Source organism: Microtus pennsylvanicus, chromosome 5 (genome assembly GCF_037038515.1).
Source record: "Microtus pennsylvanicus isolate mMicPen1 chromosome 5, mMicPen1.hap1, whole genome shotgun sequence".
NCBI classification, from domain to species: Eukaryota; Metazoa; Chordata; class Mammalia; order Rodentia; family Cricetidae; genus Microtus; species Microtus pennsylvanicus.
The window spans coordinates 15,621,907-15,766,085 of NC_134583.1; the positions used below are offsets into that span (position 1 = coordinate 15,621,907).

The window sequence follows — 144,179 nt, forward strand, 5'->3', positions numbered from 1 at the left end:
CATTGATGAAAGTCCTGAGACAAATATGGTGGCACATGCCTATGATCTCCACAGCTGGGAGGTAGGAGAAGAAGGATTAGAAGTTCAAAGTCATCCTCAGTTGCACAGTGAGCTTGAGGCCAAACTGGAATATATAAGCTCTTATCTCAAACAAAGGATAAAAAAATTACTGAAAGTATAATCAAGAAACATTTAATAAAATCATGCTAACACGAGGTGATGTATGCTATTTCCTTTTTGAATGGTGCACTGCAAAGAGCAAGAGACGTTCTGCATCTACATTCATCTTGCATCGAGTCACTAGTCACTTCAGGACTGTCTACGGTTCCCAAAGTATACATCAAGAACTGTGGTGTTGCTGAATCTCAGAGGAGGTCTGTCAGACTGAAAGTGTTTTCAGTTTCCCATGAGGATACAGTAAAATTTTCCTGGTGCTTTGAAATATAGTGTCATAATTCAAGTGAAACTTTTACTAATGTTGTGTTAAGACAAATATCTAAAATATGTGAGAAAATATAAGATGGTAACCACTCTTATTAATAAAACGTCTATTCTAAACTCAAATGACATTTGTGGTAGCTAGTTTTATTTGGCAAATTAACACACACTACAATTGTCTGGAAGGATAGCTTCAATTTAGGATTGTCTAGATGAGGCTGGCTTATGAGAATATTTGTGGGGTTTATCTGAATGGGGTTGGCCTACCGAAATGTCTGTGGGGGATTGACTTGATTATGCTAATTAGTGCGGAAGACCCAGAACACTATGAATAATACAAAATTGTAACTCAATGTTATAACTCAAATCCGGGAGTTGAGTCCTTGACTGTATATGAGTAAAGAAGTAAAATAAGTGGACAAGCAGGCATAGATGCATTCATTTTTTTTCCCTGCCTTTGCCTCGCCTCTGGATGTCACTAGCTTCTATAATATTTAACACTGTAAGTTTCCTGAGACAAAAAGTAAGAGCCATGAGATCAAAGAAGAGGCCTCTTCTTCAATGGTATAGGAAAACTAAAACAGTAAGGAGAGACCTCCCCTTTCCACTGCTACTTCGGATCATAGGGAGATCCATGTTGATGCCCTTTGGCATCACACCGTGGGCCATGCTAAAAGTCACTCAGTAGAATGATAGGATTCTGAGTAACGGCATCCCAGACAGGAAATCTATGGATCTAGAGACACATCCCCCCCAAAAAAAGCGTATTCATTTTACTTCAGTCTGTGTCTACCTTAAGCCCAGGCTCCTGTTAGTTTCTAGAAGCTGATAAAATGTGATATCTCTGAAGTGATTTTGCAGCAACTATTCCTCATGCAGAGAGATCCCTGATCTCCATCACTGACCCTCATATAGATGATGCCATCACTCAGAAGTCACTTTAAACTTGATGTTATTTGTCAGAGGAATGACCTTGGTCTGCAATGGCAAATATATCACATAGCGAGCATCAGTTCTGATTAATTGTTCGCCACTGGCTGAAACATTGTTCTAGAAGGATTCTGAAGCTGTTTCCTTGCTGGGTAAAGCAAGTGCAAGGATTCTGAATCTATTTTCTGGCATAGCAAATGCCATAATTGATTAGTGGTCTACCAGGATACCTTAGCTTCTGTTCTGTGTATTTGCTAACCCTATGAAGTCAACTTAATTTACTATGGCCAAACAAAGGTAGAGCAAAAGAATAAATGTCTAGTCCATGTAAAAATTACACAAAAATATGATTACTATGTGGAACCATAAGAGGTATTAGCAATAGCATCTCCCTCGTCAGGAAAATGGTTCTGTTAAAATGTGAGCAAAGGGAAAATGCATACAGATATATAAATTGCTTTAAAGTTTGCTATAGGTTATGAATCTATATGCCTGTGCTGGTTAGGTTTTAGCAATTCAACACTAACTAAGATTCTCTGGAAAATAAACCTGAATGAAGAAAATGTCTTCATCAAATTGACTTTGAAAACAAGGTATTTGTAGTATATTCTTGGCTAATTTTGATGTGTTGGAAGGGGAAGAGTGAGAAGGTCCTGGGTTATGTAAAAAAAATCAGGCTGGGAAGCTGATAAGTAGCAATTATAACATTTCCACTTCAGGCTCTGCATTCAGATTTCTGTCTTGAGTTCCTATCCCATTTTCCCTCCGTGATGTACTGTAAACTGAAAAACAAAACAAACCCTTCCCTCCCCAGATTGCTTCTTTTTTTAATATTTATTTATTTATTATGTATACAATATTCTGTCTGCATGTATGTCTGCAGGCCAGAGGAGGGCACCAGACCTCATTACAGATGGTTGTGAGCCACCATGTGGTTGCCGGGAATTGAACTCAGGACCTTTGGAAGAGCAGGTAATGCTCTTAACCACTGAGCCATCTCTCCAGCCCCCAATGTGTAGTCCAGGCTGGCCTCAAACTCCAGATCCACCTGCCTCTGCCTCCTTCAGCAAATCCTACCGGTCTGCGCCACCATAACCGGCTTCTTATCCAGTGTTTTATCACAGAAATAGAAAGCAAACTAAGACAATACCTAAAGATGCATTTACTTTTCAGAATTCCCATTAGCATTGCCCCTTTGAGGAGCTCAGCCAGATCTTGTATTCAGAAATGACTTTTTCTGTATTTTAGGAGTGCCAGTTGGGATGTTGTCACTGCTGCTGTAGTATAGCAACTGTTGGTTTTGTTGTTGTTGTTGTTTTAAATCATGGTTACAGTTTATCTTCTTATACACTATATACAAGGAGGAAACGGAGAAAAGAGAAAAGATGAAGGAGGATGCAAACTGTTCTGAAACAGTTGGAAATCTTTTCTTTCCCTTCCTTGGCAGGTGGGGCAGATATTCATTGATTTATTCTGTATTTATTCAGAATATGTTCCTAGAACTGTACTATTCATTGTACTGTGAACACCAGTGCAAAGAAGTGATAAAAGTTGTCGATATATCTTTTAAATCACATTTCGTCGATGAAATGGAATTTTCATTTCCTTTGGGACTGGGACAAACCTAAGCCCCGACAAGAACACTAACTGGTTCTTTTGTGGGTTTGACTTTCGTCGTTTTCCTGAGGTTTACACTGAAGAGAACAGAGAAAACAAGTGCTGCCTAAAGCTAATAAATCTGGCATTGTGCAAGAAAGGGAAAAAGGACTAATATAGAATTTGTTTCCTTGGAAACAAAACAATAATACTGTTTCGGAGAAAATATATTAGCAACAGAATTTTCACAGAGATGTGGTACTAAAATGAAATTCTGACAACATAATAACAAATAATACTGGTAAGAAATAAGTGGAAGCAGAAATATAAAAAGATAATTTATACCTTTGGAAGTATTTACATGGATTTGACTGGACAGGTCAGAGTACAAATATTACATACAAAATAATAAAATGATAGCAAGCAAAGAAATGTAAGTCTCAATTTTATTAATGAGGGCTGAATACCATAAGAATCAGAGCAAGGCTGCTCATCCATCAAGAAAACAGGCAGCTGCAACTTACACTTTGCTGGAGGTAAAAGGAAGAGAAATAAACAAAATTGATTCTAAAACAAATAAATAAAAGCATAAGGTCACAGGCCTTCGATTAAACAAATGGTGGTTATTAAAGACCAACATGAATTCTTTAAGCTCAAATCTAGAAGAAAAACCTTTCTTACAAAATTAAAAACTTGAATACTTTAACTTTCCTAAAAGAAGATACCATTCCATCATCTTCCCTTCTAACAGAAGTGTGAGACTCAGGGCAATCACATTATACTATATAAAATAAATAACATATGAAGTATATTTTTAAAATGTAAGATATTTTTATTATGTGATTTGTGAGGAGGGGCATGGAGTACATGAAGCACCTATGGAAACCAGAGGCCTCAGATCTCCCAGGCAGTCCTGAGCCACCAGATATAGGTGCTGAGAATTGAACCCCAGTCCTCTGCAAGAGCTTAATCACTTAGCTCTCTGTTCATCCCCAAATACATGTCTTAGCCTCTTAAATAACAAACAAATCTGGTGGTCTCTAGTTCCAGTTTGTTTTTTAAATACAGGAGTCTAATATATTGGATCACTGGCTTGTCTTTAATTCTCTTAATCTAGTTTGTCAACCACTTTAATAAATGCATAATCTTGATCAAATTTCTCTTGACATTGTGAAATAAGATATAATTTAAAAATCTCAACTGGTTTAAACAACTTTTTAAATAATATTTCTAGAGCAAAGAGGCTGTTATACCAAAATTTTGATGCCTAATCAGGCCTTCGGTTTCTCGAGGTTCAGAGAGCACTGTGCCTGGTCTCCAACTTTCTGCTGAGCCAGAGACCACCTTGTGAATAGGCTTTTGGCTCTTACATGATCCGAGAGCACCTGCAACCAGCCCTAGTGTAGATCCAGAGAGTAACACGGGACCAGAGAATATGATGTGAACCACCCTCTAGCCACACAGTAGGCTCAGAGGGGAATTCAGGGCCCAATTTCTGGCTCCAATGTGTTCAAGGTACTAGAGGAGTCTAGAGATTTAGCTTTATGTCTCTCTCAGGTCTCTGTGGTTGAGGGGTTTGTGAATAGGGAATATCTGCTGGTGCTGGAGACTGGGGGAGAAGATGTTTGTGATCCTTTGGGGATGGGGTCAGAGAGTAATGAAAGACCACAGCAGGTCTCCAACTTCAGAGCTAGCTGGAGGGACTGGACCGCAGGAGCAGTAGGAGAGGTGTGGGTGTGTTTCTAACCTACTCGTTACTTTGGCAGGAACAACCCAGGTGGCTGGCTGGGCTGAGCTGAGTGTCCTTGTGCTTGGAATCTCCAGGTGAGAGGGAGGAAGGAAAGTGCTGTCTTTCTGGGAACATGAAGATAGTCTGTGTTTCTAATTTTAAAACATTCTGCTAGGAAATTCTCGTCCCTTTGAGAATAAGGGGTGAGGGTCTCACAGCCAGGAGAGCCAAACTGAGAGAGAGAGGGGACACTGGAAGAAGAAGGGCAGGGTCAAGGGAGTCACCAGCCAGGCACAGAGGAAGCAGAAGGTGAATGGACTGTGCTGATAAAGGGTACCGCCACATGGAGGAACACAGATAAGAAATATGGGTTAGTTTGAGTTGTAAGAGCTAGTTAGTAACAAACCTAAGCTATTGGCCAAGCATTTATAATTAATAATAAGTCTTTGGGAGATAGCTGGAAAGACAGAGCTGACAAGTCACAGAGAACCTCCACCTACAGGGTTTTCTCTTGTTGTTATTGATTTTTGTTTGTTCTTTGATTTTTTTTCTCAGTTCTTTATATATTCTGAACAATAATCCTCTGACAGATGTATAGCCGACAAAGAGTCTCTCCTATTGTGGGCTTCCTTTTCACTTGTCTGATTGATTCCTTAGCTGTGTAGCTATTTCTTAGTTTTCTGAGGTCCTTCTTGTCAACTGGCCAACCATGTACTTTATATCTTATAGCACTAGAGGGAAGGATGTTGAACATTTTCTTCATAGGTAGTATGTGAAGTGTTAGGGTTTGGCGTAATTTAAATGTTCTACATGTGTGCATATATTGAAGCATCACAGGGCTTCATTACTGTGTGTAATTTTATTTTTATGTCAAAGGACAATATATAAGTCTGAGAACATGTCATAAATCATTGTAGCTACAGGCAATGCCAGCTGTCTTCAGATTGCCTGTATTTGGACATTAAGATGGTTCACACATAACCACAGACAACTCTCAGAACATTTTATAAAGACTAGAACTTCAACTCCCCAAAACCTACACAAACTTCACTTTTCAAAGTCTACCATCCAGAAAAGAGTCACTTCATCTTTGTTCCATGAATTCACCCAGTACATGGCTTAAAAGTTCCTCTGTATGTCACATATTGGGCAAAATTGAAAAAGCACTGAAATTGGTGGGTGGAGAGATGGTTCAGCAAGCACAGGGCTTGAGTTCGGAGCCCAGATCTCAGGAAGGAAGCTGGATATGGTGATCAACCTGCCTGGGAAGTGAAGCCAGGATGATCCCCCAGGGGCTTGCTGACCAGTAAGTTTAACTGGAATGGAGAACACCGAGCTTTGCTGAGAGACGCTGCTTCAAAAGGTAGGGTGGAGAGCACAGAGAAATGCAAATTTAAAGATGGAGTTCTCTAAATTTTAATCAAAGCTAGGAACTTGAGAAGACAAATATATTTATCTGCTGGAGACAAATATATTTATCTGCTGGATGTATTATCTAGACTAATATATTTACATGGAAAGGAAGTAAAATATTCTCTACTAAGTAACAATACTATGTACCAAAATATTCTTTACTGTGTGATTTGCCCACTGATTTAGTAGGGAACGTGGTGGATGTGAATGAAAAGTGGCAGAGCAGTTGCCGAAGGATGGCAGCTCAGAGAGGCAGTGTTATCCTGTCTTCCACCATTTCGTTCCCAGCCATAGTCATTCCTTTGTCTGAGTATATATTCCCCTTAAGAAAACTAACAGGCTCTGGAACACATGAACTCAGTTCCATGGCGTTTGCAATATCCCAATGGATTCATTTGGGAAAACAAAACTCCAACTGATGTAGTAGCAAAGCCCGTTTCTCCAGGAAAAAAAAAAGACTTCATTCTTGGCCCAAGTAGAAGTCCGACTCCTTGTTCAAAGTGGATTGGTCACGGTTTGTAACATCTCGACAAAAGAAGTGTGTCTCGTCCTCTCTGCAAGGGCTGACAATCATGTGATGGTTGCTGGACCTGAACTGGCATCCTACACACTAAATGCATACTGAGTCTGCTTTTAGCCGGGCTTTGACGCGGTTCGCCACTTCCTTCCGGAGGCCACGCCCAGCCGAGGGCGCCGAGCGTGACCGCCACGCCTCCGCTCGCGATTTTGCGCTCGCGCGGGTGTCTTGGCCCTCGGCGCGGCCCGTCCCTGGGCGCCTGCGGCGGGCTGAGGGCTGACGTGTCTGCCGTTTCCCGGTGTCGGTGTGAGCGAGACAGTGATGGCGGACGCCTGGGAGGAGATCCGGCGGCTGGCGGCTGACTTCCAGCGGGCGCAGTTTGCGGAGGCCGCGCAGAGGTGCTGGTCCCCTCCGGTCTGGAGCCGGCTTAGGCCCGGGACGCTGCCCTACTCCCTCTCCGGCCGCCGGATGTCGGCTGGACCCCGGGGACCGGCTGCTGTGGCTGCCGGTAGAGGCGCTCACAGCCCGGCCTAGACCCCAGGGCGGTGCGCAGCAAGTAGCCTGTCCCTCCTTAAATCCCTTCTTATCTGCGGGTGCAGATCTAAGCCGCCCTCTGTCAGTCTTAGGGACTCCCGGCCCCTGACTTTTCTGTACTCCCTGAACCTTTGGAGGAGTGACCAGAACATCCCGACCCTTGTCCAGGATTACAGATCGCATATATAATGCGAACAGATTTTTTGTTTCTCCTTGTAAACGTGTTCTTGTAGTATTTTATTACTACGGCATCTACAGACACTAACCCTTTGCTGCTGTTTATAGCATTGGGAGCTACAAACACATTCATTCACACACCAAACAAGCAACAACAAACCCCAAGAAAACAAAATCTAGGACACGATAAACTGTGTGAGTAACTGACAGTAGTGACGGTTTTGCTAAGTCAGATGACCTGTCTCTACACCATCTGTGCTAGTAAGACCAACATGCTGTGCTTTTTGGAAAAGTTCGTTCCATCTGAAAATCAAAGGCGTAGCTGGTGTTTTCTTTCTTACCTTGTATGTCCACAGTTTTGATAGTTGAAGACCGGACTAGAAGAGAACACTGTTAGAATCATAGTACAGTGATGTGTCTCGATTAAGTAAATAATTCAAGTGAATGCAAAGTGGCATACTCTTCAAGTTTCCTTTTTAAATTACTTAATGCCATTGTACTGATAAAGAACAGATTTTGTAATGTAGAAGTTACTCAAGATTTTGCATAGAAAAAATTTTTTGTGTGTGTGGGCCATATCAGCCGCACTCATCGGCCGCACTCTTAAACTTCTGGTTTTTCGCAGGTTGTCAGAGCGGAACTGCATTGAGATTGTGAATAAACTGATCTCTCAGAACCAGCTAGACGTAGTCCATACGCTTGATGGGAAGGAATACATCACTCCAGCCCAGATCAGCAAAGAGATGAGAGAGGAGCTCCATGTCCGAGGGGGTAAGTAATTCCTTAGCGTTATGGCCTTCTTTTTACTGGATGTTTGGGAAATACATTAGAATTATAAGTAAATAATCATATGGAGGTTATAGGGCATTCTCCTCAATTGTTCCTTTTTCTCCCCATTTTGTGTTGGGAATCAAACTTGGGCACATGCTAGCAAATGCTGCCGCTGAGCTGTAACCCTTCTCAGCTGGTAACTTAATCAGCCTTCCTAGGTTCATGCAAACGTGATCTTGATTATTACCATTTAACGAATACCATGGCTTGGTTGTATTGAATTAAATGTATTCTGTATGTAGGGTTTTTCTTTTCATACTAATTTACATCATGAACCAGGGGTGGGCACCTAGCTCTCAACTGTATCTGAGGAATAGAAATTTTGTAAGACTGTAAGTTCTCAGATATTAATGCTGCATTCTTTAAAAAACTTTGTAAATCTATAAACTATAATCCAAGGTCCATCATATTATATGAAATGCAGTTACTGCCAGCAGACACAAAATACTGTTTTCTTTGTAGTTTTAAAATTTGAACTATGACTTAAGCAGACTGAGCACAGCTGGAATTCAACCAAACCAACTCTTCATTGGACACTATTAATGTGTAATCTTGGTGTTTTGTTTTCTGTCTTCCTGCATTAGTGCTAATAAAATACAAGCTGTGATTTGGAATGTTTAACACATTCTCTCTTGCTAGTAGATAAACACCCACTTTCCAATTTTAAAGAATGGCTCTTTCATCTTAATTTATTGCAGATTTTTCCATTGGTCATTTTAGATGAACTGAATTGTGTGGGGAAGGGAATGGCTCTCCGATGTTTGTCCACCTTGTAGCGGTTGATGTTCATAATTGAATCTGATGTGATAAAAACATCTTTGAAACAGTACTGCCTATGGTTTTAACCATAAATAGATTGATCAGCTTTAGTAATTTATATCTCAATGCATCAGTTATTGTGCTCCAATGCCCTTTGTAGAAGGACTTGGACTGATCAACACTGTATCTGTTAGAATTATGCTGTTCAGCTATACTTCCAAGTAATTTAAATGCCTGTCTTTTGTTCAAAGGTCGAGTAAACATTGTTGACTTACAACAGGTAAATTTGTAAAAATTTTGCTTTGATTTCTTAAAAGTTTCTTAATATCTAATACTGTGGGTTTGTTTGGTTCCTCTCTAAGTATTCACTAGTACTGGTGTTATGTGGTGTGATGTTTGTGAAGAAACAGTTGTAAAACCTTGGCTAATGGCTTAAGTTGATTTACTACGTTTTATTTCTTGGGTTTTGTTTTTCTTTTTTGTTTGTTTGTTTGTTTTTGAGGCACTGTTTCTCTGCAAAATAGCCCTAGCTGTCTTGGAACTACCTCTTGTAGACCAGGCTGGCCTGCAACTCACAGAGATCCGCTTACCTCTGCCTCCCAAGCGCTGGGATTGAAGGTGTGCACTGCCACTGCCCAGCTTCATTCTTGTTTGAATACATTCTTTACAGATAAAACTCAATAGTTATTACATTATAAAATTGTAAGGTTTGTGTAATTTTGGGTGAAATATCATTTAGTTTTTCATATTTATATAATAGAGAAATAGTTTAAAAAGGAAAGAAAAATATTTTTAAAATATTAAAAAGTATATATAATCTAGATACTAGAAAATTTTATATGAAAGGATGTGTTTTATGAGTTCACTGCTTAATACAAGGTTTCCTGGAAAAATGTAATTCATCAGAATTCAAAAGAAAATAAATAAGCAATGGGACTTTTTTTCCCTCCCTCCCCTTCTTCCTCCCCCCACCCTCTTCTCTCTTTCTTCTGTAATTAGCAGTGTTTGTCTTTTTCTGTGACCCTGTCTTGTCTAGAACTGTCTATGTAGACAACACCAGCCTTGAACTTGTGACTGTCTTTCCACATGTTCAGATTATAGCTGTTTGCACTATACTTAGCTATCAATTTTTTAAAGCAATTCATCAAAGAGTGAGTTTAAAGGTATAACTCTTAGTGTATAATCTTAAATTTAACAAGTAGTGCAAACTTTATTTAATTTCTATCTAATTCTAGGTCATTAATGTGGACCTGACTCATATTGAAAATAGAATCAGTGACATTATTAAATCAGAGAAGCATGTCCAAATAGTATTGGGTCAACTGATAGACGAGTAAGTAAAATGTTTAGAAGCTCTTTCTTCCTTCTTTCAATTAGCCTTTGAGTTTCGGTCAGTGACGGCCAGTTAGCCTTTTTGTTTAAGCTCATGTAATACAGTATAAAAACCATTTTATTATAATAATCATTTCATTTTAAAGTAAGTACTAGGTATGGGGAATGCATTTTCATAAATAGTCTAAATCTTGATCTTTTTCCTATTAAGGCAATATAAAAACATAGCTTTTATTACTTGTCATGAATTAACTGAACTCAAAGCAAATGTGTTTTAAAAATACTAATGTGAAATGACTATAAAATTTCTATTGGCAAAAGAAAGAAAACCTGCCATTTGATTAACCATACATTTCATTGCATCCATGAGCAAAGAATTAGCTTTAGAATCTGAACAGTGAGTGATGTTCATTCGCATTCTGCTCATTACTCCAAGAAAAGCATGACGAGAAAATGCAGAAGGAAAATACTCTTAAGTTTTTAAAAATCTTTTCTTCGATATTAGGAACTATCTGGATCGGTTATCAGAAGAGGTAAATGATAAATTGCAAGAAAGTGGCCAAGTAACCATCTCAGAACTGTGTAAAACCTATGACCTTCCTGGGGATTTTCTGACACAGGTACTTTCTTCCCCTAAAAGTGTAAAGAATGTCAAAGAGTCAGTGGGGAACTGGATCAGGTGGTTTTACATAAGGTACAGTGGATATCTCTCACAGCCATGGTTTTCGTGAGTCCCATCTATGTCTCTAGAGAGACTTGTTGAAAACAATCACAGTTATCCCACACCCTAAGCCCCAAGACACTTAAGAGTAGTTAATGAATGCATTTTAGGACTGTCTTGATGCCACAGAAGGGCGTGTTCCACAAGTGCGTGGATTTGCCTAGTGCTTATAATATTCACTGTAGAAACTAACCAAGATATATGCTGCTTTCTATAATCGCTAAACATTATAATTAGAGGGGGCAACGATAAGGGCTGCTGCTGAATGCTTTGCAGTGAAAAACACTTCCAGCAAAGGTTTTTCTTATGAAAATGTCAGTCTTTTCTTGCCATCGTTTTCCTCCTCTAAACTGACATGACAGAAAAATAAGACTCACATATTCTCTAACTTTAGGTTTTTTGTGTTTGTACTAAATTCAGATTATGACTATAGTGTAATAATGGTGTTACCTAAAAACTGAAGCAATGTGTTGTCTGTAGTTTGTTATCTAATAATCATAGATGCTGGTGTGATACAGTAAAAACCCATAGCCTTTACTGTTCAACAGACCTGGATTTGAATTTGAATTGGTGCCACTTCTTAGTTAACCAGACATTAAGAACGTGTTTTTCCTCTGTACGGTGTTTTAAATATCATATCTTTTGAGAAGGAATAACTATGTCCTTTTCATAAGTATCAATGAGATATCTAATGAAAAGTTAGCACAAAGGTGGCACTCTAGAAAGAGCAGTTTGTTTTTAGTTTATTGAAACAAAGAAACAGCTGAATCTCATTTTAACTATTGTCTTAGTTACTGTTTTATTGCTTTGTTTAGACACCATGACCAAAGCAACACGTATAAAAGCATTTAATTGGGGACTTACTTAACAGTTCTAGAGGGTTAGTCCAAAATCATTTTGACAGGAAGCTTGGCAACCGGCAGACATGAGACTGAGTGCTTACTCCTGATCCACAGATAGGCAGGCAGTCAGAAAGACAGAGACCTGGCCTGGCCTGGCATGGGCTTTTGAATTCCAAGCCCACTCTCAGGGCCACACCTCCTAATCTTTCCCAAATAGTTCCTTTAAGTAGAGACCAAATTCAAGTCTGTGAGCCTCTGGGGGTCAGGGGTGCCTTTTCATTCAAACCTCCACAACGACCTTTCATCTTTAGAAAATCTGACTTGAGAACGTTACCAAACCATAAGTACATAAAACTAATTTGTAGTATACATCTGTTCGTGCATATTAATAAGCTTTTGTAGTATTTAAAACACAGTTTAGAAATGATAGATGGTTAACAAAGCATTTTAGGGGTCCAAGTCCTGTTTTTACCTCAGAAACTATAAATCATCAAAAGTTAAACTTAAAAGAAATAAAAGGCTCTGAGCAAATGATTTTCTGTGCAACTGTGCTTCCGGGTGCTTCAGAGTTTTCAGCTCTGTCTTCTGAGCATCACAGCATGTTTCTAAAAGCTTACATATATACCCTCATTGTAAAACTATTAAACAAACCAATGAATGCATCTGCTTTTGGGGGAATGAAATATGTCCAGACCTATTTCATATGTACTTGTACTCATGTGGTATAGCTGAGAAGAAATAAGTTTGAAAACAAGTCAAGTAACCAAAAGTCTGCCAGTTTAAATCTGGAAAAAAATCTTGTAATTGTTGGAGAATATCATCTTTCAGATCTTATGGTTCCCTTAGCTGTCAAATCGTGGAATGACATTTAATCCTGTTAGTGTCCAGTGGTCCAAGTAGAGGCTTCTCTGAGACCCATCTTCTTATTTGTATATTGAAAATCATGTATATCTAGAAAACTGGATAATCAATTATTTTTATTTTTTATTAGAAATAAGTATTGTTAGCAGGGGCTATTATTTCAGTTAATCCTTGATCAATTAACTAACAATAATAATTGCTATTAGTATAGGTAATCATCTAACCATTTGGTATGTTTCTGGACTCTTCTGTGAGACAATGACGTTTTCTAGATACTAATGCATCATTTTAGTTTATGTATGATATAGTTTGAACAGTTGAACTTTCTGTCACAGCACATAGCATAAATTAAGTAGGAGTATACAAACACATACTTTAATTTTGTTATTGCAAATTAATAAAAATTGATGCCTTATTCCCAGGCACTAACTCAGCGACTTGGTCGAATTATCAATGGCCACATTGACCTTGACAACAGAGGGGTGATTTTCACTGAGGCCTTTGTGGCTCGTCATAAAGCACGCATCCGTGGGCTCTTCAGCGCTATCACCCGGTAAGCATGGTTTAAGTACGTATATATGGATATACTTATATGCTTCTTGAATACGATTTGCATCTTTTATCAAGTAGTTGAATCTGTTTAAAACAAAATCTCATTAAATATCCCAGTGTATGAAATAGGTAGAAAGAGAGCTCTGAAATGGGACTATAAAGCCTCCAGGATCCCCAGACCCCGCTGTCTCCACTCACATCACCTTCCTTTCCCTGCTCTTACAACTCTTGTACTTTTACAGAAGACGGTGTTAAAATCTGATACTAACATCACTATATGAAAAATCACCCAGAAATCTTGGAAAGATCGTGCAGTTATTAAAATGGGAGAATTTGGTCCCACATAGGAGCCATGTGATGGCACATAAGTCTAACTTACTTGGAGTTTAGATGGGACTGTTTTTAGAATCCTTTATGCTAAAAGTCCACAGTTTTAATGAACAGCAATATTGCTTTTGAAAGGTACCAAGAGTCTGTAAACCGTCCAGGTCTATTTAAATACAGAATTCAGAAGGCCTACATTCTTGGCTCTGCTCTCCTGTCACGTAGTTTCTGTTGAGTAGCTTTGCCTTCCATCAGTCTTGAGCTGTCACTACACCTCGGAGTGGCATATTCCACTCTGTTGACTGAGGTTCTGTCCTGCCCAGGTCCCGCAATCGTTAAGTCCCAAAGAAATCACACAGAGGTCTATACTAATGATAAAACTGATTGGTCTATTAGCTTGGGCTTCTTATTAACTCTTATAACTTATATTAACCCGTTATTCTTATCTATGTTAACCACATGGCTCAGTACCTTTTTCAGCGGGGCAATCACATCTTCCTTCTTCTGTGGTTGGGACAGGACTGGGGAGGAATGGGCTTCCTCCTTCCCAGCATTCTCATGTTCTCATAGACCCGCCTCTACTTCCTGTCTGGTTGTCTCGCCTATACTTCCTGCCTGTCTACTGGCCAATCAGCATTTATTTAGAACATAATTGACAGAATATAGACAATTGACCCTCACCACCACTCTATCTAATGCTCTGCTCATCCTTTCCTTTTAAGGTCTCTTAAAACTGATGTTTGTATTCACTGCCCATGTTCCTACTCTCTGTCACTTCTCAAACCATTTGTCTGGTTTCTGCCATTTATATTGTCAATATCACTAATCTGATGTCTATTTGCTCTCCTTATTTTAATTGCCTTTGCATCAACATTTAACAGCAGACATTCCTTTTAAATAGGGCAGCTGTAGTGATTTCTTTTTCATCGTTTGACACACAGTATGTATTTATTGAGTACCGAACACATGCAGGGCACAAGGAGTACAACAGACTGAGCGGTTTCAAGGGGAAGCTTGTTTAGTTGGAGCAATGTTCATTCTTTTTCATTCTTAAATAATCTGGCATTTATAAGTAAACTATTAGAAAGTTTTTGTATGGCCAATATAGAAGTTGCTCAAATTTTCCCACAAATATTTTAGTCTGTATTTCCTACAAAAGAGCATTATCCTATATAATATAACCCAGAACTCATAGTCAGAAAACTAACATTGATATATACACCCATCTAGTATTCAGATTCATATTGGTATACTGATTGCTTCAGCACTGCCTTTTCTGCTCCTTCAGGTTCAGTTCAGAATCATATGTTTCACTTAATTGTTATAGTCTTTGATCATCTTTAATCTGGAACACTTGTTTGGTCTTTTTCTGACTTTTCTGATTTTGATATTTAGAAGGACACATGTTAAATTCTCATGTCTATTGTTTGTACCTAGTGTCATTATTAAGTTGCTCATCATTGACAGGAATTCACAGAAGGGGTGCATTATTCTTGTATTCCATAAATACATACTGTTGTCAAATGATGAAAAAGAAATCACTACAGCTGCCCTATTTAAAAGGAATGTCTGCTGTTCAATGCTGATGCAAAGACAAGTAAAATAATGAATATATAAGAAGATTGTTATAATTAAAATAAACAGAGATGACACAATTCACAGCAATTTGGGAGTTTGAGAAAATTTAGGATCAAACAGTTTAATAAAACAAATTGATCCATATGAAATTTTGTCAAAAAAATTTCATCAAATCTCTCCAAACACACAGCTTTAAGTATTTCATTCATTTATAAATAAGTATTTCTATTTTACCAAGTGTTTTCAAGAATTTAAAAGAAAAAATATTGTGGCATTATAAGTAATCAGCAAGGCATTAAAAATTGTAATTAGTTAAAAGACTTCTAATATGTATACAATTCAAATCCTGACTGGAGAATACAGATGCTGGCTTAAAGTAAATAGAAATGAAATCTTACTTTAAAACTATGAGTAGTGAAAAGTAAATACAGGACTGTGGAGATGGCTCAGTGGGTAAAGTACATGTTCTGCAAGAATAGGAACCTGAGTGTTTGCGTGTGTTCTCAACATGTTCTTTAAAACCAAACATGGAGGCACCCATCTGAGACCCAAGTACTGTAGAGTGGAGACAGCAGATTCTGGGAGTTTGCCAACTCTAGCTAGATAGGAAGCTTCAAGTTGAGTGAGAAACCCTGTGTCAAAAAATAAACAGGGGAGCAGTGGTGGCGCACGCCTTTAATCCCTATACTCATGGAGGCAGAGGCAGGCGGATCTCTGTGAATTCAAGGCCAGCCTGGTCTATAAGAGCAAGTCCCAGGACAGGCTCCAAAGCTGTAGAAAAACCCTACCTTAAGACAACAAAAATAAACAAATAAATAAATAGGAGACATACATACATACATAATACACAAAGAAACAAAAAGCATTCAGGTATATATTCAGCTATGTAAATACTTATGATGGCCTGGAGATGTAAATAAGTTAGTGATTGTGGGAGAGTGCCAACTATACATGCACAAAGCCGTGGAATGAACTTATAGCACCCCTTATCTCACTACCACAATCACATACAGTGGTCATATAAAGACATGAATAGATGACATCCATTAAATCTACTTATAATGCTTCAAACTACTGTAATAGACACTGTAAATATCTATCAGCTGAGCATGTAAACCAACTGGGATATATCTGTATTATAGAGTGATGTTCATGCCTGAACTACTTCATGCATGTTTCATTATTGACATTCAGTAATATAACAGCATGTCAAAGAAAACAGGAACCCGAGACCTCCTATTTAATCAACTCTGTTGAATGTCCAGAAGGTCACATTTCTAGAATCAGGAAACAGATGATTCTTATCTGCAGAGTGGCAGCAGTGATTCAGCAGTGATAAAAACATTGTGAAACTGGATTGTTGTGACGGTACATGAGTTTGTAAATGTATTAAGATCACTGAGTATACACTTGAAATTGAGTAGACATTAATTATATATAAATCATACCATACTAAAATAGTTTAGAAAATATTACAGTAAATACAAATGAGTAAAAGTAGCATATTAAAATTGATTTCTTCAAAATACTTTTGTCAAGAAATATTCCAGATACATTTAAGCACATATATTATCTCACTTTTCTCGAAAAACAGAACCATATGACGCTCCCTTATGTGTTCTCATGTAAAAGGAGGGAAACGATAGTAAGGAAAATGATGATCACCTATGCTCACATGTCTGTGAGTTCTATGTCATGCATGTAGCCATGTACTGAAAATACTTGGGAAGAAAATTAGATGCGCACTAAACTTTTCAGATAGCATATTGCATTAGAAAATAAGGACATCTAGGACTGTTAAGTGCACAAGTTATAGGGAAATCCCACAGCATTGTACAATGAGAGGTGTGAGCATCCTTGAATTTCAGTCTGCTGCACAGTAAGGGACAAGGGCATGCTCAGCATCTCACAAAAAGGAAAATCCTGCTGGAATCATAATAGAAGTTGATCTTCATTATGAATAGACTCATTCTTGCTATCTGGGTGGCACAAGCCTGATCAGGTATTTAAGAGTTGATATAACTTTGCCATCATTTTTTTCTTTAAATTAATTGATGTTTTCTTTTAATAATCTCCAGTTTGTTGGGGTTTTTTTTTTTTCAGTCTTATACAATTCTATAGTGAATTAGTTTCAATGTTTTTCTTTTAATTTCCCATAAAGGCCTACAGCAGTGAATTCTTTGATTTCAAAATATGGATTTCAGGAACAGCTCCTTTACTGTGAGTTTTATTTCAATTTGTTTTATTTGGGTTGTGGATGTAACTCAGTAATATAGTGTTTTTTTGAGAATACATAAGTACCTGGCTTTCATCTCCAATGATGAGAAAGAGAAAGTTTCACATAGTTCTCTTCAAGGGCATACATTTATTGACCCAAGGATTTCCCTGTGGGTTCTACCTCTAGTGAGTTCCATGAGCCACAATAGCACCTCTGTAAGCCCAAGAAGACATTCAGCATCCAGGGTATAGCATTGCTGTATGGACTGTTGATGAAACGAAGTCATTGATTTTCTCTTTTTCTTCTTTTTCTAAAGTTTGTTATGTCTTTTACTTTTGGACATTATAATATAACCATGTCATTTCTCACTTCTCTTTCTTTGCTTCTAACTTCCCATCTATCACTCCTTGTTCTCATCCAAATTCTTGACCTCTTTAATGGTTATTGGTGGTGGTGTTGGTGGTGGTGATGGTGATGGTATGGTGATGGTGGTTGTGGTTGTGGTAGTACTGGTGTCTGTGGATATGCATAACTTTTTTATTGGATAACTAATTGGGGTGCTGTTCCCTGGGGAAGACTTTCTCCTGCACTCAGCATGTCTAAGTTGCCTATAGTTCTGTGTGTTAAGGTTGAGGCCTCCTGGGGCTTTTTTCTCCCCTCCACAGTAGCATGTTTGTTCTTATAGGCAGCCATGTTGGTGAGCTTTTGACATTCCTAGGAAATGCAGTTTCACAGTAAATTCCCGATTGCTCTGACTCCTATAATCTTTCCACCCTCTTTTTCATGGTGGTCCCTGAGCCTTACGTGCAAGAGTTAGATTATAGGTGGATCCATTGTGACTGGACTCCACAGCTCTGCATTTTGATTGGTTGTGGTTTTCTGTAGTGATCTCAGTGTGTTACAGAAAGAAGTTTCCTTGAAAGTAGATGAGGACTACAATGTGGGGATAAGGACAGATATTTAGAATGACATTAGAGATTATGCTTGTTTAGTAAAGTGGTGTTTGTTAGCTCTTCTCCAAGGTCCACAACTCTACCCGCCTCAGGCACCATTACCATATGAGGCATGATTTCCCTCTTGTTGAACATGCCTAAAGTCCAGTTAGCTTGCAGATTGGCAATAGACTTAAGAAGATGGTAGTGGTGATAATGAAATTTGTGCCCAGTGTGTATTGAGTGCTTGCTATAATTTCAGCTAAGGCTAGCATTTACTTGAATACTGCACCTTTATGAGATGGGTATTATTATTGTTCCCATTTCACAAATAAGAAAATCAAGATACTAAGTAAATTATTTGCCCAGGGTTTTATAGTTAGTAGATGGCAGAGTTGAGGTTTGTCCTTGACCACTGGAGCCACAGAATCCATCATCGGAGCTGTGGCATTTTACTTCTGCATTAGGAACGGTTGATGCCCTGCTTCAGTTAATCAGAAATGGAGAGTGACCACACTGCTGAATTAATATGTCCTGGTGTTTGGTTCTTCTTGTTATTATAAAATTGAATGTATAATGCTAGTGATTAATCATTATCTATTAAAGTAAAAATCAAATTATACTTTTACATCAAATTATTAAATGATGGGGTGATGATTTTTTAATCAAGTTTTTAAGTTAACATATATGTCATATTTTGTTCTTAGTTGTCTTTGATCTCCATTTCTACTACTCTCTCTTACTGGTTCCCCCTCCCTGAAAGAGTCCCCTCTCTTTTGTTTTAATGTTGCATGTATTGCATTACCCCCTCTTTCCCAACCCTTCCTACTCTCTTACAATACTTCCTTCTCTTCAGTGGCCTCCATTTCTGACAAAGATGTTGAGTTTTTCTCAAAATTACTCAATGTGTAAATATTATCTGGTTTGAATTACACTGGTTTCTAAATTTTTCCTGAGTTACAGGCTGAGTAGTCTCATAAAATAAATACTAGGGATGTTTTTTAAATGTAATTTCATGTACGGTGTTTAAATTGTAATATATCTTGTAGAAGCATCACGTTTAGGGACACTGACTGTAAAGTGTTGGCCTTCAAAGCCGTGTCCCCGTTCTGATCTGTGTGTACTGTGTGTTTGCTTTAAGCTGTGCTTGAGGAGCTCGTTGGCACTGGACGTCTGCGAGGCACTGTGGTTGGCGGCCGACAGGATAAAGCAGTGTTTGTCCCTGACATTTATTCCAAGACACAGAGTGCTTGGGTGGATTCCTTTTTCAGGCAAAATGACTACCTAGGTAACTATTTTTTTCTTTTCTTTGAAACTAAAATTTCTTCTTAACACTGAACTCTTCATAGAAAGCGTTGTTCTCCAGAGTCCACATGCATTTTCCTGTGGTTGACTAGGTAGATTGTCATGGTTCCCTTTGACTGCAAAAGTTGTCACTTTCAATTCTTTGGGGCTTAGGAACTGAAATTAATTCCATTATCACTGAAATTTAAAATTGCCAAAAGATGGTATTGACAGTTACTAACCTTCAGTTTGTATAACGGTGTTGTAAAATTCAAGTGTTTAATCCCCAAAAGCAATTATTGTGTTTAATGTAGTGTGCTTTTTCTTTCAAGTTATTTCATTTTAGAAATATGCATTGACTGGTTTTTCAGTGCTTACTTTTATCAGTTATCTACTGCTCAGAAACAGTATTATTCTAAAGTGTGCTTCCGAGGTTCTGCCCTCATTTCTGTAAAGCAGACTGATTGAAAGCAGTGGCCATGTCCTCTGCTGAATGCAGACCTGATCAAGCTGTAGACTGGGGCACGCGCTCCTAAGTTTATGAAGAACAGTTTGAATGTATACTCTAGTACAGATCACTCGATCTCTGATAATATGCATACAGTTTATGAAGAACAGTTTGAATGTATACTCTAGTACAGATCACTCGATCTCTGATAATGTGCATACAGTTTATGAAGAACAGTTTGAATGTATACTCTAGTACAGATCACTCGATCTCTGATAATGTACATACAGTTTATGAAGAACAGTTTGAATGTATACTCTAGTACAGATCACTCGATCTCTGATAATGTGCATACAGTTTATGAAGAACAGTTTGAATGTATACTCTAGTACAGATCACTCGATCTCTGATAATGTGCATACAGTTTATGAAGAACAGTTTGAATGTATACTCTAGTACAGATCACTCGATCTCTGATAATGTGCATATAGTTTATGAAGAACAGTTTGAATGTATACTCTAGTACAGATCACTCGATCTCTGATAATGTGCATACAGTTTATGAAGAACAGTTTGAATGTATACTCTAGTACAGATCACTCGATCTCTGATAATGTGCATACAGTTTATGAAGAACAGTTTGAATGTATACTCTAGTACAGATCACTCGATCTCTGATAATGTGCATACAGTTTATGAAGAACAGTTTGAATGTATACTCTAGTACAGATCACTCGATCTCTGATAATGTGCATACAGTTTATGAAGAACAGTTTGAGTGTATACTCTAGTACAGATCACTCGATCTCTGATAATGTGCATACAGTTTCTTCAACCCCAGTTCTAGTTAAGCTAGAACTTTATTACTAATTTCTTAATAGCTATAATGCCTTCAGTACCAGTAACTTCTGTAGCTCTGAGTCTGTTATGTTAAATTGTCTGCTTTGGAGAATGGCTGTGGCTTATTGTACAGTAACACATTTTAAAAAATAAAATTCACTCCTTTAACTAAAATAAGCAAAACAGATTTCAGTTTTAATTTGAACAGTTTCCATTTCCTTTACTGCTGTCTTTCATTGTATTGCTCTGTAGTCCAGCTTTCCTTCAATCCTTCAGTGGGGAAAGGAATCACGGAGCACTTGAAGCAGGTTTCTTACAGGGATCTTTAGTAATTGACACCTAGGAAAATAACCCCATGTAACTAGCTACAGTACATTTCTTTTCTTTATTCCTCAGAAAATGCTGGAATACATGACAGTCACAGTCAAAGAATGGGTTTGTGTGGAATTAACTTTTTATAAGACTTCAGGAAGGAATCAATGAGTTCTATTCAACTTTCTTGTGTATTTCTAGAATTTGATGCTTTATCAAGACTTGGAATCCCAGATGCCATGAACTATATAAAGAAAAGATACAAGAATACACAACTCTTGTTTTTGAAGGCAGCTTGTGTTGGTCAAGGACTTGTGGACCAGGTGGAAGCATCAGTAGAGGAAGCCATCAGCTCGGGGACATGGGTTGATATTTCTGTATGTTTTACCTTTTTCTATTAAGTTTTTCATAAACCAATGATGAGTGATATTTTACTAAAATGTGCCCATTTTAGAAATAAATTATGTAAAACTAATATTGCCTTTAGAAGTAAATTCTAGCAGTCATTGTTACAAAAGAAATGAAATTTTAATTATTTTAGGCTTAAAGTGATGTTGTAAGTATATATAATCAAATCTAGAATTTTATAAATCTCAGAAACAAAGAAGAAAATAATATAGCAAACATTTCAGTCCTGAAAGTGAAATTGGTGAGATTTTTGCACATCTGAATGAGTTTTCTTTCTAGTTGCTATGAAAAAATACCCTGATAAAACCAACTTCAGGGTGAGCAGACTTGTTTTAGGCTTGCTAGTCTATCATCATGGGAAGTCAAGGGAGAAGGGATATGAAGCAGCTAATCATAGACATCCACAGTCAAGGACAGAGAGCAAACTAATGCATACCTGCTTGCCAGTGCTCGATTCACTTTCTTCCCTTTTATCCAATCTAGGACCAAAACCCAGGGAATGGTTCCACTAACTTTTAGGCTGAGTCTTCTTATAATAGTTAACACTAGCAAGGCAGTCCTCCACAGATGAGCCAGAGGCCAGTCTGATCTAGATTGTCCCTCATTCAGACTCGTCCCAGGTGATTCTATGCTGTGTCATTTAGCAGTTGAAACTAACTATTATAATGCCTTTTCCAAGCATGTTCAACTGCCCTGGCCTCAGACATCCTGGTGCTTATTCCTTCTCCAGTAATCTAATGTATTACCATGAACTGCTTTAGCACCAGTAGTGTTGTTCAAGGTTCAGCTGCCCCTCGTTATGCCACAGAAACACTGCAGAATGGGTAAAGGTAAGCTGGAGGCCAGTCTGCTATTCCTAATGAGAACATAGGTGTTTTTATAAGGTAGGAAAGCTGCTTGTGGGTACTGAATTCTTAAGGCTTCTTTATTCTTACAGCAGATCTCAGATAGTTTCTGTGTGATAGGCACTGTTCTATAGGCTACAAATGGTAAACAAGCAAACCCGTGTCTTCTCTTAAGATAGACAGTTCATGGGGATAGATACATAAAATAGTAATTAAATATAATAGTTTAGGTAATAGAGCTGAAAAGAAACTTTGTACAGGTAAGGTTGTCAGAACTTACTGGTGAATTGTATGTAGGTTTAAGAGAGAAACATAGAGGGTTCTGTAGATTTTGGTGGTGGTTTGCCCAACTTGATAGTCCTATAAGGTATGCAAGTGGGGAAACTGGGTATAAAACTTGATTTTTTTATACAATTTGCGAAGTTGGGATCATAACTGCTTCTGAAAGCCACTGACTGGCTTAAGTGAGGGCACTTGAGGGGAATCACACTTACAGATATATCTTCACACATATGTGTATTATACATATGAACAGATGACCTGTGTTTCACTGCATTTCTCGCGTTTTCATTTTGCTTGTAATTCCAGCCTCTGCTGCCCAGTTCTTTGTCAGCTGAGGATGCTGCCATGCTGCTTCAGCAGGTAATGAGACCCTTCAGCAAACAAGCCTCAGCGCTCGTCTTCAGCGACACAGTTGTGGTCAGTGAGAAGTTCATAAGCGACTGCACAGAGCTGTTCAGCCAGCGGATGCACCAGAAGGCGGAAAAGGTAGCCCAGCTTTCTCCACCTGCTAACCTTAGCAGCATCCTTTCCATTCAGGGCCAGCTGACCTTTGGGGAAATGCTGTGGCAGTCTGACCAGAGAGGAGTATCATCTTGCACAACTTTTCCATGTCCTCTACGATTTATTATTCCTTTTCTTCATCTTCCTTAGAACCTGTTAAAAGTTAGCAAATTTTATAAATGAAAATCGTATCAATAAAATCATATAGTTTTTTAATTTAAGTTGCCAAAGGATTTTATTCACTGTTAAATCTTAAAATTAATAAAAAGTTACTCATATTTAAGTTAAGCTTATTTTGTGATCAGAGTGACATCAAAGAAAGAAAATCAGTGAGCATATTTTTAGTACAAAGCCTGTACAACACCACAGATAATCTCTAAATTTGACAAATCCTCATTGATTTTACCTGGTTAGAAGAGACAGGATGACTCACTGAGAAAAGAAATTTTATTACTATTGAAGTTTATTCATTTTCAAGAATGAGGGTGCAGTGCTGTAAGTCTTTCGGCTCAAAGTCAGCTCTGAACTCTGTAGTAAGAGCCTATCTTAACCAATCTAAACATGATCATTTATGAAAAATATATTTGTTTGAACCTGTATTTGGGTACCCTCAGAAGTCAGCAAAGGGTATTGAGTCCCCTGAAGTTTAAGTTACAGGTATCCATGAGCTGCCATGGTGGTGCTGCAGCCAAAGCTGGATCCTCTGCAGGGGTAGCTGGTGCTCATCACCACTGCCATCTCTACAGTTCCTGAACAGTTTTCTTTTTTAAATTTTTAGTATTTTATTTCTGTCTAAAAGTATTTTGAAGCACAGTTCTTGCCAGGCCTGTCTTCACAGCTATTCAGTTCTTGCTTATAGTTAAAAACACCATCCATGTATAAAACCTATTGTCAGATAAATCAAGCCCTCTGTCTTAATATACTGTTGCCAGATTCATGCAGACCTAGTAAATGTGTAAATCACTTGTGGTTAACTATATTCTTTTAAACCTTCATAGTGTGACAGTTGCCAATAGTTATCTGCAGATGTCCTGTTAAGCAGACAAGAATAGAAATAAGTAACATCGGTAAACTTTAGGGTTATTGATTTATTCTGTACTTGGACATATTGCTTATCTTCAAAGGAAAAAATGATACTCTGGTAAGAATATATGTAAATACAGGGCTGGAAGTATGTGTGTGTACGCGTGCATGCATGCGAGTGTGTGTCTCCATTTCTGTCAGCTATCACTTATTAAAAAATTGTTCATCGTCTTTCTTTGAACTCTGTTTAACAAAAAAAAAATGGGTTTAGAGAGAGATTATCTTATTATTGGAATCCTTATTATCCTAAGCATCTTCCCTAAGAAGCCAAAAAGAAAATCATAGTATTTTTACTATGAAAACATTCTTTTGTCACTAAAGATTAAAGGACTATTTCTCATTTTAAAAAAAAAAAAAAAAACTGATTTCTTAAGCACACCAAAACCAATGACAGCTGGCAAAGACTGCATCTCTCGCTCTGCAGTCAGATGCTCTGTGGTTGCCTTGCTGCTTTCGTTAGCCAGGCAGAGAAGAGCAGCAAATAAGACCAAGGTTCAAGGAGTCATCCGCAGAGCAGCAGTTATGAGTGTTATCATCTGTAGCAATGAAACCTAACAATGATAATTAGGATGTATGAGTAAACAAGCAACTTCTCTGCTGTTTGAAATGTTGTATATATAAATATATATTGCCTACCAAAAAGCATGTTTTATTTCAGGAAATGAAAAATAACCCTGTGCATTTAATCACTGAAGAAGATCTGAAGCAAGTTTCCATTTTAGAAAGTGTTAATACAAATAAAAAGGATAAAAAAGATGAGCGCAGGAAGAAAGCAACAGGTAATAAATCAATAATACGATGAGTTGTCTGTAAGTAAATGTCAATAGTACAAAGGGGTTTCATTAGTGCAGTTTCAGATTTGCATATCAGATAGCCCCCTTGTGAAAAAAATAAGAAAAGAACAACACCCAATACCTTCCTAAACCACAGGCATGGCGTGCTAGCAGAGACAACATGGTGCTGGCAAGGTACAGAAACACAGGCTTGTGGCTGGAACTGGAATCAACCCAAGGAACTTCAGCTATTGAGTTCCCTACAAAGGGGCTGAAAACTTACATTGGAAAAATCATGCCCCTTTAGCAAGTGTTGCTGGGAAAGTTGCGTTTTTATTTTTCTGCATGAACTTTGTACTAAGGCCATTTGAAAGACTTTATATTTCATTGATTCTTTTTCATTTATTTTAACTGCTAATATGAACCAAATCTTGCTACTAAATTAAAATTTAAGGTTTTTTTAAATTTTTAATTGTATGTGTATAGATGTTTTGCCTGCATGTATGTTTATGCAGCACATGTGTGCCTGGTGCTTGAGGAGGCCAGAAGAGGGCATCAGGACCCTCAGGAACTGGAGTTACAGACAGTTGTGAAGCTGTCATGTGGATCCTGGGAACTGAACATGAATTCTCTGTAAGAGCATACAGTGCTCTTAACTAGTGAACCAGCTCTCTCTTTAGCTCCTAGTAAATTAAATTTTAATGTTGAAAATAGAAATGACGCAGTGTATTCTGACTCTGTCTGTATTCGTGAAAAGATACAAAGCCGTTTTTGTGGCTCCCATCCTCCTGTCTTCCCGTCTGTCTTCTCTTATTTGCCGAGTTCATCTTCACTTCAGGCCTCAGCAATAACTATGATGCTTAACTTTATTGCTTCTTTCAGACTTAAAGTAACTAGACTCGCCTTTCATTAGAGTGGATTCCCAGTTTCAAGTCCTTGGGTGCCTTTCTACCCTCACAGTAGTGGCCACAGGTGTATTATTTCCCTACTTTCTACCCTCACAGTAGTGGCCACAGGTGTATTATTTCCCTACTTTCTACCCTCACAGTAGTGGCCACACTTGTATTATTTCCCTAGTTTGGAGTGACTCTCCTCCTCAGCTGATTTTGCCATTATAGTGCGTTATATTGTTTTGAAACCATTCCCATAGTCATATCCCTAGTCCCTAAAACACCACTTGGCATGGCTTCAGATTTCCTAAGCCAGCAAATCTCCCTGTTAAACATTAAACTTGCATTTACACTCAGTGGTAAGTGCTCTAGGGAGCACTTTCATTTAGTTGAAAAGCACATGCACTTTCCCTGCTCTTACTAGCAGAAACAAATCATTAATGCTCTGCCATACAACCGCAGTCATGAGAACAAGAAAAGGGGAAGGGTGGCTGGAGAGATGGCTCAGTGGTTAAGAACACTGGCTGCTCGTGCAGAGGATCCCGAGTCAAGTCGCAGCACCGACATGGTAGCTGACAGTTACAGAGGCCCAGGTTCTCTCAGGCCTCCATGGGCACTGCATGCACGTGGTACACAAACACATGTGGAAAAAACACTCATACTCATAAAATAATTTTTCAAAAAAGACGAGAAAGGAAAGGTCAAGGAATGGATTTGGCTGCAAGGATATCAGCAAGCTACAGAAAAGAGGCAGCATGGAGTAGATTACAGTCCAAACAACCTCAGGAGTTCGCTTAAGTTCAAGAGATTTCTATTTGTAGTGATAGAACTTATTGATGTTATTATCCTTATCACCTTAGTATGAAAACTGGCCTCTAAAGGAACTAAAATTTTTCTTTAGCTTGCTTTTCATTTTTCTGACATTTGTTTATACAGCAACATATTGTCATCGTTTTCTAAAACTTGTTAATTAAATAATACTAACTAATGTGTTTCTCCCAGAGGGCTCTGGAAGTGTGAGAGGAGGAGGAGGGGGCAACGCCAGAGAATACAAAATTAAAAAAATCAAGAAGAAAGGAAGAAAAGATGATGATAGTGATGATGAGTCTCAGTCATCTCATGCTGGTATGTAGCTTTTATTTCACTATTTATTTGTGTGTGTATGTTTTGAACATTTTTCTTAAGATGCATATAATTAGGTATGTGTGTTCAAATAAGAAGTATTTGTTTTTGCATTTTCAGTGATTACAAATTTCACAGCTTAATAATATGAAGTATAAACTTGTCTCTTAGTTTGCATACCAGAAATCACTAAACAGAGAATATCTTCTATGGTCTTTAACAGTCAGGTCACTCCTTTTAAGGTTTGTCAATGCATAGTCATTCTTCATGCAAAAACAGCACAGCTGATAGTTAAGTGTATTGCCACTCAGCTTTCAGTGATAAACTCATGTGACAATTTATAAAAATGGTCAGTTAGAAGATAAAAGAATTGAAAAGTAGTAACACTGGAAACAAAATTACTTTCAAGCCATGCGTAGGAGCACACAGTTATAATCCCAGCACTTAAAGAGGTAAAGGCAGAGTCAGACATGGTGGTACACACCTTGAATCCCACCCAGCACTCAGAAGGGAGAGGCAGGTGGATCTATGTGAGTTCAGACCAACCTCGTCTACAAAGTGAGCAAAGTGAGTTCCAGGAGAGCTAAGGCTGTTACACAGAGAAACCCTGTATTGAAAAACCACCAAAAAGAGGAAGGAAGGAAGGAAGGAAGGAAGGAAGGAAGGAAGGAAGGAAGGAAGGAAGGAAGGAAGGAAGGAAGGGAAGGAAGGAAGGAAGGAAGAAAGGTAGATGCAGAAGAACCAGGAATTGAAGAACCAGCCTTGAGTTTTACTCATATTTTGCTCTTCTAAATACAATTATATTTTCCCATTTTAAACAAAGGATCATGGAATATAGCCTCCTCGTCCCCAGCAACAATTTTAAAAAGTAATAAGTAAACCTCCAATGAAGATAATATGCTACTATATGCAACATCATAATTGCTTAGGCTTCCCTTTAAAGTACCTAAGAAATGATGAAAAAACTAACACTGTTATTGTACAGAAATACTATTAATTAAAGCAGAGTGTCCAATAGAAATAGCTTACTCTGTCTACTCTGACTCAAACAGCATCAATATGGCTTTGTCTGTGTTATTTTTCATTTTGTGTGCTTATTAATGAATTCCCAAGACACAGTGGGAACAATAATAAAGAGGAATTTTTAAAGTTATTCTCTAATACCTGTAATCGTAGAGAAATGAAACATGTGACATTCTTTTGTGTATAGATTATGAGGCACTATAAGAGTAGTAAAACCATTCTACCTTAAAAGTAATTTCAGTGCTTTGAAACAGGGTTATGTTGTAATCTCTGAAATGGAGGGTGAAATAAGGTTCTCAACTAAAACACAGAATCAAGTCAGTATGAAAGATTACTGGAAGAAATGTAACTTAACCACCTATAAAAGGCTTATGGGAAACAAACAGGAAAAGACTATTTAGTATGAACATTACGGTTACAGAACATACCTTAGAAGGGTCTAGAACTTGGGTATCTACCTTGAAGCTATGAATTCATCTGTTCAGATCCTCATTAAGACAGAAAATTGATTTTTGAGTCATTTTCTTTTATTGCTAAGGTTTCACTTGTTGAATCAATATCTGATTTACCTGGAAATAATCACTTGTATTAAAGGTATAGCTCTATTATTTATAATGAAAATGTTGTTTACTTTCTTTGCTACCAATATTTTTTCAAGTAAGTGGTTAGCCATGATACTATTTTCACAGTTATCAACATTTCCATACACTAGCTGCATACTAATCTTTATTTTTATTATTCACTCGTATAGAATTGTGTTTATTTGTATCTTCCCAAAAAGGTAAATGTTAACATAGTCTTATCACTTTCTGAAGTTCTCATGTAAATTCCAAGGCTGACTTGGCTTCAATAAGTACTGAGTTTTGTGAAGAAGAAAACTTTGTTCTGTGTCGGCTGTTGACAGAAGAGAAATCACTCTCTTCTGAAAGATCATCTCTTAATTGTCCTGATGCCCTGATACCTGATTATTTGCATTTCCTACATTAGCTGAGAGGAGAGAGACCCCTAGGCCTGTGACATCTTACAGAGAACAGCCATTTTTAAAGGAAGTTAAAAAGAACGAAATTCTACCAAACATACTTTCAAAATTTAATTTTATTAGATAGTTATATTTGAAAGTAGCAGTTTTGTTGACATAAAATGTGTTGCTGTCTGGTGAGGTGTGTAATTCTGCCTGGCTTTTGCTCTTGACCATGTGTTTCATTTTCTCATTGCTGATACACACACAGGAAAGAAGAAGCCAGACATCATGTTCATGTTCCAGGATGAAATTGAAGATTGCTTAAAGAAACATGTGCAAGATGCCCCTGAGGAGTTTATTTCCGAACTTGCAGAATACCTAATAAAGCAAGTATAAATTATATCTCTTACTGGTAGTCTTACCATTTTTGACAGAATGTAATTTTCACTAATATCTCTAAAACCATATTTTAGCACCCCCACCCAAGACAGGGTTTCTGGTTATACTGGAATTCACTCTATAGCCCAAGCTGGCCTCTAACTTACAGAAATTTTTCTGCCTCTGCTTCCAGAGTGCTGGGATTAAAGGTGTGCAGCACCATCAACACCTTGCTAGCTCCCCTCCCCGTCAAATCTTTGGAATTCCAAGTTTATTTTTCTTCAGAGGCAGTTAAGATTTGGTAAATGCTTTGGACAGTATGGACAGTAGAAGCTGAGAACCCTTGAAGTGTTCATTGAAGTTGCAGTCTTAGGTCTTGATTGGAACTAATCACTAACTGGTTCCTTACATAGCATTAAAAATAACATCTAAAAGGAGAAAGGAATCATTTTCTATTTTGATTTGACAGAGAATAAACAGTATTTACTTTTAGTCTCTGGAAGAAGGAAAATGGACCTCAAAAAGAATATGTCCAGAAATGTCTACCTTGTAAATGAAACAAGCTAGCTTTACATGCAGAAATGAAAGAAATTTTACATAACATAACCACTGTTACCCAGCCCTGGTCCTCCCTCAGGTTAAGCCCAGCACATAGTCTCATAGAGATTATCGAAGACTTCAGGAAATCTAACTTTTTTATTTTGGAATAGAACTTTTGTAGTGAGATAGTGAGATTTTTTTAAATAGATGTAAATTTTATGCATAAATATATTGCAAAACCATAGTCAGTAAAAATAGAAAATAGATAGCTGACAGTTGTGCACCGTTTTTTGAAGTTATCTGTGATAGAGCATGTAGGTGTGTCTTAATCCATCATCTTAAATAGTAGTTTGGACCCTGAGAGCTTCTCTGCTGTGCTTCCCGACAATGAAGAACAAACTTACCTTCTGCTAGTTCGCAAATTAATGTTAAAGGTCTGTTTCAGCTTATAGAGTTTTACTATCATTCTTGTCATCTTTCCTGCAATTACTTTGAATACTTTAAAATTATGAAAAAAAATTAAAAATTCATTTAAGTTATTATTCCTGGCCCTGTAAAGCAAACTTTTTACTGAACCTTGCTTCAGATTAATTTTATTTGTTAGAAATATGGGAGATTTTTAATTTGTTATTATAAACAAAATTTCTTAAATACATAAGTATGATACATTTTAATTGAGTATATTTATCTTGTCACAGACCTCTTAATAAAATGTATCTTGAAGTGGTACGGTCAGTATTCATGTCGTCAACTTCTGCTTCTGGAACCGGCAGAAAACGTACAATCAAGGACTTACAAGAAGAGGTCTCAAACCTGTACAACAATATTAGATTATTTGAAAAGGGGATGAAGTATTTTACAGGTATACTTAACAGTGTCTTTTTTAATGGATTCTTGAAATTCTGAAAGGAAGTTAGTCTTCATAAAGTGTTCTTCTTTTTCAGATGACACCCAGACTGCTCTTACCAAGCACTTGCTGAAGACAGTGTGTACCGATATCACTAACCTCATGTTCAACTTCCTAGCCTCAGATTTAATGATGGCGGTAGAAGACCCTGCAGCCATTACAAGTGATGTATGTTAGTGATTTGCTTGCTGCATGATGTAATTTGAGTCTGAACACGTTTTTATTTTTTCCCATTTGAAATAGTTCAAAGGGAAAATAAGAGTGTTTATATGGCAAAATTACTAAAGAATTTAAGTATAGTACAATGCTTATATCATTCTATAAGGATTGATAATATGGCCAAAATACATATAGTAAAGAGGTTTAATTACTTTATAACAAATAAAACCTTTTCTAATTGTTTCTATCAGTCTTCCCCTTTTTCTTGTTGATTTATAACTCCCTTAATAGTTAAAGTTCCTTTAGTTCACAGTGTTTTTCTTTTGATGGGAATATACCTCTTAAATACTGAGACAAGCTCCAGTTCATTTGTTTAAAATTATGATCTTAAAGTCGAGTCCAACCCCATCACTCCTGCACTTGCCGTGTGAGGTAGAGCTGTGCTCAGTTACCTACAGGTAAAAGGGTTTGCTCTATTCCTATAGTGATGATAACCATTCCTCCACCTTGTTCTCTTTCTTCTTTTCCTTCTGGTTGGAGATTCAGGGAAAATGAGTGAGAAGGTCATCATGTGGCTCCCTGCATTTATAACTGGCTTTGAAAGTGCTAAAGCCACATGCATCAAATGCTGTGGCCTCCATTACTATGATTTATTGCCACAGATGTGGCATGATTTTTCTTGGTGTGTTTTAATCTTAGGTGACTCGCTTACATAATTAAGGCCCCTCCCACCCCTGACAGAAGTGCAGTTATTTACCTCCACTGCTACTCGGAGGATACTGGACATCCTCTCTTTCACTTTGAACAACAGTGCCCAACGCTCTGACTTGTGTCATGTCTCCTGTCTCTTTACCTACTTCCACTGTAAAAATACAGTACATGCAGTCTATTTCTGTGGCCTTGTACAGACTGATATGAGACTGAGTCGCCTGTCTTCCCAGACACAGCATACCCGCCAGCCTTTCCATGAAGCTTTTCAGCGGCCCTTCCTGAAGTGTTGTAGAAGAATGTTCCGTCTAGTCCACAGGACCACAAAATTCAGTGTCTCCATTTGTGAAAGATGAAGACAGCTTCCTTAAGCACACAAGCTGTCTAGCCACAGAAAAGATCCACTGCCCTTCCTACAGGCCTCCCTTTCTGTGTGGCAAGCTCAGGTGGCGCTGAGAGGAAAAACTATAGTCTCTACCCAGAGTCTCTGTTGCCACATGGCCGTCGCTTTGTCGTCATCTAATCTTACCGGGGGCTGTAAAGATGAGGGCTGCATAGAAGGTTTTTGGCTAATGTTTAGCTATCTCTGTGGTTCTGTAATATTTTAACATTTTTAACTCCTGCTTTGAGACCTAACAGAACACAAGATATATTGCATTTAGTAGAGTATTATAGCACTAAATATGTGGTAGAATTTTTATTTGCCTGTTTGATCTTAATATCCAGCATATATCAAAAACATAACCAAGATAATTTTTCCTCTACAGATAAGGAAAAAAATTTTAAGTAAATTGACAGAAGAAACCAAAGTAGCTCTCACCAAACTCCACAACTCTCTAAATGACAAAGTAAGTCAGTACTAACCGCTAACCGGTGACTGCGGTGAGAACTCGTGTATAGCGTGCCCTGTGTCCATTCCAATCAACCCTTCTAGCCTGAGTCTAAAACCAGTGTTCCGTGTGCCCGTCCCTTGGGGGAGCTGAAGGGCAGAGAAAGATGGGAGCACTTCACCGTTCAATCCTAAATCACGATTTCAGTTTACCAAATGCCCTGGTGAAAACTTTTGTATGGGGTGTGAAATTGCAAACCAGTATTAAATGTCTTTAAAAGTAAATTATGTAATTAAATGTCTTCAGAGCATAGAAGATTTCCTTTCTTGTCTGGATTCTGCAACAGAAGCTTGTGACATTATGGTGAAAAAGGGAGACAAAAAAAGGGAAAGGTAATGCTGACTCTGTTGTTGCTGCTCCTCAGCATGAGCTGCTTCCTAGCTGATGTATGGGTGGGACTGAGCGTTTCACTGAGAGTCTACTCACCATCCTAATCCCACGGAAGATTAGTCCTGGACATTGTATTTGACTTGAAGCCTTCCTTACCCGAAACCTTACTTAAGTCATTATAACTTGTTTGATCCCAGCAACCTCAGAAAGTATACTTGGAGTCCCTTGCTATATAGCTTTATCTGTAACTTCTTAGCATGTTTATCTACCTGTTCCATCTAAAGTTAAAGTAGTATGCGTACATATTGCCCATATTTAAAAAATTCCTTCAAATGCTGAGGAACCAGGTCATTAAACCAGAGAAGGTGAAATGCTGAATGCTGAAAGGAGAATGTGTAAACAGTGAGTCCGTGTTAATTATGTTTCTGTGATTTGGGTTTGTAGGCAAATACTATTCCAGCATCGGCAGGCGTTGGCTGAACAGCTGAAGGTCACAGAAGACCCTGCTCTTGTTCTGCACCTCACATCAGTCCTGTTATTTCAGTTCTCCACCCACAGCATGCTCCACGCACCTGGAAGATGTGTCCCACAGATCATTGCTTTTCTTCACAACAAAATCCCAGAGGTACTACATTTTAATGCATTGGACATTTTTCAAGCTTCTAAACTTGGAGTATTTTGGATGTGAATCTTTGCCAACACCCAGCCACAGACAGAGAGGGAGAGAGAGGGAGATAAGTCCTTAACATCTGTCTGCACCCAGAAATGGGGACAGTGAATTGGGGGTTGATTTTTTTTTCTTTTTTAATTAAGTGTAGTTTAAGGGTCTTTTAGCACTCTGTAAGATCTATGGTGATAAGTCCTCTAATTTTAGACTTAAGTTTTCAGAAAAGATGCAAGAATGTCTGAACTTGTCTCTCAGTTTCCCTGGTTTTGATTTAGCCTCCAAGGACCCCTTCAGATTTCTTTTCCTTCATTTAAGGAAGCCAACTCATAGCTAAAAGCAATTCAGCTTCCTTGAGTCTTACTAGTTTGTGTTTTTGGTGATAGAGCCTAGCTAAATCAGCTTCCTGTGACGTGGTATGCACAAGATTTACTCTTCCTGATTTGCACCCTGACTGCGTTCTGAGAGCACAGACCTTGCTTGTTGTACTCAGCTTTGCACTAACATGGCCATTGTCTCATGAAGATAAGGCTTTCAGTTTGTACTGTTCAAGCAAATCTCCTTTCTCTGGTCACAGCAAATCGATTCTTCTTCCTTCTAACAGGACCAGCATGCTCTCCTGGTAAAGTACCAAGGCTTGGTTGTACAGCAGTTAGTCAATCAAAATAAGAAGAGTGGGCAGAAAGAGGACCTGTCAGCTGATGAACTGGACAAGGAACAGCATGACGTCACCAATGCTACTCGGAAAGAGCTTCAGGAACTGTCTTTATCCATTAAGGACCTTGTTCTGAAGTCTAGGAAATCATCTGTGACAGAGGAGTAATGCCCTTCATTTGCTTTTGTAGTGAGTCTTTTCCCCAGAGTTGAAGATGAGTGATCACAAATTAATCAGTCAGCACACCCCACTCTCCCCACTAATCCCCCCCACAATTCAAATAAAAGAGTGATATTACATTAGATGCTAATCTTATGGAAATTTTTACACGTTGAGGTCTCCATACATAATCCTATGTATAATTTGTAATGTAATAAAAAGGTTTTCAAAGAGTTTTGAATCTAGAGCAATTATATGCTTTAATTTCTTCTAGATGTTAAAATGAAAAATAAAATAGAATACTTTTCATCTCTAGGGGGAAAAATGTTTTCTATTTAATTTCCAAGTACCACTCTTCTATTTTGGCAGATATTTAAAATATTGTATTTTTTTCATGAAAAATGTTGTATATGAAATAAGAATAAATAGGGAGTTCTACTTTTAAATTTATAGAGAATGCTTTAAAGCTAGAAAATTTCAAATATATTTTATATTACTAAGCTCAGGCTCTTGCTTTTGAGAGAAGGCCTCCTGCATAAACCTGTCCAGCGTCTAAGAGGCGGTTTGACAAGCAGGGACGCTGGACAAGCTTGCAGTGCTGTGTTCTCATAAAGCAAACCCAGGGAAGGAGCCGTAGGGCAAACCTGAGGTTCCTTGTGAGAACACAAGGCACATTGTACAGTGGGGTGGCTGAAAGGACAGAGGTGTTCTCTGATGGGCCCAGTTTAGATTTCTAAGTTTTGCTTGTTTGATTTCAGTGGCTGCTTTAACCTGAGTTCTTTGTTGGAACCTGTATATCAGGTTGCTAGGGTGTTCTTTCTAATGAACACAGAATCTGTAAATGTGATTAAACTTAATTTAATCACAGAACTTTTATTCCAAGAATAGAAATTATAAAACATTGCACTTTTGGTTTTTGCTATTATTAGTTAAGACTTACTAAAATAGTTCCTTGGAACAATAATTTAAAGCAAGTAAGTTCTAAGCAGTGTTCTATTACTTGTTAAAAAGTTTAGTTATTTTTAATGTAATAAAATGTTTAAAGAATGCTGTTTTATATAATGCCTCAGGTGACATTGTAATTTTAATATTTTCAAATGTTTAAATACAAAAGAAGACTACCTCTTTTCTGAAATGACAGAGTGTTAATACTGCATGGAAGCAATTAATTACTCATTGGGAGTATTGTTAAAGTTTATGATAAAACTTTGTAGAAAACATTAAGGCACTGGAGCGGCAGCTCAGGGAACAGTACCGGCTGCTCTTCCAGAAGACCTGGGTTTGAGTCCCAGCACCACATGGCTGCTTTGTAACTCCAGACCCGGGAAATCCAATGCCTCTGGCCTCTGAGCACCATGCATACGCGGTGCCTAATCCTACATGCAGGCAAAACACCCTTACACATAAAAGAAAATAAGATAAATGATTTCACATGGGTAATTTTCTATTGCATATTTTCATATAAGCAAAGGAAGAAAAGTAGTAAATTCTCTGAGACTCCAAAATCATTTTACTTTTTTATTCAGCTTCCAAATTTGTGAATAATCTGAATTTCAAATTTTGTTTAATAACATTGTTTCAGAAAACACTAAAATAATCCGTGTTTGCACCATACTCTATCTATAAAAATAAATACAAGAGATGATCAGATAAACTCATTTTAATTTAATTTACAAAAATATAGTAGAAAATGTAAAGCTTTGTTAATTTTACTTGCATTTACTTTATTTGTCCCAAAATTTTTTATTTTCCCTTAGTAAATAAAGTTTATTGTTTTGTAAATAAAATTATATACTGACTGTAAAGACTTAATTTCTGATAAGTCTTAATGAATTAGGTTAAGAATATTACTGAAAATAAAGTTGTCTATTCTTTTAAATTATATTTTCTATTCTGAAAAGTACTTAGCAATTGCAAATCATATGATACTTATATTTTGAATTATTGTTTATTAACGTGATATTTTTATTACACAAAAATAATTTATTACATCCTGTTGTTTTTCATTGTTTGAAAATTTGTCATTCATCTTAGTAAATAATTTCTCAGCCAGATTTCAGCAATTTTATAGCCATGTTCTCATTATCTATTAACTCTTGCTATTCTAATAGAGATGTGGAAAACATGCCCATTTTTAATGTTCACCGTGTTCCATCTACAGACGAGTATAGTCATCAGAAGCCCATTTGAGACCACCCAGAAGATAAAGTGAGCAGTAGCAGGGGCCGTCAGAACCTCAGTGCTTTGAGAAAAGCCACAGTGTCGTAGAGCAAGAGTACATTGTGGCTAACCCTCTGTGTGGGGCTCCATTGGAAACTTTGGAGAAGTGCTTTACTCAGATGATGAATGAGATCAAAGTGTAGCATCCAGCTCAATAGGCAAGGGACAATTTATTGCTTTTGACGTATTGTCATCAACTCCAAACCCAAATGTCTTGTTTTTGTTGTTTTGTATCAAAAACTACTTCTGATCAACTGGATAAAAGGATGCAACAGAAGGCTTGTTGGTTTTTCTGTTTTCTCTGAAGTCCATGAAACCTTTACCTCAATGTTGCATGAGCGATAAGGTAAAAACACACAGAGAAAGTGTCTCTGGGATATGTATTTTTCACACATGTCTTGAATCACTATTATTGATGTGTTGCTATGTTTAATGAATGACAATTTTTAAATATTAAAAATATAGAATGATAATTTAAATAGCCTTAAGGGGTCATACAGATTGCTCTACTTTTATGGACAGGTAGCAAGTGAGAAAATAGAAGAGTCTTACTATACATTTGGTAAGAATCATGACTTGCAGTCTTTGGAGAAAAGCTGTGTCACACACAACAGGAGTAACAAGCATTTATTAAATTTGTACATTTTTGGTGTTACATTGTTTTGGCACACGTGTTCTTTATTGCATCTCTATTCATCTTACGTGCGGCAAGTGATGCAGCCTTGGTAGTGTTCTGAGAAGGGTGATAAATTTGGTATGGAGGAGAGAGAACCTGCTGATCTGAAGCTTCGCAGTTTCCTGAATCTTCTCTGGCCGCTAAGACCGCAACTGTAAAATCAAAGGATGTGCTTCTGATGATACCTTTAGGCAAATGACAATTTTCAAAGGGTTTCGTGAGAGAAGAGATGGAATTCAAAATGATTCAGGCTTTCTTCCAGAGATGAGAGGCTGGAGATGAGCTCTCAGCTCAATCCTGAAAGAAAAATGATAAGCCTCAAAAACTGGAAGAAGGGGAAGAGGGTATTTCCAGGCTGAGAAAATGAGATGCGGAAGTATTATGGCATTAAGTAACATCAGTAATGTGACATTTAGGGAACTATCTGGGGTACGATGGTATAAGGTCAAAGTGGGAAGGAGAAGAGGCTGTGAAGTGCCTCATATATTAGGCTAAAAAGTTGAGCCCATACCCTTAAAAACGCACAAATGTATCTATCACAAGATTATCTTAGCCAAGGATCACTTCCATTCAGGAAGGCAACTTGATAATTTCCCCCATCTTTGAAAATGGACATATTTCTGAAACCAGTAATAATTCAGAAGTAAATTTAGCCTAAAAATTAAATAAATGTGCCCACTTTACAGCAGAAATCAAGAGCCATGCACCTTACACAGAGAGAAAGCATCCCTCCGAACTCAGTATTCATGTTCACTTGGAGTCTACTCCACTAAAGAGACCTTTCATTTGTCTTGTCTGGCCAAAACTCCAGAACTTCATCTTTTGTGCTTCAGTGGAAGAAAGGAAAATCACATTGTCAAACTGTTTTTCTTCTTAGCCTTTAGATTTTAATTAACACTGTTAACTTCTTTTTTTTTATATTTATTTATTATGTATACAATATTGTCTGTGTGTATGCCTGCAGGCCAGAAGAGGGCACCAGACCCATTACAGATGGCTGTGAGCCACCATGTGGTTGCTGGGAATTGAACTCAGGACCTTTGGAAGAACAGGCAATGCTCTGAGCCATCTCTCCAGCCCACTGTTAACTTCTTTATCAAGGTTGGATAATCAGTTGAAGGTATAATGTAAGGTTGGGACAGATAATACAGGGTTAAGTCAGGCATGTTAGTGCATACCTCAGGTGGATTACAAGATCAAAGTCAGCCTCAAACAAAACAAACACACTAAGAAAATGCAATTATTTATGTAGTATTTGATAAATATACATGAAGTTAAGTGTAGGCAGTAGGTTTTCCCGTTTTAATTCTGCATAAGTCAAGTTCCTATGATTCTTGGGCTAACAAATGCTTGATAGAACCAAGCAGTGGCTTGCAGGGAAAGAAATACCTTTTCATTGTAAGTTTTATCACAGCCGTTATTCACAGCTACTTTACAAATAATATTCTATTGATGCTGAAAGTCTCAGTATCTTAGGGGACCTGAAGTGTATGGGTAATCATGGCTTCCTGTTAGTTCTCCTCTGCTGTTTTCCTACCCCCAATATCCTAGCTTTTCCAAGTCCACTCATAATTCACAACTATATACTCTTCAACAAACCTAGGCAAAAAATAATAATAATTGACTTTTTGATACTTCCAAAATTTCCAGGTCAAGTGAAAAATAAATTTGTATGCTGTAGTGTTTTGTTCTTGGTTTGTTGGGGGTGGGGGGGTTGAAACAGTTTCTTTGTAACAGGGTTACAAGATCAAGGCCAGATCTGGCTGTCCTGGATCTCACTTTTGTAGACCTCAGACTCAAGAGAGGCACCTGCCTCTGCCCCCAGTCCTGGGATGAAGGCACGTACCACCGCCTGGCTGCTGTAGTGGTTTTATGAGATTGTGCCACATAGGCTCCGGTGTTTGAATGCCTGGCTCCCATTAGTAGCACCTTTTGCATAGGTTTGGGATGTGTGGACTTAATGGAGGAAATATACCAATTAGGGCAGGCTTTGAGGTTTCAAGAACTGCATGCAATTTTCAAGTTTGCTGTCTGTTCCGGCATTGTTAGGTCTCAACTCACTGCTTGAGTCACCATACCCGTCTGCTGTCAGGCTTGCCGTGATAGTGATGCACTTCTGTCCCTCTGAACCTGCAAGCCCTTCCCTCTATAAGTTGCCTTGGCCATAATATTTTATTACACCAGTATAAAAGAGACTAATACATATGCTTTTACCTTTAGTTTATCTTTTGCTATCAGTGAACCTAGAAATGGGAATACTGTGCTATAGCTATGCACTATTTAGTTGTTTTTTTCTGATTAAGAATATTGTGTAACTGTGAAGCTATATGTAATGTAAAAAGTGGACATTTTGTTATTATGGAAACATTTATACAAATACCTAAATATTGCCTTATGTAGTTAACATATACACACAAAATTCTACAGAAAAATATTTAGGTTATGCTGGAAAGTAATTTTAAATTCTATATTCAGAATTTAGGCAACATGCATTTTTATAATTCAGTAAGACATGTTAAATTAAGTATCACTATAATAATAAAGAAAGCATAAGAGGGTACCACACTGATGCAGAGGAAATTGTGGTTGATAAAGCAATTTATGTAGTTATATTAAGTCTGGAATGCAGGGATAACGATATGTCATTTAACAAAGTGAATCCAATAGAAGCTGTAAAAATAGAGGCTAGTGGAGAATAAGTGAGGGAACCTAAGATTTAAGATGACATGAGGATCTGTCATCTTTGCCATGCCCTGAGAGAATATAGGAAGAAAATAAAAGGCTTCATTCAAAGCTGAGGTGGCTACAAGTCACAAAGATCCCAGTAAATCATAGGATATGTTGGGACAACCTAGGAGAGCCATGTCAGATGGCACTGAAGATTTGCTGGTTGTAGCGTGGAAAGTGGCTCTTAAGGAGCAGCGTAGAGTGCCCAGAGAAACACTGAACTAACACTGAACCTCCAGGGGAGAGAGGGGAGGAGGAAACCAGAAGAGTCTAATTGAGAAAAGGAATTCAGTTTCAATAATAGGCCCGGCCAGAGGAACTTCCTGTAAAGCATGTAGTGCTCTAGGAGATTTGAGTCAGCAGCCTCTATGATCCTAAGACTTTTCTGCCCTTTCTGGTGGAGTAGTTCAAGGGCAAGACAAATTGCAGTAAGATAAGGGGGGTCAGTGAAGTCAAATCCGTGAGTGTAAGCCATTCTCCTGAAAAGTATGCGTGTAACCTAGAGAACCGTGGCCTCATGACTTGATGGGACATAGGTGCTGTGACATCACCAAGACTGCTTCCTTTCTTGAAGGTGAAAGAAACTGCCTCATTAGCAAGTACTCAACTCTACCACTAAGAAAAAGGTAGGTATACTTTTGCTGATGAGATTTGTTCATCTTTCATCATAATGCTCCATTCATCAAACCAAGGGAATAAAACAGTTCATCATGGGCTCCGCATTTCCTACTCCTGGTTCTTTAGTTGTGTTTAGCTGGGTTGACTTCAGGAATATTAACATATGCCTTTATGGCTGAAAACAATGAGAACTGTAAGTTTGGTCCGAAAGTAAATCAAGTTATGGCTTGAGTATTTCTTCTCTTATCTCACCTTCTAAACTGAAGGAATGGTCTCAAATGGAAATTCTAAGAACAAATTCCATTTGTCGCATAGGTCAGTGTGACCCACTGAGAATTCTTGTGATAGATTAGTTCATAACAAAAGCTTCCTTCTGATACAGTTGGCTTCTCTGGCTACTTTCATAGCCCAGATGAGGCTGAACTTAAGTGAAGTCACAGTGTGACTAATGACATAACAATCGGTGCCGGCACCTGGGGCCACAGGCAGAAATCCATACACTTTGCAAGTGCAGAAAGCAGGGAACGATCCTGAGTTATTTTATTCAAGTCCAGCACTTCAAGTTCTCAAATTTCCCAAGAAGGAGGTGATAGAGGCAACAGGCAACATCTCATCTGCTCTACGAAGAACCCCAAAGGTGAGAGTTCCTCTCATCTCTCCCAGACAACAGACAACATCTGCCCGCCCTTCAGCTGTTTCCTACCCATAAGGAGGATTCTGGTAGCCACCAGAAAACAAAACCAAAAATGGATTGGTTAAGGAAATACAAAATACTTACTTTCAGAGAACATAGTTTTTGTAATTATGACCTTAATTGAACCTAGTCAGGGGAAATTCTCAAGTGTGTGTGTCTCTGCATAAATGTTCTATATTTTAAACTCAGGGGCTTAGCCAGAATATTGCAGCTCTAACACTAGTCAAATTTCCCTTTAAGGACATTCTGAAGGGAAGTTTTTTTCCTTGTGGTTTTAAGTAGACATTGACAAGGAGTGGTTCTGTCTGAGGAGGAGCCTTGTGTTCGTGCCACAGATTGGGAGGAAAGAGCCTATTTTTTCCTCCAAAGTTGAAAAGCTGAAGGGAGGATCCGATAATGCTGATGACCCATTCTGTTCCTATTGGAGTTGACATGCCTGTGATTAAGAGGCGAATCTGTCACCTATTCTTCCAGACTGTGTAGATCCAAAGAAAAAGCAGCTGAAGAAAAAGTGAGTTTTCTCCCTAATGCATCCTTTATGTTTGTTTATGTGGCATTTTGACTTCTTAAATGTTTTAAGGGTGAGGTACTCAAACTTTCCAGGAAAGATTAACTTTGGCTTGGAGGGTGGGTACATACCGTGAAGCCTTGACAATTAGAGACGATTGGTACCTGATTTCTTATTTCCTGAGTTTTATAGATTTCTCGTTTTGATGACACTTATGTAGGCTGATAACTGGAATTGCCTCCTGGGTTTGTAATTGTCTTAAAACAGAAACATTTTCATTTTTGTCAAAGGGGAAGAGGAGATAGTCCAGATTTTATTCTACTTAATGTATTTGAGTGAATCGCGTTCTCATTGGGGATATTTCATGACTGAATTATTTGTACAGAACACATCTTAAAGTCTTAGCCTTTAAGTGAAGGGGTTAATTGGAAGCCTCTTATTTTCTAGAAAAATCTTACTACTCTCTAGAAGCAGGCATAGAGCAATTCCTAACCTGTTTCCAGAAGTGTGAAGTAAAATGCCTCTATCTCCCCACCCTACCCCCAACAAATAAATGATATACTCATCCAAAGTGCTCCTTTTTGCAGTTGAGAATTTATTATTTAGGCATAAAGGACTCAGCTGTCTCCCTCTTTTAGTCATACTCCCTTCAGTACCTGTCACCCATTAGAAGCCAGATTCGGCATGCTAGCTGTTTGGAGCCCAGAACTGTGGGATCTCCAAACACTAAGAAAATGTGCAGTTCTTGAACCCACAGTGAAAGAATATATTTGAGTGAGCCACTTAGGCCAGTATTTCAGATTTGCAACATTGTCATGTTAAATGCGAGCAAATTTAGCACAAATACATGTAAACCCCCCAAAATATTTGTAAGCATGTGTGTCAAGATATATGCCTGGAGTCACAAGCCAAGTTGCATAATGACGAAGGTAAAGTCAGATGTCTGTTTTCCATTCTGCAGATTCCCATGTTGACCTTAGCTGAGCGCCAGCTTTCTGTCTAAAGCAATGTCACCCTGGCAAGCATTCTCTCCTTCATAACGTGCTTGCCCGCGGCAGAATTTTAAGTAAAGACTTATCAATTTGAATTAGGCAAGGCTAAAATATTTTCCACTTATTATACTTACCTACTTATTATACTGAAAATAAGTGTTTTGATAGAACATTTTATGGAAGCTTAGATTTTTTTTTGATGATTTCCATTATAGGAACCACGTCTATTTAGAACTGAAAATGAAAAACTTCACCTTATAAAAGTTTGAGTTAGCTGTCAGTTAAGTTTGCATTTCATTACTCGTGCAAATAATGTCTGCTGCTTGGGTAAGCACTGATGCCACAGAAGGGCCTTTGAAGAGAAGGATGAGGGCTGGATAAGAGCATTTCTGCAAAAATACCTCAACTCCTCTCAAAATGATCAACCTGAAAGTGTACCTGCCTCTAAGACCACAGTGTATTCACATGAGCAACAGACCCTTCTGCGAATAACAGTGCACTGAATCTAGTGGCAGGGGTACCCAGGGCAGCGCAGCTGGAGATTCTGACAGGGACAACACCAGGATCCTTTCCACAATGGCCTAGTAGCATGTTATTTCCCACCACCGCCACCGCCTCGTTGGCCCTGGCTACACATCTCTCTTTGGTTGTCTGTTTCCAAACTGCACACCGGCCAAGTAGTTTCTTCCTTCTGCTTCAAATTGTACTTCATCAGGACATTCTGCTACCATCAGAGACACCATGATTCAGGCTGGACTCAAGATGGAATCATTTCCTCTTCCTCTCATCCCCATCTTCTTTCACTTGGTTGACATTAACTCTTTAACTAACTCACCACTAGCAGAAGGAATAGCTCCCCTCCTCTGCCCACCTCCTGTTGAGGCCTCATGAGCCCAACCTCCATGACAGTTTTGTCTTCCAGGTTCTAGTGATGCTAACAGTCTACAGACCTCACTGAAAGTCGAGGAGAACTCTTGGACTGGATGGCTTGGTTCTCAAATAACAGTGTAGCAGCATAGCTGGTTGTCATTAGCACTAGACATAAGAAAGAAAGAAAGACAGACAGACAGACAGACAGACAGACAGAAAGAAAGAAAGAAAGAAAGAAAGAAAGAAAGAAAGAAAGAAAGAAAGAAAGAAAAGAAAAGAAGAAGAAGAAGAAGAAGAAGAAGAAGAAGAAGAAGAAGAAGAAGAAGAAGAAGAAGAAGAAGAAGAAGAAGAAGAAGAAACGAAGGAAGGAAAGAAGGAAGAAAATTGAACACCTTAACCATTTTTTTCTATAGTGTTAAACTGACAATCTAGATGAGTAAATGAATTAATGATAGATGAATGAAGAGCTGATAGGCTGGCATAAATTCCTGGTTCTGGTTCTGTAACAAGAAAAATAATCATTTGATACTTTTCGTTAGAAGTGTTAGCACTCTTAAAAATATTAACCATCCTATGACTATGGCGTGCAATAAGTTCAGGCTCCTATGAGGAAAGGGGTTCCTAGCATAAACTGGGATGAAGTGCCTGCCAGGGCAGAACTACCAATGCCTCTACTGGGTGCAGCTCTCTTCACCTGAAGCCTCATTTCCTTAGCAGCTGTGTGGATGGAGCTGTCATTGGGGGAATGTGAAGGCAGCTGACGTTAAGCTGCCAAGCAGCCTACATTAAGACTCTGTTTTAGGAGTGAGTTCTAGTCCACAATCATATCTACTTGTTTGTTCCAGGAACAGTTTTATAATTATACTATGTCAGGAACTTCTAACCTTTGACCAATAGCTTTTCTAAATTGAACAGCTGTACTCTAATTTTATCCAATATTTCTCTCATTGTAAAAACGATAGTTTACAATAGATGATTTCCAAAGTACTACAGATTAAAATTTTAAAAACTCTGCGACCTCAGTCAAGAGGCTTAACATCTGGTCATGTTTTCTTCCTTTTTGAACTTTTTAAAAATATCCATATAGTTAATATTTAATTTATTCTATTTAATTTTTACTTAAAGCAATATACACATTTTACCATTCTGTTAAATACCATTACAATCACCAGGTCAATGATGTCTAATATTATTTTAAAAGTAGAAAACCCTTTTAAATCCTAGTCAGACTTAAGCTTATTTTAGCAACAGTCCAGCAGGCTACAATTAAAATCACAAAATATACTTAGAAAATGTTAATCACAGGTCAGAAAATATTTTATGTTAAGACCCACCAATAAACATTTGGGGGCCTTAAAACTACTGATCCCAGTGTTACAGGTGCCAGGTGGCCAAGGCAAGAGTGCTAGTGTATGGGCAAAACTGCACTCCACTGCAGCTAGGCAGTGTGCTGTGCCCGAGTGTGGCTTCACTCCACTGCAGCTAGGCAGTGTGCTGTGCCCGAGTGTGGCTTCACTCCACTGCAGCTAGGCAGTGTGCTGTGCCGGAGTGTGGCTTCACTCCACTGCAGCTAGGCAGTGTGCTGTGCCCGAGTGTGGCTTCACTCCACTGCAGCTAGGCAGTGTGCTGTGCCGAGTGTGGCTTCACTCCACTGCAGCTAGGCAGTGTGCTGTGCCCGAGTGTGGCTTCACTCCACTGCAGCTAGGCAGTGTGCTGTGCCCGAGTGTGGCTTCACTCCACTGCAGCTAGGCAGTGTGCTGTGCCCGAGTGTGGCTTCACTCCACTGCAGCTAGGCAGTGTGCTGTGCCGAGTGTGGCTTCACTCCACTGCAGCTAGGCAGTGTGCTGTGCCGGAGTGTGGCTTCACTCCACTGCAGCTAGGCAGTGTGCTGTGCCGGAGTGTGGCTTCACTCCACTGCAGCTAGGCAGTGTGCTGTGCCCGAGTGTGGCTTCACTCCACTGCAGCTAGGCAGTGTGCTGTGCCGGAGTGTGGCTTCACTCCACTGCAGCTAGGCAGTGTGCTGTGCCCGAGTGTGGCTTCACTCCACTGCAGCTAGGCAGTGTGCTGTGCCCGAGTGTGGCTTCACTCCACTGCAGCTAGGCAGTGTGCTGTGCCGAGTGTGGCTTCACTCCACTGCAGCTAGGCAGTGTGCTGTGCATGAGCGTGGCCTCACTCCACTGCAGCTAGGCAGTGTGCTGTGCATGAGCGTGGCCTCACTCCACTGCAGCTAGGCAGTGTGCTGTGCATGAGCGTGGCCTCACTCCACTGTAATTAGACATATGGGAATGGCTATTTCCACAGTGTGCAAAGGCTTGTGTAAGGGCACAATCCACGACAACTGTACAGTGTGCTAAGGCATGGGCGTGGCTGCCTCCCACTGTAACTAAAGAATATAAAAATATAGGATATAGGTGAGGCTGAATTTGGGTGCTGGATTTAGGAAACTGAATTCAAACTTTATATGTGCCAAAAAAGTTCTTTTGCTATGATTTTTGTCATTTAAAACATAGACGCTATGCAAAGGTCTCAGGACGTACAAGAGGTGGTGATGACATTTGACTGGAAATGCAGACCCACTTGCCTGAGCTGGGAAAACTTGTCTGAACATATGTACGCACTTTTCCCATAAGAAATGACAAGTAATTTTCATCAGATGCTAAAATAACTTAAAATAAAATTGACTATAAACCGTTTTGAACACTATGCAGAAATGTACTCTGTCTACTGTGCATGCCTATTAAAATGCATGTTCACACTCAATCATGATGGTATTCATTTGACATAAACATTTGTAAGACATTGATTAGTAGGTTTGAATTCCTTTATAAACGAAAAACTGAATACCTCAGATTCCAAATCTCTAATACATATGCCTAAAGAAAAATTAAGTTAAACTCCAAAATATTTAAAACATAAATTGATTTTCCCCAAGATTGGCCATTGGAATATGCAATGTTTAATTTGTTCTTTTTGATTGCCTGGTAGCTCATGATTGCCTAGTGGTTGACATTCTTAATCTCAGCACACCACAGGCAGAGGCAGGTGGATCTCTGGTCTGGAGATTCTGGTCTGCATGTTGAGTCCCAGGCCAGCCAGGGCTGCATAGTGAGACCCTGCTCCCCCACCAAAAAATTTTAATTCTTCTTTAGGAAAAGTGAAATTTTTTTTGGTGCGTTTGGGTTACCCATTACAATGCCAAGTATAAAAAAAGAGACTAGATCATGCCCCCTCACTTAGTATTTAGGTTAAAAAAGCATAAATATAATAATTCTATATTCTTCATTCTTCCCCTTTCTCAAACATGTACAAAGTCAGGTAACCGGGAAATTACCTCTTTTACATTGTAAATGCAGGCTTAAATCTTGACTTAATCATGTGCTTGTCTTTTAGGGCTTATAAAACAATCAAGGTTAGACACAACTATAATATGTGAATGAGTGGATTGCCAAAATTATTATTGTTAAAGCTATCTTAACAGAGCACAACTTGTGTGAGAGGAGGATCTCCCCCTGCCTGACCTGCACTTTTACCAGTGGGCAGACACCAGCAGAACAGCTTCATAACCTGAGAGGAGCTGAGGGCGGGTGGAGCACCTTCATAAGGTGGGAGGAGCTGAGGGCAGGTGGAGCACCTTCATAAGGTGGGAGGAGCTGAGGGCGGGTGGAGCACCTTCATAACCTGAGAGGAGCTGAGGGCGGGTGGAGAACCTTCATAACGTGGAAGGTGCTGAGGGCGGGTGGAGCACCTTCATAACGTGGGAGGAGCTGAGGGCGGGTGGAGCACCTTCATAACGTGGGAGGAGTTGAGGGCGGGTGGAGCACCTTCATAACCTGGGAGGTGCTGAGGGCGGGTGGAGCACCTTCATAACCTGGGCGGTGCTGAGGGCGGGTGGAGCACCTTCATAACCTGAAAGGAGCTCAGGGCGGGTGGAGCACCTTCATAACCTGAAAGGAGCTCAGGGCGGGTGGAGCACCTTCATAACCTGGGAGGTGCTGAGGGCGGGTGGAGCACCTTCATAACCTGGGCGGTGCTGAGGGCGGGTGGAGCACCTTCATAACCTGAAAGGAGCTCAGGGCTGGTGGAGCACCTTCATAACCTGGGCGGTGCTGAGGGCGGGTGGAGCACCTTCATAACCTGAAAGGAGCTCAGGGCGGGTGGAGCACCTTTATAACCTGGCAGGAGCTCAGGGCGGGTGGAGCACTTTCATAACCTGAGAGGAGCTTGGGGCAGGTGGAGCAACTTTATAACCTGGGAGGTGCTGAGGATTCCTTCCAGGAAAGGCAGCCGACTCTCCAGCAGAGTAAATGAGCAGTGCTCCAAGTGGGAGCACCCCTTCCCAGTGATTTATAGATGAAGTGATGATGAGGGATAGAACAAGTAAACTAAGGGTGGAACATTCTATCCTCGGTGCTTCCAAGTGAAACGAACTCATGTAACAGAAGGAGAGGGATAAAGCTTTCTCATAGGATCTCTATGTGAATAATGCAGCCTGCGTCTGTCTTCAATATTAGTCAAACATGAAAAGTGTTGAAATGATGAGCAAGATAAAAATTTTAGTTGACCTATTATGGATCTGCTTTCTCAATACTGTCTAAAACTGGACAGGAAGAAAATTACGGCTTAGACTATAGCTGTGGCCCCGTGAAGATGAGCTTTTAAGGCTCAAACAGTAGCAACAGCTTTATCTGTGGTCATCTGTTATCTAGGCATGGACAAGGACGCTGCCCTAAGCACTTCCTGCAGCTCTGCTCCATTGTGATCCCCCCCACACACCCTTCTATTCCACAGTCTGGACTGCAGCTGCCCCAGCTGCAGAAACTCTCGCTTTTCCTGGGCCTTTCTGCTCTTCAGCTTTTAAGACATAATTCTGAATTTTGCCTGTCTAAAACTTGCCGTGACTTCCCTGACCACCCTGTACATACCTCAAAGCATTTTCAAAGAGCTGCATTCCTTTTTTCTTACCCTCCCTTTTATCCGCAGATATTACTCAGGCTGGTTGCAGGATGATAATACAACAATCACCAGGAACCTGTCTGAAAATAGGTTTTACTCTGCATTTTCTGCAGAACAGGAAAGTCTATTAACTAGAGATGATGAGAGCTGTAGGTGGTAACATACTGGGAGCCATGGGCACATACAGCCAGAGTCTGGTCTAAAAGAACGAGAAAGATGTGTCTCTGTCCTGGTTTGGTTTCTACTGCTATGAGAAACACCATGACCAATGCTGAATACCAACTTTGTCTAAATCTTTGAGAGTTTGAACAGATAAAACTTAAAGCTGCATTTTAAATATTGCTCTCCACCTAACTATCATTATAACCAACAAATTGAAATGATCAATAGAATAGATAATTTGCAACTCTCAATGAGTGTAATCACCACCATGCAGGCTAGAGTTGTGATATGTGTAATCATGTTCTGGTAGGAAGTAGATTGCCTATATCATGGACACATGTCACACCCATATTATTTTACGTGATGAGCCAGAAATTAGCGCAAGCCCAATTTTTTTGTGTCTCATTTCCAATAGTGATAGTAATCCAGTAATTCCCACAATACGCAAAAACAAATATTGACTGGCACTGAAGATTTTATGAGGCTTGTTTGTTTCCTTTGGAAGACAATGCTTCACTCGGTACAGATGCCAGCAGGTTGGCTTCAGGTGCAGAACAAACTCTGCATTTATGGGCAGGGTGCTGTTACCTGGCAGTAACTAAAACCCAGAGAGGGAGGCAGATAGATAGCAGCTTTTTCATTTTTTCAGAAAATGTTTTCATTTTCTCAGAAAGCACATCTGTAATGAAAGCCAACATTTTTTTTTAAAAAAATAGCTGTGTGCCGTGTGAAAAAAACACAAAATAAATTATGTCTATTAAGTGCCAGGAACCTGAACTATACTGAAATATTACTGATAATCACTCTGTCAGCATTAAAACACACACACACACACACACACAAATATCAGCATGTTCCTCTGAACCCAATTTCTCCTCTTGCTAGATAAGAGAAACAGAACCGAGCAAACCAAGAACTTCAAAGCCATCTCAGCTCCAGACTTAGTGGGCCTGTGAAAGTGAGATCACAGGCATGCTCTTAGGGAGTGGGGACATAAAAGGAGCTATATGAGGCTGTGACTCAGTCTTGTAAGCTAACCAAGGAGTCTCCCATCAAGTCTCTGAGCATTCCCCTTGTTGCTGACTCTCTTCTCATCTTTGCAGTGAGTTTGGCATTTCATTTTGTTTTGTTTTTGAAATGATATTACATAGACTATTGATTGACTATATAACTAATTTGTTACAGAGTGGAAATTCTTTCCTAAGGAAATGATATCACACAAATAAAGTGACCAAAACAGTAACAAATATAAGATAGACTTTAACATCTAATTTGAGCTGATCTTAAAGAAATCCCCTTCCATTCTTAGAGTATCAGTTAACTAAGCTTGGACCTCAATAGGTCAGACATGGAGATTTGTTTGTTTGTTTTTTGTTTTTCGAGACAGCGTTTCTCTGTAGCTTTTGGAGCCTGTCCTGGAACTAACTCTTGTAGACTGGGCTGGCCTTGAACTCACAGAGATCCACTTGCCTCTGCCTCCCGAGTGCTGGGATTAAAGGCATGCCACCACCGCTTGGCCAGACATGGAGAATTTGTAATGTAAAACAAGGTTTGTTTATATAGTTTGGAGTCACAATATGAAGCTGTCCTATTAACTATTTGCAAAACTTGATTTAGAGGTGCATTCAGATTTCCCGGATGTCACTGGGAAGAAGTCTGAAGGCAGGATAAATGCTGTCTTCGTAGCTTAATTCCTGTGTATAATATGGTGACATTAAAGTGAACTGAGTTTCGACATTTCTTGTTCAAGACCAAGGGACTGTGAGAGATATGTGTTGAGATTTAAGTGAGAATTTTGAGACAGGAAATTCCTGCACAGATACAATCTACTGCAAAAAGAAAACCCGGTGCCTCCCTGCTTTGACATCACTGCCCCTTGTGGTTTCAATAACGGTTGTGTTTTTAAGTAAAATATTGGTTGGCATTTGAGTAATATCAAATGTTGTAGACGTGACTTGCATGTATCCTGAGTTTAAGCTTTGGTTATGAGGCATGCAGTCTGGACTGAAAAATGTGCAATGCAAGGCATAAATTTAACATTACTAAGAGAATCATAAATATATATTTTGGGGATCAGTCCTCTGTCTAATGTGGGATTAGTGAATTCCCGGGAATTCACAAAGATGACCCCAGATAAGACCCTAAGCAATATAGGAGAGAGTTCCCGAATTGGCCTTGTCTGTAGTCAGATTGATGACCATGTTAAATGTCACCATAGAACCTTTATCCAGCAACTGATGGAAACAGAGGCAGAGACCTGCATCAGAGCACTGGACTGAGCTCACAAAGTTAAGCTGAAGAGTGGGAGGAGTGAGAATATGAGCAAAGAGGTCAAGATCATGATGGGGACGCCCACTGAAAACAGCTTGCTTGCGCTAATGGGAGCTCACCAACTCCAGTCAGACAGGGAGGAGACAGCATAGGTCCAAACTAGTTTCTCTGAATTTGGGTGACAATTGTATGGCTGGGGCAGACTGAGGGGTCACTGGCAGTGACACCAGGATTTATCCCTACTGCTTGTACTGGATTTTTGGAACTTATTCTCTTTAGATGGATACCTTGCTCAGCCTAGATATAGCAGGGAGGGCCTTGGACCTTCCTCAAAGCAATGTGCCTTACCCTCTTTGTGGAGTGGATGAGGTTGGGGGGAGGAAGTGAAGGGGATGGGAGGAGGGGAGGGAGTGGGAATTTGGATTGGTATGTATGATGAAAAAAGATAGTTTGTTTTCTTTTTTAAAAAAATATAAATAAATAAATGAGAGAATCGTAAATAACTTTAAAAAGATCTCTGATCACAATTTCTGAGTTTGTTCTCATAAACCTTTTAACTGAAAATGTTAAAGGCTTTCCTTAGAAGGACCAGAAATGATTTCTTCTTTGATCCTTGTGTTTAACGGTAAGACCTCAAGTCAGGAGGATCTACTGTACACACCAATGCCAGGAGATGTAAAAGGAAATGGTATTGGTCTCGTCTGCTACGAGCTCAGAGAAGAATATGTGATTGACTCTAAGAGCTTATTTATTGCTTTTTGTTGAATGACGGAAAGTTCTTCCTCGCTCTTTTTTTTTTTCTCAACTCGGAGTGGTCATTTACGTTAATTACAGATTTTAAAAAACTGTTTTGTGAGCCAGGTGGTGGTGGCACACGCCTGTAATCCCAGAACTCAGGAGGCAGAGGCAGGCAGATCTCTGTGAGTTTGAGGCCAGCCTGGTCTACAAAGCAAGTTCCAGGATAGCCAGAGCTGTTAACACACAGAAACCCTGTTTTGAAAAACCAATAAAATAAAAAAGGAAAAAAAAATTGTGGACAATATTAAGTAAATAATATACAAACTATCATTGAAGATTACAGCAGACTAAATACATTCTTCATTTGACTGAACAGCTTCTAATACTCTCCATATATTATAAAAGTAGAAACCATTTCTTATATTTAGAGCCATATTTATTTTAAAGAAAACCACAGAAGATAATTTTTGTTTAATGTTCTATGTTTTGAGTTTCTTTTACCTTTCTAAAGATTATATAGTGTTAGGATCAACCAACAGCATAGTGATTGGAACCCTGACCAACACCCTGACTTCCTGGAATAGAAATAATTTACAGTGTCTGCTTTGGAGCAATGGCTAAGATGAATACATTTGTCGCCTGTTAATGGTGACTTAATGAAGGAGGGTTGACTTTGCTCATCACTCACTAGTGAGTGAAGGTATTTCAACATCAGGGAAATGGAGTGACCCCTTGATTTCCTAGTGCTCCTCTCCTCCCCTCTTCATGGCTGAAAACTGAGATCATAGAGAGTTCATGGAAAGGCCATCGCTTCTCTTTCTGATTCTGTTTTCACAGACCATGGCAACTTCTTCTGACCCACGCATTCAAATAAATGTCTGTCTTGGTGAGGGTTATCCCAATGATTAATGCATGATGCATACATAGCCCTGGTAGTCTTAATTTCTACAGTGTCAGATGACACTTCTCACTGACAAGCTTGCATTTGTCATTGGGATACCATTAAGGGAAACCATTAAGAACAGTGTTGGGAGGGCAGATTGATGACTGTCCAGCACGGCTCTATTCAGCCACCAGCCAGCAGTAATTAGGAATACGATGAAGCAATTTCCAACTAGAAAGGATGACCAAAAACAAAGTAAAAATCAAAGCCCTGACACAATTAACAGCTTTCTTAAATTTTACAGATTGCTTGCTGACTATCCAAGGAGCATACAGAGATGGAGGACCCTTGCTAGTGTGTATTAGATTTGTCCTGATAGACTCCATCACTAGGAAACAGCATTGCATTGACCCTGATAGACACTGAGCCTGTGTGATACTATTAGATAAATCAGCTTTTTAAATTGCTTCTTGTCTTTAATGAGGCCTGATGCTAAGGTTCCCCAAAAGGCCTTAAAGAGACTAAGACAATCCAGGAACTGGTTTTGCTTTTCTAAAACATCTTTTCCAGGAATGATCAGGCAAGAATATATGGAATGGAAGGACAGGTTCACATTGCACCTTTCGAATTGTCCATTGTTCCTTTTGCAATGATGTATTTTTTAAAAAGTTGGGAAATGGTTTGGACATGTAGATGAAGTTACTTTAAGGACAAGATTCTTTTGATCTTGAGAGTTGTTTATACACCAGTGTATAAATCAAGGGTAGTTTGAAACATATGAATTGTTTCGGTCTTTTGTTCCTGAAGAGTGAAATACCTAAAAAATGTTTTGCACTTGCCTTGGTGAGAATGCTATTATTTCAACTGTTTCAGTTCCTGGCTACCATCACAGCACCATTCTAAAAGTAATTTCTCCATGAAACCATACAAAGTGCCTTTTCACTCTTTGTTCATCTCCACAGAATAAATTAGCAGATGGAACGGTCTAGTCAGCTGCTCTGTTTCATGGGAGAGTACTTCACTGGCTCTCAGGAGAATTCATGTTTGAACTCTCAACACAAAACATCAAGTTTCCAACAATCTGGGCTTGCAAGGGTTCCCTAGAGACTAATATCAAACATTCCACCACAATTCTCTGTTGCTCGTTTTAGATTATGTTTGATTGATGCCCCAAAGTTATGGCTTTGGTTATTTTAAGATTGTTGAGTTGCTTTTACTTTTGCAGTAGCATTTTGAGGGGAGAAAAAAATAGCTACTCCTTCAAAATGTGAAGCAGTTCTACATATAGGGTCTCCATCAAGCGAAGCAACCTTCCTCTGACTTATGTTTTCTGTTTTTACATGTACTTCGGGTATGATCATAGGCAGCCAGTAGGAGTCTCATTTTGTAGTTAAAAGAATGGGAGCCAGAAAGACCAAATGACTTCTATAACAGCACATTAAAAGTTTGCACTACAGTGAGTGATTTGCAAGCCGGCTTTCTTCTTATGTCTTGGTTACACGGGGAAAAAATCAAATAAAGAACTGCAGATAGGTTTGCCCATTCTCAGAACCAGAGAAAAACATGAAAGAAAAACCTAAAAGGAGAACTTACTAGTTTTTCTAACTCTTTCATGGGCTTTTAGTGTGTGTGTGTGTGTGTTTGTATGTGTGTGTGTGTGTGTGTGTGTGATGTGTGTGTACACAGATGTATAATATGTGTGGGTGCTGACAAGCCAAAAGTACATGGAGATGTCAGAGGACAAGCTTGTGGAGGGCTTTCTGTTCTCCTGCCTTTGTGTGGGTCCAGGCATCAGACTGAGCTCATAAACTTTGCATGGCCTTTCACTGCTGAGGCCCCTGCACAGACCTAAATAAAGCACATAGATGTGAATTGTTCTGCTTAAGAGTACCTTTGTTTCTCTGCCCTAGTGTGGATGAATTATAAAGTTGAAAGGTTTACTTTTCTCATTAATTGCATTTTACTCTCCTAAATATTGCCAAATGAAGCACCTCATCAACATTGACAACACTTGTACTAACTCTATTAGACCTGGTAGCAAAACCTTGCAATTCGGGCCTCCTCACGGGGTCTTCAAGGTCAGTTGTGCAGGCCACATGACAGAGAACTACAATGTAACTATGCAGAAACATTCTCACTGGTGCTCATCTATGTCCCTAAGTTGAGAGGAAAAAAAGTCTTTTAAATGTAATAATGTGCTTCTGCTGTTTTAATAAAATAACTTTATCAGTCATTGTTCACAGGACACTTGAAAAGTCTTCTTAGCCACCCTTGTAGGGGCAGCAGTAGAACCATCCCTGCCCTATCGGACCTTGAGGGCTTGGCCTTCTACTCTCTAGTCTTTGTTGCTGAGCCTGTGCCTTACCTGCCACACTTACCACATATATGAATCCATACACCATCAAATAGAATCCTGTTTACACTTGTGCCTTTCTCACTACTTGTCCTAGACTCCAGCTTTCCCATTCATTTAGTCAGCTGCAATATATCTGTTGAGACCTACAATGCCTTCTGACATGCACAGATGAAGAGAAATGCTTATCCCAGGGAGACACACTGGCAAAAAGAAATGTGTGGTGAATAGAAGTGTAATTATGAACACAGGAGACATTTCTGTCCTGACAGAATAAAACACTTCACACAGAGTGGGGTTTTAACTGGACCACGATCGGGGCAGAGAATCATCAGGTTGGACAAATCAAGTACTGTTATATGTATGTTGTTTTATTTTACTTTCTTATCAGAGACACAAGGAGGGAATTACATCCCAGAGAGTCATGTACAGAAGTTCAAAGTCTTGAGGACATAGTGTATCTGGAGAGGATGGAATCATGGGAGGTAGCTAGAAAGGGTGAGAGATAATAAGAAATTGGCATACTGTAGTCAAGAAGTTCTATGCTGAGTGAGTTTAGACTTTATAATAAGGAAAATCTTTGGAAATAAAATATAATGCAGGAAAGAAGATCCTGAGTCTGAGCCACCTTCTTTGGGCATTGTGGATCACCTTGAGCTCTCGGGGTTGACTGCCCTTTCCAGCAGAGAGCAAGCACATGTGCAAACTGTTTAGCTTTATTTGGGAGAGTACAGTCTGAAAGGAGGCAAGGATATGAGAGCACCTAAAACATCTGCCTCAGCCATCACAGTGTGTTTTTAATGATGCAGTGTAGATGGTTCCTGCGCTTTGCAGAGAGTAGTGCACACTGCCCTCTGATCAGTGCGGCCTCAGCGGGCTCTTGGCTGCTCATTAACACCTGCCTGCCCTCCCAGCAGGTTTTCAAAATTAAAACGCTAAATGAGAAAAAGACAAGTCAATCAAATGAAGGACAATTTAAATCCACGGTCTTTGTCTAGTCCTTTTCCTTAAGTTTCATACACAAAGCACACTTTAGATGTCAGAAATTTTTACTAACGTTTTCCAAGAACATTGTACTACTGTTTATATTGTTCTTTTTTGAGTCATGTGTATTCCTAAATAAACGAATTCATGAAAGACCTTAGTGGGCAACTAGAAAAGTTCAGCCACAGCCCCAGAAACCATTCTGAGAAAAAGAAAGAAAGAAAGAAAAGAAAGAGAAACAAAAATTAAGCCAGAAATCCTAGTAGAATCTAAGAAGTGCACATGTTTGCATCTATACACAAGTAAGTTATGAGCAATGTACGGACCATACATTAGAGTAGGAAGTCTTCCTAAATACCGTTTGCTGTGTATTATCTATATAAGGCATGCAATCGCTATGATTATTTTTAAACAGCATTACTCCCTCCTTACCTCCCACATGGTAAATGTGAATCTATAATCAAATCAATGGGGTTGACTTCTAATTGAGTTTCTATTAAAGGATATATGATAATTCAATGCTGTCAAGTGAGAACAAATGGAATACTATTCCTTAAAAACACAGCGCTATTGGTGGAATCCAAAGGTTCAAATTGATTTCAGCTCCACCACAAAGGTAAAAGCTCTCCTGCTTTAGAATCTTGTATCTCTGATTTTAAAAAGTAGGAGCACACATGTATACACATAATAGTCCTTGGTTTGTAGGACACTGCATTAGCTAACATTTTACATATTAGAATTAAGTTCTTTGCACAGTTCTGGTGTACCTCAGTATTAAGAGATTGGGGGGGGGGGCTTCTTCTACAGAGAAGAGAGAGGAGGTATGGTAAAAAGAGCAGAGGAGAAGGAACACGGAGACAGGAGGAGAGAGCATCTTGTCTCTCTTCCTGTCTTGGCATCTACAACTATTCTTTCAGTAGTTGATTCCTGTGGTCGTCAATGAACTTCTCCCCATCTTCTCTGTTCTCACGATACCACCTGAGAGCCAAGAGCATACAAAGCCGTTCCCAAGTAACGCTCCATTCATCTAGATTATTGCCACTGTTGATATAAAGAGTAGACAGAAAGCTTAGTATTTCTATTCCTCCTTATTCATCATCTGATGTGGGAGTGTCATATATCAATCTGTTGATTTCATTGGTTAAGTAATAAAGAAACTGCTTGGCCCTCATAGGTTAAAACATAGGTGGGTGGAGTAAACAGAACAGAATGCTGGGAGGAAGAGGAAGTGAGCTCAGACTCAACAGCTCTGCTCTCTGGAGCAGAGGCCATGCTCCCCTCTCCCGGGCACACGCGATGAAGCTCCGACCCAGGATGGATGTAGGCTAGAATCTTCCTGGTAAGCGCACCTTGGGGTGCTACACACATTATTAGAAATGGGCTAGTCCAGGTGCGAGAGTTAGCAGAGATATAACTAGATATAATGGGCCAATCAGTGTTTAAAAGAATACAGTTTGTGTGTTGTTATTTCGGGTTTAAAGCTAGCCAGGTGACCAGGAGCTGGGGCGGCAGGAACACAGCCCGCAGGTTTTACAACAATCATCTGCTGCTTTAAAGAAAAATAATGATTACATGTACAGAAAGGAATATAATATGTGTATAACATAAAAAAATAACAAATAAGCTTTATAAAGTAGAAGTCATAGTTTATTCAAAGTATTTTCTCTAACTTCTCTATCCTCTTTCAATATTAAACATTAAATTTAATCTGAACTCTGATGCTATATACTTATCGCCACCATACTCTTAAAAATTGTTTTATCAAATTGTGTGTGCATGCATGCATTGGTTCTTGTGTGTACATGCATGTGTGTGTGCGTGTATTCATGCATGCGTGTGTGTGTGTGTTTCCTGATGACTGTGTTTAGCTATTTGAAACTTATGTGAGTGATACATCATTTATGGAATCTTTGCTACTTGCCTGTTTTACAGAATGTAAAGTTTGGTTGGGGAGGATATCTGGCCTTGTCTGATTTTACTCCCATAGGGTAAGATGGCATAGAAACATATATTTATTTATTTGTCCTTTTGTCCTTCATGGACACTCAGTCTGTGTTTTGATATATGGATAGTATATTGCACTGAGAATACATATATAATTATTTATCTATTGGTATAGTAGAGCTTGCCAAACTCTTTCAGTAGCTGTGAATTAAACTGAGAATGTTTCCAAGTAGCACTTATGTCTCTCCTTTAATACGTTTTCTTGGGTCTGTCTTCAGCTGCCCACCTCTTCTCCATTATGAATTTATATGACTCCTTTCTATGCACATCCAGATGTGGACTCTCAATGGATAAGCAGCTTGCAAGACCTTCTTTGATTCTGTAGTTTATTTTCACTAATTTGACTTCCTGTCAAACAGAAGTTCTTACCTGTAACTTAACATGGATTCCATGAATGTAATCTTTCTGTCTTAAGAGCATGTTCTTATTGACATGTCCATGAGACGTCTGTATTGTTGAAGTTTTTGTTTCTCCTACCTTATAGTCTGGCAAAAATGATATTTTCACATGAAGGGAAATAGTATTTGTTGAATTTCCTGTTTTTTCACTTGGAAGTTCACTTGCCCCAGGGCCATTTCTGAAAAAAAATTGTCCCTTGTCACTCATCTTTGTCAATAGACCTTTACAACATGTTGTGTGTAACATTGTTTCCAGTCACATGTCTGTCTGTGCAGGGTTAATTTCTGAGCCCCCTCCCCTTCTCAAGGATCTGTAATGTTAACACTGTGTGCCACGCTGTGGGCTGCAATTGCTCTGCACTGGCCTTACATCTGACTCTGGAAGATTCCCATCTTGTCCTTGATTGAACGTGATTTGATCATTCCTAGCCTTCATGTTCGTATGTGGGTTTTAGAAAAAGTTCATAAATGCCACCAAAAATAACCCAACACTGTTTTAGTTTGACCTGCAGAGCAAGTAGAGAAAAAGCAACAGATGCAGAACAATGGCTCTTCAACTCCATAGATATCTTCCATCCTTCCACTTTTCGGGGGTTTCTTTATAGTCTCTCAAAGCTTTTATAACTTTCTATGTAATGGTTCAATAAGTGAGAAGTTATGATGCTTCAAAATCACTTTTGATATTTTTTCTCTCTTTTGCTGTTGAATGATAATAGAATAAATTTTTCATCTACACTTTTTTTCCATTCTGATAACCTGAAGACATACTAGAACACTTAATTCCCCAGTCAGGTTACCAATAAGCAATGCATTTGTTTCTCTCCATTCTTGGTTTTGCTGTCATTGTTCTTGTTTTCCTTTACTTACTTTGATGCAGTTTATGACTTACGGTGAAGCTGAAGAGAAGTACCTGCCACAGGTACTTCTAATTTCTGTTCTTTTCTCAGAGCTCTTTCTCCCCAACTCGCAGGGTCCCTTTTTACTTTCTTGGTTTCTGTCATTCCTCCAGTTTGTAAACTCACACCTGAATTGGAACTCAGATTGACAAAACAATATGCCGTGCTTGTTTTTGAAAAAAATCCAGTGAGATTTTGATTGAAGTGGTTTTAAATCAAACTTTAAATCCCAATAACTTTTAGTTTGTTTGTGAGTCACAAGACTAATTAAGATACAGTCAATATTTTTCTTTCCTATCCTCTCTTTGCCCTTTATTTTATTCTATCTTTGGAACTTTTCAAGTCTGGAGTGACAGAAAAATCCTCATTGTGTGTGTGTGTGTGTGTGTGTGTGTGTGTGTGTGTATGTGTGTGTGTGTGTATTCAAGCCAGGTCCTGGGCACTACTAACCAAATTTCATTGTTGACCTCATTCTTTTAAACTAAAACCCAAAGGAAGACCTCAGGAGAACTCAGTCCTCACTAGTTGTCATGGTCACCACAGAAGGCTGGGAAGCCTTCTGTGAAGAAGCTCCTCCTGAGCTTCTTCCTTTTACTTGCTTGCTGATTTCTTACTGTTTGTAACTCTGACTTCTTTTTTTTAACAGGTACAAAATGCATTTTATTTTGTTTTTTTATTTCTACAAGAACAATTTTGTGCATTCATTTTTTTAAAACTTTCAACAAAACTTTGCAATTAAGTTTTAACTCTGAAATCTGTCATCAACTAGTATTAAGACTATTTTGGAAGTGGTTTTTTTGCCCCAGCTGAAGTTGTCCTTAACCTGCCCTGCTATGTTCCCTTTAGTTCCTCTTAGTTCCTTTGTCTACTACAGTACAGTAGCTTTCTGGGCCTGCTTTGTTCCCTTCACACTCCGCAGCTTGTGTTTATTCGCAAGCCTTTTTACCTTTTCTCCTTTTCTGTGCTGCAACTTCCTCATCCAATACCTTAATATCACATCCCCTCACCAGCAATCTATCTGCCATCAAATGGTTCAGCTATGACAAAAGCCAAACATGCTTTAGTGCAACACTCTAAGTTTGTGGACAGGCAGCCTGATGCCTCTCAAGTCCAGTTCCTCAAAATCAGTTCACATCAATTTGAATTAATCTTGCCTCTCAACTAGTTTTCTTCCATGCCCCATCTTCTGTAACACACTAATCCTGGAAGAACCCAGGCGTGAAATCTCAGGAAGGTTCTTTCTGACTCCTCAAGACATGGTGAGGTCCTACTGCATCGTGACTCACCTTCACACGCCTCGCTCTATCCTCTTCTGAGTCAGATGGACATCACCTCCAGCCTGAGCACTGCAAATGCCCCCATCCCTCCCTCACTACCGCTTGTGTTCTCATTCATCCCCCATGCTTTTCATAATCCCAGAAGTAAGTACATGAATGTGCTATTGTATTACTTCTCCCAATCTCTAAAAACCCTGTCTCACCCTCTCCTGTTCTCCATTTTATCAGACTGCACATTTGGCAGGGTACAGCACATAGCCTGTATGTGTGATGGATTGTACCATCTACACTTGTGTAAATAAACTCTAGCCACTACTTCAATAATGGAATTGATTAATGACACATTTCTCAGAACATATCCCTGCCTGTAACAAGATATGATTATGTAAATCATACATATGATTTATGCCACTTGGCATACATTTCTTGTCCTTGTCTAAAAATGTCTTGTATCTACAAGTGTGCTTCCCAGTTATGTTAGCCCTTCCCTGTAATCTCAAAGACAGAGAAGTTTATGCAGGTATTCGGCTCCAGGTTCTAAAAGGTGCAGATTTGAGTTTCTAGATCCTGCATTTCATCATCCAAGCGATCTTGGCTCCAGAAAATAGTTTCTTCACTTGCCAAATGAGGAAAATTTATAATTGGCTTTGGGGCTTTGGGCTATTGTAGTGAAGATGTAAAGAACCTACATGCATTTGTTAAAATGGTGTGCAGCTTTCAGGAAACTCCATGGCGTATAAGCAATTCTCTTACAGCAAAGGAGGCATTGCTCACGTCCATTCTACCCTATGATTTATAAGTCAGCTCCATACCCCTGCCCAATTGTTGCCTCTAGCTCCACCATTCCTACTGCCATTCACAGCCAAAGGCTACTTACGGCACCTGGGAAACTGACTGTAGGCATCCAGAATGGGTGGTGATCATTCATCGCTCCCAACCCACTTGCCAACGTAGAGCACGTGTGGTACTATTGCTAGGCTCACTCCAGTGGGGAATCTACAAAAAGAATATGACCAAAGTCAGATTTGATAAACCAATTAGATTATTGAGGTTTCTTACAAGAGTTCGAGTGAGAGCTTACTTTCGGGAGCAGAAACGACTCCAAGGGAGCTGCATCTCCAAAACCTGCTTGATCCACATCTCAGAAAAACTGGGACCCTGAAGTGCACTGCACAATTTGAGGGCGGCTATAGGACAAAGTGTGTCTTCCAGGCAGCTGGGCTTATCCGAGCCTCTTCCAGGCAACTTAGATTATCTGAGAGTCTTTACAATTTGGAGATGAAGGGATCTATAGAATCTTTTTTTTCCTGAGACACGATGAGGTGTCATAATTATTTGCTTCAGGGGTTTTAAGCAGCTCCCTTGTAGAATGGAAATTATCAACTCAGGAAATTGCTATATAACCAAGACGTAGGAAGAGTTTTTTCATTATATATCTCCCCTCCAGGGTTCTGGTTAGCAGGGCTGAGGGAACTTCCTGAACACTCACACACTGGAAGACGATCCAGGAAAATGTTTTCACCTAGAAGGAGACTAAAGCCAAGGTTTGCAAACTATAATATGCCAATTACACAAGCACAGATGCAGCTTCTCCGAGTAGCTCCTGAAGGTGTGAGGGAAATAACTGCTCTGTCTCCTTTCCTGTAAAGATAAGAACAGAACCCTGCCCCAACCCTATATGGTTTCCTTACCACCTATATGGTTGTCACCATTGTGGATGAGCTGTCATTTCACTTTTTGAAGAGGTTTCTCCTTTTAATGCAAAGCTTTATTAATTGTGATGGTATCCATAGATTGTCTTCTGTGGAAACAAGAGCAAAACTCCTTCCCCAACATAACACATCTGGTTTCCATTATGAGGTCTACACATCCTTGAAATACACTGGTTAATTCAATTCAGAAGTTTTTTCATTATCCAATGCCTCTCTGCTGCTGTTTTTTTTTTCCTTTGTCATTAACGTTAAGAAAATTCAAGGTTAATAAAGCATTATGCAATCATTTTGGGGGTATTTTCCATTCCTGTTTGTTTGTTCAGTGTATTCTTTATAGTTCAATTTGACCTTTCTATAACTCCCTGACCTGTAGGATTATTTGGTATACCTGTAATGTGCTTTATATTATAGTAGGCAAGAAAACGTTTCATTTTATTAGATAAATATGCTGGACCATTGTCTGTCTTTATTTGTGCAGGAATGCCCATGATACTGTAACTTCTAATAAGTGTGTGATTACTGAATCAGCCTTTTCCGAGCTCAAGGCAGTTGCCCATTGAAAACCTGAATACGTGTCTATGGTGTGGTGCACATATTTTAATTTAATTTACCAAATTTCATAAAGTGGAACAAATCCATCTGCCAGATTTCATTCCTTTGAGTACCCTTAGGGTTACTCCCTGCAGGCAACGATGTTTGGTTATAGAAAGAGCAAGTAGGACATCTCTTTATAATCTACTTAGCTTGTTGCCATGTAATAGGAAATTCTTTCTTTAAACTTTTGCTATTGACATGATGTTTTCTTTTTATGAAATTCAGGGGCCTGCAACACACTTCCAATCAATAATTGATCAGTTTCTGTTACTTTGTGATAGAGGACCTGTCAGACGCATATGGGATTGGATGTGTATTATGTATATAGGACAAAGTCTATTCCTGATTATGTCTTGCACCTGAATGAATAATGAAGTCAATTTTTGTATCATCTGGCATAAATTTAGCGGTTTTAATATGCAAAAAACTCTTTTTGCATATTGTGAATCAGTAACTATATTGAGAGGTTCTTTATAATCCCTTAGGACCATAAGAATAGCATAAAATTCTGCCTTCTGGACAGAATTAAAAGGGCTTTGTTCCACCTTACTTAAACCTTCTGATTTGTAACCTGCCTTCCCTGATTTGTTTGCATCAGTATAAAATGTACGGGCTCCAGTTATTGGTGCATCACGTATAGTTTGAGGCAGAAGTTTTCTTTATAAGGTTAAGTCTATTGCTTTTTGAATAATTATTAATTTCTTCCAAAAAATTAGCACAAACTCTTGCCATGGTTTATTGTCTTCCCATAACTTTTTTTATTTCATCAGCAGTGAAAGGCACTATATTCTCTACTGGGTCTATACCTGCTAATTGACGAAGTCTCAATTTACCTTTTATAATCAATTTAGAGACCTTTTCCACATAAGTTTTTAATTTTTTACTTGGTTTATGTGGTAAAAGGGTCCATTCTAAGATCATCCCTCTGTATTAAAATTCCTATGGGGGAAATTCTGAAAGGCAATATGACTAGAATACAATTAAGATTTGGATTCACCTATCCATATGTGCCTTCTGTAATTTCTCCTCAACAATTGTTAAGTCTTTTTTTCTGCTTCAGCTGTTAATTTTCTGGGACTATTCAAGTCTTTATTGCCATTTAATAATTCATTTGTTTAAATGAATTATTAGATCAGATGTTATCTTAACAGTTGGTCATAGACTGGAAATGTCTCCTAATAATCTTTGAAAGTCATTAAGTCTGCAACTGGTCTCTCCTAATTTGTGCCTTTTGTGTTTTAATTATCTGTAACCCTATTTTATAACCTAGGTAATTAACAGAATCTCCTCTTTGAATATCTTCAGGAACAATTTTTAATCCCCATTCAGGCAAAATGTTCTTTATTTCTTCAAATATCCTTTCTAAAGTATCTGCATTTGACTCAGATAACAAAATGTCATCCATGTAATAGTAGATTATAGACTTAGGAAATTGCTTACATATTAATTTCCAATGGCTGACTTACAAAGTATTGGTACAGGGTGGGGCTTTTGAGCATTCCCTGTGGGAGGAATCATGACCTGGGAGACACATAAGTAACACTAATAGTTCTTCAGGCTCCTAATCACAAATCAGGTTTGCTCTAGCATTTAAAATCTTGGAAAAAAAATCCTAGTGTCTTTGGCAAGTAGTACTGGGAAAGGGTATTCCGCTCCTCCACCCTCCTTCACCCTTTGGACAAGGATTACAAACTGGCTGTTTATCTTGTGCAGGAAAACAATTCTTCCATTAAAAACATATTGATTCCATAGACAGAGAAAGGAAGAAAATGCAAAATGGTGCCTAGAAAAAAAGTGGAAGGTAAAATTTCATAAAAAAAAAATCATCTTTTTATCTAACCTCACCCCATTTAGTCAGAGGTCCCAAAACTAAAATTTCAAGGTCTTCCTGTATGCTTTATTCACCCCAGTAAGAATCCTTTCTCAAGCATATCCAATCCAGGAGGGAACCCACTCTTCATAATGGTCCTGTGTACATTTTAAACTGAATACATATTCACAATGGAAATGACATTTCCATACCTTAAAAGTACCATATCTACTGTGGAGATTAAACACTTGATCTGATCACTGTAAATGTAATTTAAAATGGTTTTTTTTTTATCATTTCAGGGGAATCAGATCTATTTTCCTGCTGTTTTCAGAGAGCTTTGAATATGTTTGTACTCACTAGGAAAGGACATTTCTGTGAAATTAATCAAACAGGGAATTCAATGTTCCTTGTGATAATTTTGGGCATATCCCATTGGGAACTTTCAAGGCTGAGTTAGTATCTTTCCTGGGAAAGACCCCTGTGTTCCAGATCCTCATTCTTTCCCTACTTAGTTGTAAAGAGTGAAAAGCTAAGCCAATACAGACAGAATACACACAGAACTAATGACAGTGTGGATTTGCCAAGAAACTCTGCCGCAGGCTTCATTACTAAAATAAAATAAAAATATTTTAGGATAACACTTTACATGGATTAGATACAAATCAGCATCAAAATATTCTAAAGCACCATATTAATTTCATGATCTACTGTCTTTTTTAAATAAAAGAAATATAAATTGGAAAATAAAAAAAAATTTCAACAAAGCTAGAGATTGCAAGTTCTAATTTTTTTGCTATTGTTTTTGGTTATTTCATAAAATAACCTGAAATCTTACTCTAGCCCTAGCTTTGTATTTTTGTCAGTTTTCATTCTGCTGGAGGCTGTTGTATGACTCATACCATACACGTGCTGGTTTAACCCCAAAGCTTAAAGAATCCCACTGGTTTTTTCGGAATCCCCATACCTGGGACATTGCTCAACCAAAGCCTTGAAAGCCTAGCATGTCGACTGAATCTCACCTGCAGAGGAGTTTGTAATTTTAGCTTGGTGGGGACATTTAAACACAGAATTCCTGGTGACTAAAGGTATCAGGAAGCATTTTTTAGAGCTGTCATTAGAACAGCAGGTGAGGGTGTCCCAGTAGAGAAGTTATGTGGTCTAGGAAGGGTTCAGATTAATATAGAAGATCCTGATTAGGAATCCAAGGAGAAGGTAGGAATAGGAAATGCAGTACATATAGCAACATACTAATTATTCAAGTTTGAATAAAAAAAGAATTGTTACTTCTATCAAATCCCACTTTCAGAACTCTCTTGAGATAGTTACGTAATGCCAGTTTTAAACACCCAGTCTACAGGTCATATTATCATGTTTGATGTGATATATCCTGCAGATATTGTATTTTCATAGATTTTCACATTGGCACATGGTGAATAAAAAATTTTTGTTTCACAACTTGGCTGATTTTACTTCTAAGAGAAAAAGCATACAAAAGAAATGCCAAGATGGAAGAGTAGCCTTTCCTAAATCACCACAACTGCAAACAGCGTGCTAAATTTGTGAATTTAGGAATTTTTGCCTAGTAATATATAAATTCAAGTGCTTGAGCTACATCTTATAAAGGACTTACCATTTGTAATGAAACTTTGTTTTATGTTCAAGAATCATTTTTTTCTGCACAGGACCAAACAGAAATGGCAAGTACTCAATTTGAATGCCAATACTGCACGACATCGCTTCTTGGGAAGAAGTACGTACTCAAGGATGATCATCTCTACTGTGTCTCCTGCTATGATCGGATCTTTTCTAACTATTGTGAGCAGTGCAAAGAGCCAATTGAATCCGATTCTAAGGTAGGTATCACTTCAGTTGACACCGTCGCTGCTTAGGAACGGTGGGTAACTGCTTCAGAGTGGCCCTTGTCTCTGCATGTGGACTTTCTACCCACATTTTGTATTGTATTATCATATCAAGTGCCTATATGTAGTGCTGTGGAATGCATGTTTTAATCCCACATTATCCTTAGGACAACTTTAAGTATATTTTCCTTTAAGTATATGCATGTGTGGTAGTTTTTAAGATGTTTTTAGGTAGTTTAAAAATGTAAAGAAGTTAAATTATTTCCCCAGAGTTTTACAACTAAATATTGAGTCACTTCTGGAATAGCTAATCTATGCAAAAATACATTTAAAAAGAATTTGGAAAGACAAAAATTTCAAAGCCTGTGCTTTCCAACTTAAAAATCTGCCTTGTCTCATTTAGCCCCGAGACTGCTGCTTTGCACTTCACGCTTCCTCCGCTTGGCTTGTTATTTTCTTTCTTTCTCGCCTTTGCTTTAACTAATGCTTTGTCATTTGTTTGCTTGAAGTCCCAAGGACTAATATGATTCTGTAACCTAAAAATTAAAATGATCCCTGTAACGCTTTCTTGTAGGTTATAAAAGAACAACAGAGAAACTTAACAAATTCCAATGAGGTTATTTTTCAGTGGCCTTTAGTGACCAATCAAACAGGCCCCAGGCTTTTGCTCTTAATTACTCCAGAGAGTCTTTCTAGAGATAACGATATCAACACGTTCCCTCCAGCTAGGGGTACAACCTACTGCTGCTAGGGTCCCAAGGGTGTCCCAACTTGTCTTAGAAAATGGCTTGTTTCATTGCAAGCCCATCTAATTGACTTTGTTTACTGTCTCAAAGGATCTTTGTTACAAAAACCGTCACTGGCACGAAGGCTGCTTCAAGTGCACCAAATGCGACCACTCTTTGGTGGAAAAACCTTTTGTTGCCAAGGATGAGCGGCTGCTGTGCACAGACTGTTATTCTAACGAGTGTTCCTCCAAGTGCTTCCATTGCAAGAGAAACATCATGCCAGGTGAGATCCAAACCCAGCTCCTGGCTCAACCCAAGGAAGCCTCATCAGTCTTCCTCCAGCACCAGTGCCTCACAACACTGGTTTGAGGAAGTCAATGTTCTTGCTGTTTTCTCTAATTCCTAATCGTCTGTTCTTCTTGACCAAAGTATATTGCAGTGCTCTTTAATTTTGTAATGTTATTACAGTGCTCAATGTTTTATTTTCATATAACCTAATTCACAGAAACATGTTGAGCCAGAGACAGCTCTAAGGGATAAAGCTTGTACCAGAAACACAACGGAAAATGCTCGGTCCTGAGCATAGCCAATGGCTTTAAAAGGGATCATTCTTTATCAGACATTGGAGATAGTCCTCATTTTTTAATCAATCCATTCATTCATTCATTGTGTCTATTGGTTTTCTGTTGTGGGGAATGTTAGAGGACAATTTTTATAAGTCAGTTCTCTCTTTCCATGAAGTGGGATCAAACTTAAGTCATTAGGCATAGCAGCAAGCCCCCCCCCCTTTTTTTTTTTACCAGTTTTGCCTTTTCTTTTTTCATATGCTATTTTTTTTCACTATACATACCAATCCAAGTTCCCATTCCCTCCCCTCCCCTCACTCCCTCCACATATCCTCCCACACTACTCCCATCCAGTCCTCAGAGAGGACAAGGCACACTGCCCTGTGGAAGGTCCAAGGCCCTCCCAACTATATCCAGGCTGAGCAAGGTATCAACCCAAAGAGAATACATTCCCAAAAGCCAGCACAAGCAGTAGGGATAAATCCTGGTGTCATTGTCAGTGACCCCACAGTCTGCCCCAGCCATGCAACTGTCAACCACATTCACAGGGACTAGTTTGGTCCTATACTTGTTCCTTCCCAGTCTGGCTGTAGTTGGAGAGCTCTCACTAGCTCAGGTAGATTTTTTCAGTGGGTGAACCCATCATGGTCTTGAGCTCTGCTCACATTCTTATTCCTCCCACTCTTCAACTGGGCCTCGGGAGCTCAGTCCAGTGCTCCAATGCAGGTCTCTGCCTTTGTTTCCATCAGTTGCTAGATGTTGCTCTCTGGTGGTTTTTAAGATATTCATCAATCTGACTACAGGGCAAGTCAAGATTGGGTCCCCTCCCTTCTATTGCTTAGGGTTCTAGCTGGGGTCATCCTTTTTGATTTCTGGGAATTTCTCTGGGGTCAGGTTTTGAATAACCCTATAATGGCTCCCTCAATCAAGATATCTCTTTCCTTGTTCTCATCTCTGACCTTCCTCCATCTTGACTACCCCATTTTCTCAAGTTTTCCTCACCCTTCCCCTTTACCCCTCTTCTTCCCCTTCCACCCTCCCTTTCCCCCCAGCCCCATGCTCCCAATTTTGTCAGGCAATCTTGTTTGTTTCCAAATTCCAGGTGGATCTATATATGTTTTTCTTTGGGTTTACCTTATTACTTAGCTTCTCTAGGATCATGAACTACAGGCTCAATGTCCTTTGTTTATAGCTAGTATCCACTTATGAGTGAGTACATACCATATTCATCTTTTGGTGTCTGGGTTTCCTCACTCAGAACAGTGTTTTCTAATTCCATCTATTTACATGCAAAATTCAAGGTGTCATTGTTTTTTTTCCCACTGACTAGTACATTAATGTGTAAATATACCACATTTTCTCTATCCATTCTTCAGTTAAGGGGCATCTAGGTTGTTTCCAGGTTTTGTATATTACAAATAATGTTACTATGAATGTAGTTGAACAAATGCCCTTTTGATATGATTGAACATCTTTTGGGCATATGCCCAAGAGTGGTATTGCTGAATCCTGAGGTAAATTGATTCCCAGTTTTCTGAGAAAGCACCATACTGATGTCCAAAGAGGTTTCACCACCAGCAATAGATGAGTGTTCCCCTTACTCCGCACCCTCTCCAGCATAAGCTATCATTGGTGTTTTTGATCTTAGCCATTCTGACAGGTGAAAGATGGTATCTCAGAGTCATTTTGATTTGTATTTCCCTGATGGCTAAGAATGTTGAACATTTCCTTAAATTTCTTTTGGCCATTTGGGATTCTTCTGTTGAGAATTCCCTGTTTACTTCTGTACCCCTCCTAGCTTTGTCTCTCTCTCAGATTTGCAGTCTCTTTGACATTAAGCTTTGTTGTTACAGACATAAACACAAACAGGTATATAAATACAGCCTGTTGAAGGCATTCAGGATTTCCTGCAGGTTGGTGTGTTCCAGGACTGACCAAGTAGGATCAGATAACTGACCAGGGGCTAGTTCCTAGGAAATAATAACAATCCCTCTGTCCGCATCTCAACAGCTGTTAGTCATAGCTCTTCACTTAGTGGTGGGGCCCCATGACATTTTCCCCATCTGTGTTAGAACATCAGCTGTTGTTGAAATTGTTCAGGTCTTGTTTAGGAAGCCGTGCTGTTGAGATTTCACTGGTGTAGCTACCTTCTCATACCAAAAGGCACTCATAACTGATAACTCATAACAAATCTTATGGCAGAGTTTTGTTCCTCTGGCTCTTAAATCTCTCTCTCTCTCTCTCTCTCTCTCTCTCTCTCTCTCTCTCTCTCTCCCTTTCCTATCCCTGTGGACAGCAGCATAAGAACATGAATCAGTCAACCCCACCTGGAAGCACTCTAATCAATATTACTACTACCACTATTATTAATATAAATTCAAATTCAGAAGCCATTTCCATAACCTGTATCACAGAAGTAGTGCCCTGGGCATTTATAATTATGTGTCTAATGACAGCTATGACTCAATCTGTCTGAACCATGAACCAGTCCAAATCTCAACATGCAGGGCTTCCCCATAACTTTTCCAGAAACTGCAGGGGTTTTCTGTGCATGATCTACTCTTACCCTAGCAGAACTGTAGCAATTTTTCTTTTCTCTAAGGAATATCTCAGAAACTACAAAATGTTTTTCTAAAAGTTTTTTTTTACTATTTATTTATACAGCAATACAGTTTATTATGATTATACTTAAAATATTTTAAATAATTGAGGCATGTTTTCTTAAAGAAAACACAAGTATGCCTAGTTTGTTCTAACAGAGTCTTACTTTGGAATCCAGGTTCTCGAAAAATGGAATTTAAAGGCAACTACTGGCATGAAACCTGCTTTGTGTGTGAGCACTGCCGACAGCCGATAGGAACCAAGCCTCTGATCTCGAAAGAGAGCGGCAATTATTGTGTGCCATGCTTCGAGAAGGAGTTCGCTCACTATTGCAACTTCTGTAAGAAGGTAACTATCAAAAGAGGGTGAAGCTATGGGAACTTCCAGAACACTGTTGTTGTTTTTGTTCTTTGGCTGCCTTATATATTTGGAATGAAGTGACCTCATCATGCATGAGGTAGCCTTTAAATTTCAACACAGTACGAACTAAAATTCTCATAATGAAGATGTCTTGCTCTTGGAGTAGTATAAAATTCCACCTTAGATCATGGATCTAATGTTCAATAACACCGGTGATTTGACCTCCCAGTCGCATTAACTTGACAGCTCTCAAAACCACTGTGTATTTCCATCTGGACGGCTCATTATACTTTCTCCAGGTGCATACACAAGCATACATAGTATGGCAAATTTCTGCTTATATCGGTAATACCAGTGTTACCTATGGAAGAAAGTAACCAACACACTCATCAGACTTATAAAATATATACCGATACTCTCAAAGAAAGCCTTGACACGTGAACACCACGAGTTTAAAATGGCACTGTGGATTGTAGGAGAACACTGAATCATGACAAGGGATTGTGCTGGCTCCTGAACACTGTGATTTGTTAACTGCCTTGACAGCTCTCAAAACCACTGTGTATTTCCATCTGGACGGCTCATTATACTTTCTCCAGGTGCATACACAAGCATACATAGTATGGCAAATTTCTGCTTATATCGGTAATACCAGTGTTACCTATGGAAGAAAGTAACCAACACACTCATCAGACTTATAATTATTCTATTATATAGAATATAATGGAGTAGTAACAACATGGGAGATCATTCGCTACCTGAAAGTCTCTATTGCCTTTCCAGAAATGCTGGCTTTGAAAAGGATGATTCGAGCAACAATCAAACCCTGTGCTATGACCACATGACATAAGAAGCCTCATGGCTTCCAGAGTCAGCAGCATTTATAGCACATGCTGGAAACAAAATGAGTAGGCTTCTCTTGTTCTGAGGGTTTCAAACTTAGGTTTCAGTTTAGGCTAATGCGTTAATGAAACTTGTGGGAAGTCCGAATAATTTATTGGTCACAATAGTCTTCCTTTCAATGTTATTATAAAGACTCAAGATACCTGGGACAAAGTGCTGGATATTTCAGGCTATGGAAGACTGTAGCTATGTGGAGGACAGGATTTGAAGCCATTAGAAGCTTATGAAATGTTCTTATTGGGTTGTAGACAGATGATGACTCGTTATTTTCTATTTAATTTTTAGACTACACACTCTTTAAGAAAAGCTGGATATAAATGATTGTGATCAAAACTAAAAAAAGATTCTGTTTGATTCAATACAGAAGCAAAACTTGGCTTAAACAAACCAAACTTATTGTCAACCAGACTTTTATGTTTTCCCTCAGCAATTTTGTTTTGTTACACTAGAATTTTCTACTTAGAAATTGGTGGTTCAAACTGTAAGTGCTTCAGATTCAAATTCCTCAGGATAAAAATAAAATTTAATGTGTCCTCAAGCTCTTTAACTGCTCTCTACTGTGTCCACAATCCTCACTGTCAGGCTAAGGAGATACCACTATGTGGGGAGTCCATGCTGTAGAGCCAGGTTAGATGAAATGGAGAACTCAAAGTTCAGTGAGAAAGCCTTTGTCAAAAAGAAAGGTGGGAAGTGCTCGACAAGGATATTTAATGTCAGCGTCTAGCCTCTACAGAGATGTACAGATAGACATGCACACTCACACACACACATGTACACAGAGACAAACACACACACATACAAAGACACACACACACATACAGACAAACACACACACACACACACACACACACACACACACACACACACACACACCAGAGAAGAAACGTGTTCTAAGTCAACGGTCAACCAAGGCTTAAATATTAGACTTCATCTTTGCTATCTGTTTCTTCAAAAGGAATATAATCACCAGCAAACATTTTTCCCAAATATTCCAGAGCTCTGGGATATATTATTTTGCTGGGAATCCATTTTTCAAGTTTCAAATCTTCTAAGCACTGCCTACAAATCATTTGACCAAACTAATCAAAGGAAGCATGATTTCGCCTGTGCCTGCTGTCAGCCGTTTGAAGTCAGTGGGAAGCATTTTAAATTGCTTTTCTTGCCACATACTGCTGTGCTCCTCATTTCCTTATGCAGACAATACAGTATACAGTACAGTATACTGCTGTGCTTCTCATTTCCTTATGCAGACAATACAGTATACAGTACAGTATACTGCTGTGCTCCTCATTTACTTATGCAGAACAGTATAGTAGGCTTTTTTTCATTCTAGAAAATTTGACTTCTATCAATTATCTTTACTTTCTGAGAAACTTGATATAAGGTTAAAGTGTGTTTAGAATATTTTTTCAAAGACCCATATAATAAACAAACAGTATGTCTATGTTTGACAGCAACGAAAGCTAGCTTAAAGTATGCTTACATTTTTAAAAATCTAGTAAAATTGATACAGATCTGGTGCAGCCATCTTCATCATCACATTCCTTGGTCTTTTTAAGAGACAGACATGAACATATTCCAGTGTCCTCCACAGCTGTATGAAGTCAACATGCATGGATTTGAAGAAACAGATGATTGTAAAGCAGCCACACTGGAATACTTAACCAGTATCTATCAACCTGATTCTCAAAAAAGACATTTCCACCTTTCAAAGAACATGAGGAATAAATTGATTTTTAAAAGAATGTATTATGGGTTAAGTGATAAAATATCTTCCTGGAACGCATAGGGTCCTGGGTTCAAAACCCCAGCACTATGCCAGCATTATAAAGAACAAATAAGCATCCGAGCCTCAATACACCATACTGATTCATGACTTCATGCCCAGCTTTTATGTTCATGCAGGAATCTGAACTCTGTACACCATTTGAGACCTGAAGTGAAAAACTCACCCATTAGATTCAAGGCCTTTTTTTGTTCAAAGTACGGTACTAGAATGTCTCTCCCACATGGCTGAGCACATAGATGGTACAGTACGTGCAAGTTCAGTGCAATTCCTCAGTGAGGGGAGTGAGTGACCCTGTCATCCGTCACTTAAGGGTTGTCCATCTACAGAAGGACCGAGTCTATACCATGTAGCGCTGTTGAGAATATCCAGAAATGATCATTCCTAATCCAGTACTGGGGATGGGGTAAAAAGTGAGTCTTTGCTCCCAGTGATGGTGCTTGCTCATCAGTTCCATCCAGGATATCCACAACTGAGTCTCTCAGACTTGCAGTGACCTTTCAAGAAAAAGTACTGTGACTTCTGTTCCATTTTCTCATGTTTTCTGGAATTCTTCAATGTCAGATATTGTTATAAATGTGTAGAGTTATGGTAACCTTAACAAAAGATCTTGGGAGTTGGAAATAAGAAGAATTACAGAACGGTGAAGTCAACCAAACTCCTGCTTCCTTCATGATCTTCCCAGGTCCAAGAGGTTTCTACCTCTATTCTGATACATTCTTTAAGAAAGTTGGACTTATTCTTATTTTTGAGGTTCTGTATAATCCTTGTAATATTTTGTTTCTCATATTGTTTTCCAAAACTTAAAGAGGTTTTCAAGGGAACAAGCACCCTAATGCAAGGTACTAGAGAGTTCAGAGCACAAGTGTCAGCATGGAGAAGCATCATGAGAATGTCTGAATTGCACGGGTACCCACTCATTGCCTTCTGCTAATGCCTTGACAGGTGATAACTTCCGGTGGGATAACCTTCCGTGACCAGTTATGGCATAAAGAGTGCTTTCTGTGCAGCGGCTGCAGGAAAGAGCTTTGTGAGGAGGCGTTTATGTCCAGGGATGATTTCCCATTCTGCTTGGATTGCTACAACCATCTTTATGCAAAAAAGTGTGCAGCCTGCACCAAACCCATCACTGGTAAGTGCTTTGGCTCATCATGGTTCTTCCATGATCCGGTTAGAACTATGTAAAATGCTACCTAGTTAATTTAGGAAATGCAAATAAAAACATATTTTTATCTACTACATTTCCTTTTGGTATAAACACAAATAGATACTCATTTATGAATTTAAATTTTACATGGGCACCTCAAGGAAATGACAGGATACAATTTGGGTGTTTGTACATTTTAAAAAGTAATTAATTTAATCCCAGCACTCAGGAGGCAGGGGCAGGCGGATCTCTGGGGGTTTGATGCCAGCCTGGTCTACAAGAGCTAGTTCCAGGACAGATACCAAAGCTACAGAGAAACCCTGTCTTGAAAAAACCAAAAAAAAAGTAATTAATTAACTGAATGGTATGGTTTCTAATGACAGTCATAGTCCAAGGAAAGAAAATGGGTAAGCTAAAAGGTCAGAGAAGGCCCTGGTATGGAGGCCCAATTTGAGACTCAAGAATTGAGAGGGCAGAGGACTATTACAGAATCAGAATCCTACTTATTTCCAACAAAAGTCAAATGGATTTAAAACACAAAAGGTTTTAATTAAACTATTGTATAAAATAGCCAAAGCTGTAATTTGAGTAACATTGAACAGGAATTAATTTCATTTCTTTTTTAAGATGCTTTAAACAAACATATTACTGCCTTCTCTGTATTTACCGGCAGCAACTTGATTATGAAAGAAAACAATATAGTATTCAACTAAAGAATAAAGTGCATGAGACATGGTTTGAAAAATAACATAGGTGACAAATCCATCCTTGCTAAGCAGCTTCTCGCAGGGTTGGAGGAGCATATTGTGTTTTCCTCAGAACTGTCTCTAAAGCATTAATCCTGTGGTAAAGATGCTTAAGCCAGCATGAGACTTGGAAAACCCAGAAACTGTTCTTCCAGGCAACTTATTGTCATTAATAATGTGACAGAGATGTATTTCCATTTCTGTCCTCAGTATTCTTAGTTCATATGTCATTTTTTAGCTCAGTTTGTGTAACATCAAATTAAAGGTTATTCCCTTTCTTCCCCTTCCTCTTCTGATCTCACCTATTTCTCTCTCTGTCTCTGTCTCTCTCTCTCGTGTGAGTGTGTATGTTGAATTTACATGAATTTTCTAATGAAGGAAAACATTTTCTCTGCTAAGCTAAACTTGAAGGCTTTCTTCCTACTTAAAAAGGGAGGAAGTGGCCCTCCTTATTTGTTATTTATTATTTAAGCACAATCCTGTTTGTCTACCCAGGGGGCACTATATTTTTCAGATTTACACTGGTCCATAGGCTGTGTTTGGCTAGCAGACAGGTTTTGCTTGGCCAATATTTAATTTACAGGGTTAGGGAGGAGACTAATATAAAAACCATTGTTACAACTAAAAGCACATTGAGAGCTGGTGACAGATGGTCTGACTGCCTTCACATTCCCAAGTCATTCTCCCAAGCAGCACGGTGACCACCCTATTGTAGCAGCCAGGTCTTCTCTGTTCCTAACACACCCTCTTTCTCTGTCATTCAACTATGTTACCTTTTTGGCTTACAAGGTTCCATGTTAACAGTTCCAGACTGTTGGGCTTCTCAGCATGTGTTTCTAACCACTCTGCTCTCCTATCTTCTGTTCATCTGGCAGCTCCTGCAAAGGGAGGCAGCTACCAGTCCCATCGCCTTTAGTTAGGACATGGGACGTTTGGAAGTTTAAACGCATCAGACTCCAGAACCTGCTTAGTAAATTCTCCCAGCACAGTCTGCTCTAATTTCATTTGACCTGGGCTAGAAAGAGTGGTCCTCTGATGAGGAAACTAAGAGGTTAAATAATGTAAAATATTTTTACAGTGCTTAAAGAATTCTAACAGCTAGCAGGGATTGCATGGAGGCTACGCAAGCCCTGACCTTAATGGTGTTCAATTCTGGTCCATCACAGACCCATGTGCCTAAATGGTATTTCTAGTAAATGTTTCATCAGCCAACTGCACGAAGCTTCGTTCAGTATAGACAGAAACCAACAGTTTTACACAAAAACATAAAAGACCAGACCCCAGGTTAATCTAAATTGACAGTGTTTATGTGAGAGGAGTCAATCTAAAGGAATTTCTAAGGATTGTCTTGCGACTGAAATGCCTGCAAAAACTGCTAGATCACTCTTATATTTCTTAAATATATGTAAAGCCCTAAAGTAAGGCTTCTTTAAAATGAACTGTCTGGGTTAACACAATAGGGAATCCTCGGAATGCTCTGTGTATATCTTCAGAAGTTGTGAATTCATGCAAGCACTTAACCGTCTTAGGAACTATGCTTTCTTACAGGGAAGTTCAAGTTCAGGAAACTTACTGTACATTGTGGTGACTACAGCAGGTGATAATGCATTACATCATTGAAAATCTATAAAATGCTGAATTTTAAAAGATATATCTGAAGTAATTCATGTTAACTAGATAGACTTAGGTATTCCACAGTGTTTGCATATACCATGACATCATGTTACGTACTGCAAATATATACAATTAAAAATCAATGTTTTAAGAGAAGCTGTTTCTATTAGGATGCTTTTAGTATAGTATCCTATGTTAACTAACTCTACCTAGAGATGGTTTAATGTAATTTGCTGATACTATTACAATGAATTGACTTTATTTGAACTAACAGACATAACTATGATTTTCTTTTTTCAGTTTTATTTTTAATTAAATATAATTATGTCACTTCTTCCCTTTACTTTCCTCCCTTCATCCCTTCCCATTTCTCCTTCTCAGACTCCTCCCATTTTCCTCCTCATTCTCAATTGGATACTCTCTTTTCCTTTGATTATTGTTGCAACATGCACACACATGCAAAAATATATAATAAGTATAGTCTACTGAGTCTGTTTTTATTGTTTTTTTGATATGTTTTCAGAGATGACTACTTTGTACTGTATAACCAATTAGGGTAGAAATCCCTGGGAAAGGCTAATTCTCCCTTTCTCGGTAGTCATTAGTTACTTGTGTTGCTTTGTCTAGACATTGGAACCAGAGAGATCTTTTATCCCTCCAGGTCTTGTTAATGCAGCTATTTCTAGGAGACACAATCTCAGCCACTTCACAGTCCTCTACCCTTTACAATCTTTCCATCCCCTTTTCAAAGACTTGCCCTGAGATTTAAAGTGCAGGACCTATGTTGTACATGTAACTGTTGAGGCTAGGCTGATCTCCACATCTTGTCCAGGTGTGGTTTTCTGCAATGGCCTCCATTTGCTATAAGAGATGGAAGCCACACTTATTTGTGAGTGTAATACTTAGAATGTATAACAACATTTATCTCTCCCTTTTTAAGGTGTTCACTACCTCTTGAACTATCTGAGCTAGATGAAGTAGCTTGACCTAGCAAAAAGTGCTCTTAACCTGGTATTAACAGACCTTGGTTCTGCCTGTACTGCTAGCCGCTTTGTGACTATGGGCAAATACAGCTCCCTGGAGGCCTGCTCTTGCCATATCTACAAAATGACTGGGAAAGGATTGCCTTCCCTTCATTTCTTTTTATCTAGTGAAAATGGAGTTTCAAGCTCTAAACTTTATACAAATGGGAGCACTAAGGTTCCCAGTTATGTTCTTCACAGAGATAAAGTTAATTTAGTGAGGTTAGCAGCACGGACTGGGAAGCCAGACTGCAGAGTTTGAGTCAGATCTTGCCAGTTGGTGACCTTAGATGAGAGGCTGGACTTCTCTGTTCCTTGGTAGATATTTGTCTACAAATTGAAGATGATGCTACTATCTACTCTATGAAGGTTAGAGGAGGGCTATATATACACATTCGGGCTTAGTCTGAAGAGTGGCAAACTTCAAAACTCAATAAACTACCTTTTTACTGACTTTTCAGGTACAAATGAAGCTAGATGAAGTTGGTGTCAAAGATCAGTTTGCTTTCTTCTTCTTTTATTCTTTTTGAGCCCTGGCTAGCCTGGAACTCAATATGTAGACTAGGCTTGCCTTGGACTCAAATAGACCTAACTGCCTCTGCCTCTCAAGTAGTTGGGATAAAGGATGTATACTACCATACCCAGCAGCAGATCAGTTTCCTAAAAGACTGTAAATGACTCTGTTGACCTAAATAAGGAAACACAACCAAATCTGAAAAAAAATTATAAAAACCTCAAGGGTTGAACTAGACCTTACTGTCCTATTGCTATATGCTTTCGTTTTTCTTCTGTGTTAAACTATATATTTACTTTTACATTTGCCACTTGTCTGTGGCTTGCTAATTAAATTGAGAATAACTCATAAGCATCAAAGTCCTATCCATTCAATAGTTAGTTTTACTGAGAAAGATTATTTATGTACATATAAAACCTTATTCTTAAAGCTACTAAAACTTAAGAAGATAATTAAGTGGTATATATCTTAGTGTTTCTATTTCTGTAATAAAACACCATGAATAAAAGCAAATTATGGAGGAAAAGGTTTATTTAAATTATGCTTCCATATCACGGTTCATCATTGAAGGAAGTCAGGACAGGAACTCTAGAACGGAAAGAACCTGGAGGAAAGAGCTGATGCAAAGTCCATGGATGGGTGCTGCTTACTGGCTTGCTTCTCATGGCTTGCTCAGTCTGCTTTCTAATAGAACTCAGGACCACCAGCCCAGGGATGGTTATACCTGTAATAGGTATGGACCTCACTCACAAGTCACTAAGTAAGAAAATGTCCTACAGTCTTGCCTACAGCTTGTCTTTGTGGAGCCATTTTCTCATTTGAGGTTCTTTCCTCTCGGAAAACTCTAGTTTGAGTCAAGTTGACATAAAACCAGACAGGACTAGTTTACTCTCATTGTAAGATAATAATTACATTATCATGGATACATAAACGATATGTTTAATAAAGAAAATTGAGGTAAGATCTTGGTTTCTTTATGAGCCAAACTCTGTATAAAGACAGAAAGATGGCTCAGTGGTTAAGAGAACTTACTGCTCAATCATGAGGACCAGAGTTCAGATCCCAGCACCCACACTGCATAACTCACACCCACTTGTAAATTCAGCCCCAGTGGTTCTGACACCTTGTCTGACATACTAAGGCACCTGTACATACATGTGCACCGATAGACACATATATAAACATTTTAAATAAAAAGACCTTAGCTAAAAGTCCATTATCACTTTCAGAGAACTAACCTGAAATAGATTCATAGTCACACCTTGAGATTCTTTATCTCATGAGAGAATTGGGCAGTGCGTGTGGGGTCAGCACAGGAAATACTTTCTTCACTCCAGCGGTGATAAGCAAGGCACCAGTAACCCATAACATGAACACTCCTTGTCCATTTGTCAAATGCAATGAATGGAGCCAACCTATAACATCGATCACTTCTCAGCTTCTGGAACTTTTCTTTTTCCTATGACTATTCAGCATTCTTTGTCGAGCTGAAACTGTATTAGACAGACAGGGATCAGTGCTTTAGTGAGTGCTTTAAGAAGTAACTTAGCTAAGTAAAGACAAAATTAAAGTGATGAGGGCTGAAGGCCTTCTTGGAATTTATCTTTGAGTAAGGCGAGCAGGTATCTAGAGTGAAGAGATTCCTCTGTTTACACTAGAACTCTGAACTGAAGCTGCTGCAGAGCCAGGCACTAAACTTGTTACTGGAGAAGAGCTCTATGAAAATCTGGAAGAAATTCTCAACTTGGTCTTTGGAAAATTGTGTCTCAAATCTCCCCGAATAGGATTTCCTCCAAGTAACATGAAGCATGGAGAAATAAGGGAAAAGGAAAATTGAAGTCACTAAAACATCAAGCCCCATGCTCAGAAATATACATTTCTTTTATTATGTTTTCAATTTGCAGCTAAGAAAACTTGCTCACAGGAAGAGTAGGGCAAAATGCATTCATGTTTGCATATTGTGGGCTTCTACCTTCCCACTGCACACTGGTTTCCTGACTCCTGTAGTTTTCATCTGCCTCTGCCCCGAAACAATTAAAAGAAAACAAGACATATCAAGATTTATTTTACTTCCTTAGATTACAGCAGAATTGAGCCAGGAATCTTATATGGCTGAAGTTCTTAGCTGGATATGAGGCCAGAGAGCCACACCCTATGGAGTTAAATGTGTCCACATTGTCTTGCTAACCACTCTATTCAATAGTTTCTAGCGGACTTCTCAATCTGTTCATTGAAAAGAATGGATTACTTTTTGCCTCCAATTCCCTTCCAGGTCTCAGAGGTGCCAAGTTCATCTGCTTTCAAGACCGCCAGTGGCACAGTGAGTGCTTCAACTGTGGGAAGTGCTCCGTCTCCTTGGTGGGCGAAGGATTCTTGACTCAGAACGCAGAGATCTTCTGCCGCAAGTGTGCCTCCGGGGCAGATGCGTCTGACGTGTAGGAAGAGATGGTCTCTCCCTGACCTGAAACCCACTTTGCCTTTGCTCTCACTAAAAGGGGAACTCAGTGGCAGTAATACTCTTTGTTTGTATTTTAGAAAGCAGTTTAGTACAGGTTACATAGCAGGAAAAGGCTAGTATACTTTATAATTGAACTCTATAATAAGAAACACACAAAACACAGTCTAATAAGAAAATGAATTACTAAGCCACAAAGCTCTATCTCCTTGCAAAATAGTGCACTCTGCTGTTAGAACATGGGATAATACCTCTACATTTATTTAGTATATGGCCTATATTTAGTAATTGTGAATACTGCTGATGAAGGACGTTTTTCAAAACTACAGAAGGAAAACAAGATCCAGTTGAGAAGTAGACAAGAGACAAATGTTTGCCTTTTAAACTAGCTGCTTATACATGGCACGTTAGACTGAATATGAATAGTGGAAGAACAAGATTTATGAAAAATCAATTAGTAATCATCACACTCAACAACCTTATTATTTTAGAATCATTCTTTGTTTCGCAAGTACTGAATAAGAGCTGAGAAACAAAGCTGCGGAGTTTTCTTGTACACAAGGCTTCCACCCTCAGCTGCCCCTTAGTCAATGAAATTGGACAACTATGGTACCTTTATATTTAGATACAAAGGCCTTCATCCCTATCTGAGCAGAGCCAAGCATGCATTTTCATTAGATTTAGATTACAGATTCAAATACGTTTTAGATTAGTTATATTTCCAAAGCCCACATAGATTTTCCAAATGTTTACAGATTTCATCTATTCTTTTAAATGAATTTAATCAAAATAATTGTTGATCCCAAAGGCAAACCATTAAAGTAAATGAATTATTAGATTTTCACTCATGAAAATGAATGTTAGGGAAGCAGTTCAATGTTAGAACATGAGTTTCATCCAGATAGCTAAGGTATAATAGAATGCATAATTATTTCTAAGCCTTATACATTTTGCCTTTGAAAACTAATAACTAATGGTCAAACATAAAAGTGGACTAAAAAGCAACCTAGTAAAAGTAATAACTTATAAATAATACTTCACTGTTGATAACTCAGAACCTGCAAACAAACACAATATAAGAAAGTGGGAGGCAGAAAAGCCCTCCTTAGTTCTTTCATGATTGAATCACCCCCTGTCCTGAAGCCAACCAACCCCAGAGCTGCAGTCTGTGTGTGACCAGGACTTCCAAACCCTAAGCAGTCAATCCAGAAATCAACATTTATTCTGTCAGCAAGAAAGTTTTAGTGGAAATTCTGCCATGATATAAACAACCCTTGTTTCAAGCACCAATCGATCATCATTAAATGAAATTGCATAGGTAAAATTAAGCATACTGATTATTTTGTGATCTAGAAAATAATTCACTCACAACTGTAAAAATCTAAATTCTTCAAAATTTAAATAGATATACAAGATATGGTATTGTCTCTGTTAACCAATTACAGAAAATCATGTAGCACATGATATTCCATGATTAAACAATTAAGTAGATCATGTGTTTGTAATGGTACATGGGAAAGAATAGGGTAAGGGTTGCATTTAAACTTTTTATGGTACTGAAGTTCAAACCCAGGACCTTACACATACTGTGCAAGAACTCTACCATGGGGATACATCCCTACCCTTTGCACTTAATCTTAGCAATTAAATACATAAAATCATTTGCCAGATAAGCATTTTATTATCCTTTCTTAGTTATAGTTCATAAATATATAGAAATAGTTACCAATTTTTGTATTGCTTAGTAACCAAATATTTATCTAATGTGCGTTGCCTAGAGTTAAAAGTCATGCTTCTGGGACTTTGAGGTGGTGGGAGGGAAGATCTGGGTTTAAAAATATGACAGTCTCACTGCAAAGACCCGTCCGCAATGCATAAGGCAAGCACCACTGAAGATACAGCATTCATATGAAAAACGATTAAGAAAGACTTCTTGCCAATGACACACACAAAGACAACTGTGGAAAACACATGGATGATTTATTTGATTTATAAATGGAAAATTATCTTTACTGGCTTATTAAAAAAATGAGATGGACTGCCTCAGTAAGCAGTGGGCATTCATGATGCAGGGTGACATCTGCATGGGCAGGGAAGTAGTTAGAAGCAAGCCTTTCACCAGATGGCTTGGAAGTTGCAGAGAGGCTGTGCTATATAGAGCAGGGAGAAATGAGATTGCTACAAGCAAAAGTCAGAGGAAGGGGAAAATGAACTGTCAGGATAAAAAGTACAGATGTATATATAATAGGTCATGGAAGTTGCCAGTGTTCTTAGCTAGCACAGACAGGAAACGGCTATGACAGTGTTCAAGGACGCTTATATCTACATGTATACTGTGTGGGATAGGACCAGAGTGCACAGGAGTTCACCAGGTGTTTCCCACTGTTCCTTGTGTGCATGGTGATTGGTGAAAGGGAGAGAACAAGCGGAAGTTCAAACTTAGGGCTGTGTTGGCTGATGAAGTGAGTGTACATGTCAACAAATCAAGATACTCAACATTGCTATATTTGGGGTTGAAGTTGATAAAACAGAATTTTCTTCTGTTAAGGAAGATGGGTAGGATGCCCAAGGGCTCGAGTTTTAATTAACAAAACCATTAAAATCTTTGACTGAGATAAATTAGCACCAGTAGAAAACTAAGATATGATCATATCACAAATCATGGTTCACAGCTCAGTCATTATGACTTTAGGAACATCACATTGTACATTGCAGTAGAAGAGGTCAGGCACGGTGAAAAATGTGTGCCTCTGAGCACAAGTGACCTTCACCAAAAACCATTACAGAATACCAACGTGGAAAATCAGCCTCAAATCATTTTTGATGTTGGTAATATCACTTTTCAATGTAAGTGTAAAAGTATTTTGTAAAGTACTTGACATGTTGACATAGTTCATGTGTTAAATTTAAAAATGAATGTTACACTATGATATGGTTATATTTAACTGAGCAAATAAATTATTCTCCAATGCTTTAATGGATATTTCATATCTGCAGCTGCCATAACACAGATTTTTGTTTTACAAATGGTGGTTTTCAGAAGTTTCTTGTATTGAATAAACATATACTTCACATGGTAGATATTCTTGAAGTGGGTTCTGGGGATTTTTGATATAGCTGTAAACACAACAGATATAGAATAATTTCTTTAGAATTTCTACTTCTATTTCATGCTTCTTGCCTTATCATTTTTACAATATATAAATTACTATTTTGGGTATCATCTCAAGGCACAGATAGAAAAATACCCTAGCTAAGTATTGATCTGAATGGGATGCCTCTACTGCTAAATAAACTATGTGCTACCTGACTCTTTCTTACAGTAGTCAGATTTAGAATACTAGTAAATCAAAAAAAATCTAATTACTCTTCCTGAGACCAGAAGAGTTCACTTTAGATTTTCCTGCCATAGCTCAGACTCTTTTGCTAATTTTTTCTGAGTCAAAGGAGATATTAAAACTGTTGCTAGTTTTAGGCTCTTATCTATTTTGTTAAAATTAAAGTTTTTGTAAAGCATTACTTTTTCAAATCCACACTTTCACTCTATAATTACTCTAGAAAATAAATTTGTTTAGTAATTGAACAAATAAATATTTGGGAAAAATGCCTCTAATCAGATATTTAAAGTTTTTCTCTGATATAATGACTTTGAAAGGTCATGTTGATTGTGAGCCCAGAGGGGCAGGGAGATAAGTGCACTGGAATGTATGATGTGAATTCCACACAGAACCAATAAAAGGAAGGAAGGAAGGAAGGAAGGAAGGAAGGAAGGAAGGAAGGAAGGAAGGAAGGAAGGAGAGAGAGAGAAAGAAAGAAAGAAAGAAAGAAAGAAGGAAGGAAAGAAAGAAAGAAAGAAAAGAAAGAAAGAAGAAGGGAGGAAAGAAGTAAGAAGGGAGGAAGTAATAAAGAAAGAAAAAGAAAAGAAAGAGAAGAAAGGAAGGAAAGAGAGAGAAAGAAAGAAAAAGGGAGAAAAGTCATGTTATTTATATGTATATATGAAAGTTAAAGCTTAAGTCTTGTGTCTTCAATTATTGTTTCTTCAACTAGAGTCAATCTATCAGTGGGTATTATGGGAGCTAGGAACACTGCCTTCATCCTGAACTTTCCCCCCAAAGAACACTGAACCTTTAGATCTCATTAACATACCAGGAACACATCATATAGTGTCACCATCAAGAAATGTGTGGGGGCTGAAGAGTTGGTTCAGTCATTAGAAGCCCATGGCAACTTCACCCTAAGGTCTTGGACAGAGAATGAATGAAGGAGTGTGGACAAAGGGTGAGTAAGAGGAAAAGGAGAGAGTAGTGGTTTAAAAAGTGGTATTCTTAAAAATGTAAGCTAAACTTGAACTTCAATGAACACTGTTTTCCTTATTAGGATAGTAAAAATCTACCATAATTGCATGAAATTCAAAGGAACCAAATTACATAAACAAAAAGTTAATAAAATTTTAGGATCAACATCTACATTTTAATATCTCTCTTTCCTTTCCATGGAAATCCCACAGATACCACCACCAGATACACTGATCTCTTTCCATACTTCTTTGAGGTGTTATTGTTGACCTCTAGTCCTCCAAATCTTTTCTTCTGATGGCATCCTTGATGCCAACATCTTCTCCTTCTCTCTCCTTGTCCCTTCACTATAAATGGACATGAATGATCTTTGTTGACGGAGAAGAAAACCTTTTAAAACTGATTTGTGGGAGTTGGAGAAATGGCTCAGTGCTCGGAGCACTGGCTACACTTTCAGAGAACTCAGGTTCAATTCCCAGCACTCACAGGGTAGCTCACAACTGTCTGTAACTCCAGTTCTATTGAATCCAATACCCTCTCTGGCTTCCATGGGCACATGGTACAGAAATACCCATAGGCAAAACACCCACATACATACAATTTTAAAAATTAATGTTCTTAAACTGATTTATGTGAGTGTAGAGCTAAATATGCTCAACATACAATACGTACTTATATGAAACTGTCCTCATGTGGTACCATGTACAATAAATATAAGGAAAGATGAATGTAGAACAAAAACTGGTTCATGGTGATGATTGCATTATTTTTCAAAACTAGTAAAAATAATTTCTTTGTACACTTAAAGTGAGTAAACTCTATGGTATATAAACTATGTCAATAAAGCTTTAAAAAAAATACCTGTCTCCATTTTCCTTCCTTAAATATCCCAGTTAAGCCCACAACATCTCAGCTGTTCCCTGGAATCTCTTCTCTAAGTCACTATTCCCCGTTTCTGTTTCCCTGCCCCTGCTGAGTGCTGGATCATCTGTGTATTAGTATTTCATAAGATTAGCACTTGTGTAAACGTCGGACACTTGGTTGACACCCAGTGAGGACACAATTTACTTGTAGCTGTGGAGGAACTATAGATATACTGCGGGTTATATCCATGATTAATGGGTATTTTCAGCCTTCCATGTCAATCATGTTATATGGAGATGCTCATGTGAAAAGCAGCTAAATGGCAAATTAATTCTTACAAATTCAAATAATTGCTTAGAACCTTTCATTTTCGTGTTTCTGACCATGTGTCTTTGGATGTTCTTTCCAAACAGCATTCACAGGGGTACCTGGAGATGTCTAGAGGACCTCAAGGTTTATTACATATAGACAGCTTTTAGATTAAACCAGACCATCCCAAATCAAGAACTGTCACATCATGTGATTATAGATAACTGGAACTATAATTGTCCCTACTTACCTCAAACCACAGCCTGGTTATCTTTTATTGTCAGTTTGACACAACCTAAAGTCACCTGAAAAGAGGAAATGTTTATTGAAGAATTGCCTCAAGCAGATCCGAATGCAGCCTTGGTTAGTCATTGAATTGAGAGGACCCAGTCCACTGTGGGCAGCACCAGTGATTAGCGTATGGGCCTGGACTACATAGGAAAGCTAGCGAAGAGAGAACCAGAGAGCAAGTCAGCAAGCAGTATTCCTCTGTGAATTCTGTGTCAACTGGCCTTCCTCCACTTTCTGTGTCAGTTCCTGCTTGGGTTTCTGCCCTCATTTCCCTCAGTTATTAACTCTTACCTGGAAGTATAAGCTAAAATAAATCCTTTTCTCTCCAAGATTCTATTGATCATGGTCTTTCTCACAGAAATGCAAAGCAAACCAGAACAGATTGCAACATGTATTTACTGATTCCCCCAAAGCACACACAATGGTTTTTAACCCACTGGTGGGTTTGCAGACTTGAACATCTTAAATTTGATTGTCATACGGAACAGGATTCACTGATAGGACCTTCCTCTCGTTCCTCTGTAAGTTTTACCTGCTCCTACACCTCCAGGCTCCCATCTTACTGTTCTGAAGATGCAGTAAGGCTTGTGGGCCAGACATTCAAATTATTCATAATTACTTTGCCTGGGAAATTCCAGAAAGTAAATGGCTCATTACTTTAGAAAGCCATTACCTTCTCAGCACTTCTGCTGCCAAATGTTTCTACGGTGAATTCAGCAAGGAACCTCGAGGCTGAGAAACCCAAATCCAAAGTCTCAACACTGCAAGAAAGGAAACACGCTACATATGGGTACTTTCCACTTTTAGTCCTAGGTTTTTTCAGAAAGTCTTTTCTCCCTTGTAACAGGCATTTCCAGCTGCCAAGATAAAGCTGTTGCCACTTTGTAGGGAGAATATCCAATCTAACAACTAACTACTCTGATTCTCAAATGTAAAAGCCAAATAATAGCTTTGAAGTTGTGACTGTGAGGGGGAGTAACCCTTCAAGTTCTCTGCTAACTATCTTTCATATATGAAATCATCACTTAACTTCCCCTCCATGTATACCCGATACAAACACAGGCATGAAGGCACAGGTAAGTTTGTCTTGGGTTCATCATTTGCTTCAAACCTCCTGAGCTGAGTGTTCTTCTTAATTCATATTTGATTGTAGACAAATCTTGCTGGTTCTTTATCTCCATTATCTCACTTCCAAACTCCATCCCCTTTGCATTTTCCACACTGGAATGCACATTCTTGAGAATGGAATCTTTGCCTGTTCTATCACCATCATATAAAGAATAAAGAGAACTATCTAGAATAGTTACTGATTGTGCTGTTTTAGTTGTAATTTTTCCAGTATCCATGACTTGACCAGCGTTGGGTAGTTGGCTAGGTTTCCAGTACCAGGCACCGTTTTCCTTCTTGAGCAGACCTTAAGTCAACTGGAGAGTGTGTGTGAGCACCGAGGTGTTGCCACCTCTGCATCCTCGGGTTATCATGCTCTGCTGCTGGCTGCATTTTCATTGTTTTGTTTTGCTTTTAATTCTTAATTTTATATATTGAGATTATAATGTAGTTACATCATTTTCCCCTTCTCTTTCCTCACACCAAAACCTCCCATCTATTCTCCCTTGCTCTCTTTCAGATTCATGGCCTCTTTTTTTCCCCCACTAACTGTTGTTATATACATGTATGTAAACTGGCTCCCATCACAGGAAAGGCCACTTCTAAACATCCTTTTCACAAGTAGCAGAAGTTAACACACATTAAATAACATTGGTAGGAACAATAATATTGAACACTAAGTGTTTTGTGCTAAAGTCTTTCCAGTAAACCTAAAAGGTTTACACTGTCATTAGCAGAAAGAGAAGCTGAAACAGAAAGGAGCTGTATTCATTCTCTATGTCCCCACAGCTGAGTTAAAGAAAAGTCAGCATTTTAAGTCAGAAGGTCAAGGCGAAGAAGGCTGTTCTGTCTGGACATTATTACTCCCTAGGCGGAAAAGAAAAAAATTAAAATTTAAATAGAAACACATTTGCCTATATCACACAGCTCACTAATATTCAGAAATGGGTGTCTTGATTTATGTATCTGTAATTAAGAGAAGTAATAAAACGCATTAAACATTAATAAAAATAATTGCATTTTTATTGTGAAAACTCATTTGTATTTCAGTTAATGAGAAAATTGTTTTACTCACACAAATCCTTTCCTTCCAGCCGGAGAGGGATTCAGTAAAGCCACGGTTCATTCTCTGAACTATCCACTAGATGGCAGAAAATTGTTACTGCCCAGAGGGAGGTCACGGACTGGATCAGCACAGGCAGGGTTCTAAACCCCAGCGACAGGCAAATAGCTCTTCACTCTCCCCCTAGCAATGCTGCCCTTCCACGAATGTCATTTTAAAGCAAACCACTATTTTTAAGCTAGGGAATATATCAGAGGGTTTTCACGGGAATAAATATTAAGTATGAGCCTACCAATAATGTGTTGTGATGCGCAGTTTCGCCTTGCAAAATACCTGCGAATCCACGAGAAAGGACCATAGGCACTATCCATCCTGGTCCTGAAAAGACTCAAACGGAAAACCTCAGGTCATGGTCAACATCTGTCTTGATCCTCTGAACTCTCATGAGGACTGGCTTTCATGCCCAGCTCAATGAAGCGGCTTGTATTTGGACTTAATATGGAATTTTCCTTTCTTTTTTCTTCTTTTTCTGGTGCTAAAGTTGAACCCCACAACTTCATTCAAGCTAGGCATCTACTCTACTGGATTCAACCTCCAGCCCTCAACCACAAACAGCAGTAGACTAACACGGTGCTAATGTTTTAGGTGGCACCAAAGCCTGTGTTTATTACTGTTAAGTGTCATGAATGTGAATGCTGCCCCCATTCTAGACCTCCCTTAAATAAGAACTTGGTAAAACTGTACTGGGAACTCGGTTATGTAAGCATGGCCTCCCTAGCTTATCATCTTCCTGTTCTCCTTCTTTATCCAGGTAATCCTACTACTAATCTTTCTTAGAGGCGCAACCATAACCCTTTTACCAAAACAAAACTTCCACAATTTTGCCCATTTCTCTCATGTTCAATTTCCTGAAGTGAAAAGAGGTGGTGGGGTTTACACACTTGACTCAATGATGCATCTCATCATAAAGGTTCCCCAAAATATATCACCACAATTGTATTATTTTATTTTATTCTTATTTTTAACTGATGCATAAAATTATGTTTTATGGAGTAAACATGCTATAGTGAAATGCATGTAGTTTATAACAAGGCTAAATCAAGTTAATTTGAATGGTGTCATGTTTCATGTATGTGCTTTTGAGAACACAGAATTCCTCAGAGCAGAAAAATGTTCATTATTCTACCCACAGTCTCTGAGTTGTAATTGCATATCTTGAGTTTATTGTGCCCACTGAGTAGCAGCGCTGCTCTTCTGTCTGTAAAGCATGTGGTGCTCGAATGGGGATATGAGTTCTTAAGCAACCACAGTATAGACATTTATTACTCTAAGCTCACCTCTTTGCCCATCACGTTTCTGGAGAAGTGGTGGCTACCCTTGCTCCCATCAAACATCTATATCACGCTCTCAGTCCGTCAAGCAAGAACAGCAAGAGCATAGATGTATCCGACAGACCTACCTACATTTAAATCTTAGTTTTGCCTCTCACCAGTGGTGGTGATTTTGTAAAGCTTAATACCTCATTCAGCTTTATTTACCTCATCCACAAAATGGGCATGACATTAATAACCCTTTACTCAGAGCATTCTTAGACGGATTAATTGAGCACATTAAAACATGTAAGTGAAATCTGGCATGTGTTTAGTATATGTGAACTTTCTGAGATAGAAAGTGAAGTGAGAAATTATAGAAGGCAAAGACAGAATGATAGGATGTGTGTGTTCTGGCCAGTTTTAGGTTAGCTTGACACAAACTAGAGTTATCTGAAAGGAGGGAAGCTCAACTGAGAAAATGCCTCCAAAAGATCTAGCTGTAAGGCATTTTCTTTAGAAGGGATTGTTTGGGGAGGAGTCAGCCCATGGAGAGTACTGGTATCTCTGGGCTGGTGGTCCTGGGTTCTACAAGAAAGCAGGATACGCAAAGGGAGTGAAACAGAAAGCAGCACTCCTCCATGGCCTGTGCATCCGCTCCCACCTGCAGGTTCCTGCCCTGCTTGAGTTCCCATCTTGACTTCCTCTGATGATGAATTGTGATAGGGCAGCATAAGCCGAATAGAATAAACCTGTTCCTCCCCAAGTTGCTTTGGTCATGGTGTTTCATCATAGCAATAGAAATTCTAATTAAGACTAATTCTAATTAAGAATGTGCCATTCTCCTCTTTACTGCTTCTACCTAAAATTCACACACTCACACGCGCGCGCACACACACACACACACATTCACAACACATATGCATGCATGAACACACAGAGAAAGCAACAGAAAATGGTCGAATCAACACAGCAGAGAAATGGGCATTGATCAACCAGTTAGGATATTTAGTTACCCAGCAGCCAGAGTTGATTGTTGTTCACAAACACCAGCTGGATAAGACTATTGATTGCTTTCCTTCCTTGGCAGCTGGCATAGCATCTCCCAGTACTATGAAAGCTGGTGCTTAGGCAGGAAGCTTTCAAGAGAGATCCAGCTTGAATCCTTCATATGCTGTGTCCAAAGAGTTTTGTATCTTCAGCATTATGAACTTAACTTCAACTTCTGGCCTATAACCAGTTCTATATGTTATGTGTATGTATGTATTTTACATGCAAGTATTTTTACTGGATAAGTCTCCCAAAATTATAATGACTAAAAAAAAGGTATATGCATTACAAATGTTTTAACTGTGGCCAATCCATCCTTAATAGGATGATGACAATTTATACTTCAACAAGTTAAGTTTCCCACATAAAAATTATTATTGTCAATAGTTTTTCCAAATTTATAGGTTAGAAAGGTGTGTCATAGTTCACATCCATCATTTTTAAAGGAGGCTAGCATCAGCACATTTTCTGAGCTATTTGCCTTCCTATTCTGTGAACTTCTTGCTCATTTCCTTTGTATAATGTTCAGTTAGTTGAGACTTTATTTCTTCGTCTGCTTTATAAATTAAAAGCAAGCGACAATTTAAATATGTTAAAATCCATGTATCCTTTCAAAATAGGTAATTATTTTTTTAGTGCTGAAAAATGTTCCCTCACGTAGTTACAAACAAAATTAACATATAAGACATTTCTATTGCTTAAAAAGGTCCCTGAAGTCCACTTGGTATGAATTGCCCTTCCCTTTCCTAGCAGCCCCAAATATCATCTAATTAACGAAAGGTTGACTTAATTAAGAAGAGCTATGAAGGTGTTGCTTTATCCCCACCACCTCCGCTCTGCTTCTGACTCTCCATCTCTGTCCCTCCCTCCTCCTCCCAGTTCCAAGAGAGAGTATGGAGATATGACTGTCCTGTCATAAGATTATGAGTTCTTACAAGAAACAGCTTCCACGAGCCTTATGCTACATATAGCACTGGCAAGTGTTTAATCAACAATTGTCATCAACAACAAATTTCTTCTAACTTGAAACTAGTCACCAATGGATACAAAAGTGAAGAAATAATTGGCTCACCATTTATAAAATAAAAACAGTACACTCCTCACAGGAACCTTTGTTCCTAACTAAACAGTAGTATATAAATGTTGATTCTTCTAAAGAATGAAACAGCCAGTGTAGTATTCAGGCCTGCCAGCAAAATGACTGGGCAGCGCAACTTCCCTCTGAAACTTTCTCACAGAACCCACGTGCTGTCTCTGACCCTCAGTCACCTTCGCAAGGTTGAACTGGAAACTCCTCATACAGCTGCAGAACAGAGAGTCAGTTTTCACAGATGACACTTTGACTTCTTTCTTGGGTTCTTTTATGTTTTTATCAATGTGAGTGGTATTGAATCTAGCACATTTGGAGATAAACAGAGGCCGTCTGTATCCATGCTTTGTTTAGGATGGTAGCATGCAGATATTTTTCCCATCGACCATTCTGCCAAATGTGAACCAACTTTAGATGTCATGTTTGCAATGTCAGTATCTCAGGCAGCTTAAATGAGGACACAGCCAACAAACGCCATCTCTCTAAACTAGAAGCATACAAAACTTCAGTTTGCACTAGAAATATTTCTGTGGGACTAAGGTTTGGTGCACTGCTGGCATTTATGGTAAAGTTTAATATCAGTGTGGTCCTGCCATTTAAAAAGACAGTTTATATATTCTAGTAAGCCTCTTTCTACTGCAAGGTCAACACTAACCTCTAGACATATCGCCAGTAAAGAAAAGAGCAAGGGTGTCCCAGAGAAACTACTGCCCCAGGTTTCACTTGGGCTTCACTGAACACCAACATAGGCTGAGAACAATCCAATGACTATATAGATAGTCTTATTGCGGTTTCTCTCAGAGTAAGCTTCTTCTTGAAATATACAGACCCCTCCCACTTTCCAAGCTCATGAAGAGGCTAGTGACTAATGGGGTTCCTAATATGCTCTTTGTGCATAATACCTAAGCCCGAATCCAAGCAACCTCTAATCTTCCTCATTGCGTTCTTCAGTCTGAACATGTGGTTTCCTATATGCAGTAGTGATGGTGGCCTCCCTTGGCACTCTTGTTTGAGGATAATGTGGGGAGAAATAGCCATGCTCACATGTAGGCTTATAGGTGCATGTCTAATTAATTTTCTATTTTTGAGATTTTAAATTAATTACAGCATTTTTCCCTTTCCTCTCCTTCCTTCAAGCCCTTCCGTATACACCCCCGACTTCAAATTCATGGCCTCTTTTTTCTAAACAAATTGTTATTGCATGCATATAATATAACCTGTTCAGTCCATATACTGCTCCCTGCATGTTTACTTTCATGGTTGACTGTTTGGCACTGGACAGCCAATTGCTGTGCTTGTCCCTGGGGAGGCAACTCTTCCCATTCCCAGTTTTTCTCCATTGTCGGTTCTTTGTCAGGTTGAGCCTTCATGGGCTTTTCTCTGTGCAGTTTGGCATGTCTAATGGTATCATCCTTGTTCATCTCACGTGTGGGCAGTCAGTCATATTTGTGGGTATAGCTTCTGATGTTACTAGGAGACACACTCTCACAGGAAATTTCCTGAACCCCATGGCCCTTATCTTTCTGCCCCCTCTTCTGGAATATTTCCCGAGTCTTAGGTGCAGGAGTCTTTCATAGATGTGTCCATTGGAACTGGTGCTTCAACTCTGCATTCTGATTTATTGTTGTTTTCTGTAGTGGTCTCCATCTATTGCAAAGAGTTTTCTAGATGGGGAGAAGACTATGCTTATCTGTTGGTATACTGACAAGGGTTTATATAGATTGGTGTTAGGAATTTACAGGTTTAGTAAATGATTGGATATAGATTCTCCTTTAATTTGATTTCACTAGCCCTATGCAGATACCAGTACCAGGCATGGAATCCCTCTTGTCAAATAGGTCTTAAATTCAAGTAGAGGGTTGTTGGCTGTCACCATGGTACATGTGCTACTACTGCTCCTGAAGGGTTATTGTGACATGCTGGCCATTGATGTGGCATTTGTCTCTTGTGTGGATCCTTCACTACACTTAAATTTATTTATTTTCCCCACTAAATTGTCTATGAGGGCCAGAAAAGACTAACTGCTTACCTTACTCTTTCTGCTCAATTAGTAAATTGAGGAAGGGGGGAATGCATTGTCAACAATTATATGGATTTTATCCTTGATGTATTATATTACACTTAACAATCAGTTTTTGAGAGCATTACAGAACACTGTGAATTTTCAAATTTCATTTGCAGATTACTATGAAAGAATAAGAAATCATTATCTATCTGGTAACCTATGGGATTTTCTCACATGAGTTGAGTTTGTGATTACAAAAATTGTTCAACCTTCGTCCATCCCACAGATAACTACTTATTTTATTGATGGCTCATCTAATAGCATTGGAGTGAAATCAAAGTCCAGATAGTCAGCAATCTATTAATACTTCCTTTTCCTCAGCCCAACAGGTGGAGCTGGCTGTTTTGATTCATTTATAATCGTTAATTCATAAACTCTTAAATATAGCTTCAGATTCTTCTCCTATTGTAGGATTATTTACAGGAATAGACTCATACTTGTGTACACTCTAACCTACTGGTTTTATTGCAGAAAAAAGTAAGCAAACTGGGGCATTAACATACTGGCTGGTTTTGTGTCAACTCGACACGAACGAGAATCATTAGAGAAGAAGGAGCCTCAGTTGAGGAAATGACTCCATGAGATCCAGCTGTAAGGCCTTTCCTCATTTAGTGATCAATAAGGGAGTGCCCAGCCTACTGTGGGTTGTGCCATCCCTGGGATAGTGGTCCTAGTTCTATAAGAAAGTTGGCTGATTAAGTCTAGGGAAGCAAGCCAGTTTATAGCATCCTCCATGGCCTCTGTATCAACAACTGCCGCCAGAATCCTGCCTGAGTTCCTTCCCTGACTTCCTTTGGTCATGAACAGCAATGTGGAAGTGTAAGTTGAGTGAACCCTATTTTCTTCAACTTGCTTTTTAGTTATGGTGTTTTTGTTCTAACTATAGAAACACTGACTAAGACAATTAGCCTGTCCTACTTTTACTTCTCCAGAAGAAAACTGGGAAGGGCCATGCATCTGTCATTGCAGATGGGCCCACTGAAACACCGTGTGTTCCTCTTCAGCTCCTCCAGCCCTGGGCCATTAATGATTATGGTAGAAGTTGAGGAGATGGTGGAAGTTACCAGAAAGACAGCAGACCTCCATCTTAAGGGCAAAAGAAGATATCGACCCTATCATCAGAAGTCAAGTCTGTCCTAAGTCAAGTTACAGCCCTATATACCAAAGGAGAAGTTAAGAACTTTGAGAATGGAGTCATGTGATGAAAATTCTGAGTGCTTGTTAGAAAGCTCAAATAAATTAGACAAATATCTTGTGACCTCAGTTTCTTCAAGACTTGGAATTGTTTTTGGAATGTGTTTTTGTGCTCCTCCTAGGTGTGGTAAATAGGAGTGAGTTTACATCAGATTATTCATTACAACTGGCTACTTTTATTTGCTCATTTGCCCCTATGGAAAAACATGTTTTTGGTGCATGTCCATCATGTGCAGTTTGCCCCTGTGATTGTCCATGAGTAAAGAAGTCACTTTACTCATGTGACTCCTCTTAACCCACGGAGTATAAATTGTCTGATGCTCTGAATAAAATTAGCTATCGGTGAAACTTTAGTCCACCTCAGTCATCGGCTTCACTCTCCCAGGTCCCCCCACCTCTAGAGAGTAAACAACAATGAAACATTTCTGAGAGATTGTCCTATTTCAGATGGAAACATCCCCTATGGCCTCTTATGTTTGAACATGAGCAGGTGGCAGTACTGGGAAGGAATGCATTTAGGAAAGCAATCTCTCGGTCCTTCCAACCAAAAACTTCTTCCAGCCTGAGATTTTTGCTTCCAAGCCCACTGAGATGTGACCAAGCTGCAAGCTGTTAGCGTCATTGACTGATCTGATCTAACTACTGTACCTTCTCTGCCAGGAGGGGCTGAGAACATCTGAACTGTGATCTAAAACAAATACTTCCTGCCTTAATTATGTTTCTTTTGTCAGGTATTTAGTGTTAACTATACAAAAATAACTAATACAGAAGTCATAGGAAGTTTACAAAAATTTTCTTTATGAGATTTGGAACCATGCATAAAGGTAAGAATCACAGTCTAGAGTAGATGACCTTTAGCAAGAGTGGAGCAGCCTTTGTCTGCAAGTAGCCAAGGCACACTTTTATTCAGAAAGTGACTCCATCTATAAACACCATAAGTCTTTATACTATTTAGATCATACATTATCCACATGGCTTGAAACCTTCAAAGTCTACTCATACAGATAGTTAAACACAAACATGTTTCTTTGGCAAGTGATCATTCATTTCTGATGCTATAAAACTGCTCTTTAACAGATAGTCACAGTAAGTATCTCTTTTAAGTAGAGTTGTAGGTGTTCAGCCTGCAGTTTTTAAGGACTACATCCATTCAGAAAACAGGAGACTCTAAAGAGTTCAGGTGACATAGGTGAATGCCTGGTTGCAAATGTCAGGCAGAACAGTGGTGTCTTGCTAGCATTTTAGACTGAAGAATTTCTTACATATAAGAGCTCTTTTTTGACAAACAGCTAGTGAGACAAACTATTTTCTTCATATCTTAGTTGTTTTGCCCCAAAACATGACTGCTAGAAAGAGTCTCCCCACTAGTAGCTTTAATTTTCCTATGCCAACTCTTAGGGTATAGAAATTTTATTAAACAGAGGTTTAAATTCTTCCTCTGCTAGCTGAGGTGATTCTAACAGCACAGGGTGTGATTATTAAAAGCATTAAATGGTTTACATGCAGAGCTAGTGCTGGGCACAATCATACCTGGTGCAATTAGCACAGATCACATGCAGCGTTTTGCCTGAAAGGATGTGTGCTTGAGAATCACAGATGCATTTCCTATTAAAAATTCCTCTGATGCCCTTATGGTGACATATGGAAAAAATGCTTTATCTTGAATGTCAAATAGCATATACATTGAAGATATACTCAAAATAATTTTAAAAAATAATCATATCATTTTGGGGGGTTGTTTTTGTTTTTGTTTCTTTGAGACATCATTTCACTGTGTACCCTTGACTTGCCTAGGATTTGATAAGACTGGCTCTAGACTTGCTACAATCTTCTCACCATTGCCTTCTATCATTCTTACACACAACCTTAGAGATAGTTCATTTGCGGTGACTAAACATATATGGGTGTAAGAAAGGCAGAGTGGTTCTCCTGTGATGCTTATTCTATTTATAGTAGCTACAAAATATGCTTATGGGAATAAGAACCACAACAAAGGAGTCATGTTCCAGTGGCTGAGCAAATTTATCTCTTGTTATTTTAAGAAATGTCATTGCCATATCCTGAGATCAAATACTGTGGTTTATTCTGCTATTTGTAACTGATTTTAGTGAAGGTTAGACAGTTCTCATTATATATATATATATATATATATATATGTATATATATATATATACATATATATATATATATATATATATATATTTCAGTCTTCAGTATTCATAAACACACACATGCACACACACCTACAACTCTGTAGACAGATGGAATCACTCAGTTACCTGTTTGGAAAACTGAAATTAGAAAACAGTGTCTCTCTGAGGCATGTTCTGTTCTTCCTAGATGCAGCACTAATAATGAGAGCTATCATAAAGAGCTATTTCTACTGGGCACGGAGGAGACATCTCCAGACCTGAGCTGTCATTTCAGATTGATTACTTTCTGTGTTCTTTTGCATATTTTGTTATTGCTTGTAAGAACTAATATGGGAAAAGGATGCACAGAAGAACTAAACACCCTCCCATGAGAGGAGGTCTTTCAAACACATATACATAAGTCAGTGTCAAAAATAATAATTCATCCTTTTGGATTCATAAAGTCTACTTAGCTGTGAATATTGGAAAACCAGGGGGGAAAAACCCAGGTCCTCAGAGATCTTATTCTCATGCCTTTCTCTCGTATTTTCTGGCTTTCTTTCAGAAGTCTTATTTATGTGCCTTCTCTATTTTAGTTTCCTCATTCCCAGGCATGCTTCTAGAAAGTCATCCATGCCCAGTGGCAGCTTGGGTTGCTTTTCTCATTTTTGACATCTTCTACACTTTTTGGATTCTGACCTCCTGAGATTCCAAGATTGCCATTGCCCCATTAACCATGAAGCCCAGGGGAGAATGCTTGACATGTTGCAGCCTTGAGATATCTGAGCACGCCGAAAGACTTCCTTACATTCTAAGAGACTGTAACTTTGCTGGACTTCACAGCCAGAGTTACTAATACAGCTTGAGATGCCATAATACCACTAGCCCACTGTGTGCATAGTCTGCTTGTTCTTCATTGATTTTATTGAGCTCTACATTTTTCTCTACTCCCCTCCCTTCCTCTCCCCTCCTCTTCAACCCTCCCCCAATGTCCCCATGTTCCCAATTTACTCAAGAGATCTTGTCTTTTTTCACTTTCTATGTGGATTAGATTCATGTATGTCTCTATTAGGGTCCTCATTGTTGTTTAGATTCTCTGGTATTGTAAATTGTAGGCTGGTTTTCTTTGCTTTATGGCTAAAAGCCATGTATGAATGAGTACATATGATATTTGTCTTTCTGCGTCTGGGTTACCTCACTCAATATGATGTTTTCTAGCTCCATCAATTTGCTGCAAATTTCAAGATGTTATTAGATCTTTCTACTGTGTAGTACTCCATTGTGCAAATGCACCACATTTTCCTTATCCATTCTTTAGTAGAGGGGCATTTAAGTTGTTTCCAGGTTCTGGGTATGACAAACAATGTTGCTATGAACACAGTTGAGCACATGTCCTTGTGGTATGATTGAGCATCTTTTGGTTATAAACCCAAAAGTGATATTATTGGATATTGAGGAAGATTGTTTCCTAATTTTCTGAGAAATCACCACACTGATTTCCAAAGAGGCTGTACCAGTTTGCACTCCCACCAGCAATGCAGAAGTGTTCCCTTTACCCCACAACCTCTCCAGCATAAGTTGTCATCAGTGATTTTGATCTTGGCCATTCTTACAGGTGTAAAATGAAATCTCAGATTGTTTTAATTTGCATTTCTCTGATGGCTAAGATTGTTAAGTATTTCCTTAAATGTCTTTCAGCCATTTTATGTTCCTTTGTTCAGAGTTCTCTGTTTAGGTCTGTACTTCATTTTCTTATTGGATTATTTGTTCTTTTGGTGACCAATTTCTTGAGTTCTTTGTATATTTTGGAGATCAGACATTTGCCTGAGATGGGGGTTGGTGAAGATCTTTTTCCATTCTGTAGGCTTCCGTTTTGTCTTGTTGACCATGTCCTTTGCTTTACAGAAGATTTTCAGTTTCAGGAGGTCTTATTTATTAATTGTCACTCTCAGTGTCTGTGCTACTGGGGTTATATTTAGGAAGTAGTCTCCTGTGCCAATATGTTCAAGTGTACTTCCCACTTTCTCTTTTGTGAGGTTCCTTGTGGTTGGTCTTTGATCCATCTGGACTTGAGTTTTGTGTGTGGTGATAGATATGTATCTATTTTCATTCTTCTACATGTTGATATCCAGCTATGCAAGCACCAATTTTGAATATACTTTCTTTTTTCCATTTTATATTTTTTGCTTCTTTTTCAAAAATCAGGTGTTTGTAGGTGTGTGGGTCAATAGCTGGGTCTTTGATTCAGTTCCATTGGTCCTCCTGTCTGTTTTTATGCCAACACCAGGCTGTTTTCCATACTGTAGCTCTTTAGTAGAGTTTGAAGTCAGGAATTGTGATGCCTCCCAAAGTTCCTTTATTGTACAAGATTGTTTTGGCTATCCTGGATATTTTGCTTTTCCATATGAAGTTGAGTACTGTTCTATCAAGGTCTGTGAAGAATTTTGCTTGGCATTGCATTGAATCTGTAGATTGCTTTTGGTAAGTTTGCCATTTTTACCATGTTAATTCTGCCTACTCAAATGCATGGGAGATCTTTCCATTTTCTGGTGTCCTCTCCAATTTTTTTTCTTCAAAGGTTTAAAGTTCTTGTGATACAGGTCTTCTACTTGCTTGGTTAGAATTACTCCAAGATATTTGATGTTATTTGTGGCTATTGTAAAGGGTGATGTTTCTCTGATTTCTTTTTCAGCCCATTTATCATCTGTGTAAAGGAGGGCTACTGATAATCTTGTATCCTGCTACATTACTGATAGTGTATATACCTAAACATAATCAAGGCAATATACAGCAAGCCAACAGTCAACATCAAACTAAATGGAGAGAAACTCCCAGCGATCCCACTGAAATCAGGTACAAGACAAGGTTGCCCACTCTCTCTTTATCTATTCAAAATAGTTCTTGAGGTTCTAGCTAGAGCAATAAGACAACAAAAGAAGATCAAGGGGATACAAATCAGAAAAGAAGAAGTCAAACTCTCACTATTTGTGGATGATGTGATAATTTACATAAGGAGCCCCAAAAATTCTACCAAGGAACTTCAGCCTGTTTCTTTAAACTGCTTTGAAGAGGACAAGGTTACAATCAAACTCATAGCCTTGATTCTCCATGTAATTAACCTTTACAATTTAAGTTACTACATAGTAGTAACCATAAATAATGTTTTCTTCCATAGACCCCTGACATAGAGCAATCTGGGTATGTATATTATAGTAATAAATGCTGAAAATAGCAAATAGGTTGGATTCAACCTTATAAAAGCAAATATCCCCCCTAAATATTGGAAGCAACGTGGATATAAGTTGATGAGTCTGTTTGCAGTGATGTGCACAGTATTCTTTGTTATCTGTATCAGCTGGTGCCTACTGGAGTTGGTAAAGTTTCACTTATAAAACTCTGTTAAAGATTTCCAAGCTGGGCGGTAGTAGCCAACACTTTTAATGCCAGTACTCAGGAGGCAGAGACGGGTGAATCTCTGTGAGTTCCAGGTCAGCCTGGTCTACAGAGCAGGTTCCAGGACAGGTGCCAAAGCTGCAAAGAAACCCTGTCTCAAAAAACCCAAAAATTGATAGACAGACAGATAAATAGATACATAGATAGATAGATGATAGATAGATAGATAGATAGATACATAGATACATAGATACATAGATACATAGATGATAGATAGATAGATACATAGATACATAGATGATAGATAGATAGATGATAGATAGATAGATAATAAAAATAAAAAATATTTCTGTAAAGTATCTCTCATTTCTCTCCTATGTGAAATATTCCTACTTTTTAGATGAAGAATGGGAAACAGAGCATGACCACAGCCAAATGTGAAATGAAGAGCCTTTGTGAAGGTTCCCAGAGACAGGGCTCACATCACCGCTTATGTCACTTCCTTTCCTGTTAGGCGAGGTTCTGATAGGCTCAAACACAAGAATGCACGGAGGGCTGTTGTTTGTTTTTGTTTCCGTCAAAGATAGCAGACCTGGACTTTACATTTCACCACTTGTAGAATGTAACACTGTACTGATGGTGTCAGATGGAGAAGCAGGCAAGAGTACTTACTATCTTTTCAAACAACCCTCCATGTTTAATCACTTGAAATGCGTATGTGCCTAGAACATCACCACGGATGTGAGTTAACTTGGTGTTGTATTTTTGCTACTGGGCAGTCACATGCCAAATCTTTCAGTGAACAGATCCTGTTTATAGTGATATTCTATTCATACATTTATTCTTCTCTAACTTGATTTCTCAGACATGATCTCTTGGTTTCTATATCTGAGATTTATGTATCTAGCTCTTAAACCTCTCATCTTTCCTTACCTATTCTTGAATATGTTTAAAAGCTAAATTTAGGTGACTCCACATGAGTATGATTCTGGAAATATAATTTGCAGTATAAAAAAGTTATCAAGCTCTCTATTCCTATCCCATCCAGCTTACATCCAGATCCGCCCACCCCCTGTTTCTCTCCCCCCTCCCTTCCTTGGTGGCAGAGCGCCTCCCTGCTCTGCCTGCTTGGGCGCTGGGTCCTAACCCAAAGCGTAGGGTAAAGGGGAGCTCGGGGGCTTCTTTGTCCCCATAGCCCGCCTGCAGCAAGCAGGGTGGGCCCTTTGTCTGTGAGGGAACCAAGCAGCAAGGAGTGCTTGGTCAGGACACCTAGTGAGACATCACTGTGGTGAGTGAGTGCTGCGGGACCCGGGAACAGCCCGCCTACACTTCCTGATCAACCTACAGGGCTACACTGCCCGGTACCTCCTCTCTCTTCCTATCCCATCCAGCTTACATCCAGATTCCCCTACCCCCTGTCTCCCTCCATCCCTCCCTTCTTGGGGCAGAGCACCTCCCTGCTCAGCCTGCCTGGGGGCTGGGACTGAACCCAAAGGTGAGTGCAAAGGGGAAGGTGGTAGCTCCTTTGTCTCCATAGCCTGCCTGCAGCAAGCAGGGTGGGCCCTTTGGTTGCGAGCTAACCAAGCAGCAAGGGGATCCGAACTGGACTCCAGGAGAAACATCACGAGGGAGTGACATCACTGGGAAGGTACATCAGTTGGCAAGAAGACCTGATCCTGTAAAAGAAGATCCATAGGAGAATATTGGGAGGAAGAGATGGGGAGACGCCAATGCAAGAATTCACCCAACAGTCTGAAAAACAACACGAAACTACCAGAAGCCAGCGACCTCACAACAGGAGGACATGAACACCTTAATCAAGAAGAAGGAGAAAAAACTGACTTCATGACAGGGATTGACACCCTTAAACAGCATATAAAAAACGCCCTTATAGAAATGGATGAGAAGTATAACAGAAAGTTCGAGGAATTGAGTAAATCAGTGAATGATACCCTAGGAAAGCAAGGAAAAACAATCAAGCAGATAATGGAAACAGTTCATGATTTGAAAAATGAAATGGAGGCAAAGAAGAAAACACAAACAGAGGGCCGGCTGGACATGGAAAATCTAGGTAAACGAATAGAGACTACAGAAACAAGCATAACCAGCAGAATACAAGAGATAGAAGAAAGAATCTCAGAGTCTGAGGATAACATAGAGAAAATAAACGCACTGATCAAAGAAAACAGCAAGTCCAACAAACTCTCATCACAAAACATTCAGGAAATATGGGACACAATAAAAAGACCAAACCTAAGAATAATTGGAGTAGAAGAAGGAGAAGAAGTGCAGCTCAACGGTCCAGAAAATATACTTAACAAAATTATAGAAGAAAACTTTCCCAACCTGAAGAAGGATGTACCTATGAAGGTTCAAGAGGCATACAGAACCCCAAATAGGCTGGATCAAAAAAAAAAAACATCCCCTCGCCATATAATAATCAAAACACAAAATATACAGAATAAAGAAAGAATATTAAGAGCCACAAAGGAAAAAGGCCAACTTACTTATAAAGGTAAACCTATCAGACTTACACCTGACTTCTCTATGGAAACCATGAAAGCCAGAAGGTCCTGGATAGATGTACTGCAAAAACTAAGAGACCATGGATGCAAGCCCAGACTACTATATCCAGCCAAGCTTTCGTTCACCATAAATGGAGAAAACAAAATTTTCCAGGATAAAAACAAATTTAAGCAATACGTAGCCACAAATCCAGCCTTACAGAAAATAATAGAAGGAAAATCACTAACCAAGGAGTCCAACAAAGACCTCAATAACTCAGACATCTAGAGACCCTTCACCAGCGCAACTCAAAGAAGGGAAACACACAAACCCTACTACTAAAAAAGTGACCGGAGTTAACAACCACTGGTCATTAATATCACTTAATGTCAATGGATTCAACTCACCTATAAAAAGGCACAGGCTAAGAGACTGGATATGAAAACAGGATCCAACATTCTGCTGTCTACAAGAAACACACCTCAACCACAAAGACAGGCACCTACTCAGCGTAAAGGGCTGGGAAAAGGCTTATCAAGCAAATGGACCTAAGAAACAAGCAGGTGTGGCCATACTAATTTCTAACAAAGTTGACTTCAAACTTAAATCAATCAGAAGAGATGGAGAGGGACATTTTATACTCATAACAGGAAAAATTCATCAGGAAGAAGTCTCAATCCTGAATATCTATGCCCCTAATATTAAAGCACCCAAGTATGTAAAAGAAACATTGCTAAAATTCAAGGCAGCCATCAAACCGCACACACTAATAGTAGGAGACTTCAACACTCCTCTCTCACCAATGGACAGGTCAATCAGAGAGAAACCTAACAGAGAATTTAGAGATTTAAGGGAGGTAATGAAGCAAATGGACTTAACAGACATCTATAGAATATTCCACCCAAAGAGGAAAGAATATACCTTTTTCTCTGCAGCTCATGGAACCTTCTCGAAAATTGACCACATACTCGGTAACAAAGCTAACTTACACAGCTACAAAAAAATATTACTAACCACCTGTGTCTTATCAGACCACCATGGATTAAAGTTAGAATTCAACAACAATGCTACACCCAGAAAGCCTACAAACTCATGGAAACTGAACAGTCAACTACTGAACCATACCTGGATTAAGGAAGAAATAAAGAAAGAAATTAAAGTCTTCCTTGAATTCAATGAAAATAAAGAAACAACATACTCGAACTTATGGGACACTATGGAAGCAGTCCTAAGAGGAAAGTTCATAGCACTAAGTGCCCACTTAAAGAAAACAGAGAAAGCACATATTGGAGACTTAACAGCCCACCTGAAAGCTCTAGAAAAAAAAAGAAGCAGACTCACCTAGGAGGAGTAGAAGACTGGAAATAATCAAACTGAGGGCTGAAATCAACAAAATAGAAACACAGAAAACAATCCAAAGAATCAATGAATCAAGAAGCTGGTTCCTGGAGAAAATCAACAAGATTGACAAACCCCTATCCAAACTAGTCAAACGGCAGGGAGAAAATTTGCAAATTAATAAGATCAGAAATGAAAAGGGGGACATAACCACAAACACAGAGGAAATTCAGAGAGTCATTAGATCTTACTACAAAAACTTGTATGCCACTAAACTGGAAAATGTAAAAGAAATGGACACTTTTTTAGATAAATACCATTTACCAAAATTAAATCAGGACCAGGTGAACAAACTAAACAGACCTGTCAGTCGCGAAGAACTAGAAGCTGTTATCAAAAACCTCCCTACCAAAAAAAGCCCAGGGCCAGATGGTTTCAATGCGGAATTCTACCAGAACTTCCAAGAAGACCTAATACCTATACTCCTCAATGTATTCCACAATATAGAAACAGAAGGGTCATTACCAAATTCCTTTTATGAAGCTACAGTTACTCTGATACCAAAACCACACAAAGACTCAACCAGGAAAGAGAATTACAGGCCGATCTCACTCATGAATATCGATGCAAAAATCCTCAACAAAATACTGGCAAACCGAATCCAAGAACACATCCGAAAAATTATCCATTATGATCAAGTAGGCTTCATTCCTGAGATGCAGGGCTGGTTCAACATACGAAAATCTATCAATGTAATCCATCATATAAATAAACTGAAAGAAAAGAACCATATGATCATTTCATTAGATGCTGAAAAAGCATTTGACAAAATTCAACATCCATTTATGTTAAAAGTCTTGGAGAGATTAGGGATACAAGGGTCATACCTAAATATAATAAAAGCTATATACAGCAAGCCGACAGCTAACATCAAATTAAACGGAGAGAAACTCAAAGCCATCCCGCTTAACTCAGGAACACGACAAGGCTGCCCACTTTCACCATACCTCTTCAATATAGTGCTGGAAGTTCTAGCAATAGCAATAAGACAACATAATGGGATCAAGGGGATTCGAATTGGAAAGGAAGAAGTTAAACTTTCGTTATTCGCAGATGATATGATAGTGTACATAAGCGACCCCCAAAATTCCACCAAAGAACTTTTACAGCTGATAAACAGCTTTAGTAATGTGGCAGGATACAAGATTAACTCCAAAAAATCAGTCGCCCTCCTATACTCAAAGGATATGGAAGCAGAGAGGGAAATCAGAGAAGCTTCTCCATTCACGATAGCCACAAACAGCATAAAATATCTTGGGGTAAATCTAACCAAGGAAGTGAAAGATCTATTTGACAAGAACTTTAAGGCATTGAAGAAAGAAATTGAAGAGGATACCAAAAAAATGGATGGACATCCCTTGCTCTTGGATTGGGAGGATCAACATAGTAAAAATGGCAATTCTACCAAAGGCAATTTATAGATTCAATGCAATCCCCATCAAGATCCCATCAAAATTCTTCACAGATCTGGAGAGGACAATAATCAACTTTATATGGAAAAACAAAAAACCCAGGATAGCCAAAACAATCCTATACAATAAAGGATCTTCTGGAGGCATTACCATCCCTGACTTCAAACTCTATTACAGAGCTACAGTAATGAAAACAGAGTGGTACTGGCATAAAAACAGAGAAGTCGACCAATGGAATCGTATAGAAGACCCGGACTTTATCCCACAAACCTATGAACACCTCATTTTCGATAAAGGAGCTAAAAGTATACATTGGAAGAAAGAAAGCATCTTCAACAAATGGTGCTGGCACAACTGGATGTCAACCTGTAGAAGAATGAAAATAGACCCATATCTATCACCGTGCACAAAACTCAAGTCCAAATGGATTAAAGACCTCAATATCAGCCCGAAAACACTGAATCTGATAGAAGAGAATGTGGGAAATACCCTACAACAGATGGGCACAGGCGATCGCTTCTTAGGTATAACCCCAGAAGCACAGACATTAAGGGCAACATTGAATAAATGGGACCTACTAAAACTGAGAAGCTTCTGTAAAGCAAAGGACACTGTCACTAAGACACAAAGGCAACCTACTGACTGGGAGAAGATCTTCATCAACCCCGCAACAGACAAAGGTCTGATCTCCAAAATATATAGAGAACTCAAGAAACTAGACTTTAAAATGCTAATTAACCCAATTAAAAAATGGGGCGCTGAACTGAACAGAGAATTCTCAACAGAAGAAGTTCAAATGGCCAAAAGACACTTAAGGTCATGCTCAACCTCCTTAGCGATCAGGGAAATGCAAATCAAAACAACTTTGAGATATCATCTTACACCTGTAAGATTGGCTAAAGTCAAAAACACCAAGGATAGCCTTTGCTGGAGAGGCTGTGGAGGAAGGGGTACCCTCATCCATTGCTGGTGGGAATGCAATCTTGTGCAACCACTGTGGAAGTCAGTGTTTCGGTTTCTCAGGAAATTCGGGATCAACCTACCCCTGGACCCAGCAATACCACTCTTGGGAATTTACCCAAGAGATGCTCTATCACATGTCAAAAGCATTTGTTCAACTATGTTCATAGCAGTATTATTTGTAATAGCCAGAACCTGGAAACAACCTAGATGCCCTTCAATGGAAGAATGGATGAAGAATGTATGGAATATATACACACTAGAGTACTACACTGCGGTAAAAAACAATGACTTCTCGAATTTTGCATGCAAATGGATGGAAATAGAAAACACTATCCTGAGTGAGGTATCCCAGATCCAAAAAGATGAACATGGGATGTACTCACTCATAATTGGTTTCTAGCCATAAATAGGGTTCACCGAGTCTACAATAGGCGAATTTAAAGAAGCTAAGTAAGAAGGTGAACCCAAGGAAAAATATATAGTTATCCTCTTGGATAAGGGAAGTAGACAAAATTGCCGGGGAGAAAAGTGGGATCTTGGGGGTGGGGTGGGATGGGGGTTAGGGGAGATGGGGAGAGAAAAGGTAGAAGGGAAGGAGGGGGGACTTGGGGAAACAGGAGGATCGGGATAAAGGAAGGTTGGATAGGGGAGCACGGAACCACAAGTCTTAGTTAAGGGACCCACTTTAGGGTGGGCAGGAGACTTGACCCTAGAGTGGCTCCCAGGTGCCCAAGCTGAGGTCCCCAGTTAGTTCCCTGGGCAGCTGTGGATAGGGAACCTGAAATGACCCTACCCTAGAGCAATACTGACGAATATATTACATATCATCCTAGAACTTGCATCTGGCGATGGATGGAGATAGAGACAGAGACCCACACTGGAGCACTGGACTGAGCTCCCAAGGTCCCATTGAGGAGCAGAAGGAGTGAGAACATGAGCAAAGATGTCGGGACCACGAGGAGTGCACCCACCCACTGAGACAGTGGAGATGATCTACTGGGAGCTCACCAAGGCCAGCTGGACTGTTACCAAAAAAAGCATGGGATAAAACTGGACTCTCGGAACATGGCGAACAATGAGGGCTGATGAGATGCCAAGGACAATGGCACGCGGTTTTGATCCTAAGCAATGTGCTGACTTGGTGGGAGCCTAGCCAGTCTGGATGCTCACCTTCCTAGATATGGGTGGAGGGGGGAGGACCTAGGACTTACCACAGGGCAGGGAACCCTGACAGCTCTTTGGACTGGAAAGGGAGGGGGAGAGGATTGGGGGGAAGGGGAGAGGGGTGGGAGGAGGGGGAGAAGAGTGGGAGGAGGGGGAGAAGAGTGGGAGGAGGGGGAGAAGAGTGGGAGGAGGGGGAGGGTAATGGGAGGCTGGTGGGAGGAGGTGGAAATTTGTTTTTTTTTCTTTTCTTTATTCTCCTTTTAACAAAAAAAAATTGAAAAAAAAGAAAAAAAAAGTTATCAAGACATTATTTCTTTTCTCATAGAATTTTTTGTCCACTAAATTGTGGATCAAAACTTTTTGGTCACAGCCAGTGAGTTGGCTTATTTCATAAATGTGCCTTACTGCCAAACTGGATGATCTGTTGGATTGTGAAGAGCCACAACGTGGTTGGAAAAAACTGAATCCTATAAGATGTCCTCTCATTTTCCCATGCAGACTGTGAAATGAGTGTACATATATACTCTTTTTCTTCCTCTCTCTCTCTCTCTCTCTCTCTCTCTCTCTCTCTCTCTCTCTCTCTCAATTCTAACCCTCAGGAGATTCTTATCTGTGTTCTCAAGTTTTCCTTACATGTTTCCTCTGAAATTTTGGTGCGAACTTTCTTGGTGCATTGTTGTTTTGGGTTTTTATTTGTTTTTTGTTTGTTTGTTTTTTGTTTTGTTTGTTGTTTTGCTTGGTTTGGTTTGATAGCAGCACCTTGGTCTGGTCTTTGTGTCTGGTCATCCTAAACATCTCAGTCCTAAAACATTTCATTGTGTTTGTCCCTTACCACTTACTTTCTTTCATTTCCTTCTTCTTTAATGTTGTTCTAAAGCTCTATACATATTCTATACAATCTCTTTCTTCCTAACAACATTATTTCCCCTTTCCCAGTTTTTGAAAATCACCTGGACTTTATGTACAAAATTTCTTTCTCACTCTCTCCCTGTCTCCATTCCTCTTTCTCATCCTCGTTTTCTTCCTTCATTCCTTGCTTTTCAATTACATCCTCCTGTTTTTCCCTAAAGATAGTGTGTTTATTTTTTTTTTAGTGCTGCCCAAGCTAGTCCCAAATTCCCCAGCTGAAGCAATCCTCCTGCCTCAGTCTCCCAATTAGAAGGGGCTGTGTATGCATTCCTGGTTCAAAGGTTCTTTGTTTTGTGTGTTAGTTGTTGTTGATGATGCTCTGTGTGGATCTGCAAGACTTTGTGCATGGTATATCAGTGAACTACTACATCCTCACTTTCAGATGCCTAACTTACATCTACTTCCCTGCTTGCTTTCAGCATAAGGGTTTCCCTAATGGTAACAACATGTTCTAACTAATATCAAAGAATTAATGAAAGGGTGAGATTTTTAATCAGAGAGGTTAATTCAGATTTCTGCATTGTTTTGTTCCTTCTATGTACATTTTTAATGCTTTTTTGCCTCTCAATTTTTTATAAAAGAGATGACTCCACTGCCTCTACTTTTGACTATTAACACATTGAAAAAGATGAAAATTCAAATTGGCAGCCCCGAATGTAGATGGAATATATTTTGCTGTCATATTTCACTTTGAGGCCTCTAAGAGGAAGCAATATTTTCATTATAGCATGCCTAAACATCGGTGTGTGGAGAACAATTATTTTTAGCCATTCAATTTTCCAGAGAAGAGTTCTACGTTGGAGATTTTCTTCAAGGGAATAATCATAGTGGTATGAGTAGGGTTAAAGGAAACCAGCAAAAGGTTGCAGATTCCAGGAATCATTGGTGATTAAAAGAAAAAACTGTCATGACCTCAAATATACCACAGTATTGTGTCCTACATAAACACACTTTTAAAATAACTACAGGCCTATTAAACTTCATTGGAAGAACAGAACAAGAACCCTGAACAATGACCTGCTCAGACCCAAAGCCAGATCTGCCATATTCCCCAGACAAAATGAAGTGTCCAGAGGTGATTGGGATAACTGTGTTGTCACTCTGGGAAGGTTATACTGACATTTTTCCATCTTGGCATGAACACACATTCTCAGAGAGGTGTCCTTTGTTAGCAACCAAGAACGTATCTAGGGGGTGTTTGCGAGTGTTGATGATGCATCATGAAGTGTATGTGTATGAGTGTGAAAGTGTGTTTGCAAAAATGCAGGGATGCCACACAGCTATCTGCCAAGGAGTGAAACATGAGATGCCAGCAAAACTCTAACCCATTGTGTCTACCTGGGACTCTGTCAGGACACACAGCATGTGGCATTTCCATGCAGGACATCTGAGAAGCATGTAGAAAGACAGCTTAGGATATTCAGAGAAAGGACCATACCAACTCTCATAGCTCCAGCTGCTTAGATAACTGAATCATAGAATCAACTTTAACAACAAAAGAATCAACAGCCCTTCAATATAGCATGCCAGTCAACAGTTCTATGAGTGAGTAGCTTATTTTCTGAAAATCAGTAGATGAGAGTCTTGGGTTTCTTCAGGATTCTGGAACCTCATTCATTAGAAACCTGAAGCAAGGTGATTTTATATATACTTGTCTTTCTTTTTCCAATACTTATGGTGTAAATAAGTGTGTACATACATGTTCCCATGTAAGTAGGAGGGTGCTTGGGTAGAGTGGGAGCAAAGTTGATAAAAGGAATCTTCTTCAATTGTTCTTCCTTGTTTTTCTTAAGGCATAATCTCTCAATCAAAGTCAGAGATTTTCAATAAAGGTAGTCTCCCTAACCAGCTTGCTGTGAAAAGCCCCAGTCTAAGCCTTCAAAGCTTGGAATTACAGGCTAGATATCTGAAAATTTGGCATTTATGTCGGTTCTGGGATTCTGACCTTTGGTCTTCTGATTATTGGGGCAAATACTTTAACCACTAAGTCATCTCCATATTTCTACATATATTTAGAAGCTGCTCATATATCCTCACATCATTCCTACTAAAAATTACTAGACCTTTCCTCAAGTTCGGAATATAAAGGGTTGAATTAACAGTGCCCATGATGAAAATGTTCATACTGAAAGATACAATACTGAAATGAATAAAGACAACTTATTGACTTAGCCATTGCCCCATCCTCCTAAGATAATTCTTTTCATTAAAAGTAAAAGCATACTTTGAGAGAAAAAAAGAGCACCTTAGACATGATTAAGGATGATAGAAAAGTCTAAGGCTATGAATACGATGTAAGTTTATATAAGTAGATTATATGGGCTTTAAAATAAGCATGCCTATCATTTACTTTCTTTTATTCACGCATTTAATAATTTCATTATATTAGTTACTTTCCCATTGTCATGATAAAATATCATAACCAAGGCAAATTACAGAAGAAAGAGTTTGTTTGGAGCTTATAGGTCCAGAGGGCCAGCGTTCATACAGCAGAGCAGAGGGGGCAGGCAGTTGATGGCTGAACCAGCAGCTGAGAGCTCACATCTGGACCACACACAAGAAAACAGGGAGAGGGCACATGTCTTCCGAAACCTCAAATCTCACCCTCAGTGACAGATCTCCTACAGGAAGGCCAACCTCCTATTCACCCCATCCCAAAAGCTACCTACTGGGGATCAGTATTTAAATGCACCCAACTTATGGGGGTCACCTCATTCAAACCATATCATTCATACATGCAACAGAATTTTCTGCCGTGGAACTCTCCACTTGGAATATCACAAGAGCCCACAACAGCCCTCAAAACATTGTGGATTTGGAGTTTTCAAATTAGAGATATCCAACCTGTATTTAAAAAATACAATTTAAACTATCATATATTTGTTTTTATCAGAAAAGCCAAATTAACTAAGTATCTTCTCTTTTTATCTGTTAAATCTGACAACTTAAGGTACTTAGGATTTAGTAATGTACATAAAACACAATCCCTGTGTGATCAGGCTTTTCTGTTTGCAGCCTATATCTTCGTGAAGAAATAACTAGATCTTAAGGATTGAAAACTATATGTGCATATAAGTACCACAATTAATACATAATATTGCTATGGTCACAAAATATTGCTGTGTTAATTTCCTATATTACCACAAACATCATAGAACAGCAATGTGTTCCCAAATGAATCAAAGAAACATGCTCAGTATGTAAGAGAACAAAAGGAAATTTGTTTTTATTGATGTTCACTAATTGTACAAAGTAGTAGGTTTCATTACGGCATCTGTGTGTGTGTGTGTGTGTGTGTGTGTGTGTGTGTGTGTGTGTGTGTGTGTGTGTGTTCATTCTTTTTCTCATTTACTCTTGCTTATCCCTCTCACTGTTACTGCAGTTTCCACTCCTAATTATTGACAGTCTCGTCATAATTAAAGAAAATTAAGCCATGGATTTAAAAGTGGGGAGTAACATGGAAGGAGAAGGGGGAGAGGAAATATATAAAACTATATTTTAATTTTTTAAACTGCAAACAAAGGGCTAGACAGATGTCTGAGAACAGGGTGCCTTCCAGGTTCCATTCTCAGCATCCACATGGCAGCTCACAATCATCTGTAACTCCAGTTCCAGGAGATCCAGTGTCCTCTTCTGACCTCTGAGGACACTACATACATAGACATACATGCCAGCAAAACTCATACCTATAAATACTAAAATAATAAATTTTGTTTAAAAATGATCAATATTTTTACAGATTCCATATATGAGAAAATATGTGAATCTTTTGTTTCTGAGATTAGTTTGCTTGACATAATGATCTCCAGTTAAAAAGTTATTTTAATAAATATGCCTAAATCATTGATGAAGATGGAACTTGAGTCAGTTGCATGCTGGCAACTATTTGAGTCACTTAATATCACAGCTCCTGGTGTGCAGCTATAGTTTCCAGTGCCACAGGTTGATTTTCTGTGTATGACTTGGCTTTGCAGAAGACTGAAGAGCTCTTGGCACACTGTGGACCAAGTAAAGGGCAATCACATTGTGATTTACATGTCATTTGCATTTGGAAAAGTCAAAGTCTATGAGTAAAACAGTTACATTCCAGGTTCAGACAACTGCAGACCTAGCCCTTTGGCCCGCTGACTCCAGCCCTGTTTTCCCAAGTGAACCTCTTGAAGCTAAGGAATCCCCTGACAGTTAATGGCCTCTCACGGTGCTTTCCAGCCAAGTGGAAATCAAAATGAACAACAGCAACAAATCTGATGTTCATATTGTCAGCACTGCAGTTGCTGTTTACTTTATAAACAGTGCTTGTTCTGAGCGTCATTGGAAGTAAAATGCCACCTAAATAGATTGTGCTGTAATTCAGCACTGAAGTAGTTACTTACATCATGGGAGTGGAGCAGTTGAGCAACAGTTTGGAATTAAAAAAGGCCATAGTTGCATCAATTACCACTGTTTATTCTTTTCTCCTAAAGGTCATTTAATTCTCTATGTAGCACACTCCTTCATCTGAAAGGACACCAGAAATCTGACACATTCTTGAAAAGATGAGAAATCAGATGCAAAGCTGACTGGTTCTCCTGGGCTTCTCTAACTTAGATATTATTCCAGAAACCAGCACATAACAAGAATTTGTCAAGTGCTTTTCAAGGATGACTAGTCATTGCTAAAGGAAATAGGCTTTAAAAATAGGCCTTGAACCCTGATTGCCTTGCCACTGATTGCCTGGTTAAGGACAGGTCACTTGGTTAGTCTTACTGTGGGCTTTATCTCTCTAACATATTTTTGTCTTTTAATAGTATATTGTTTTAGCAAAGATCAAAGTATGATTCATTATGTTTTAATTTGCACTTTCATCCAATAGCTACTTAACAACTTACCTTGTATGTAATACTGTGGAAGTGATGGAAAACAAAGTTCATATAGGCTATGCCTTTACTTAGCCTACGATATCATACGCAGAAAATTCTCAATGCAATAAACATGAAATAAGAATTCTGGTGGCAGGGAAATAGTGCAAATGAGATTTCCTTGAGTTTTAGGAATATTAATTCATTTTGCCAGTGATAGATATGTTCTTATTCAGGGTGTAAATATCACTGTCATTTCAATATTCCCGGAGGCTAGCATAAAACTCCATTTCTATTACATTCTTTCAGCTCAGTGGAGAATATGATGAAGAAAATAAATGTGAGCACAGTGTTTTGCTTTGTGGTTGTAAGAATGTGTATACTTCAGATGACACATACTGCAATGAAGATTTTTAAATCACGTTTTGAACTCTTTGTTATTGTTACTGTTGCTTGGCTTCTTCAGCCTAAGTCTCAACAACAGACACAAGGGCTGGTGAGAAGGTTCAGGCTGGTAAAGCGCTTGCTGTACAATCACGAGGACCTGAGCTGGATCCCAAAACCCACATCAAAGGACTTTGTGCCACAGCACACACTTGGAACCTCAGCTCTGATGAAATGGAGAGAGACATTCCCCAGGCTCATCAGCCTTATCAGAGAGTCCCAGGCCAGTGTGAGAACCTGTTTCATAAACAAGCTGGAAGGCGCTGGATGACCAAAACGTGATGCATAACACCTCTGGTCTCTGTGTGAATGCAAGCATTTCCATATGTGCTACCATACACACACATCACATACACATATACATCACACACACATCACATACATACACCACACACATACTCATGCACACCACATACATATATACATCTCACCCACACACCACATACGCACATATACCCTACACACATTCACACACACCACATACGCACATACATACATACACCCCACACATTCACACACCACATACACACATACATCACACACACACACACACACACGAGAAAACCCTAATGCAGTAGACATGCTCTATAATGTGCCTTGAAGGACTTTCCATCAAAAACACATTTTGAATCTCCCAGGGACCACAGAAAGACAATGTATATACACCATAGATTCTGTCAGGCATAATAAAAAGTAGAAAATGAGTCAAGCTTCATTTCTACAATGAAAAAACTGATGGTATAATCCCTGATTCCAATATTTTTTCTTTTTTTCCTTTCTTTTCTTTTTTATTTTTTTGAGACAGGGTTTCTCTGTGTAACAGTCCTAGCTGTCCTGTAACTAGCTCGTATAGACCAGGCTGGCCTTGAACTCATAGAGATTCAGCTGCCTCTGCCTCTCAAGTGCTGAGATTAATGAGGTGCACCACCAACGCCTTCCCTGATTCAAATATTTCTTAACACACATATTTCATCATGTTTTGAACAAAATATATTACTAATACTACTAGATTGCAGAAGCAAAAACAAGCAAGCAAATAAAAACTTCATACAGGTGGCAGCTATTATTAAAAATGGGTTTTCTCTCCTTTGTTTTTGCATACATGTACAAGATCTACCCAGATATTGTCATCTAAGAAGGAAAAAAAAATGACAAGCATAATCTTCACAGTTGAATTATAACCATCACAGAAGATGTTTTTCTGAGGTCATCAGAATCCAGTTTTCATGTTGTCATATTTTCATCTTCATATTAAGATGTTTCTTAAAAGTATAGTGGGAAATTGCAAAATGAAACTAAAAAAAAACATGAAGGTCTCACCCTCCAACACTAGAGCATCTCTCTCTTGTACATAAACAAGCAATTTTCAGAAGCTTTGAGAAATACATGGCATTTTTTGAAAAGCATCTGTTTTTGAGAAATAAACCTCCAACTGCTCATCTCTGAGAATTCGCCAAGCTCCTTGTTTTTATTCTGATAGAAGGCCTTCAACTCAACCTTTCTGGCAGTAATGGCCTCTGTTACAACAGTCAGTCTGCCAATGTGTGAGTCCTGCCAATTGCCAAGAATATCTATTCCGATTGATGTTAAGGAACTGGGAGTATATACATAAAGGAACTGTGAAGAAGCAGTTGGAGGCACCCTGAGTCAAACAGGAACTGTCTCTGTTTTTATTTCTTCCCCACTATTAATTTTCACTCTCAGGAATGGGTTGGGATAACAGTTGGGGTCCCTCAGAGACTATGTTTAGCAAGCCTAGAAAATATCCATCTTTCTATAGTGCACTCTTCCTATTTCATGGTGTCATGATCCTAAGCAGGGACGTTTGGTCAAATATATTTATTAGATTGCTGCATTCCAAAAGAGTCCTTCCTAGGGGAGGTGTGCTCCTTTTTACAGAGTGTGCTGTCTTTGGTTTGGAAATGGGACAAGAAGCAATAGTTCTTTCTGTGGTATTCCAAATTATGCACTTCTGACTTTAAGAACAGGAGGGTTGGGGAGAGAAGTTGCTCATTCTGCATGTAGATCAAGATGTTAAAGGACTTATAAGAGAAAGGATTGGAATATCAGTCACAGAACAGTCTGGAGAAACGATATTGATTAGAACATTCAGAGTGGAACAGAAGGTGTCTAGTAGTGGGTTGAATAAATATTCATCAAAAGGTCTTCACTGTGAAGAATGTACTCAATAACTACTTTAACAGAATGCTACTTTCAGTAAATGTCACTCAGTATCCTTCTCCAGAAACACTAGGCTGGAAGCTGACTAAACAGGCCTGTGGAAGAAATGATCACACTGGCCGGGACAGAAGCTATACTTACAACACTAATGTAACCTTCAAATAAAGGTGAACTGGCTCCCACTAGAGTTGAGTTCAGAAAGCAACAGCAGTAGAGATTAATAATGAGTTCAATATGTCAGCCACCCCTAGGGGGAGCTAGCAGCCATCTGGTAGTATGTGGATTACACTGAGCTCCTTCTGTCAGGAAGATGTGGAAATTCACTCTTACTGAAGCAGAAATTCATCTAGAGATGAATTTCCATTCCTTATGCCTAATGTCTCTGCCAAAGCCATCTATCTTCTCACAAACTGCCTTGTCCATCATTATGATGTCTTACAAAGCCTTGCTTCAAATTATCTCAGAGTCAAAGAACCTCTGCAATGGTCTCACGCCCAAGGAATTAGCTGGTCAAACAGTGCATCCTATTAGTCAAATGATTCCAGACTGTGAGGACGATTGGCTGGTTTATTGATGTTAATCTTCTCTTATACGCTATATTCAGAATATATGGTCCAATAGTCAAGGAACAGAATTAATTTTCTTACCTTTTTCTTAGAGGTGCTGGGCATCACATCCTGAGGCTTATTCATTATAAACAATCACTCTACCACTGACTTGTGTACGTAGCACTCTTCTCATTATTATATCTAATAAACCACAGAGAGATTGCAGCTTTGAAGGGGTAGTGGCTCCACCTGGAACATAGAAGCAGATCCACCACTGTAGCTGAGGTTTTATGACACTGGAGTATCAAGTAAGTGGGGAAATACTGAGTGTCTGAAGTGACTGGGCTTTCTTCTAAACAGGAAAGGAAGTTCCTCCTAGATTTTGTGCTTTATACCTTTCCTCCTTATCAATTTTACTATAAATCTTTAACTATAACCATGAGCCCCATGTTTGTCTGAGCCTTAAGTCTTTCCAGCTCGCGTGGCCGAAGGGACCTTTACCTCCCTGCTCATTCACTTTAATTCAGTGTTGACTGGATGCATGGGAAGCACCTGTCCTTTACTCTCTTTGCCTTGTAAGTGATGGTTCCTTATTTTATTCCTTGACTATCTTATGGGATGCAGCTTTTTTTCTTTTCTGATTATTCCCTTTGCAGATACCCTTCATGCAATTATAGAAAGCTCCTACCTATTCCAAGTCTGATAGGATTACATTTCATTTGAATGTAGAATTTTGTCACAATTTTTCTACATAATGGAAGAATTTAAGAGTCTAGACCACTGAGAGGGTTTTAAGTCAGTTATCACAGTTATGATATATCAAAAAGTTTATTCCAAACTTGGTGCCTTAAAACATCACACATTTTATTTATCATTTGAGAATTTCATGTATGGGCTTTAATCAAATGTGTTTCAATCAGATCCAACCCCTATAGTCTTCCCTTCAGCTGTTCCCATACCACTACCACCACTCTCCCCTCACCACTTCGTTTACTCTTTTATAAATCCACAGGATCCATTTAGTGCTGCTAGTATGTGCATGGGATAGCACCTTTTACTAGCCTATCAAACCCCACATCCCCGAAGAAAACTGATTCTCCCTCCCCCAGCAGTCATCAGTTGCCAATGCATCCTCAGTAGGGATAAGGTTTCATGAGCTGGATATTTGGTTGGTGTTGTTGAGTTTGTTGTTGTATCTATGTGCTAATATGAATGCCTGAATGATTGTTCCAAGCTCAACCAGTCTTCACTCTTAAATGAGGGTTTGAATTATGTCGGACTCATATGTCACATTTTTCTGGGAACATCTGATTTCTTGAAAACATAGTCTCTTCTTGGTTTATAAGTACAAAAAGGTAAAAAGAAACACACAATGAATTAGACACAGAAAAGGGAAATAACCTTCATTCTGGTCCAGATTCTATTGACAGAAGTCATATACTCAAGAAAACAAAAAAAATATGTTCCACCTCTACAAATCCCATGTCAAAAAACATGACTATAAAGAAAGGCGACATTAGGAATGATAATGCTATTAACCAGAAGATGTAAACTGAGCATCCAAATCACTCTTGTGTCTTTTATATTAGTCTAGCAAGCAATACCTAAGCTTATTACTAAACACTCTCAGAATACCCAACACATCAGATTCCACTTTCTACCATCATCTCTCTGATTCCTGAGCTATATGCTTAAAGAATAGCCTTCAATTTTTATGATGCATTTTTTATTCTTTCTTTGTTCTAGTGAAAGAGATTCTTCAAGATGTGTAGCCCGCTGTATTTGTAAACAAAATTCTTGTAAAGTTGGAAAGAGACACAACATTCTGAACACTAATCCAGAGAAAGCTAGAATAGTTCCATGAATCCCAGAAAAATACAGAGTTCAGAGTAAGGAAGATTATGGAAGATAAAGAGAAACCATACAAGATGATTATAGGTCAGTCTTCCAGGAACACATAATAATGTTCAGTGTTCAGCATCTGTTGAGAGAGCATCAGAATGCATAAGGCTAAAGAGGAGAACTACAAGAAAAAACATCTAAATCTACTTTTATTTGGATGTCCAAGTTCATCCTTCAGTAACTGACAAATAAAACCAGGAGAAAATTTATGAAAATGCAGTGGAAATAAATAATCCACCACTGCAACCGGTTGACATTTATAGACTACTTCATCCAACAAAAGTCAAATACACATTCTTTTCAGTTCATATGGGACATTCACCAAAATAGACCACAATTCTGGATCAAAACATGTGTTGTGAAAGAATTAAAATTGTAATTGTGAAATCAATTGACAAGACATGGAGTTTAAAATGGGATAACAAAAAAAAAGTGCAGCGTGGCAGCAACATCTCCTAATACCTCTTCATGGCGGAGAACCTTGAAGTTGCTGTTTAGTTCTTCCTATTGTAGCAGTGACTTAGCTGCCAGGGGAGTTTTCATAGCCATGATACCTTTACACTGTAAAAAGTTCACATCTACAAAAGACTAGAGCTCAATTATAATATCATTAACCTTATAGTTTTGACCCTTCCCACTCTTTGTGGTCTTTTCAGAGTCATAGGAGAAATACCTTAACACCAAAGTATGATTTGCCATAATTTGAGAAGGAAAAATGGTTACTCACTTTATGAATATGTCGCTGACCTTATAAATACACATAAACCCCTATAAAAACAGAAAATCTAAGAACTAAGCTATAGTGTATTGTCAATTTTTGTGGTCCCTTTTACATTTGCTGCAAAATTCTTTCCTTAGTAGGCCAAGAACCTCAATGAGTACCAAGCCCAATAGTAAAAGTAAATATATGTGGTTTCCATAGGAAGTTTGCATATTATGACCCTACATTTCCAACTTCAAATATCTACAGAATAAGGGGAGATATTTGGTGGGTTTAATCTAAGGAATTTAATATAATAAGAATCTCTGTACTTGAGGATAAAGAAATAGCTTATTTTACATTTTGCTCAGCAAGGAATATTTGTTAAATGAAAGCCATAAAGGGGAGGAAAGGGAACATATTGTAGATTGGATATGAAGCGTTTCCCCGAAAGGAACATAGATCATCTATTCAAAGTTTAGTACCAGATAGTATTCTTAAAACTAAAACAAGATCAAGCCAGCATGGAGTATGAAGAGGCTCATGAGCCCCGATTCCTAGCTGAGGAGTCCTGACAATTGATAACTGCTGGAAAAGGGAGAGTCTGGTTTTTTGTTTTTGTTGTTTATTTTTTAGGGGTGTGGTTCCTGGTAGGTCAAGCATGCTCCAATGGGTGGCCCCATTCCATCATATAGAGGCATCATTAACTAGACTCAGTAAATTATCCCTCCCACAGTAAAGAGTAGATAAGCAGTTGGAAGCTGGAGGAGAAGGACTGAAAAATAGATGGGTAGGTATGATAAAGACAAATTGTATACCTGTCTGAAGTTGTCAACCAATGAATAAAAAATAACCTTTTTAAAAAAGAAATTCGGTTTTAAAATAAAATTTAAAAATATAGAAAGAACACAAGTGAGAATTTCTCCCATGTTCATCATGAAATTCTCAGTGACTTTGTTAAATTTGTCTTCATCTTTAACAAATTAAATGGCTGTCCCATATTACTTCCAGAGCAATTTTATAACTACTTCTGGTCTGAACATAAATGATGTTCTTCATCATTCTTATCCTCAGCTAGATACTTTTCTAGTCCCACAAACTATCACAAAAGAGGATGAGTTGACACATTATCTGTCTTTTAGCTAGCTAAATCTTGCTGCACATATTTTTTCATGATATGAAATTTTAAAACCTCATGGCAGGGTCTGGTAGGATGGCTCAGTTGTAAAAGTTCTTACTTTGAAAATAAGGAGATTTAAACTTGACTTCTAGAACTCACATCAAAATGACAGGCATGAGGGCATATGTTTAATGGGGAAATGAAGGCAATTCGGTCCTTAGTGCTAAAGATAAATATGAATACATTTTTATCGTGTATCTGTAATACAACGAAAATACTGGTTGATATCTTGTTTGGATTTTATAACAAAATGTTTTAGATTGGGCCATTCATAGATGCTCAGATTTACTACTCACCGTTCTGGAAGCTGGGGAATGCCAGGAGATTGAGTTCCACACAATAGATGTTGTATTCTGTGTGTCACTTGGAGGATGGGAGTTTCTCTCTGCTTTTTCTACAACCCAATCTAACAGTCACATCTCTTGCCATCACGTGAAGGATTAAATTCTAACATATGTAGTGTGAATTCTAATTGGTCTTAATAATAAAAATCCAGAGTCAGCTATTAGGAGGTGAAAGCCGACATATCAGCAAAGTAGAGCAGCCAACCACTAATTCTTACCTCTATGAAATCCTCAGAACCAGTGGGGCAAGATCCTGTCTCTACAACTCCTCAGAATGAATGACTTGAACTCCTGTTCCTGCCTTATATTTCTCTCTCGACCCAGCTGTATCCTTTTCTCTCTCCACCTCCCTAGTGTTGGGATTAAAGATGTGTTACTCTCTTGTACTGTATTGGATTAAAGATGTGAGCCACCACTTCCTGGCTCTGTTTCTCTTTGAGACTGAATCAATCCAGTGAAGCCCACAATGGCCTTGAACTAACAGAGATCCACCTGGGATTAAAGGTGTGTGTCACCACTGCCTGGCCTCTAAGGCTCAAGAGTGGTTTAGTTCTGCACTCTGATCTTCAGGAAAGTTTTATTTGTTAGATCACAAACAAAATATCACCACAAACATATAGACTTGGAAGGCCACATATGTTCTGACAATAACAGCAGTGTAAACAACTGTTATAAAAACTTCATAATTGTGTAGGTTAAGAGTAACTTAAGGGAAGGAATCTATGGCCATAGGGTAGACTGGTAACAACTACTTTGAAAGCTATATCCAATATAAGTGGGAGAAATAGGAGGCAAGGTATTGTATTAATAACTTTCCTCACTACTATGACAAAGTATCTGACAAAAAGCAACTTGAGAGAGAGAAAAGTTGATTTTGTGGAATAGTTTAGAGGAACACCAGCCCTGACAGCAGGGAGCAGCCTGAAAAAAGGCTTTCCTGAAATTGTTTAAATGAAGTGAGCAAATAAATGAGATTAGGCCAAGAGCAGGTGGGGGCAGGGAAGACGTGTATCAGAGATGCTCATATTCTCATATTGACTCTTGTAGTAATATGGGGCACGGCGGGGCTGTGTCCCCAAAACCCCAGCCGCCTGCCCGGCTAGCTTATGCCCAAAATAATTACACAGACACTGTATTCATTTAAACACTGCTTTGGCCCATTTCTATCTAGCCTCTTCTAGGCTAATTCTCACATATTATAGCCCATTTCTAATCATCTGTGTAGCGCCCCTAGGTGCGCTTACCGGGAAGATTCTAGCCTATGTCCATCCTGGGTCAGAGCTTCATAGCGTGCATCTTCCCTGGAGTGGGCAGCATGGTGTCTCTCTGAAGGCATCTGCTCCGGAGAGGAGAGCTGTCGAGTCTGAGCTCACTTCCTCTTCCTCCCGGTATTCTGTTCTGTTTACTCTACCCACCTAAGGGTGGGCCTATCCAATGGGCCTAGCAGTTTCTTTATTGCTTAGCCAATGAAATCAACAGATTGATATATGACACTCCCACATCACTTCCCCTTTTTCTGTTTAAACAAAAAAGGAAGGCTTTAACCTTAACATAGCAAAATTACATATAACGAAACAGTTATCAAGTAAAAGTTACAATAATCTTTATCATAACTAAGGAAAACTATAACCATAACTAACTATTCTTAACTCCATCAAAGACTCCAGAAAGATACAATAAGCAAACAAGAAAAAAGCAACTTTTAAAACTCTAGAAATGACAGAGACATCTCGCTGCCTGGACAGTCACCCAAAGTTCCTCTGTACCGTTGGGGCATCCATCTTCAGCCTTAAGGCCTATGGTATCCAGCAGACATTTCCATAAAGCAGGAAAATTCAAAGTCAGTTCAGTCACTATCTGTTGTGTCCTGCAGAATGTCTCGCAGACTCTTTCATGAATCAGGAACCCCGAAAGATCATCTCACCTTAGGCAAGTTCAGTAGTCCTCTCTCTGGGGGTTCTCTGTGTCCAGTTTATGCAATAGTCCAGGCAAGAGCAGTTTCTTGCCCAAATGGCTATCAAACTCCATAACGAGCCTCTTCGATGCCCATCTTCCTCTTGAAGTAGATTGGTGCTGCCAGGAGCAGAGTGTCTCATTGTCATGAAAAGTCCTAAGTTATTAAAACATTAAATGTCCTATTCTGTAATCTTTAAAAGACATGAAGAATGTCTATCTAAAATATATCTCTATATATCTAGAAAATCTAACTAACATGACTACAAGCTTTACTGTTATCGATGATTATCCATTAACAACCTATATTTCTTAATTATACAGTACATATTTAAATGAACTACACAATCACAATACCTTAATCAAAATCAGAAACACTTATACATATAACAAAATTGACCTTAAAATCATACCAATGCAAATTATTCATACCTATATCATATCCCCCTTTAAATGTAAAAGAACATTTATAAACCATATTTGGGAACATGGGCGCAGTTTTTTGATGTGGGAGTGTCATATATCAATCTGTTGATTTCATTGGCTAAGCAATAAAGAAACTGCTAGGCCCATTGGATAGGCCCACCCTTAGGTGGGTGGAGTAAACAGAACAGAACGCTGGGAGGAAGAGGAAGTGAGGGCAGACTCGACAGCTCTCCTCTCCAGAGCAGACGCCTTCGGAGAGACGCCATGCTACCTGCTCCAGGGAAGACGCACGCTATGAAGCTCTGACCCAGGATGGACTTAGGCTTAGAATCTTCCCGGTAAGCGCACCTAGGGGCGCTACACAGATGATTAGAAATGGGCCAGAGCAGTGTTTAAAAGAATACAGTGTCCGTGTAATTATTTGGGGCATAAGCTAGCCGAGCCAGGCGGCTGGGGATTTGGGGACGCAGCCCCGCTGCCGCTCATATTACTACAGTTTTTTCTCTCCAAACTGCTTCCTGCTGAATGGGGGCGTCGTTAATTAGGTCTTTCATGGTATAACCTGTGTGCTAGTTTCATCTCAGTTGGCAGTTGAGCGAAGCAATTTTCTGAAGATGTTCACAGCAACCCTTCAGGAGGACGTGGTCCATCATACCAAATCGGAATAGAAGAAATCCATAGAGTCTCATCCTCTGTGAAAACAAAAGAAGACTCTCTCCAAAGCATCATATCCTTAGACCCAAATTCTGAAATCATACCCTCATGATATCCGTTCCGGTTCCACTGGGCAGCCCATATAATGAAATGTCTCTCTGTACTTAACTCCTTTACAGTCAAAAAATTTAAAGAAAACACAATGTACATAATCCAGACTCTCTGTGAATTTTTCATTTTTACGCGGCTTATTTTTCTTTATTTCTTTTAATCTCTTAACTATCTGTACTCTGTCTCTTTAAAGACTTTACCTTTTTTTTTAAACCATTAACTTTATTCTCTATATTCTTTTTCTTCTCTCTCCCAAGCCAACGTACATTCATCCAACAGTGTGATTCATTTAGTGGTCTGAATCTGTCCTATTGTGAATCTGTAATTTTTTACTATCCAGGAGCACTTTTGATTTGCGCCTTTAAATTACTAGGCGCTTAAGAATCTAAGCTGTGACATTCCTAGGTTAACTTTTTGCTTTTTGAGCGTATATCTGTAGACCAGGCTGTCTTTGAACTCTCGGAGATCCGCCTGTCTCTGCCTCCCAGGCATTGGGATTAAAGGCGTACACTACTACACCTTGAACTCACAGAGATCTGTTCGTCTCTGCCTTCTAGGCACTGGGATTAAAGGCGTGTTCCACCACACCTTGAAGTCACAGAGGTTTACTTTAAGAATTTTAACTTTTAGTCTGCATATATTTTTAACACACAGTAAACCATTCAGAAATTTTCTCTGTCTTTGAATCTCTCTTTACTGTATATCTCTCTTTTTCTGACCACAAGAGCCTTTAATTTACCAAGCAATCTCAGTAGGACTAAAGGCTTGGCTTTGCCGGCTAGATCCAGTCCATTCCTTAGCTTTCCAGCCTCATGGCGGATATACAGGCTGCAGCCATGTTTATAGCCACAACTGGCATTTCAAGGTACCTGCCAGCCAGAGAGCTACAACAGACAACACTCAAGTCCTCTCTCGGTAGCCGGCCCTCCTGCCTCAAACAGTCAGAGTTTGCCCTGGCAGGATGGCCCAGAAAGCCAGCATTTTTAAACGCGCAGCTTTTTTCCTGCTATGGCTGAAAACCGAAAAGCATGCATTCAGCTTTTCGTCAACACCGTTTAAGTGTTTCGTGGCAGGACCTCTTAATGAGCTGCAGGCTTTGCAGCTAAAGCTGAGTCAGGAAGCGTCTCTTAGATCAGGCGCTTGCTTGCCTCTGGCAAGCAGAGTAGACCCAAGAGATTGCCACAAGAAACATACTTTATTCTTTTCCAAGCCTTCTCAGGCTTTCTGTGGACTCAGTTAGCCACACGTCTGGGCGTCATTTGTAGTAATATGGGGTGCGGCGGGGCTGTGTCCCCAAAACCCCAGCCGCCTGCCCGGCTAGCTTATGCCCAAAATAATTACACAGACACTGTATTCATTTAAACACTGCTTTGGCCCATTTCTATCTAGCCTCTTCTAGGCTAATTCTCACATATTAATTTAGCCCATTTCTAATCATCTGTGTAGCGCCCCTAGGTGCGCTTACCGGGAAGATTCTAGCCTATGTCCATCCTGGGTCGGAGCTTCATAGCGTGCATCTTCCCTGGAGTGGGCAGCATGGTGTCTCTCTGAAGGCATCTGCTCCGGAGAGGAGAGCTGTCGAGTCTGAGCTCACTTCCTCTTCCTCCCGGTATTCTGTTCTGTTTACTCCACCCACCTAAGGGTGGGCCTATCCAATGGGCCTAGCAGTTTCTTTATTGCTTAGCCAATGAAATCAACAGATTGATATATGACACTCCCACATCAGACTCTATAATTTGGGGCAACATTATTATCATTTGCGTCCCAATTTTTCATCTTTTACTTATTTGCCAAAAATATACTAAACGGTTTGCTGGGTATTGGTCATAATTTCAGTTGGCAGAAACATAACTAAAAAGCACCTTAAAATACGGTGGCCATATACAGATTAATAGAAATGGGTTAAACTAAGATGTAAGAGTTAGCCAATAAGAAGCTAGAGTTAATTAATACAGTTTCTGTGTGCTTATTTCAGAGCTAAGCAACTGGGAACAAACGAGCGGCCCCTTGCAACAGTGGATGGTAACAAAAAGTAAACTGACCATTTTAATATACTGTGGTCAATGTCTTGTAGAGAGTTATAACAATGTTAATATTTTAGCAGTATCTTTAATTACCAAATAATTATTTTAGCAAGTCATCTTTTTCTCTTGTGTGTGTGTCATGCATGCAAATGTGTGTGAGTGCATTGCATTCACTGTGTGAGTGTATATATTCATGTATGTGGAAGCCAGAGAAGCACGTCAGGTGTCTTGGTCTATCAGTCTCCTCCTAATTGCCTTGAGACAGGGTTTCTCATTGAGCAGGAAGTTTAACATCTTGCCTAGACAAGCTCTCCCATGAGCTCGCATGGTCTGCCTGTCTCCAGCCCCCACGGTTGGGGTAAGAGGCATGTGCAACCATGCTCAGCATTTTTACGAGTATGGAGGTTTACACTTGGGTCCTCAGACTTGAATAGAAAGCACCCTTATCCATGGACTCATCTTCCCAGCCTATTTATTAGCAAATTCTTGAAATTCATCTTCACAATTGATTTGGTTTTACTCTGGTTTTGTTTTGTGGCTTGCCATCATGGACTCTACACACTGAAACTGCAAGTAAGCCCAATTAAACACTTTCTTTTGTAATACTAATACTAATACTAATAAAGCAAATAGACTCTTAAATTTCACAAATACCAGATACAAGAATATGCAGGTTTAAGGGTTTCTGAAGACCAGAGCATTGCACGCTAATTCCTTTTAAGGATGCTGCACCATCTTCAGATCATGGGCAGGATAACCCCAGAAAGAAAAAGACCAGGTAGCACGGAGCACAACTCTCTGTTTCTGGTTTGTGACTGACTCCTGCTACCTCCATTCAAATACAAAGTGAAGTCACACAGGGAATCTTTTGTAAACAGTGTGAAAAAAGAAACTGGAAACTAACATAAATCTAATACTAGGCTAGGCACTGAATTTGCTTCTTACCATCTGGGAAGCAGCAGAGGATTTTCAGCAGCTGCCCTATCATCATGAGTAATGATGATATGAGTTGTATGTTAGAGACAGGAAGCAGGAAATTGTTTATCTAAGATCCTCTTCATGAGCATCCTCAGAATTCCGAAGAGAACTTGTGAAGTTTTGCAGCATATTTGGGATAGCTCTCATTATCAAAATTAAATAGAAAAAAAATCTCACGTTCTGCTGATTTAACACCAGCCCATTGGAGCTGCCAACTGCAGACCTGTGGGAAAACCACAGTTTGAAGTCTGCCAAGAGCTGAACAAGATTCTAAAGGGCTTGGCTAGAAAAAGAATCATCTGAATGTAATTCTGTCCAGCATGAAAGGTCACGAAAACTGAAATCTATAGCCAAATTGCTGCTACTGGGAATTAATTAATATTAATTGAGCGTCCGAGAACTGGCGCTTGACCAAGACTCTTCCTCAGGCTTCCAGCACTGAAGATGGTTATGAAGATTACAGCTAGAAGGACTAACAAATGCACATCATCCTAGCTACAACAAATGACAAAGGGTGACGTGTACAGGTTAGCCCTTCTTTCCTCTCAGGTAGGTAAAATGACTTTCGTAATCACTTATCTAAGAACAGTTTGTCTTTTCCATTCAAAGAAAAATAAAATAGCTAAAAATTTACTAATGTCCAACTATCTGCCTTCTTCAGTTGGGCGCCTTCTATGTATTTAACCAGTTTGTCTTCACAGTAGCCCTGCAAGTTACTATCACCTCATTTTACAGAACAGGGAAGTGATTTTAAGCAGTTGCCAAAGTCATGCAATGCTCGGATTCTCTACCTCCAACGCCAGTGCTGTCTCCCAGTGTTCTTAGTGGATCCAAACAAGTTTGCATAATAAATGCAGCGTTGTCTGGTACTGGAGAGCACTATAAATCTATTAACACACAAAATGCCGTGTTTCGTCCCATATAAAATGTGGAGAGTCACTCCTTAGTTCTGAGTGTTGCATTGATATTGAACCAAGTGATGAAAACAGCTGAATTCACAGCTGTAGAGTAAAACTTCAAATACGAAATGGGGAATAAATTTCATAGCTTTGTATTATACTGTGATTTCCTAGAAACAAACAAGTACAGAAATAAACCTTTTTGTGACACAGTGTAGAACACTCTTTCTATTTTTTCTTGCTCTACCATTGGTCTATTTTATGAAACACATACATTAGGATATGAAGGATTTTCCTTGTCACCAGACATAATCTCAAAACCTAGGGCTGATCAGACAAATACTTTGAACATTCAATAGATATTCGGAGTTGTCTTAGATTTCTTGCATGTAGATTATTTAAGATAAAGACTGTTATCACCCTATTTAAGGAAACATGAAAACTCAAATAGGCAGTATATTGCTATTCTTTGTACTATGACCAAATACCTGCAATTAAGCTTTCTTTGATTCGGTTTAGGGGGTATGGACGGCGTGGTGGTAGGACTAGCTCATGCCCACGGCAGCTTGTGGCTGCTTGCTCATATCTCAGCAAGTCAGAAAACACAGAAAGGGGAATGAGGGTACTCTGCTAGCTTTCTCTTTGTCCCTTTTTTTTTTTTGCCTTTTTTTTAAATTTATTTGTTTATTAAGGATTTCTGCCTCCTCCCCGCCACCTCCTCCCATTTCCCTCCCCCTCCCACGATCAAGTCCCCCTCCCTCATCAGCTTGAAGAGCAATCAGGGTTCCCTGACCTGTGGGAAGTCCAAGGACCGCCCACCTCCATCCAGGTCTAGTAAGGTGAGCATCCAAACTGCCTAGGCTCCTACAAAGCCAGTACGTGCAGTAGAATCAAAAACCCATTGCCATTGTTCTTGAGTTCTCAGTAGTCCTCATTGACCGCTATGTTCAGCACGTCTGGTTTTATCCCATGCTTTTTCAGACCCAGGCCAGCTGGCCTTGGTGAGTTCCCAATAGAACATCCCCATTGTCTCAGTGTGTGGGTGCACCCCTCGTGTGCTCCCTCTCCTTCTGCTCCTGATTTGGACCTTGAGATTTCTGTCCGGTGCTCCAATGTGGGTCTCTGTCTCTGTCTCCTTTCATCGCCTGATGAAGGTTAATATTCAGGAGGATGCCTATATGTTTGTCTTTGGATTCACCTTCTTATTTAGCTTCTCTAGGATCGCGAATTATAAGCTCAATGCTGTCCCCCCCCCTTTTTTTTTATTCATTCTGAGGCCTGTCCCTTTTTTTTTATTCATTCTGAGGCCTGAGCCATGTGGTAGTACTGCCATATTTAGGGTGAGTTCCCCCTTCACCTAAAGCTCTCCGGAATGTTCTCAAAGACACCCTCCAAAGTATGCGTGAGTAATGCCTGAAGCATTTCTCAATCACACACCAAGTTGATAACCAGCTTGACTATACTATACTTGGTCAACTTGACTCCTAAACTTCATTTACTTTTATGTAATTGTTCAAGGAATTGAACTTAGGGCCTCATACATCTGATGCACGTGCTGAACTCCTGAATTATTTTACCCCAAATGTATTACTTAAACCACAGCATTTTATCCATAAACCCTAGAGTCTCATGTTGATTTCATGACATTCTACCCCCAGTCCAGAATTCCAGACCAGCTTTCCAGGCAGACCACAGCCCAGGTTGCCAGGCTGGATTGTCAGGCAAGCAGCAGGTTGTGAAATGGGTAGAAGACAAACTTGCCAGGCAGGCAGCAGCCTAGATTGCCAGACAAGGGAGCCAAGGACACAGGCGCAAGCATAAATAAAAGAGGTGACTGACTATGCCTCCAGAGGCCCTGAGCCAAACTTGAGCAAGCCTGACTAAGTTCATCAAGTTGAAAAAGCTGAAGAGGGCCTGTGAAGGTGTCTCAGAGTGAGTTCATGGGTTCAGCACTTGCATCAGATGTATGAGGTCCTAGGTTCAATTCCTTGAACAACTTACCAACAGTTGACTTGAGTTATCATCTTAGTTGTGAACTTGTGCAATCAAGTCATGTAACACTTCCTCAGAATGACACTGGACTTTCAGAAATGACAATGGACTGTTTGTTATGGGATGGTGGTTCTGAACTTGGTGTTACTATCCTGTCCATCCTCTATTGAAAGGCTTTGATTACATGAATGACGTAATGATAAAGTTAGAGTGATTTTGCAATTCTGGAAACCCATTTGCAAGACATGAAAATTCCCCTGAAGGAGCAAGATGGGAAATTAGTTCACAAAGGGTGCAAAGGCCAGGAGCAGTTGTGAATTCTCAGGAGCTAGACAATTAGGAAAGGCATAGTTTATTCCCACCAAAGTGACTAAGAAAATTCTGTAACAGTCTGTATCTGTAAATGTTAAAGAGTGATCAAAGATGCCCTGTGATGATAAGAAATGATGCTCCCAGAAACCATAGGTTGTTGATTGAGAATCCCACTGCTTGGGATAGGTTAGCTCACTAGGAGGCCCTAAACACTCCTAAAATGATGATGGCTTTTGCTACTACTATTTATTCTATTCCAGAATTCCATGGTAAAAACCTATTGCTGAAGACATTGTATGCTCTGGAGGGCACACTGGAATAGTAAGTGACTGTCATCTGAGCCAGACTGTTACCACCTTCATGAGATTTTCTGTGCCTGCTCTCAAGACAGTCCATCTTCACCCATACCTGTGGACTGCTTACATTCCTTTCTAGAAGGAGAGGGTGGAGGAGCCATTGGATCTTTGCCAGAATTTCCAGCAATTCTTCAGAACCATTGGTGCTCGATTCTACCCTAATTATGTGATGTCTCCAAAGCTTGAGAAGGCTATAGTGGACAGGCCCAGTGAGGTTAGTTGACAGGGACTCACTCCATCTATGTGGCAATGAACAACTCATGAATCACACTGGGAACTATTTCTAGTGTACCAGATTTGGGGTCACCCAACCTCCTGTCAAAAAACCCTTCACTCATACTCTGTTAGTAAAACCAATAAATTCATATGTTCCTTGAGGGAGAACTCCACTGGATTCTAGTTTTGGTTAGGACTTAAGGAGAAGGGAGGGAGAGACATTATTCATATCTCCCTCAGAGAAGAAATTTTAGTAATAAATTGTATAAAGCCTTTATGAGCTTCCTGGGTAAGGTAAAACCAGTCCAGGCAGGATAAATAATTTTGCCCAACTCACATGACTAGTTTTGAGTCAGAGTTATGACTTGCCACCATATATTTTGTGGTACTTTGTGTCCACTTGAATAAATTCAATTGATGTTTTCCCCACTTTTTTTCCCTATTTTTCAAATTTAGTCTTTTGTAGAATATTTGTTTAACTACGCAAAGATGTGTTGCATTTGTTTATGCTGCAGAATAATTCTTAATGTTAAAATGTGTCACTGTTTTAATCTTACCTACCTTTCCTACTTAAGGCACCTGATTAATCTAATAAAAAACTGAACAGACAAGAGCAAGGGAGGAGTTATAGACAGGAATTCTGGGCAGGGAAAGTAAGTATGAGGAGGAATTTAGGCTCAAGAGAAGGAGAAAGAAAGAAGGGAGACGCCAGGGGCCAGGCAGCCAGACAAGAAGGAAGTAAGAAAGTAGGGCATACAGAATGAAAGAAAGATTAAAAAGCCACAAGGCAAAACATAGATGAATAAGTTAAACTAAGTTAAAAGAGCTAGAAGGATAAGCCTAAGTGAACACCAAGCACCCACAATTAATAATAAATCTCCATATCTTTATTTGGTAGCTGGTTGGTGACCCAGAGAAAATGTCAGCTACATTGGTCATATATTCTTATTTTCAATTGAGTATTCTATTTCACATTATCCTGATCTCGCAGAGGGCTGTTGTCTGGGATGGTGATCTGTAAGTTTTTCCCCCTTAAATAAATAACCATTCTATTAATCATAATTCCAAACCAGTGTGGGATCGTTTGTGACTTATGCCATCAAAGGTGTTGAGTCACGGCATTTTTTAAACCTTACATTATGGCTTAAGATTTTGTGTTATTGTGAGATTCTTGTATGTGCACACACGTATGTGTGTGTGTGAATATATATGTGTTTATTGTGCTTTTTCTTTGTCTCTTTTTCTTCTGTTGGTTTTGTCTTATTACAATTTGTTTGGTTTTTATCTTATTTTATTATTATTCCATAGATGTCTATTTGTTTTCTAAATAGAGACAGAAAGGGTGTGGATCTTGTTGGGGGGAGGTGTGGAGGAACTGGGAGGAATTAGGGGTGGAGAAACAATAATCAGAATATATTGTATGAAACAAAACTAATTTCAATAAAAGGAAAAACTATGTGTATATTGAAAATGCTAATTAATAGTTAGATATTAACTTTAATTTCTCACTAACAAAGATAAAGATTTAACTGGTTTTCTTCCTAACTTACTATACAGTTGAAAGTCTTCATCCTCTCGATGTAATTACGCAAAATGAATGTGATTTTGCTGAATCAGTATATACAGGGTTGTGATGAAGTTAAGAATATCCTTTATTGGTTCATGTCACATGACAGACCATTTTTGTTTTGTTTTGTTTTCTTCCTTCTACATGGTTTTCTCCTTCTAGATTGCCTTTTCTTGGTTTTCCATTATGAATTCAATCTCAAGCTCTCCCCTCGTTGTATCATTACTTTCTCAATACGCTTAACCACCTTTTAGTATCATTGTAGTGAATCTCTCACTGGAATCTCAGAGAGACCTGTTATCACATGTATCTTGAGAGAGTTTGTTTTGTTTTTTTGTTTGTTTGTTTGTTTTTAGGTTTACTGTTAGAAATGGTTTTGTCTGTTTTGTGTCTGCTGCCATATTTTAGGTTTTGACAATGTGTTGTTCTCATCCTGTTTGACAGTGGAGCACCTGTTAGAGTGTCATGGGTGCCACCTCTTGTTACACAGATCCAGAAGTATTAATTGTTTTATTCTAGGCTCTCTTCTTCCTTTGTCTGTTTCTTTAAGGTCTTGTTTTGCTGTCCATCTTTAACATCAGCAGTTCTATGCAAATTTGTAATGACCTGAGTAGTGACATTTTATTTGTGTTTTAATAAATGAAAATCAGAGAGCAAAACAGCCCCACTGGTCAGCCTTACAGACCAGGCAGTGGTAACACACACCTTTAAACCCAGTAGCCTTGTTCTTGACTTCTCAGCAGTCCTCATTGTCCGCTATGTTCAGCGAGTCCGGTTTTATCCCATGCTTTTTCAGACCCAGGCCAGCTGGCCTTGTTGAGTTCCCGATAGATCATCCACAATGTCTCAGTATGTGGGTGCACCCCTCGCGGTCCTGAGTTCCTTGCTCGTGCTCTCTCTCCTGCTCCTGATTTGGACCTTGGGATTTCAGTCCGGTGTTCCAATTTGGGTCTCTGACTGTCTGCTTTCATCGCCCGATGAAAGTTAATCTCCAGGAGGATGACTATATGTCTTTCTTTGGGTTCACCTTCTTATTTAGCTTCTCTAGGATCACGAATTATAGGCTCAATGTCCTTTAGAAGTCAAGAACAAGGACACTGGATTTTGATCCTACTGCACGTACTGGCTTTGTAGGAGCCTAGGCAGTTTGGATGCTCACCTTACTAGACCTGGAAGGAGGTGGGAGGTCCTTGGACTTCCCACAAGGCAGGGAACCCAGACTGCTCTTCTGGCTGATAAGGGAGGGGGACTTGATTGGGGGAGGGGAAGGGATATGGGAGGCGGTAGAGGGGAGAAGGCAGAAATCTTAAATAAATAAATAAATAAATAAATAAATAAATAAATAAATAAATAATAAACCCAGTAGCCACACTAGTTGTTATAGAAACCTGGCAGTGCATGTCTTTAATCCCAGTGGTGCACACCTTTAATTCCAGTCCTAGGGAGGATTATAAAATGGGAGGAGACAGATCTCAGTCTCATTCTGAGATTTGTGGAGGCAGGGTTGCCATTTCAGACTGAGCTACGTAGAGGTAAAAGCCAGTAGCTGGTTGTTTTACTTTTTTGACTTTCAGCTTGAACCCAATTTCTCTCTCTGAGTTTTTATTAAACATGAATCGAGGATCTGGATTGTCAGCAGTATTAATGAATGGCTGTTTAGGACTGACAATGAAAAGTTGGATTAAGAGAGGGAAACAACTGAAGAACCAATTTCTTTAAAACATCTTGACGGGTTGGTCCTTGAGAGAAGGCTGCTGCCAACAGATTGCAAAGGGTCAGTTCTCTGATTCAAAATCAATTTCACTCAATATTTCTATTTTTATAGAGGATTTTGTTTTATTTTACTGTTTGTAGGAGCCCCCTCCCCACCGCACCCAAGGCTGGCCTTCAACTCAGCAAAGCAGGAGGCAACTTGGAGCCGCTGATATGACTAAGTCTATCACCTGCTTGCTGGAGGTCCAGTGTTTAGCACCTCCACCTGCCTCATACAAGCATCTTGCTTTCAAATCTGCTGTTGCTCCCCAGGGCAGTCATGCTCTGCTTCTAAGATCCTGAGAAAATGCATGTCTGCTCCTCTTCCTCATGACAAGAAGGAGCTACCCCTTCTTTATGCAGCACGATGAAGTGGGGATTATTTCTTCCTAAAGAAACCCTCAGGTGTGTCCTATGTTCATACAAGCCCCTGGTTCATCAGCCCTTCGTCAATGACAATTCTGTCAAGTAAATTGACCACTTTCATTCTTTATAATCCCCAGGACTGCTAATTAAATGTGTCTTTATTTGTGTACTTTCCCGCAAGGGGTCAGCTATTGATGTTTGTACTGTAAAAACTAAACCTCATTACTCTGATTTTATTTTTGTAATATAGGGAAGTTAGGGTCACCCTCTTGGGGTTCTTAGTTTAATTAAAAATTTAAGGATGTACTCAAATGGAAGCTCAAGGATAATTTTTATTAGAATTTAAAAGAAAACATCAGGTCAGAGGGGTTGCGAGTTTCACCCGCTGCCTGAAGGAGGAACATGGGGACGGAAGGGAAAGAGCCCTGCCATCTCAGCAGGCATTGGAGATCAGCCACATGGCACGCAAGGAGGCACATGATTAGGAGGGAAGCTTCAGAGACACAGGAAGGAAGCCCAATGGGTTAGGAAACCCAACATGTCAGTGATAACATGCTTAGAGAAAAGGGGAAGGGGAAGACACGTTTTTCTGAATAATTCGGAATACATATGATGCGTCATGACTGCAGCCATTTCTCACCACTGCAAGTGGGGCAAAGATTGTGGGAAGGAAAAAAAACACAGCCTGTTATTATAGGACTAATTATTCCACCTACCGTGTTAGCATGGTTTACTGTGAGCCTGTGTTCATAGATTTATGGGTTAAAATTCGGGTCTTTTATTGAATTCCATTGGTCAACATCTCTGTTTTTGTGCCAATACCAAAGCTGTTTTCATTACTGTAGCTCTGTAAAAGAGTTTGAAGTCAGGGATGATAATGCCTCCTGAAGTACCTTTATTGTATAGGATTGTTTTGGCTATCCTGGGTTTTTTGTTTTTCCATATAAAGTTGATTATTGTTCTTTCAAGGTCTGTGAAGAATTTTGTTGGGATTTTGATGGGGATTGCATTGAATCTATAGATTGCTTTGGTAGAATTGCCATTTTTACTATGTTGATCCTCCCAATCCAAGAGCAAGAGAGATCCTTCCATTTTCTGGTATCCTCTTCAATTTCTTTCTTCAAAGACTTAAAGTTCTTGTCAAATAGATCTTTCACTTCCTTGGTTAGAGTTACCCCAAGATATTTTATGCTATTTGTGGTTATCGTGAAGGGTGATGTTTCTCTGATTTCCCTCTCTGCTTCTTTATCCTTTGTGTATAGGAGGGCAACTGATTTTTTGGAGTTCTGCTGCTGTATCAAAAACCAGGTCTGATAAAAAAACATTAAACTAAATAATCTCCAGAGCATATTTTAACCCCACCCATCTTCAAACATATTTTACAGGTCACTCCTGCTGTCTACACCAAGATCAACTTACAAAGGGCCCTCCAGTTAACACCAACACCTGCACCAGCTCCTGGGACTTCACCATTGGTACCAACTCTGGCTCAAAATCTAAAATCTGGTTTTGAAAGGGCATATGTGCTCTCCTGTCTCACTTATTCACCAGAGCCTCACCTGAATAACCAGGGCACTTCTCTGTCCCATTCTTTCTGGCAGTTAATGACCCTTCCTATGTCTAGCCACATCTAGAGGACCAATAATAACAATATGTTTTTCTTCTCCTAGCCACCTGCCTTCTCATCTCCCTCACAGAACAGCTGCCTGGGGTCTCCAGGATGGCAGTAAACTGGATGCCTCTCCAACCACACCTCTCACTGAGCGTGAGCTCACCAACTCCCAATGCTCCCCTCTCCCATGTTGCCCCATGCCTGCAAGAAGCAGCCAGACTTGAGCCAGCATCCCCTTTATAAAAAAAAAAGTCTAGAATGTTTGGCTGGAATCATCACCTCAGTCCCTAACATCCTTATCCAAAAAAGTCTGGAATGTTAGGATAGGGGCTTCACCCAGTTCCTGGCATCAATTTTGGAATGTTGGGTGAAAAGTTCCATTTCAAGTCCCTTCCCCTGAAAGTTGCCTCAGTCCAAACTCCACCTCCAGAAAGCCCACCAAATGTGACCCCTCCCCAGAGAGAGTCAAGACCACTCCCACAGGCTATTTAAGCTGCCCCCCCAGAGACCAAACCTGTAGTCTCTTTGGCTCTCTTTCCTCCCTCCGTGTTTTTCCAGAGGGCCACCCAAGAGTGCTGGCACCCATTCAACCTGGTTCTTTTTCTAATTCAGTTTTGTTTGGTCTGATTTAGATTATTACATCAGTGAAGAGGTTTACCAGGTGGCTAAAGCTTTACAGATGGTGTTGGTTGCACACTCAGAAGGCAGAGACAGGTGGATCTCTGTGAGTTTGAGGCCAGTCTGGTCTATAGAGCAGGTTTCCAGGATAGACACCAGAACTATAGAGAAACCCTGTTTCATGAAACAAAAACAAAACAAAAAAGAAAGAAAAGAATTCAAGATCTACATTGTGGCTAACGTCACACAAAAGTGACATATTTCATTAGCACATGAGTAGGAAGGAATGGAGTCTTTGATACAGGCCTAATGCCTTCCTTCATCCACTCATTGATATACTGTAGAGCCAGGAAAGAAGATGGGGATTTGCAAGACTGCACATGGAGCATTCTGCATTTTAAAATTGAGTTTGCTCAGAATCAAAAAAAAATGGAGAATGTTAATTAATGCAGTTTTATGCTCAGCACAGGAGCAGTGGAGGCATGAAAATGAATCAAGAAGACACAATGATAACTGAAGTGTAAAACAAAACTAATAATAACAACAACAAAAGGAAATTAGAATAGTTATGATCTGAAGAAAATAAGTGTTAAAGGCAATATGAGTTTTGGGGTTATTTTTTTTCCCAAGTAAAAGCCTAAATATATTACCAAACAAAAACAATTCAAGAAAATTTTCTTTTTTTAATTAAATTATTTATTTTACATCCTGATGGTCGTTTTACTTCCTTCTTCTCCTCCCATTCTTTCCCCCGCACTTCCCCTCCACTTCCCCAACCCATTCCTCTTCTGTTTGTGTGAAGAAAGGGCAGGCCTCCCATGGATATCAACAAAACATGGCACATCAAACTGTGGTAGTACTAAGAAAGCACCTCCCCTTGTATTAAGGCTAGGCAAGGCCACCCAGTAAGAGGAATAGTGTTCCAAAATCCAGCCAAAGCATTAGAGACAGCACCTGCTCCCACTGGTAGAGTCCCACAGGAAACCAAGCTATACAACTGTCATATATATGTAAAGGTCCCAGGTCAGTCATCCCACGCATGCTCCCTGGTTGTTGATTCAGACTCTGTGAGCCCCTATGAGCTCCGTTTTGTTGTTTCTGTGAAGGTTTTTTTGTGTATGATATCCTTGACACTTCTGGCTCCTCCAGTCTTTCTTCATTCTCTTCAGCAGGATTCCCCGAGGTCAGCCTGATGTTTGGCTGTGGTTCTCTGCATCTGTTTCCACCAGTTACTGGATGCAGGCTATCTGATAACAATTGAGGTAGTCAGCAATCTGGTCATAGGAGATGGCCAGTTCAGGTTATGTATCAACTGAAACATGAATTCCTAAAGGCCAGAACATATGAACAAGGAGGAGCATACAGTCATACACTCCCAGACAGAATCATCATGAACTGCACAGAACGAGTGCAATGAGGATGCATTGAGTCAGTACACAGGCAGTCCGGCAGTGGTACCTGGACATTAGCATGCCCAGTCCACGTTGCCTGCTCACACCATGGAGCCTTCCTCCAAGACTAAAACAGAAAAGAGAATGAGGATTTGATAAGAAAAGTATCCCATGAGCTGAGAACAGCAGTCACCATTCTGAAGGCTTGTCTTAATCACTGCTCTGTTGCTATGAGAAGACACCATGACTAAGGCAACGCTCACAGAAGAAAACATTTAAAAAGGGGCTTTAGAGATTTATTCCATTATCAATCATTATAGCAGAAACATGACAGCACACAGGGCACTAGAGCAGGAGCTAAGAACCAAGCTGATGTGCAGGCAGAAAGACAGACAGACAGACAGACAGACACACACACACACACACACACACACACACACACACACACACCACAGAGAGGTAGGGAAGGGAGAAATAGGGAGAAAAAGTCTGGGCCTGGCATGGACTTTTGACTCCTCAAGGCCCAAACCTCAGTGACAGACATACTCCCTCCAATGCTTTGTAATCCTTTTAATACTATAGAACAGTTTCACTCTCTAGTGACTAAGTACTCAAATAGCTGAGCCTATAGGAGACATTCTTATTCAAACCACCACATTCCACGCCCTGGCCCCCATAGGCTGGTATTCATATCATCACGCAAAAATGCATTCAGTCCAACTTCAAGTCTCCATAGTCTATCACAGTCTCAACACTGTTTAAAGGTCCAAAGTTCAAAGTCTCCTACTCCATTTCTCTATTATTTCCGTTCTTCATTCAAGGACTCTGGTATGTGCACAGTCTTCAAAGTAGCTGCAACAATCCAGCACCCCAAACAAGTGTTACGTTGTCAAGATGAATAGCCCATTTTATGTATCCTTAGAGATAAGCACGATTGTGTTAATAATAGACATCTAGTTAGTTCTCTAGCAATGTAGTTCTCATCTTCATTTTGTTACAAAATGAAATTGTACTGTACATTTTTTACAGTTTGTTTCTTTGACTTAGTATGAAGATAACTTTATAATTCATAATTTATGTATCTGTTTGTCTTTTACCCTTTTAGAACAGTGCTGTTATTTATATGTAAAGAAAAGGCACAACACTCTTGTTTTGAAACATTCAGACTACAGAGACTATGAAAAGAAAAGCTGCATAAATTTATACATAGTATAAACAATCAGAAATACGTCTCAATAACATTCACAGAGATATGCCTCCCTATGTCTCCTGAGTGCTGGGATTTAAGGCATATGTCACCATGACCTGCCTAATAATTAACAATAAGAATAAGGATAACAATCTAGAGCATTCCTAATGCTTCTTGGTAGTATTTATTTGTGCATCTTCATTACCCAAGTGGTGCATATATTCAAGTGAGTGTACATTCGTTATTGGCATCTTGACTTATGGAACAAAATATTATTTATCTTTGCTGAGTTTTTTCCACAACATTGTGGCTATTATGATAAACCCTTGTGGATTTTAAGAATTTAGCTGTTCCCTAGGAGGAAACACAACCAATACTTAGGAAGCAGGTTTCATTTATATAACAAATGTCTTGTTTTGTTTTGTTTTTTTGGGTTTTTTTTTGCAGGGGGAGGATTCATAGAAGAAATGTTACTATATTATTTGTGGTGGCTTGAATGAAAATGCCCCATAGATTCAAATATTTGCTTGTTTAGTTCTCCCCAGCCCAGATCATTGGTAAATTGTTTGGGAAGGATTAAGATGTGTGGCTTTGTTGAAAAACGTGTGTTGCTGGGAATGGGAATGGACCCGGCCTCCACCCCTCTTTTTATCTGCTGGCTGAGGACCAAAGGGTAAAGTTCTCGGCTCCCTCCAATGCCATACCTGCCTCCATGCTGCCCCGCTCTCTGCCATGATGGTAACATATAAAACTGCAAGCAAGGCCCCAATTAAATGAGTAAGAGTTTCCGTGGTCATAATGCCTTTTCTCAGCAAGAGAACAGTAACTAAGGCACCAAAGCCTTCCACAACAGGAAGCGAGCACCACCACACCCTAACTTCCCTCTCTCTGTCTTTGCCCTGCCTGCCCTGCCTCTAAGCAGTCTGGTGCCACAGCTGTAGCTGTCCTTCTCACTCACACCTGTGCCAGACTCATGGCTGATGCTTCTGGTCACTGCTCCTCCTCTTTCTGAAACAAGTAGATGGTATCCACAAATCCTAAACTAGCTGAAAATGCGGGGTTTTTTCTGTAGAAAGGCACTTTTTGTTGTTATTTCCTTTAAAAACATTTTTAATTAAATATGTTTTATATGGAGTATATTTTAACCCTCGAGTGATTCCTAGATCTTCTTCACATCCCTACCCACTTAACTAAATTATCCTGATGCTGTATTCCTCTGGGACACGTTCTTTCATGCAGTCTTGGCAACACATTTGTACACCAACTTTTTAAAACAAAGCCGAAAGCAAAATTGTATTTCAAATTTAGGCCCTAAATATATGATCAATGACCCAGCTGATTCTGCTTTTTCCCATCTTATATTTATTAACGACATGTATAAAAGGAAAAATTTTATTAAAGCCACTTTAAAAATTCATCCATGGCAGAATATATTCTCCTAAGGGGTACTCAGAGTGATCAAATGTCAAAAAGTGTTGTTCTCAAAATTAAGAGTTACTAATGGATTTCCGTTTTGAATGCAAGTATAGTGTTAAAAGATGCCATATGAAAATAATCTATATTCATATTATATTATATGTTTGAACCATATAAAAATAATTTTAGTCATAAAATGTCACAAATTAAAATGAGCTGAAGTTGTGGCAATCCACTTCAGTTTAGTTCTATGCCAGACACTAAACAGGCAGTGGTATGTCAATACGGGTTGGAGGTGGGTACCACTGAAGCACAAATGAAGAGTCTCACAGAAATGGGTCCAACCTCCACAGTCCTTGCTGTGCTTTTCTGGATGAAGAAGTAGTGGGTTCCTGTGGCCATGTGTGAGCCTTACTTTCTGGTCCTGAATGATGAAAAGAATGAGAGATTGTCTGGCTTTCAACTTTTTCTGTGGCTAATGATCAGGTCAATGCTCCAAACAACAACAAAATCTCAAATCTCATCAGCTTCATAGTAACTCTTGCTCCAGTCGCAATGCAATGAGAATGAGTGGTATGTTCTATGCAATATGAGGGGCCCTCAGATGCTTCTGACTAATAATTTCACAGGTCTCAGGGCCTTGGAATCCTCTGTTAAAATTTCCTCATCTGGACAGCTGACAAAAGATAGGGAGGGAGACTGTAGATTTGACCCACTTAGCCTAGATGCTACACTCACCATTTCTCTTCACATCCTTTAGGCAGTGACTACTTCACAAGACCACTTAAATGGAAGTTCTATCATATATGTGAGGCAGAGGCAGGTGAATCACTGAGTTTGAAGTCAGCCTGGTCCAGGATGGCCAGGGCTATGCAGAGAAACCCTGTCTCAAAATAGATAGATAAACAGATAGATAGATAGATAGATAGATAGATAGATAGATAGATAGATAGATATAGATAATAAAAGTAGGTTTTTATTTTCCAGTTAGAAGAGTTTTAAACACACACACACACATACACACTCTTAAATACGGTCTATAATCATCAATGGGTGTAATAGATAGAATAATTCTTCCCACCAACAGTCATGTCCCATTCTAAACCTCTACATGTTACTTTATATGGCATATTGGTTACTTTTCCTCATCATGGTAACTAAGTACTTAACAAGATGCAATTTAATGGAGAAAGGATTCATTTCAGATCATAGTCTGAAATAACAAAGTCCTTTGTGTGGGGAAAAGCATGACAGAGTTCACAGCAGCAAGAGAATGTGGTTAGGGTTCTTCACATTTTAGAAGGCCAAGAACTGAAAGTACGGACTGGAGCCAGGGCCACGATATAACTCTTATATCCCACTTCCTAAAGGATCTACAATCTCCCAAAACAGCACTGCTACCCAGGAGGCCAAGGGCTCAAACACAGGAGCCTCTGGGAGACATCACACACTCAAACCTTAACACAAGACAAGAAGGACTTTGCAGAAGTAGTGAAGCTTAAAACTTTCAAAGGCTTTAAAAGAATTATCTTCTGTTTCTTACATCTCTATTTCTCCCATCCTGACTAGGAATATCATTACTAAGAACCTTACATGTGCTTTAAGATATAGCCTGACTTTGTGGAAACACCTCAAGTAGCATTTGATGTTACTTTTTGGAGCACTGACCCTTCAATGATGCACTGCCATTATCTGTAAGGAGTGCACAATTTTGACTGAACAACAATGGCATTGGCATTCAGGCCTTCTCATGTACTAACTTTTAGCCTAAGAGATTTTACTTAAAGCTCTGGCCCACTATGCTTTTCTTAGCTGAGTTGGCAAATGAGACAGTGTCTATGATGTTGCCATGGTTTTCCACCCATTAACAACTAAACTCACTTGCTCATATTGTGAAAGTGGAAAAGATATTTTCATTTATTAGAGAATTCTAAGATTGACATTTTAAATATTAAATTTAAAGATGACAAACCAATTCAGGATCTAATGGTCATAGATCTTTCTAGTGTGTCCTCTTCTGGGTTCAGAATATTTCTCATCAGTTTCAGCAACAAATCTTGAGAGAGAGCATTTTATGTATTATGAATTTGTTATCATTTCCTGTGGACAGGGAAACTTGAGAAGAAATAGTACAAATTATACAAAACTAGAAATTTGCTTAGATATCATCAAACATGATCAAATTATGTCTATTTATTCAAATTCTCCTGAGACTTCACAGAAAGCTATTACCATAAATTATCAAAACAGGCAAAGTTTCAGAATCATAATAATACAATTAATACCTAATAGCTTTTCACATAAATGACTTAGATACTTAGAAGGCAAGATGCTTTTGTTTATTGAACTTTATCACTTAAATGATATTCTTTTCTCTGTCTTCCACCAGAGCAGATGGATTATCTCTTCACATTCATAATCCTTACTACAGGGTTTTTTTTTAAAATAAACTAACACAGGGAAATAAGTTTTCTGATAATTTTTCTCTATATAAGAAGAAAAAAGGAATTAATGGGAATGGTTATCTGTCTATGCTTTTCTGCTTGTTTGGGCAAAGCATCAGACATTTCCTGAGTGTTTCTTGTATGCCAAGTCCTTCCCTAGTG

General features: G+C 39.1%; 2 protein-coding genes across 3 annotated transcripts; both read left to right on the forward strand.

Annotated features, from left to right (window-relative positions):
- The first annotated feature begins 6,828 nt into the window (after positions 1–6,828).
- Positions 6,829–36,744, forward strand: Ufl1 (UFM1 specific ligase 1). Of its 2 annotated transcripts, XM_075971299.1 has the most exons (20): positions 6,829–7,021; positions 7,960–8,105; positions 9,176–9,204; positions 10,160–10,257; positions 10,762–10,876; positions 13,103–13,233; positions 17,296–17,354; positions 19,426–19,572; positions 21,370–21,545; positions 23,010–23,189; positions 24,946–25,066; positions 26,953–27,075; positions 29,325–29,442; positions 30,673–30,836; positions 30,919–31,049; positions 32,516–32,596; positions 32,885–32,970; positions 33,413–33,593; positions 34,237–34,451; positions 36,608–36,744. In XM_075971299.1, the coding sequence occupies exons 1-20, from the start codon at positions 6,945–6,947 to the stop codon at positions 36,615–36,617; spliced, it is 2,388 nt and encodes a 795-aa protein (XP_075827414.1). In that variant the 5' UTR covers positions 6,829–6,944; the 3' UTR covers positions 36,618–36,744. The 2 variants fall into 2 exon arrangements, with proteins under 2 accessions (XP_075827414.1, XP_075827415.1); XM_075971300.1 differs by lacking the exon at positions 36,608–36,744 and having other exon boundaries at positions 34,237–34,771.
- A 4,940-nt stretch (positions 36,745–41,684) lies between these two features.
- Positions 41,685–84,841, forward strand: Fhl5 (four and a half LIM domains 5). Its single transcript, XM_075971296.1, has 6 exons — positions 41,685–41,892; positions 66,472–66,642; positions 67,485–67,659; positions 70,722–70,891; positions 74,538–74,724; positions 80,908–84,841. Exons 2-6 carry the CDS (start codon positions 66,484–66,486, stop codon positions 81,072–81,074), a joined length of 858 nt encoding a protein of 285 aa, XP_075827411.1. The 5' UTR covers positions 41,685–41,892; positions 66,472–66,483; the 3' UTR covers positions 81,075–84,841.
- The last annotated feature ends 59,338 nt before the right edge of the window (positions 84,842–144,179 follow it).

Coding starts and splice junctions, on each gene's coding strand:
- Fhl5 (XM_075971296.1), top strand. CDS start 66,484: ATGGCAAGTACTCAATTTGAATGCCAATACTGCACGACATCGCTTCTT. Junction 67,660..70,721: donor CAAGAGAAACATCATGCCAG/GTGAGATCCAAA, acceptor TTTGGAATCCAG/GTTCTCGAAAAATGGAATTT. Junction 74,725..80,907: donor CTGCACCAAACCCATCACTG/GTAAGTGCTTTG, acceptor ATTCCCTTCCAG/GTCTCAGAGGTGCCAAGTTC.
- Ufl1 (XM_075971299.1), top strand. CDS start 6,945: ATGGCGGACGCCTGGGAGGAGATCCGGCGGCTGGCGGCTGACTTCCAG. Junction 17,355..19,425: donor TCAGGAACAGCTCCTTTACT/GTGAGTTTTATT, acceptor GTTTGCTTTAAG/CTGTGCTTGAGGAGCTCGTT. Junction 31,050..32,515: donor CTGCAGCCATTACAAGTGAT/GTATGTTAGTGA, acceptor TTTCCTCTACAG/ATAAGGAAAAAAATTTTAAG.